The sequence below is a fragment of the Leuresthes tenuis genome, unplaced genomic scaffold, assembly GCF_036924035.1.
Source record: "Leuresthes tenuis unplaced genomic scaffold, fLeuTen1.0.hap1 SCAF_13, whole genome shotgun sequence".
Classification (NCBI taxonomy): Eukaryota; Metazoa; Chordata; class Actinopteri; order Atheriniformes; family Atherinopsidae; genus Leuresthes; species Leuresthes tenuis.
In genome coordinates, this window is record NW_027325367.1 from 15,441,735 (window position 1) to 15,581,271 (window position 139,537).

At 42.0% G+C, this 139,537-nt stretch overlaps 10 protein-coding genes across 16 annotated transcripts; 5 read left to right on the plus strand and 5 right to left on the minus strand.

Annotated features, from left to right (window-relative positions):
• Window positions 1–10,132: 10,132 nt before the first annotated feature.
• stx7l (syntaxin 7-like) lies at window positions 10,133–17,514 on the minus strand. The gene is made up of 10 exons (XM_072362253.1): window positions 17,428–17,514; window positions 15,532–15,624; window positions 15,317–15,386; window positions 14,353–14,443; window positions 14,118–14,255; window positions 12,517–12,557; window positions 12,323–12,413; window positions 12,130–12,202; window positions 11,966–12,048; window positions 10,133–11,701 (listed from the first exon to the last, which is right to left on the minus strand). The coding sequence occupies exons 2-10, from the start codon at window positions 15,614–15,616 to the stop codon at window positions 11,606–11,608; spliced, it is 768 nt and encodes a 255-aa protein (XP_072218354.1). The 5' UTR covers window positions 15,617–15,624; window positions 17,428–17,514; the 3' UTR covers window positions 10,133–11,605.
• A 2,569-nt stretch (window positions 17,515–20,083) lies between these two features.
• Window positions 20,084–23,442, plus strand: LOC140267042 (protein LEG1 homolog). Its single transcript, XM_072362205.1, has 8 exons — window positions 20,084–20,485; window positions 20,703–20,789; window positions 20,866–20,939; window positions 21,030–21,134; window positions 21,428–21,546; window positions 22,655–22,796; window positions 22,885–22,981; window positions 23,080–23,442. The coding sequence occupies exons 1-8, from the start codon at window positions 20,188–20,190 to the stop codon at window positions 23,229–23,231; spliced, it is 1,074 nt and encodes a 357-aa protein (XP_072218306.1). The 5' UTR covers window positions 20,084–20,187; the 3' UTR covers window positions 23,232–23,442.
• Window positions 23,443–24,211: 769 nt separating this feature from the next.
• dpf3 (double PHD fingers 3) lies at window positions 24,212–51,351 on the minus strand. 4 transcript variants are annotated; one of them, XM_072362203.1, is made up of 13 exons: window positions 51,278–51,351; window positions 47,518–47,631; window positions 42,733–42,893; window positions 40,173–40,280; window positions 36,452–36,585; window positions 36,008–36,103; window positions 35,773–35,845; window positions 35,337–35,378; window positions 33,270–33,407; window positions 32,976–33,104; window positions 27,625–27,737; window positions 27,339–27,420; window positions 24,212–27,191 (listed from the first exon to the last, which is right to left on the minus strand). In XM_072362203.1, the coding sequence occupies exons 1-13, from the start codon at window positions 51,307–51,309 to the stop codon at window positions 27,124–27,126; spliced, it is 1,290 nt and encodes a 429-aa protein (XP_072218304.1). In that variant the 5' UTR covers window positions 51,310–51,351; the 3' UTR covers window positions 24,212–27,123. The 4 variants fall into 4 exon arrangements, 2 of the variants coding, with proteins under 2 accessions (XP_072218304.1, XP_072218305.1); XM_072362204.1 differs by lacking the exon at window positions 35,337–35,378; XR_011907188.1 differs by lacking the exons at window positions 24,212–27,191; window positions 27,339–27,420 and adding an exon at window positions 29,899–30,505 and having other exon boundaries at window positions 27,661–27,737.
• A 1,309-nt stretch (window positions 51,352–52,660) lies between these two features.
• Window positions 52,661–57,189, plus strand: wdr21 (WD repeat domain 21). Of its 3 annotated transcripts, XM_072362508.1 has the most exons (14): window positions 52,661–52,709; window positions 52,916–53,096; window positions 53,202–53,326; window positions 53,558–53,715; window positions 53,915–53,997; window positions 54,332–54,434; window positions 54,536–54,679; window positions 54,836–54,885; window positions 55,306–55,385; window positions 55,612–55,704; window positions 55,823–55,920; window positions 56,060–56,236; window positions 56,389–56,503; window positions 56,774–57,189. In XM_072362508.1, the coding sequence occupies exons 2-14, from the start codon at window positions 52,984–52,986 to the stop codon at window positions 57,037–57,039; spliced, it is 1,605 nt and encodes a 534-aa protein (XP_072218609.1). In that variant the 5' UTR covers window positions 52,661–52,709; window positions 52,916–52,983; the 3' UTR covers window positions 57,040–57,189. The 3 variants fall into 3 exon arrangements, with proteins under 3 accessions (XP_072218609.1, XP_072218608.1, XP_072218610.1); XM_072362507.1 differs by lacking the exon at window positions 52,661–52,709 and having other exon boundaries at window positions 52,716–53,096; XM_072362509.1 differs by lacking the exon at window positions 52,661–52,709 and having other exon boundaries at window positions 52,716–53,093.
• Window positions 57,190–58,199: 1,010 nt separating this feature from the next.
• On the minus strand, window positions 58,200–64,654 carry zfyve1 (zinc finger, FYVE domain containing 1). The gene is made up of 12 exons (XM_072362206.1): window positions 63,236–64,654; window positions 62,902–63,145; window positions 62,537–62,797; window positions 62,222–62,436; window positions 62,034–62,140; window positions 61,569–61,677; window positions 61,385–61,482; window positions 61,072–61,189; window positions 60,585–60,755; window positions 60,222–60,402; window positions 59,992–60,105; window positions 58,200–59,852 (listed from the first exon to the last, which is right to left on the minus strand). Exons 1-12 carry the CDS (start codon window positions 63,713–63,715, stop codon window positions 59,620–59,622), a joined length of 2,331 nt encoding a protein of 776 aa, XP_072218307.1. The 5' UTR covers window positions 63,716–64,654; the 3' UTR covers window positions 58,200–59,619.
• A 456-nt stretch (window positions 64,655–65,110) lies between these two features.
• Window positions 65,111–66,655, plus strand: pigh (phosphatidylinositol glycan anchor biosynthesis, class H). The gene is made up of 4 exons (XM_072361927.1): window positions 65,111–65,579; window positions 65,656–65,865; window positions 65,973–66,056; window positions 66,208–66,655. Exons 1-4 carry the CDS (start codon window positions 65,403–65,405, stop codon window positions 66,280–66,282), a joined length of 546 nt encoding a protein of 181 aa, XP_072218028.1. The 5' UTR covers window positions 65,111–65,402; the 3' UTR covers window positions 66,283–66,655.
• Window positions 66,656–80,100: 13,445 nt separating this feature from the next.
• rhov (ras homolog family member V) lies at window positions 80,101–82,850 on the minus strand. The gene is made up of 3 exons (XM_072362306.1): window positions 82,465–82,850; window positions 82,251–82,309; window positions 80,101–81,885 (listed from the first exon to the last, which is right to left on the minus strand). Exons 1-3 carry the CDS (start codon window positions 82,667–82,669, stop codon window positions 81,439–81,441), a joined length of 711 nt encoding a protein of 236 aa, XP_072218407.1. The 5' UTR covers window positions 82,670–82,850; the 3' UTR covers window positions 80,101–81,438.
• Window positions 82,851–83,366: 516 nt separating this feature from the next.
• On the plus strand, window positions 83,367–88,371 carry vps18 (VPS18 core subunit of CORVET and HOPS complexes). Its single transcript, XM_072362212.1, has 9 exons — window positions 83,367–83,810; window positions 83,890–84,031; window positions 84,138–84,229; window positions 84,412–84,662; window positions 84,793–85,146; window positions 85,290–86,552; window positions 86,696–86,905; window positions 87,093–87,329; window positions 87,526–88,371. Exons 1-9 carry the CDS (start codon window positions 83,708–83,710, stop codon window positions 87,817–87,819), a joined length of 2,946 nt encoding a protein of 981 aa, XP_072218313.1. The 5' UTR covers window positions 83,367–83,707; the 3' UTR covers window positions 87,820–88,371.
• Window positions 88,372–89,965: 1,594 nt separating this feature from the next.
• On the plus strand, window positions 89,966–124,758 carry ino80 (INO80 complex ATPase subunit). 2 transcript variants are annotated; one of them, XM_072362216.1, is made up of 38 exons: window positions 89,966–90,138; window positions 92,349–92,413; window positions 92,498–92,527; window positions 92,654–92,845; window positions 92,923–93,080; window positions 93,201–93,268; window positions 93,416–93,562; window positions 93,665–93,785; window positions 93,862–94,067; window positions 94,198–94,251; window positions 94,376–94,579; window positions 94,663–94,867; window positions 95,139–95,206; window positions 95,284–95,505; window positions 95,809–95,889; window positions 96,368–96,463; window positions 97,314–97,373; window positions 97,500–97,642; window positions 98,270–98,354; window positions 98,441–98,558; window positions 98,680–98,765; window positions 100,108–100,275; window positions 100,485–100,618; window positions 100,947–101,014; window positions 101,174–101,267; window positions 101,550–101,766; window positions 104,756–104,893; window positions 105,412–105,637; window positions 113,664–113,791; window positions 117,148–117,242; window positions 118,035–118,107; window positions 118,650–118,808; window positions 119,023–119,125; window positions 119,218–119,306; window positions 119,642–119,797; window positions 120,167–120,377; window positions 122,393–122,608; window positions 123,314–124,758. In XM_072362216.1, exons 4-38 carry the CDS (start codon window positions 92,694–92,696, stop codon window positions 123,520–123,522), a joined length of 4,758 nt encoding a protein of 1,585 aa, XP_072218317.1. In that variant the 5' UTR covers window positions 89,966–90,138; window positions 92,349–92,413; window positions 92,498–92,527; window positions 92,654–92,693; the 3' UTR covers window positions 123,523–124,758. The 2 variants fall into 2 exon arrangements, with proteins under 2 accessions (XP_072218317.1, XP_072218318.1); XM_072362217.1 differs by having other exon boundaries at window positions 120,206–120,377.
• Window positions 124,759–134,763: 10,005 nt separating this feature from the next.
• chac1 (ChaC, cation transport regulator homolog 1 (E. coli)) lies at window positions 134,764–136,446 on the minus strand. Its single transcript, XM_072362344.1, has 3 exons — window positions 135,811–136,446; window positions 135,648–135,683; window positions 134,764–135,531 (listed from the first exon to the last, which is right to left on the minus strand). The coding sequence occupies exons 1-3, from the start codon at window positions 135,979–135,981 to the stop codon at window positions 135,151–135,153; spliced, it is 588 nt and encodes a 195-aa protein (XP_072218445.1). The 5' UTR covers window positions 135,982–136,446; the 3' UTR covers window positions 134,764–135,150.
• Between the last annotated feature and the right edge of the window lie 3,091 nt (window positions 136,447–139,537).

The window sequence follows — 139,537 nt, forward strand, 5'->3', positions numbered from 1 at the left end:
TATTGAAATGACAGAGTTAAAGGAGAATAGATGGGCTGTTAGAAGTGTCGCTAGAGGTGTTCTTGGAAGAAATGGTTCCTTGGAACCACAAATGAGAGCAGTGTGGATCGACACTGCCTTGTGTTTAGGGATGACAGTACCAGATGACATTCCTGAGAGGAACACAGTGGCCATAAGCCAATATGACTGATTTAGATAACTTGGTGCAGACCCTCCAAGCATAAGTGGCTTGAATTTGATTTGAGTGGTTATGGGCAGGCAGATTAGTTCAATAAGATCAAATGCCGAACCTTTGCTGTTTTTGATTAAAAAAAACAAAAACCTCACCCTTACCAGTCATTGTGTTCACAAAAAAAGCTTGTAACTGACTTTCAGTTTGGATCACTCCTGCAGTGGTGGCATGTGATTTGTTGAATTTACAAGGTTGTGGTTATTTTATGTATTTTTGTTAGATTTGGTTATCCAACTTTGTGCAAATACGTAAGTAGTAAAGTATGCATCTTAACGACTTTGGTGATACCTTCACTATTTATCCAGCAAAATTTCAGTTGGTAGAGTACAGCATATATAAAACTGCTTATTCATTTGTTGCCAAGGCTTTCCTTTCCCTGAATGCTGTTTTCTCCTTCATGTCTGTCATTACAGAAATTATCTAATTCCAATATGTGCTGGCCTTAAGTTCAGACAAGCAGGCCGATGAGACCCAGGTTGGCCAAGAAAAATGTAGGTGAATGTGACCTGCTCCCCTCTCCTCTAGGTTATACCATAGAGATGCCCTTGAGCAATTTTCTGAACATCCAAATTGCTCTGGTGGAGCTGCCCACAAGACCAACAGGAGAAGACTGTGGTTTCACTGGGCAGCTGCCAGTTATAAATGTGTGTTGACCTGTGTGTTTGTATTTGAGGAGTAGGGTGTTGATAAAAGAGAGCATGTGTTCTTGGCAAATATCCCCGAGATAAATTAAAGCAAAAAGCAAAAGCCTATGCTGAGATCAAAAAAAAAAAGAAAATGTTTGATGTGGTGACAGATTTATGCCTCTGAGGGTCGGATTGAACCGGTGTGAACAGGAACATGGGAACAGATTTAGATGAAGTTTAAGTAGATCACCTGTGGAGTTGTGCCACATTGGTTGAATTGAACCATTGCTTAAAGTCAGAGAGAAAAAACTAAAATAAGAAATAAGAGTAAGATAGAAGATGATTCTTACGAACAAATACAAGTTAGTTCTATGCATTCTATCATTCAATATAAAAAACAGTATTTCTTTTATGTGCCAGATGGTTTGTTACATGGAACCATTTGGAAAATTAAAAGACACTTTCAAAAACACCTGTAATCTGACTTGAAGAGCCATTTGTCACACTTCATCACAAGTTAAGTATCAATATACAGATCACTGGGGAGTCACCAGCAAAACCAGTTTGTAAAATCATTCAAACGTTTGCAGAAGCCGTTGGGGTGCAAATATAAAACATCCTTTCAATGTGTGAAAGCCCTCAGTGTAATTTTCCCCACCTCTTTCAATTAAGAAATACTTTGTAGTACATTATCTGGAACCAGGACATAACTTGTAGCTTTAGGTCATGAAGGTTGTGAGGCTGTCCTTCCCACAGATTACTTCAGATGCTGGCTGCAGTTTGGTGAGTTTTGCCCTTGACAGACCAATGCTTTAGCAAAAGTAGTTTTATTTGATGTCTCGTCTTTTTCTCCTCTTTCCTCTCCTAATTCCTGAATAATCTGACTGCATCTCACTTACACACAGGATGAATTCCATCTCAACTAATCTAATGTCCTGATCTCAAAATCAATTTCACCTCATTTGACCTCCTTACATAAAATTTTGTCTCATTCTGTATAGTCTCATTTATCTCACCCATTTCATCTTCATTTCATCTCATCCGTGTAGTTATTTAAACTCATTTACCTTCAGTTTTTGTCATTATGTTTCATCTCAACATCACCTATTCAGCATGGCTCACTGAACCTCACCTTGTGACATAACTTATCAGGTTACATAACAGATGTCAAGTTTTGACTGCATTTAATAAAGTTGATCCGATCACGTCAGTAAATCAATTTTCACTGGATTTCCCTAGAAACTTTAAATTTGATCTCACTTGGCTCACAAACCAGCTGTAATTAAATCGTGATTGAATTACGTCTTGGCAGTTGGAGGTAAATGTCAGGCGTGAAAGTGGAAACAAACAGTCTGAGAAGCCCTGATGAGGAAACATGATGAACGTGTCATAACACTGCAAATTCACCCGGGGCTTCCCTTCTTCAAGCTTTCTCTCACGTGATCCCTCTATCTACTCTACCCGCCTTCCTCTCCCTGTCATTCACTCATCCTCTTCCTGTTGCTGTTCACATAGCTGGTGTGTTTGTGACGGCAAGCTGTGTTTGCTGACCATGTTTCACCCGACCACCAATATTCCACCCATCAACCCCTCTTAACATTTGACCTCAACAGCCCCACCTACTTACACAAACATACCCCTACACTCTTCACACCTCTTGGACTGAATGCTTTGTCCAACTCTGACGTCAAACTTTTTTTTTTTTTGTTAGGGCAGCAAATCAACAGTAATAATTAACACGTAGTTCAGGACAAGGACCTGTAAATAATACCGTAGGACTGCAATACTGCTCATATGAAGTTGTCTGGAAATTCAGCTACATTGAGATAACTGGAAATCTTTCTTTATATAGAGTATGAGTAAAGTTTCAGTGAATAATAAATCTGCTTCTTCTGGTTTGCCTAAAAAGCCAAATAATTTGAGTGCACATAGCTATGTGCATAGAAGGACAACAAACAGAAAATGTTGTGGATTTGGTTTTCTTATTGCTTAAAATTATATATTTTGGATAGAGGAGTGCTAAGGGTACTGGTCTGGTATGTTTTTCTTGCTTCATCTAGATTCCCTAACTGTGGTTCAACAGGAACTTCTTACCCAGAGCCAAATTCCTCCAATCCCACCAAGACAAAAACCCTCAATTTATTATCCACCATCGCAAAAACCAAGAGCCAAATACCTACCATCGTACTGATCCAGACTCTAATTCCTATGGTTGTCCACTGTGGAGTTCAGTCCTACTGCTGCATAACAATAATAAGAGCTTTAGTTTGGCATGACCTTGCTACTACTACTGCCTTAATGTGTATCTGTGTTTGTGTGTATGTGTGTGTGGTCTGACCAGTAACCACATCCACGCAGCACAACAACAAGGCCACCTAGGAGACACACATCCATTCCTCAATTACTTCCCTGCTTCCCTCTCCCTTCCATCCATCTTTCTTCATTCCCACCATCGGTGATGCGGCTGGAGGTTATGACGTCTGTTAGTTTGTCTTCCAGCATTTTTTTCTTCTGGTTACCTTCCTCTGTACAAACAGTCTCCTGCATATATAGTAGGTGATTTGAGCTGAGCAAACCAGGATGGTATTTAAATTGTTCGCACAAGATGGAAAACAAAGTTTAATGGGGAGGTTGATGAAAGCCTCCTTTCCTGTTCCTTTGTTGCAAATGAATAAATCAATGCATTGTAGGGCTTTCTGCAGGATAGGTGACATTCAGGAACCCCTACACATGTTTACCTCATACTGATAAGAAAATACTTTTAAAGTCAGAATTTAAACCCAAATCTAATAGTTTATCAGTAACAAATTACTGTTGAAGATTAGAAACAAATAAGACTTGTAGGAGAACTGAGATTGCAATAAGAAAAGTACTTTTTTTCCAAATTTAAACTTGGAGGGGTTGTTTTTTTTGTATGACAATGTAAGGTATCTATGTCATGCAGAGATATAGAATGAACAGACCTGTGAGACCCAAAAGCAGAAATGAAAAGAGTGCAACATCTTATTTTGAACTGTCCGGAGCTATAAGTAACCCAAAAGCTGCAAAAAAAAAATGCAGAAGCATCCTTCTGCTCATGCTCATTGTAGGCCAGAGTGCATCTTGGGCATAAAGAAACAGTGGCGTGACGTACACAAGACTGAACACGATAGAGCAGTATTACATTGATAAACGAGGTCACTGAAGTTCTACTGTCATTAACATTAGACTATAAACCACATTTTAGACTATAACATGTAACATTAGCTAACAAGAGGGGTACATTCTGGATGGGTCACCAATCCACTGCAGGGCCAACACAGAGACAAATGACCATGTCCTCTCACACTCACTCCGTCAGTCAATTTAGAATCACCAAATACTTAACATGCATGTTTTTGGGCAAATCACATAATTTCTGGTTATTGAAAGTATGCAGTTTTTTTTCAAATCAAGCTCCCAGTGCCAACTACCAGCATATTTGGTAACCCACTGCATGCTTAGATATAGGAGGGTGTAAGAGTAAAAAAAAAACCTGTATTCAACAGCTTGATGTCGGGCATTTATTTGTTTTCAGTCCAAGGAGGTATGAACAGTTTGGCACAGGTGCACTCGGGGTTTCTTCAGTGTGAGCTTAGAATTTTGACATAGAAATGACAGGTGAGTGCAGCCGTTTCTTCTCAGTGTGGAACATCCTGTCACTTACCTGAGAGCTACTTCCTTTTCAGAAAAACATCAATATTTACAGGAATACAGAGGAGCCTCTAACTCTACCATACCCCCCCCCACCAAACCTGCAAGCACATTTTTCTGTTCTGGTTCCAGATGTCATCCCATCAGCACCAGCTGTACCTCATCTTTATTTATGACTTTTTTCACTTAATATTCGTACACCGCCGATAGGACATTTTCACAGCAAACATTGCGTTTCTCCAGCTGGACTCCAAAGTAAAGTTTACATTCCTGGGCTGCAGGGAGGAATGCCACTCTCTGCTGCTCCAGCACCCCACCCCACCTCTGAGGATTACAAGTGGATAGAGGCCAGGATACTCAGTGACAGGTAAGTTTGACAAATGATGTCAATAAGACAGACTTTATCTAACCCAGACTTAAGTAATAGAACTTCTGACCAAGTGTGCATTGATCTGATTTGCAGATTTGATTCACTTTAATTGCTTTAAGTATACTAATTGTGTTGATACTAAAATAATAACTTTGAGGTACTTTTTGAACCATAGAAATTGTGGCCCCGAAAGGTTTGAAACTGACACTAGTATTAAGTTTATTCTAAATTCTGGTTAATGACTTTCTGTTGACAAATGCTCATCAGCAACAGGGTTTTGGCTCCAACTTTGTGACGATGCCAAGTTTTGCAGGCAGCCAAAGTTATGAAAACCAATTTTTTCAGTGACAAACAGAATCAGGATCTGGCAGTAGATGGTATGACCCTCTGGGACCAGCTGTCAGCATCACTGAGTCAGTTCGACAACACAAGATAGACAGACAGAATGCATTGAGACAGGCTGAATCCACAACAGCAGCAATTCCAAGATGAGTTCAAACAACTTACTTGCCTTCATGTGTCATGTGCAGTACTTTGAACTGCACATGACAAATTCATATTTGATATGTTCCACACCACAAAAGAATATGTCAGTTAAACTTTGTGACCTTTGAAAATACAATCTTGGTAAACATTAATCTAGGGTTAAGGAAGGTTATGGTGTGTGAGGGCATTCACAGCCATTGATGTAGCACTGCAGATATATACAGTAATGGAAAGGAGAAGGAAATGAAAGAAGAGGAGAAGTAAAGAATAGATGGGGGAGGCCAGAGAAGAATTTTGTGCTTGCTGTGACTACAGAGGTGCTTGAACCTGAGCAACTTTTAAATCTAAGCTGAGGATCAGAGGTGAAATAATCTCATTGAAGGAGAGATGAAAGCCCAGACTGATTGTGCTAATACTGATGCAATTTAGAGAAGCTTGATCAGAATCCTGATCATATATAAATCAATGGGTGTATTGCTCTATTAAGAGGGCTAAATGCATGAGTGTGGTATCATGCGGAAGAGGTGTTGAATGTGTACTTTGTAGCTGCTAGAGGCAGATCTTTTAAAACTATTTTTTTTGCACATTAATATAGCCATAGTGTTTGTTCGCTGATCCACAATCTCCCACACTTTCATAAATCCATTGTCATGCTGTCTGGCCTTGTGTAATACAATATTTCACTGTTACATTTGTGCAATAAACCACAAAAAGTGCAATATTTGACATAACATCACGGTTCTGGGGAACAAATGTTCTTACCAGCACAACATCTGCATCAACTTTCCAACTGCTCTTATCTATATAATCACATATAAATATTTTTCTTTGTAATTATGTTGCATAAGTTGAAATGTTGTCTAGTGCATGTGCATGTGTGCAAGCAGATAAACAGAGAGACACTGTCCTCTAGTGGCAACAAATCGTTGTTTTTTTTTGTTGTTTTTTTTATTGAAACAAAATTTAACATTTACACTTGCACACAGAAAGTAACCCATCAAATGTCATTAAGTTATTATTAGAGTTAGTTTGAAATTATCAACTTTCATTACAAAAATCTGCATTAAAGACATGGGGGTGGAGTTTCGATGGTATGCCAACCGATCCAAAGCCTTTTGAAGTTTCAGGGACTAAAATCTGTAAATCTTGGTTTGTGCAACTTCACTTTGATATGTATTTGCCACTCATCTGTAGTCATCATCTTGTGAATCACCCTTGCTATTCATCCTCATCCTAATCCTTTTCCTTATCAGAACTGATTTCTGGCTAAATTACCTTAATGTAACAACTTGCCACTGTAGGACACTGTAGTTCTGCAGTGTTTATGTGTTCAAGGTATGTGACTGCAGACTGGTGATTAGTTGGAGACATACTTACATCTAATCCATTTTAAGGCATCTAACAGGCCTGAGTTTTTTTTTACAGAGCAAACTTCTAAGTAAATCTAATGAACAGAGATGAGATTTTAGGAGTTTAATCAATGTCAGTAGAGAAACTTTAAAGATTTGTGAATTTATCTATTTTAACACAGCAATAGATAATGCTACAGGGCTGTATTCATTAAAGTATGTAATGTCTTACTCTTTGTTTCCGTATAAAATGGAAGCAAATATAAAAAGTGTCACCTTCTATAAAAAAATCATGTTTATAGAAGAAATTCTTTCGGTCTCCGAATGGAAAGGAAAACTAGTAGCTACTTGTCATTTCCTCTGTCTTTTGTCTAATGACGCACCTACAAACCTGACGTCAGCAAGATCACAGTTTGCCCAGACAAATTATTTCTCCAATTCATCACAACAAATTTCTTCAGACTTCAGTGAAATCTTTCAAACAGTTACGTGAGATGGTGAAGTCCAGTTGTGTAGTCATTTGTGATTTTCCACGTCATCTTACAAAAAAAACTATTGTAACCACCCAAACACACAGGAGACGTTGTCCGTCTTAACGTCCAGCTTCTATTCCTGCGATTTGCCATTTAGCCTTTTCACTAAATGAATCAGGAAGATAAACACTGATGAAAATAATATGATAACATCGCTGTAATCCACTATAAGCCCATCCCAAAACCACTCAGAACTTTCCACATCCTCCACTGCTGTGAGATTTTGGTGAGGAGGGAAAATCCTGCTCAGCTCTTTGCAACAACCTGCAACTTTCTGTGTGTTTAACCAGCCCCAAAATATTCCCTGTCCTACTGACGCCCAGTTCAACCCATCCTGTGCCAGGCTGAAGAATTCACAACCCTGGATCCAAATCCTCCTCATCTCTCATTCTGCCAAGGAAACTTTTTCCCTCTGCGTCACAGCAGTCTGTTACTTCCACAGCACAGTCCAACCCCAACACTGTCTTTTCTGACATATATGAGCTAACTCTTGTCTGTTCCCTGACCTTATCCTCTCAGGAATATTACTTCCTTTATACCATATAATAAACAAGGAGAGGACATAATGTGCAATGTGGATTTGAACTCTTTGCAGACTTCAAAGTCATTCCAGTAAAAAACTTTCCTGAGGCATACTACAGGGACCTCATATTGGTCCTCTTTTATTTAAAATGGCATTGTGTCTGGCTCAGCCCCAACTAATAATAATGCTTTCACTCAGTTAACTTGTCTTCAGACCAGTGGAAAATGCTGAGTTAATGGTGTTAACGAGAAACAGGAACAAACTCTTGCACAACAAGCAGATGAATTGATGGTTTTCCTGCTTTTAAAAGTAAATGCTTGACAGCTCTAGTTGATGTATTGAGCTGCCATTCTCTTCTGTGCCACAAAGTCCAGACAGATAAATATTAGCCCTTTTCCTAGAATGCCCTAATGATAACCTTCACTGACCCCTACTGACAAACCTGAATTTGTACTTAAGGGCAAGACAAGATGGTGTGGGGTAGGAAGAACAATAACAACTTATTTCCCCTAAACATTTTCACAGTTAACATATTAGACTTGGCTTTTGAAATTAAATTGAAAGTCAGTCTATCCAGTAGCAACCTGACATTTTGTCAAGGCAAACCTGTTTCAATAAGAGCAATCAGAAATCCTCAACATAATACCACCTGTGCTTTCCCCATCTACAGCAATAAGGTTCAGACACCATTATTTCTCTCTGTCGTGTTAGTTTCTATCCAAAGCTGAGTATTTTTTTGTAACCACTGCGAAAGAAGTCATGAGATGGATTTCTTTTGTTTTTCCTTTTTTAAATATTTGGGCAGGAAAATATGTATATCCTCATAGGAGCAGCACATTTGGATATGCTGAAACAAATTACAGAGTGAAAAACACAGGGTTTGTTTTTCTTACAGTAAGATCAGATCAGTAAGAGTCCAGCCTGTCACACTATAGGACGTCTGGAGTAGGTGTGTGTGTATCATGTATGGTGACCAATTGTCCAGGTCACAGGGTTCCTCTCGTCCAGCAATCGTCCACATTTAATCTGTAGCAGGCATCATCTGCTATGCATTGACTGTATGTCTATGGTCTCTTAAGGGAAGGCCGTACAAGCATGTCTTGTGGCCAAGATCAGACCTTCAAAATAATGATAGGCTCTCTTTCTGTGCTGTATTTCTTTCTCTTTTGGCCAATTCAGCTATTGTATTAAAGGCTACTTCCTCTGTGTGTTCCTGGGTGTCCTGTCTTTTTAGGAATTCCAATAATAGAAGTCGTATTTATCATTTGATTTTGAAAAAAAGATCAATAATCCAATACATTTATCACACTTTCAAATAAATCCATTTTGAATGTGTCCTCCACACATTTATTTGGTGGTGTCATCCTGCTAAGATCTGAAGAGCTCTCTGAGGTCTTCAGAAAAAGGCTGGAAGCTTCCGTGTGTGGAAAGCTTTAAAAACCACTATAATAAATAAAACATTTCCACTGCTATGAAAGATCATCAGCAATTGTGGTGCAGATTTATTCATGCAAATTAAACTAAGTATAGACTGTGTGATGCCAAGAGATGTCTCTTAGCACCTCAAAGTTTTATCACAAGAACTGCAAGCAGCTGTCGGTTCGTGTGTGCAAAAAGAGGCTGCATAGATCTGACCTGAATGGCAGGAAAAAGGTTCTGGCTGTAAAAAAAAAAAAAAATTTGAAATAAAAAGTATTAGGAAGAATAGTGAAAAACATCAGGCTAACTGTTACCAAAGTTACAAAACATCCAGAACAACGTCAGTCTAAATAGGTCAAATTACGTTCTTATGCCAAAGGTGTTCTTACTTTTCCAACAGAGCAATATTTCCATTGTTTACTGATTGTTACCTAGCAACCCACCAGCTGCCTCAATATAATTTCCCCAATATTATATATCAATGTTGTGATTATGCAATGACATCACCTTAACTGAAAGAAGTGTTGTGTTAATTTAGGAAAGAAATCTTAAGCACAGTAACTTCTCATGTCAATATACTGACTTCGAGGCTCAAATACTCTATTATACCTCCTATATTTCCATGGTTTCAAAAATGTAAAACTGCTACATGTTCAAACACATGTAGCGGCTATGAGGGGACGGGCAGTTACACCACTGTCTAGCCAAGAGAGCCAAGTCAGAGCCCCGTCCGACCCAATATTGTCGAGCAACTTTTCACTTTTTAGCATCTCTCACATATAGGATTAGGTTTAGATATTGAAAAAAAAAATGATATGATTAAGGTTAGGGATAAAGACACATGGCTGCTTCGGTGAGAAATACACGGTTAAAGGTTGGGATCAAATCTTCTGAAGGCTTCCATATGCATGACAACACGCAGTGAAAAACTGTGGCTTTATTGTGACTCTTGTGTTTTGGACATGTGGACAAACATTTCTCTCGTGACACAGCTCCACAATATACATACATCAAACATTTTGCATATGATAAAAAGAACTCTTCTCACTTTAGATCCAGTCATTTATTCAGCAAATAGTAGGCAGTTGAATTTCCATATTAAAAACAAACATAAGATCAGAGTTGTTCATAGCTGCGGCAATGCTAGTTTTAGTGTTTGCCTTGACGATTTGGAGGGCTTTGGTTTAAGTTCTGGATTGTTACTGCTAGTAATAAGTAGCTTGTTAGTGACACAACAAAAAAAAAAAAAATCTACTCTCAACAAATTAAACATGCAAAACTTTCACTTCGACTAGAGTTATTAGACCTTTTCTGAGCTCCAATGACAGGCGCCACCGTCAACCTGTCTTATCAAACAACAGCGTGCTCAGGGATCTCGCACGTACCACAGCTCAAAACAAACCAGAAAACAGAATTCTAAGAATAACTTGACCCTTGGCTCCACTCACAACTGTACATTGTTGTATTTACATTCTTTGTGTGGCAGGCAATTTTTTAAAGAAACGTTTCCCTCGGCAAGTTGGGGAGAAATGCAACACTGACTTCAAGAATAAAACAAGTCTCCCCCCTGGTTGTTTGGAATGACTGGCTGCTCAAGGAGTGCAATCTAATGTCTCAACCACAGGATTTAAGACGGGTATGTGGGAATATTACAAAACAACAACAAATCAGCGTATACATTTATGAGTGTAAATAAAGTCGATGGCAATTTCTGATAACTTAAAATACAAGAGATAAAAGATTAAAAAGGGCATTGGTCTCTTCAGGTACAGCATTCTAATAAGCTGCATGTGGTCTTCGGACACTGTGCTATGAACCAGGGCAAGCTTTTATTCATTTGTTGTTCATTTGACAAGACATGTAGCTTTCGATACTACTCTCGATTCGGGACCGGCTGCAGCGCCGCCTCTAACCTTCATCCAACTACTTGCTGCTTCATTTCACCTGGACACATCGTCTGTAATGTGTAATATTTAACATTTGGGATCAATGGACAGACTCCGGACTTTGTTGGGGAAACAGTTGCTCAATGACACAAGTGAACGCAGCAATACTCCAGTTGTGTTTACTCCTTAAGGCAAACAGGTAAAGCAATAAAATCGTTCTTCTTAAATTACAAAAAAAAAAAAAGGATTAGACACAAAAAAATCTGAGGCCAATCAAAACAAAAAAAAAAGGTACCAGCGCTGGATTTGCTTCACAGTAAAGGAGTGTACAGTCCCATCAGTGAGGGCGACCTTACAAATATCATCGAATCAAAGAGAGACAGAGACACTCATCGACACACATCATGAGGAGGGGTGACAGAAGAAGACGATGGAGGGGAACAGGGTTCGTGTTCTATGTGTCGTCCGGGCCGATGTCCGAACCAGAGAGGAGGCGGTGGAGAGAGGCCTCAATTTTTAACAGCGCCCCAGATGATAAGTCCTATTACAACAGCAGCTATGGCCAAAACTATCATCAGAATGCACATCTTCTTCCGGGAGCTCCGCTGAGGGGAAAAAAAAAAAAAAGGGACAAAGTTATTCAAGCAGGACATGAAAAAAGACATATAACAATGAAAGGAATGTGGGATTTTTTTTTTTTTTTTTTTTTTTTTAACTCAGGCTCGGTGGCATTTACAAGTAACTCACACTCATAGCATGACTCAGCTTCTTCTTTTATTTTCACCCTTATTCAGGGTTCAATCATCTTCTCCACCAACTTTTGAATCCCTCTCAATTACATCTGCCTGTCCTGTCACATCGTGCTTTACCTGGTAGTCTGCAGCACGTGCCAGCTGCTGCGTGGCATTCTGGACATTGACATCTGCGTTCTCCACATTGGCTTCTATACTGTCTGCAGAACGCACACAAATGATTGTAAATTACAGTGTAAATTTCAGATGGTGTGCCACTTGTGAAGGTGACCGACACTCACCTATCATGTCTCCCTGCTCATGAACCATCATGCCCAGGTCCTTGAAGATGTCATTTATGTCTGTGATGTCAGCCTGAATCAAAGATCATAAAGAGAGACGGTTCATTGAGGTGTCACTCGTGTTTGTGACTTAATTCAGAGCTGATGAGTGGTGCTCGAGTCCAAAGTGTTGACATTTGACTACGATTTATACCTCCAGCTGCCTGATGCCCGACTCTCTCTCCTGGATCAGCCTCAGGTCTTCTTCAGTGATGACCTCAGCTTGAGCTTGCACCTGGGAGTAACTGCAGAAACACACGCAGTAAAAAAATCAGCTTAATCACAGTTTGCATAATAATGATCATCACGAGAAAAGAAAGGTTGATAACGATCAGTCAGTGGACTTACCTCGGAGGCGCATTTCCAAAGCTGTCATCAGGCTGACCTCCCTGTTAAAGAGAACTCACATTTAAGCACTTGATTGAGCTAATTTGACCACAGACGCCACGATTTTCCTCAGTCTACATAAGGCAATACGTCCAGGGTGCTAAAATACATGTTGTACTTCATTAAATATAACAACTCAGTATTAGCAAAAGGGTCTATTGTGAAAATGTAAGCTTGGTTAGGTCGAACAAATACATCAAGAAATGTTCACTTGAAACCATTCGAAGCAGTAAATTACTGTTCTTGCTTTTTCGAAGGAACAGATACTTTTCTGTGGGGTGAGATAAGCTTTGAGGGAAAAGAGTTGCCAAGCAAGCAGGTTCTCTCAGAGGAATCTGCCTCCTAAACAGCGCCAATTAAGAGGCACTGCGTGAGGCACAGTAATGGGAGAGCTTCTCGTGGATGCAAACTTAACAGAGGAATCAAAGAGAGGCCAAGATATTTCATTCTGAAACATGGCAGCATAAGCTGCTATAAAAATGAGACCCGTGTGCATTTCCACATCTCCTGGGAAAAACAACCAGAATGCACAATGGATAGATACTGTATCCAAGAGAAGACAGGCCAGAGCTCAGAGACATTTAGGAATGCATGTTTGGGGAGATGCCAGAAGGCTTTTCAGAAGTTTACGGGAGCCTAACATTGTGCTTTATTTGGAAATCGAGGACACGTTTAGATGAGGCTTCTGCAGATATTTCTTGTCCTCCGCTTTTCCAGTTCCCTCAAATTCTCACACTCAACATCATGTTGAGATATGCCAAGTTCTCAGCTAACAGCTCTCTGGGAATCATCTTATTGTTGCAAAATGACCATTTTATGCCTGTCAGACCACGTTATCTTTGACAGTTTTCATAACTGCAACCACAGCTAATCATGTGCCTTTGTAACATGCTCTGGAGTGGTGTTGTGGTTAACACTTTCACCTCAAAGGTTCTCGGTTTGAATTTTGGCTTCTTCCCACAATCCAAAAACACACGTTTAGATTATTTGGTGATGCTAAATTGACCGCTGGAGTAAGAGTGAGTCTTGAGAGTGAGCGGTTATTCGTCTTGTTCGTCTCTGCGATGGACTGGCGACCCGGCCAGTGTGTACCCAACTTTTCGCCCCATGGCAGATGGGAAAGGCTCGAATAGAACTACCTGATCGAGGCAGAAAAAGACCAGCAGCCAATGCATTTTGCAAAGTAAAATTGCTGTTCTTTCTGTCTGTGGAGTCTGGAGGCTTTGCATAACTCTCAAATGAAAAAACAGCTTTAGTTAACCCTTCGGAAAGGGTAGTTTCATGGCAAAATGGACTGATGACAATAGCGTATATTTCAAAATGATGTCGATATTTTTAGTGGCTAAAGCACCCGCTGCCAACCATGGTTGCAACATTACAATAATGTAAAAATTTAGCAGATTACAGACTGTATAAACTGTTTCATTGATTATGTTACACCATCTAATTTATCTGAAGTGAGATAAAAGCTCATTCTGTAATCTTAAAACGCTCGGCATCGATCTAAATCAATCAATTTGACTTGTGGACAGACAAATGGTTTGGGAAATGCGGTTACTTACAGACACCCTGGAGCTGGCTCTGACTCTGGCTACAAACTCCCTCTCTTTGTCGGCTGCCTGCCTCTGTGTCCTCTGGAAGCTGTTCAGTGCAGCGGAGAAGTCATTCAGCAGACGCTCTTTCTGCAGCTTCCTCTGCCGCTAAAGCACACACACAAAGAAATATAGAGATGTAGGGCAAGATGTGGCATCTAATGTGAATAAAGCTGCAGCTGAGGAAGAATTAAGGGCTCGGTACCTGATCAGGGCCAATGGGAAGTGAACTGAACGCCTTCATGAGTCTGTCGGTGTCCTTTGCCAAGTGGTTACCCTGCTGCTGTTTCTGTTGACTGGTGATCAAATACAAATATTTCATTTCATCAGAGAAAGTGTTACTTAGATATCTCTGAAAGGATAGCACAGAGAGTCAGACATCGTGGAACCCGAGAAAAAAATGGAAAATTGCAAAAATATTGAAAATTTTTCAATTCAAAAGGTTTTACATATCAAGACGTAAAAAAAAAATAACAAGGTGTAACAAGCCTAAATGATCACTCCTTCACCGCCGTGCCTGACAATTGGTATAAAGTGTTTGTGCTCGTATGCTGTGTTGACGCTGTACTTAACGGCCACACGTCCCTACTTTGGTCTTGTTGGTCCAAAGAACATTGCTGGAGACGTCGTGTGGTTTGTTCAGATGCAACTTTGCAAACCTAAGCTGTGCTATCGTGTTCTCTTTAGAGAGAAGAGGCTTTTCTCCTGCAAGCCAAAACAAACAATCCAAACAAGCCACACTTGTTTGGTCTTTTTCAAACTGTACTGTCATAAACTTTAACATTTGTGATGCTAACTGAGGCCTGTAGAGTCTGAGAGTCCTTGGCATCGTGTTGAAACACTGATCTGAATATTCCAGACCAACATACTGCCAAAAACTCTTCTTTTATAACCTGTTTAGAATCAGTTAAGTATATTTAATCAGCAGCACTGGACTGTTACTTACCCTCTTAACGCTTATGGAAGCAGTAAAGAACTTAGCTTTTGACACACTGCTTCTGTGTGTTTGTCCAATATTTCTTAAATTAATAATAACAGGTGTAATATATCACACGTATAGGTCATCTGGGGATGTATTTTATTCCTATTATCACGTCTTTTTTTATGTACAACCTTAGAACTATCGGTTATAATAGATACACAATTCAAAGTAACCCTTCATAACTTACAGTGTCTGTCTTAGCTGGCTGCTGTCCTGCTCTGTTCCCAGCAGAGACACTGCCCTTTGCAACTCAGAGGCTGAGAAAGAAGTGAGAAAAACACTGTTTATTTGTACTGAATGATCTCTCTGCCATGAATCAGATGCTGTAGTGACTAAAGTGGGTGTGAAATGAACATTAGGGCTGGCGATGATGACTTTCTCATATAAATATGTGAGTCTTACTCAGCAGTGTGATCCTCTGGATGTTGGAACTGATGTTCTGAACCAAAACATTGGGCTCCTCTGGATTCCCAGCCTGGTAGGCCATGATGAGAGCTGGGAGGACACACAACAACACAATGTCAGTTTATTCACGAGTCACACTGTGATCTAATTTCCACAGTTAGTGCGGTTAGCTCGCTGCTCTCATGACTGGCATGTGAAAATACCTTTTGCTATCCAGGCTCAAACCATCTGTTTGGGTGTTTTGTCCATATGTCGCCGGTTTGCAGAAAAATAAATGTCTCATTGGAACTTCAGGTCTATGCTATGCTCCCGTTTGTGGCTGCTTTATCACAAGCTAGAACTCAAGATACAAGTGAGACGCATGCGCTCAGTTATGTGCACAAATAGCATTCTGTTTGCAGCATATTACGCCTACCAGCCCAAACATTAAAACCAAACAGTAGAAATGAACAACACTGTTGCAGAACACTGCTCAATGACGCAGTGTTCTGCTGGGAAACTTTGGGTCCAAGCAGTCATGTCAAAGTTACTTTGACACGTACCACCCAAGTACACAAGAACACCCTAAACATGATGACAGCTCTCCATTATAGTAGGGGGGGGGTCTTTCCCAGCAGGACAACAAGACCCCCTGCACTGCCAAAACAGCCACATAAATAACTTAAGCCACATAAAAAATTATGTGGACGTTCCAATGGAACAAAAGGGGTCAAAGCTGCTTTGGTGCCATGCAAGGAAGCTCCACAATGTGAGGTGAGAGGTTTTAATGCTGTGGCTTACTGGCGTGTCTTTGCCATAACCCTCTTGATCTTGTGGTGAGACATCACTCATGGCCTCATCAAGTCTGTCTGGAGTTTTATTCCCACAACAGGCAGCAAAGCCTTCTGTTCCAGCTCATACAAAAGCTGACGGATGAGGATATTCGAGTCAAGTTCGTCCATGCTCTTTGTGTAACCCAACAGGGGACATCAGCATGTTTCATCGGGTACATATGACTTTATTTGAAAATACGTATGCACACATGACGTGTTTAAGCTGGAAAATAAACTTTTAAAAGTCATTGAAAACTAGTTAAGAGTGGACACCCAGAAATGTCTGAAAAGGCCAGAGAGGTGGATTACAAAGTGACAGATGAATTATTTTTAAAAAGTAACCATATCAGATGGCATGCAGCGCTGCTTAACATCTTAGCATTTGAAAAATCAACTGAAAACATGACTGCAAGGTCAGTGAGAAAATACAGAGAAAGAGCACGTGTTGACAGTGTTAACTTGTGTTTAATTTCTTAATGGAGCGTTTGTTTTGCGCTCCTGCCCTGCCCGAGGTGGAGCAGGGTTGGGTCAGGAATGATCACCGCAAGCCAGTCACGCAGACTTCCTGTGACTGAAGAGGACTGAAACTGGTGCCTGTATGCAAATTAACATGTTCTAAAATGACACTTTCACATTAGGGGGGTACGTTTATGGCATTTACTTTGAACAAAAGCAGCGTTTTACCTTTGTCTGCGTTCTGTTTTGTCACTTGGTGTTTTTTTTTTTATGTCTCCTTGCCAAGAGAGAAAAATGCGGAAATCACAGGAGCACTTTAATGACAGCGTATGATAATCGTATCTAATGCGTTGTTACCCACTCGTGAGCTGGTTACATTCGGGGTTGAAGCTTTTCTTAAGCGAATCTCTCAGTGTTTACTCAAACACGAAGCGGGTACAAAAGTCGTGAGGCTACAATCAAAGTCGCATATGTTTACCTCTCGTTTTCCGGCGTATAAGTTCTATTATCTGCTACAAAGTGTGACACCAGTATCTTCGAATAGCGTTTCTCTGTTCTAACGTGTATGTCACTGTCATTCCTGCGAAAAATGTTCGGCTCGGTTGTGGAAAAGTTTTGACTTTACCTTTCTTGGGACTTGCAGCGGCGGTATGTTTCCTGATTTCCAGCCACTCCCCTGTCACATGACGCGTGCTGCACTCAGAGCAGCGTCATTGGTACGACGCACAACGTGACAAGCGGTTGCAGGAAGCAGCAAAAATAGCCACATTTTTTAAAGAAATGATAATTTATTTATCTGTAGACTCTTTATCTGTAGACTCTTATGTAAGTAATGGAATCCTGTTTTCAAAAAAAAAGAAAGAAAGAAAGAAAGAAACGGGGACACTGTGTAAATGTAAATAAATAGCAGAAATGAAATATGTATCATGTTGAAACGGTGAGGTTTTTATTGTGTTTCTTTTATGTCCTAATTTTGAGTCTGAAGCCAGCGACACATTTAAAGAAATTGGGTCAACAAAGTACTAGGAGAAAAAGGCTGTTGAACTACTACTAATTGACAACTTGTTAATGTGATTGAGTGTTAAGAAGGATATGATTCACCCTCTTGAAACAAAGCATGTTTACATGACACACACACACACAAAAAATATATAGTTACATAGATAAGATAAGATAGTCCTTTACTAGTCCTACATTGGGGAAATCCACAGTGGCAAGGATGGTAAGATAGAAAAAAATGTGAATGTACAGAGATTGTGTTGTAATGGTGATAGAAAAATGAAAAAAATAAGATACCATATTCAATATGGAACAAATCCCTTTAGCATCCAGAGTATATACAAACCTGTAATCTGTTGTCTACTGAGAACAGTGCTGGTTGCATAGTCTAACAGCAGCAGGGAGAAACGACCTGCGATATCACTCCTTCAGACACTTTGGATGTTTCAGTCTGCTGCTGAAGGAGCTGCCCAGTGCTTTGGTGGTATCCTGTAGGGGTGTGGGACAGGTTGTCCATCAGAGATGATAGCTTGGCCATCATTCTCCTCTCTCCCACCACCTTAACTGAGTTAAGGGGGCATCCCAGCACCAGGCTGGTTTTTCTAATCAGTCTTTCCAGCCTCTTCCTGTCCGCTGCCGAGATGCCACAGGCCCAGCAGACCACTCCAAAAAAAGATGGCTGATGCCACTACGGAGTCAGAATGTCTTAAGGAGTGCCCCCTGCACCCCATATTACCTCAGTCCTGTATATATATCTACATATAGACATATATATTGTGTCAGCCGAAACTGGACTTTTAAACTCCATGTAAACATGTAGGCCTGACCAAAATCGTTCAAGCTTCTCAAGATCGATTGACATGGCCAGATAATACGGTTGGCTTTCTAATCACTCCTGCTCGTACACGCTCAACTAGACTCAGATGGGCCAAGGCGTTCTCCACATGCTCTAAAGTTCCATCTTTTTGTAAAAACAATTAAATGTATGTGTATATCAATTCAGCCGAATTCCCAGTAAAGCTGCTTTCATTCACGTTTGTTCTGTTCCTTTTTGTCAGATGACTATTGTGACTGAATATTACATCTATTGTTAATAATTATTGTGCAAATAAAGTTTTAGATGCATGGTGTGTGCACTGCGTACAATGCTTTTCTAGATGTGATGCATTCCTATAGTTTAAAATAATTACGCCTACTCTGGTACTTAAGGTGAGCTCCATCTCAACTAGCAATAGTTTTAAGTACTTTCATTTGAATGCATTTTTGCAATATAACTGCTGCTTCTTCCTGAGAAAAGGATCTAAATTGGATTTGCATTCTTGCATTCTTGTGTCAATGCACACAATTATGTAAGCACTACATCATCAATATCCTTTGATCCTCTGTATTTCTCAGTAAGATATTACTCCCGATAGGGTAATTGAAGCTGATAAAAAGTGTAGTGAGACTTAACTTTGGGAGAACTCGGACCTCTTTCTTCAAATAACCGTAGTTATATGACCCCATGTACAACTTCAATATAATCAGATGGTGTTTTGCAACAGTCATGTGCAGGACATTTGTACTTTGATGGAAGTGCTAATAGTCTAAAATTCCTTTAGAAAACACAAGATGAGGATACTTGATGTTATTTAACATTTGCTGCCATGTGAAAAGCTCAGCCAGACGCAGAGTGTGAGTACATCAAAGTTCACAAAGTTTAACTAAACATTTACTGTTGCACATGTGACTCCAATAAACTTTGACCTTCTATCCAGTTTTTTTTTATCATTATTACACACACAGTCATTTTAGGCTAATGTTCACTGTATAGCTTAAGAAAAGAGTCAATTTGCCTGTTGTAAATCTACAGATTCTATTGACAACGGCGTGTGACGATTAAACTGACATTGAACATTGGCAAATATGAGTTTCCAAGTTCAAAATAATGGTTTAATGTTTGCGTTATCTTTGTCTAGTGGGACTAAAAAAATCGTGGGACTAAAGAAATCTTTTTCAGTAGGCTCCTAGCTGGGTTTCTGCCAGTTCTCTTCTTAAACTATCAGTCTGCAGTTCATTGGTTATTTTGCAAGTGTGTCTTTAAAAGGCTCAAGAACACATGATATTGTCAAAAGAATGGCCAGTTGTACTTTGTTCTATTCTCTGCCCAACTTTTTGGACACTATTCAGCCCTATGTACATAGATGATCTTATCTTTCTGTCAGTGAAGGTCCATCGAACCAGTTGTCACATGGCTACTGACGATAACGTGTGTGGGGGCTTTCTTGTGTTGATGAACATGTTAGTGTAAACAGTAAGAGTACATAAGCCCCGTGTCTCAAACAGCTCTCAGTCCTGAGAGCATACTCTTGACTCGATCGTTTCCCGTAGTCCCAAGACCGCAGTCATGTTACGTCCGGCAGGCTTCGGCCTCATCCTGGCATGTGTAGTGTCTCTAAGCAGCGCAGCTGTTATTTTAGAAAACGGCATGCCTATCCTTTGGGCACAAACAGCTAGCCAACCGACTGAGCTGCCGTCACAAAATGGAATTTTGACTCCTGATCCCTGGCATTTTCTTAACCGTATGAGTTTGTACCGACTGCTGATAGCTGCGTCAGATCCCTTCATGGGATCCATGGGAACAGGCCCTACAGAAAGTCCATTGTGGGGGCTGCCACTGCAGCTTGGATGGATGCTAACTTCAGGTATTATTGTTCTTATTATTTTTTCTCAATAGTAATGCTTCCCTAAAAAAGCTATAAAAACAAACAAGAAAAAAAACAAACAAGAAAAAAAAAAAAAGTTTTGATGAGTCCCTGAGCCACTCAAACACAATCATTCTTTGCAGACCAAATCTTTTTTTAACTTCATGGTTACTTAATGGCATAGCATTGAAAAGCTGATGATTTGTTATTTCTGCAGGGCGACTCGCTGACCCAACCGGTGCAACAACCTGTGGTCTGCAAACAGGAGATCCTATGTGCATTTCAACTCAGAGCTGGTGGGCCTGTAAGTAGGACAAACTAACAATTAATACAAACTAGCACAAATAGAGATCCCTGACCACCTCTTTGTGTCTTTCAAGGTGTGAACTACTTCACCTCTGCACTTCCCTTCCTGTCTGCTGCACAACAGGGCTTATTTGGACCAGATGTTCAGGTGCAAGTGATGTTTTTATGTCATTGCACAAAAATTTGGTCACAATTTTGATACCAGTGAAGACTATAGCGATGGTTTTCACACCACCAGGTCCAGCTGCAGGTGCCTGCAGGTGTAGAGGACTACTGTACTACCTATGCTGACTGTTCAACTCGCTACCCTGATGCCATGTCCAAGTGGGATGCCTTTTTCCAGGTATAAAAAAAAAAAACCACTGAAAGTGGTTTACACATGCTGAAAATAATTCAAATACCAAAGTTTGAGAGGTGCGCTGCGCAGATGTTCTGTCAACTTGTCATGAGGGCCAGCTCACCTTAGCATACAATGTAGTCTTTTCAGGGAAAGACCTGTTGTGCAGTCTGAAACTGGGGTATACTGGCTTCTGCCGCTTCCGTATTTTTCTGTCTTGTCTGCTTCCTTCACCTTTAAGAGCCTGTTATACTAAACTGCTGAAATATGATTTTAATTATCTATGTGCGTCCTTAAAGGCTCTCAAGGTTTCCAGTGAGTCTGTACTGCCTGACAATGAGAAGAAAGACTCTCTCCTTGGCGTCTACTGGGCAGCTCAAATGGCTTCAACTTATGCATCTGCAGCATGCAACGCCAGGTAACTGTCTGTAGTCATATGAACTGAAAAAGTATCTATCTGTCTGTCTGTAGCAGCTATATTTTGCACAACTTCTGTTACTGTAGACTGCAGTTTGTGCTTGTTCCATCAAACATTGTTTAAAAGTTAGCTATCAACAGTGGGAATTATTTTGTGCACATGTAAACCTTCTAACTTGCATGGATAAGTTTTGCCTGAAAACAACATTTGTTTAGCCACCCAGTGGAGTGAAGCTGCTGCCTGTGGTGAGTTTGGTTAGCATAACAACCAGGAAAAGGGAAACAGCTACCATGGCATTATCTAAGGACAAAAAAAGAAAACAAAAGTTCCATTCTGTTATATCACATGTCATCACATTAGCTGCAATAGCTCATGTCATACTTCGTTAAGCAAATACAGACCTTGGGAGCTTGTTTTTCCAGTTCCAATGATTTGTTTTATAGAGCTGGGGGAACTTAGGAATGGCTCCTTCTCATGGTCGTGGCTTAATGTTTCCAGCATGGGTGGTGCAGTGGGTGGTGCCACAGAGGCACTGGCCCCTACTGAATCTGATTTGTCCCTGAAGTCCCCCTGCTCAGTACCCAGTGGTTTTACTCTGGTGCTTCACTTGCTGCAACTATAATGATGTTGTTTTTATATAAGACAAGAAAAAATGTTTTTAAATCTCAGACTGTATCCAAAAACGAAAAAAAAAAATGAATGAATGGTGTAAAGGAATATAAACCTTCCTAAAAAAAGAATTGGTCACAGATGTAAGACTTATACTTTTCCATTAAACAGTTAGTGGAGCGCTATTTGCCAAATGATGTGTTTACTGTTAAAACAGATGTGCGGTTGCCCCCCTGCCAAAAGGCTCTGATTGGTTTCTTGCTTTCATTGGATGCTAAACTCTACACCCCCAAGTGCAGGACAGGTCATCAACATTAATTTTTTGGACATTTCAAACCTTCAAGTACCATTAAAAATACCCACAAAATGCCTTTTCTTGGCTCGAATAGTATTTCATTAAACTTTTATACACAATCGTAGGGGGTGAAAAAGACAAAGTGGATTTCCAACCAATTTCTTTAAAGGTTCTTATTTTCACCTCTCGTGATCTCTCCTTTAGGCAGAGCCACTATTCCTCTGAGGAGGTGTCATTCGTGAACAACTGGTTGAACTCAGCCGAGTATGTATCTGCAGCTCATTTCCAGGCCAACTTGGAAAAATCTACGCTGTTCCTGACCCCTCTGCCAAGTCGAATTTTACGGGTACATACATTTTCATCTGTGCATTTATTTACCTATAACATTTTTTAACTTGTACCTACAAATAGCTATTGTCTGCACTGTCCTTTAGGAGGGTGATGTGCCACCTAACGTTGCTGATCTAAATCAGGAAGAGAACCACTCATTGTATATCTTCTCCTGGATGAGAAACATAAATACTATGCTCGGTAAGAAACACACACACACAAAGATTTGATTTATCTTTTTCGTTTTTAATTAGAATTTGTTTGCTTTTAAGTAAGATCATTATCATGTCGTCTACCAGGTGGGACATTGGTGCGTCTGTGGAAGAGCGCCATGTGCTCGGTGGCCACAAGAGAGAAAGGGAGAGAGTTGTTGGAGCAACTGTTACTGAATCCCGGCTTTGCTACTAGTACTTTCCTGTCCATCATCACTGGAATGACCACAAGCTGCTGAGACGAACACAAACAGAAAAAGAATGGGAAAGACAAAGAGGCCGCAACCCCTTCAATACTTTCTTACCTGGACAGTGATTTCTCTTTTTAATCAGTTTAAGTGAGAGTTGTCCTTCCCCAAAAGCTGTTGACTAACAGGCAGTTTCAGATTACAGTATGATCCTTATGTTCCATAAATTTTTGTGTCCCAATAAAGATTCAACAAACCCTGACTTCTACCATCATGATTCAGTTCTTTTTCTATTTTAAAGATATGTGGCACTCCTACAAGGAGACAGGGAAATCAGTCTTTACACACAAACTAAGGGCTAACATTAACTTTCTTTATTGGCTCTACCTCAACAGAAACACCAGACTGAAATGTGTGTTACATATTGATGTATCAGCAACAGAAATCCAATTTTATGACCTGTAATGTTTCTTAATACTCATAGAACATTATGTACATTGCACAAAGAATATCAATCTGATTTCAATAATAATCATATCACACAGGAGCGTGTTCAAACTGCAGTTTTTTTCTAGAATTAAGGATCTGAATACTTCTATCGCTGGCAGATGGCTTTAAAGTTTAGTATAGCTAAGAAGTGATGTCACCACAACTCTCCACTGCAAAATTTTACAAATATCTTAAATGGAATCTATTTGTCATGACTGTAAAGGTGGTCAGTCTACTCACTTGAACGTTAAATTGAGAACCACCAAGAGATCTACTCCAGTCCAATAGTGCTCCCTTGTGGTGATCCTATATCATAAAAATGGTATCATGTAACTTTTCCAGGTAAGAAGGTAAAGGTATTTTTGATGTAGTGATAGGCACTATTTCTCTGGATGTGATTTCAGTTTTTTCAGTTTATGTCCATAGAACTTTTGTTTCATAGTATTAGATTTCTCTGTAGGGACACCTTTAAAGAGAGTATTCCTAAAGACAAGAAACAAGTGGACTAATAAACTCCCAGTTTTTAGATTACAAACACAGAAACAAAAATTACAGAGAAGTCTTTATTTAAACACAAAATGTATCTTTTAATAAAATACTACACATATTTTGACTCAATGTGGTGATGGCATCATGTGAAAATGACATTTTTTTAAAAAGGATAACACAAAGGGCCATTGTATCTGCCATAAGAAATGCTCAAGAAACTCTGATGTATCAACATAATGTATCTATGCTAACTTATGATTGTCCGTGGAAAAGCAAGATCAAGCACAAAATCACAGTAACCAAACACAAATGCAAAGGCTTGCACACGCCGTGCTTTAAGGTTGTTTATTTTTTCCTTTTGTTGTAACTTATCTTTCTTTTTATTTTCCATGATCAAGCTTGTTTTTAGAGAGCGTTAATTTAGAGGCAAATTTTGCTCAGCATAAAAACACATAATAGATGGGATAAAAAATAAAAAAAGATTTTTTAATCATCTATTTCACATGAAACAAAGAACTCATATCCTTTAAAACATAGATAAATAAATGCAGAATGTCCAGAATATTCTGGCTCTAAGTGCATACATAGCATATGAATTGTGGCAGTTTTTCAACAGGACATACCAGTTAATACCGCTTTCTCAGGTTATGGAAAACCTGGAGGGTTGATAATAAACATGTTGCAATGGTTAATTTACAGCAGTGGCCCGCAAACTGTGGGGTGGGCCCCTCTTTGGAGGCACATTACCTGGATGTAAAATGTGGAAAGAAACCATAAAGTTGTAAATTCCTGTTTTCTCAGCAGATTCATTTAAGATGAATCAGGCATAATGCAAGAGTAAATAACATTTACTGACTGTTCACATCCATTGAAGAATGAATGTGCAATCACAGCTTGGCAACTGTAACTAAGCACAGCTGGCTTGTTGAGCTTTGGATTTCTAAACACAAGGAGTAATGCACATTAACTACTTGTAGTATGGAAAAACCGAATCAGTGTATTCTTTCTGTTCTAATGAAAGCTGCCTATTGCTAAACCAATGTCATTATTTAGGTAGGAAAGGTTTCCTCAGTCACAGTTCCCAGCTGTAACATCAACATATCTTTTTATTGGGAGTCCAGATTTTACATTATCAGAGTCTACATTAACATTCTGCCAGCAGTTTATAGTTTTAGCTTTAGTTTTTTTTTTTTTTTTAAAACAACACTTTGATGATGTTAACAGGAAATTGAGCTGCTGAGTGTCACTGAAACTGCTAGTTACTGTGACCAAAAACCAAACTTTTTGCTCCAAACGAGATTGCCCTTATGATATAAACAGACAGCTACATTTTGGACACTACTGGTATGAGCCTGTTAAATGTTTAATTTCATGGCATCAGCATAAGAAAAATACAGAACAAGTATGGCTCATTTGGAAGGGTGTCAAAGAATTGGACCGAATAATCGAAGTTCCTTGAGATGACATTTGTTGTGATTTGGCGCTATATAAATAAACCGAATTAAATTGAATTGAATGGAGAAAGCCTCCTCTCTCTCAAAAGAACATGGCAGCACAGCTTAGGTTTGCAAAATTGTACCTGAACAAATTACAAGACTTCTGGAACGATGTCCTTTGGACAGAGAGACCGTACTGGAGAGCACCGTGTTTGGTGAAAACCAACCACAACATATCAGCACAAACACCTTGTGCCAACTGTCGAAGCAGCAGTGAAATAATTAAATCAGTTAAATCACTGGGTGTCCTAAGTATTCCACTCACAGCTTCACATTTTGACTTAGTTTTACTAGAATTCGTGCAGTAATGACACAGACATCTGCGGTTGTAGTTACTTCATTTTGACACCAGGTTGATTCTGATTGGTAAAACTCTAGAACCGAAAATAACTTTTTCATTTGAGAACCAGACTGCCATAAAAAAAATTCAGGTCATGTTCATATATTATCAATTAGCTCATAATAATAGCATAAATGTACGACCTATTTTTGGTGGAATGTGGGCAGAAGCAGTTTGGGGGCCACCGATTTACAGTACTAATGATCTCTTTGACAGCAACACTGGACCATTATCAGCAATATATAAATAAATGTTTCATACTGTGTAAAGAAATGTGAAATGGTTTGTTAAGTGTCACTCTGAGCACTGTTGTATCCTAGTAACTGTAAGCATACCAAAAACAGATATGCATTATAAGTGTCACCACCCTCCCAAAGGACGGATAGTCATGGCTGCTTTACCCCCCCCCCCCCCCCATTTCCTCTTAGCAGTGGATATAAATTTCACAAAGCTTAACAAAAACCTGTGAAAGATGGGAAAACTAACACCGAGTCTGTCCAGATATAAAACAGGAATGTCACTGCAAAGTCTAAACACGGGAGAGGAGTGGAGCTGGAGGGAAGAAATTTTAAACAAACATAAGTCAGACTCACTCAGGTGTCGTCCCCCCGCCGGAGATCTCAAACAACAAAAGAAGTGATACAGCTTAAGCAAATGCCTTCCAAATATATATCACATCTCATTCAAATAAATCTTAATCAGGATGGAAAGCATCCAGAAATGTCGACATGTTTAGTTTAAAATAAACCTGTACTTCACATACACACATGTACTGCACAGTATTGGCAGTCATCAGTCTTGCGTTGGCTTCTTGCCGTCCGCTGGGTGGTGAGGTAGAGAAATGACTGAACGGCAGACCTGCTGTTAGCTGACTTGTGGTGGAGATTGCATGCTGATGGCATTTGCATCTGTTGAGTGTTGCTTGGCTATATGAGAGGTAGAGGATCTCTGTGCCCCACACAGGAAGCTGCCCTGAGCCTGCTAATGCACCGGAATGTTCGTGTGTGTGTGTGTGTACTGAGTATCTGTGAGTGATTTTGATTCTATCTGAAAGTCCTTCCCGAAACAGTTAATGTACATGTACAAACATATTTTTTTTGTGTATGTAGCATTTGTGGGGGAAGGGTTTTTATGCCTCCCCATAGGCAGAGGCTTTGTCTTTTAACAGGTCCAGACACAAGTGACAGCTCCAGCTTCCTGTGGACAAAGAGAGACAGAGACAGGTTGAAATCGTTGTCCTTCACTCTTTTCCATATATGGCCTTCACCTGCAGTCCATCCCCGACATGACATATGTAGTATTTATCCACCGACTGGTTTAATAAAACTTGTGAGTGTCTCTCACCTTCTGGAGGCTGGGTCATGGGAGGCTTCAGACAGTACATGTGATATCCTCTGTCACAGTCATCACAGAACAGCAGCTGGTCCTACATGAAGCGCAAACAATCAATACCTTACACAATACAGCTGAACTTAAGAATTTATGACAAGAATCGATCCTCACATACATATATCAGCTGTGACATTGGATTTCAGAGTTGATTACAGTGTAATACATTGCCTCTGAAAGGCTGAATGCCGGCTGGTGAAAGCCACAGAGGACATGCAAGGCTTCCCTCTCTGATACATACATCGTTCTCTGAGGTGCCACAGATGCTGCAAGACTTGCACTCGATGCACTGCCACTGGTACGTCCTCACTGCCTGCATCATGTTCTCAGTGAACTGCAGGCATGTCGGGTGACCTGTAGGTAGGAGATGAGGGAGGGAAAAGAGGAAAAAGCAGAGTTTTTTTAAGAGTAATTTGAAGTCTTAAGTGATTCCTTTGCTCAACTGATTAAACATATTTTGTTTTGCTTGGGGTGAAATTTGGTGCGTTACATTTGAAACTCTGTAGTCGGAATCTCTCAGTTCTCTGAAGGGAAAATTAACTAGGCTGCACCCAGAGGTTGAATTTCCAACTCAGAAAGTCATAAGATCCTCGCTGGCCCTGACTTCAAAGTTCAACATGACTGCTTCGTGCATAAAAAGCATTGACAGCAGCAGACAAACTATTTTCATGCACCTCTGTCAGTTTGAGTCTCATTGAATCAGCCACACACACGGTATTATCCAAACTATGTCAGTGAGCATATTGTTATTGTGTTTGTAGACACAAAATACAGCATAATGCATTGTCATCAGCTTGTATTGCTAATAATAGTTAGCCTGTTTTCCAACTTGCAACTAGAGTGCAGTCCACTTGACTGCATTGTCATTCCCTGCTCTGACTTCCGAAGCAAATAAAACGCAGCATAAGTCATCCATTTACAAATGATACCACTTTTTCACGACATCCAAATTGCTGTGTCTTTGAAAAAGAGCCAGCGCTCTTAAAAATTGAATGTCTGTGAGTCAGAAAACTATAACTGCAGCCACAGCGCTAACAAGTGCATCGAACAACAAGTAAGACAAGTAATACATATGTCTGGAGAACAGAACACAAGCAGTCGTGTGTTTGGGAAACCACAGTAAAGACACGCTTCATCATATTGCCATAACTCTGCAGCACAAGAAGAAACACATTTAATATAAAATGATCAGCCATCACATTAAAGCCACCTGTCTAATATTCCACCAAGACAGCCCGGTCTTGTTGGGACCTTTGGAGGTGTCCACTGGCAACGGATCCTTTGGGTCCTGTGGACTGCAGGCTGAGGCCTTTGTGGTTTGGGCTTGTTTCATCGCATCTTGTGGATGGTTGATCAAATTGGAATCAGGGGAGCCTGAAAGCCAGGTCGGCACATTGTGCTTTTTGTTGTGCTCCTCAAATCATGAATGCCATTTTGTTCTGCTGGGGAAGCTGATGCCTTCACAAATTGCTGTCGTCATGGAGGGTGCGTGGTCTGTTAAAGTGGCTCATATGTGTCAACATAACATCTACATGAAGGCCAGGGAGCTTTCCGAGCAGAAATATTACACTGTAAAGAGAAGATGTCATTCAGTTCACCTGTCAGTAGTTTTAATGATGTGGCTGATCAGAGTAAAAGTGGAAAAGGTTTACTGCTACTGCAACTGTGTGTTGTGGCTTCAAACCAAAGGATCACAGTGTTTCAAATATCTTACGTGCACAGTTATGTTTTTGTTAGAATCAATGGGGTATCAATGAGCCATAATCAACGACAAACTGATTTGTATCAACTGAAAAAGCAGCCAGAAACAGCGATCTCATTCCCAGACACTGATGGGAGAATGAAAACAAACACGACCCGAAAGGAATCCAAAGTCTCCCCAATAAGACCAAAGAATTAGAGTTGGGAAGAAATCAGCTATGTCTATTTTACCCTTCTACTCTAGGCATTTAGTTCACAACTAAAAGCTCGACTCTGTTAATAAAAATACGATATGCACACATTTGTTTGACAATCCCCACTTCTGCTTAGTTTAATACGAGGGATCAGTAAGTAAGAAAATTTGATCACACTCTCTACTCTCCTAAAACAGTGGACTCTAAAGCTAATGAACAGCTTATAGCATATTGTTTGTTACATCAACCTTGTTTCTGATTGCTGGTTTTGGTTAATGTTTTTATGGATAAAGTCCTTGATGACTGAGCCATGCTTTTGAAACTGTCATTGATATGTTGCAGTTCCGAGTTAAAAATGCTGAGCCACAAATTTGAAAGTCTATTTAGCTTACAATGTATAATCTGCCCCTTAAGAACTACTGCACCTGGATGTGTTAACAAGGCTGAAAATGTTTTCCTTTTTTAAAATGGGGGGAGTCTATTCGGCCAGATCGGCGTAGACACAAACCACTTCACAGCAGGTAGTAGAATGAGTATTCCCTCTGAGTGCCCACTGATAAAAATATGAGGATCCAATCCTCACAGACAGAGAGGAGCAAGGTAGTGACAATGGCTCTTACCTCTCAGCTCCCTGTACTCTGGAGTGTCTCAAGAGTCCATGTGCATCCTTTCTCCTCTCACTCTCTTTAGTCATAGTTTACTAGTTCTGCAGTCCATAGCACCAAACTTCAATCTCTATAGTCCACAATTATTTCAGATTTAGCAGTGATATTTAGTTTGTAATATGGACTATTTGGTAGAAGCAAAGTCAAAAAAGGAGCTTTTGTTGACAGTAGAATCCAAGAACAAGAAAAAAAAATGTAATTTCATCCTTGAGTGTTGATTGAAACATTTTGAAAATCTTCCAAAAATCAAAACAATCTGTTGATTTTTCAGTGGTTGCTTCAACTTCAGCCACAGCAGTCCATAGTTCGGCTTTAAGGTGCGTCACTGTGGCAGAAATTTAAAAAAAAGTCCTAGTCAGAGAATGCATTTCATTGCCATGAATACTCCGGATGTCCCGTAATCAGCCGTCAGCTACTGCCTCAGAGTCTGAACACAAAACATCTTCCAGATCTGCATCTTCAAAGCCATGAAACGTGGATGCCTCGCTCTCTGACGCGTTGCCAAACAATTCTTCAAGAGCACTCAGCTTCCTCCCATCCTTCTTCACTCCTCCTCTTCCAGCTACCATGAAAACATCAGCGTCAGAGCAACACAGACAAGGCCACACTTTCTCGCAGCTGTTCTAACAAACTCATTTGCTTGGGTGAATGTTCTGCGCTCTTATGGCAGAAGACTTTTAAAAAATGCTTTCCTGAGATATCCAGCAGATGTGGCTCAGCTAGCAGGGAAGAAAAACAAAACCAACAAAAAAAAAATAAAAAATGCAGCCAAAGGCGTCGTAATAATGCGTGAAAACTGAGAAACAAAAGAGTGAAGGCATGAAAGGCAGAAGTCCTTAATGATGGATGAGGCTGACATGGAGAAGCAAGCAGGATGGAAGCAAGCAGCAGATTCTATGTACTAACATTCATTTTAAATGGGAAATTGCAAACAATTCCAGCTGTCTGCTTTTAATTCTTTTGGTCTGAGAGGCTCATTGACAACCCATTGAAAAGGCACTGAAGTGACTCGAAAGCTTAACATCTTCAAAATCTAATTAAATCAATTTTCAGCTACAGACAAAACTTTGTTTGGATGTTAGTGATTTCCACTGAACTGCACGAACACTTTTTCAAACTCCAGAAGCCGAACTAAACTTTATAATCATTGTGTCTTCCCTAATGTGCCTTCCAAAATACATTTCTGAGAGAAATAACATTGTTCTTAAGCTATCGAGTGTAAATATCTGATGCAGAGTTTTAAGCTGCATCACATTTGCGGCTTTGGGGGAAAACACCATAAAAGACCATGAACTGAAGATAAAAAATGAAAATAAGTGCAAGAAAGCAAGAAATACACATGAGAAAGATGTGGATAAAAGGCAGATGTGACTGAGATGTGAATTAGAAACGAAGCACAACTTTAGCAGACCACAAATTTGGGAAAATCTCAATTATTTCTCAAAGAACTGATGTGAACATTTTGGTAAGTTATCGCCTTCCGTGCATATTGATAGATGAGGTGATTTCTAAAGCTTAAAAGCATTGAAGTGTTGGCTTACAGCTGGTGGACAGTTAGCTGTGCTGCCTGCTCCTCTACAGCTCCAATTTTGTTTGTTAAATCTGTACAAAAAAGCTCACAATAAAAACGCCACTCTAGCAAGTCACTATGAGCAACTCTGTTTACCCAAAAAAAAAAAAAACAGTTGGGGCACTGAGTAAAATGGGCTCAAAATACAGAATGCAATGATTTGCAAATCAGTTTAGAATTTCATTGGCGGCCACGTTTCAGCAAAGCAGGGGCGTTTTTACCACTGTGCTGACTCATCTTTTACCAACAGTCTGTTTGGTAACTGCTGTAGTTCATTAAAGAGAAAGGCTTTTCCATCATTACTTGATGTAGCATTTCATGTGCTTAACAGTTTGGGGCCTCCTTTGATGTTTTCAGTGGGTGACCAGTCTGGCCATTATGCAGGCCAGTCCAGCATCGCTATCATGCCATGCAGAGCTCATGCATGCAGAATGCGGTTTGCCCTTTTCTAGCGGAAATAAGACAGCAAGGTACAACTATACTGTCTGAATGGCTGCCTATGTCGCCCCAAATCTAGAATATATCACTCTAAAATAACGGTGGCTTCGCAAACCTGCAGGGTGCCCATGCCATGTGAAATAATCCACCTCCATAACATCACAGATGCTGAATTTTTTTACTTCTTTTTTGGCAAGGAGGACACATTGTCCAGGATTGTCAAAAGTAATTCAAATTTAGTTTCTTCAGACCATAGGACAGAACTTTCACTTGCCTCAGTCTGGATTAAATTAAATACGGGATCTTCTCAGTGTGTTTGTTTCTTTTGAATGTTAGTCTTCTTTGGGGTTTTTTGTGACCGTTTTCCTTCTTTTTAAATGCAGCGCTGAGTGATAGCCTGAAGATCACATCGGCACTGGCCAGCAATTTCATGTTATGTTCAGTACCACAGATGATGATATCCTATAATTCTTTGTAACTTCATTCATTGACAGATGGTGATGAATGAAATACATTGTTGATACCAATTTCATAATGAGCACATATTTCTAAAAACACAATTTCTCACTATCAACATTTGACATTGCTTTCAGTTAAATTTAGGGTCTGAATGATTTGCAAATCGTTGTTTCCTGTTATTATTAACATGAACATTGAAACTAATGTTACAACTTTTTTAATAAGCACTTTGTAAAGGTAGAACCAGATTGACTGTTTTCTTACAGTCTTTGTGCAGAATTAGCTATGTGCTAAGCTAATCTTCCAGTTTTTCAACATGCATGTCAGCTTTACTTGCCTAGTTGCAATCAGACAAATCAAAACTGGCAGGAAACTAAAGAAGAGTATTCCAACTATGTTTTTTAACGGTGCTACTTTCTTGATAAACCATTAAAGTCCTCAATATGACATTCATATAAATGCCTTAATTTGTCTGGAAGGAATACAAAGCTATCACTTATAGTATAATAATCAATGCTGAGGGGAACAAAAACAATTATTTTAACAATCAAAGTTGCTGACTCACCAGAACGTCCACAGTCGGAGCAGGACACCAGCTCCTCGGCCTGCCCTGTTTTCCTGTTGGAGTCCTGGTCTCCCAGGCAGAAGTCACAGTAGTCGTTGGGGATAACGGCACCATCTGAGCCTTTCTGAGCTGTTAGGAGGAAGAATTTGTGATGAGAAGGATATATTTGAAAGGTTGAGGCCATCTAATTTCGAACAAAATGTTTTCTTGCTTGAATTTGGATGTTTCTGAGCAGTCAACTTGCGGAACCCTTGTGGCAACGTCTTTGAAGCAACATATAATGCAGCGTCTCACGTTTGTGTTTGTCTGAACTCTGAGGAGAAGCCGGGGGCATCTCCGCCTCCTTCTCTTCTTCGCCTTCCTCCTCTGCCAGATGAGTGTGGGTGTAATGGTAACTCAGCCCGGGTCGGTTCTTGTAGCGCTTTCCACAGACTGCAGATAAAAAATTGCAGGTCCATTATGAATCTGCAGCAAGACAAAGGCTTTGTCTGCTAAATAGTCAGTGCCAAGAAAATGTTTAATTTGTTAAATGAGAAAAAAAATCAGCGACAGACAACGAACATAAAATTTGGCATTTGATTGATTCCAAGTTAGCTTTACATTGATAATATTTTCTTCATTACTATGAGCGAGATTAAAAGCCAGAGGCTATAAGTCAAGTTTTTATAAACTTCTTTATCACTTTTAATTGTACAGAAGTCATAAATAAGATATATGTAAAAAAAAAAAAAAGAACAAATCTACAAGGCAGCATTTCCATCTGTGGTGGAGCCATAAAATCTTAATAGGGGTGGCCAGACTGACATTTCTCTAATTCTCTATGTGGCACATTGTAGTAGGGTTTATAATACATTTCATTTTAGTATTCTTATTTACATACTAAGGCATGACTGTGATGTAGCAGTATACCACGTTTATGTAACTCAATTCAAAATGTAGAACTGACGTTGCGGCTGCTGGTGGGAAAACTCAGTCTGATTGGCTGCTCAGTGTAACGAATAAATACTCAAGAAGCAAGAAAACAGCAGCACCATAAAGGTAACGGCTAACGTGTCCCATCTTTATTTCTCCTAACCAAGTTACACTTTCGCAAGTTTGGCTCTGTAGTGAGAAAACTGAGTACAAACTGATAGTTATGACACATTGTATACCAGTTCTGTTTGACACCATGGTGGCGAACCACCACACCACTGCACAGCCCATGGGAAAACATAAAGCATAAATTTTGTGGTTTTTTGGGAGGTTTAAATGTTTTTACAGTCTTGTAAAATTCATTTCTTCAATTTATTGTATAATTCATGTACATGCGCTGGCAAGCTAAATCTTCTTGCATAGGCGAAGACTGAATGTCCCGGCAGTTGAAAGTTGTCTTTGCTATGTGTTAAAGTGCCGTCTTGTTTAAGTAGACACTGGTGACGCATACTAGGAGACCCAGCAGGGGGCCTCTCTTCGCCACTGTTCTTCATGCCGGTTTGGTGTATAAGAGCCGTGAGCAATTTATACGGATATATATATATGGTAATGTTTCTCCAGTTCCTCAGTTCTTCTTTTTCTGTTTAAATTAAGACTTGAAGGTCAATTTGAGCTGGGGTAGCGGCGTGAAAAGTATTGGTTTTAAAGCTTCTTTTTCCTGTTTCTGCTTTTGTTGTTTTTTATTTGGATTTTTTTGCACTTTTGCAGACTGATTGATTTGATTTATTGATGAAATAGGATTTTCTAAATGTCACTAGGTGTGTGAGTACATGAGCAGCCCACTATAGGACTTCACTATTACTTGTGTCCAGTGGTGGCAACGGCCACCCCTCGGCTCCACCACATGATCTCGTGCTCAATGTGAAATCGTCAATTTCTTTAAGTCCTGCTTTATGTTCTTGATATCAAGTACAAGTCTTTACAGTGGGCATATTAACGCTGTTGTTTTTAAAGAGGTTCCTCATTACTCAGCTCTCCAGCAACCACTTCAGTTTGAACTTAAGTGTAACAAAAAAAATCATTTGGATTGAAAAAAGAAAAAAAGGAGTTAATGAATGCACCTAGTGTAAACACTTCTACAGCGGCTATATTTGCAAAGTAGATACAAAGCACCCTACAAAACATGCATCCTTCTGTGCAGCAGTACCTGAGCTGGTGCTTAAGTTAATTTGCAGCGAGCGATTACAGAAGCACATGGCATAGCGTTAGTGTCATGCAGTGCTTGTACTGAACCAAGAATTGGAAGCCTGGACAAGAATAAAGCATTTAAAGCATTTAAAGCATTTAACGCATTCAGCCAGCCATTCCCATGCCAGTTAGAAAAATGGCTGATCATAACCATAACTAATGGAGCACCTAGAAGTGAAAGATGGCGGAAAGTTCAGATACCTTCTTCAGCCTTTTTTGAGTTATGCTTTTGTTTGTATCTATCTGGAACAGAGAAGAAACAAAGGCAAACAATAACGGAAAGACAGAACGAGACATAAAATGAGGATGAGATTCATTTGTTTGAGGTTCAGTCAGCATGTCTATCCACCATCCCCCGTAGCAATCCATTCCTGAGGGATTCTGTCCAAGTACGAGAGCGGCATGCTAGTCAGGTCTGGATTAACCACAAACTCTTCATGCCACAGAAAACTGTTCTTAGGACCAGACAATCAAGCCTTATCGTTGAAAGCTGAGAGAAAAGCACATCTCTTATCTGTTTTCTACACACATTGTTTTGCTGAACTGATGTTCCTTACTTTTAGAAAACACTGTGCTCCTGACTTTATGGCATAAAGTAGCACATGGTGTACAAAGTACAAGTTTTCTGTTTCCTTACTGTCACAGACGTATGGTTTATCCTGGTCGTCGGCATTAACAGCTTCTGATCTTCTGCGTGTGGATCCTCTGCTCTGGAGGGAAACACAACAAACATTGTTGTGATTCTGCAATGAGGGCACGCTGCAGCATTTATTAAAACAGCAGAAAATGGCAAATATTACCTTGATTTTATTTTTACTCTCCTTTAGGACACAAACACACATATAACCTCTGTTTCTTTCTCTGACACTCACTTTGCCTCGGTTCCTGTTCTTTCTCTTTGGAGTATCTAGATCAAAGTCTTCCTCATCATGGAAACTGTCTCCGTTTTCCTCTGCCTCCAGTACTCTCTGCAGAGTGCAAACACGCATGGGGGTTACATCAAAGTAACACTAGGCTCGAGGAGGTTAGAAAAGGGGACAATAAGACATGGATGCACTCCTCTGGTCCGAAGGGCTTCTTTTTCTTTAAGGTTTAGAACACATTTTATTGATAGAGCTTGATAAGAATGATGCTTATGTTGGCAAATGTTGCAACATCCAACCCAATTAGTGATCAAATAACATTCAAAAGTCAAGCACAGGAACCTGTTGTAATTAATACTAGTGAATTTTGTATTACACACAGAGACAAAAGTGAGAAAATTGAGCTATATATATTTTTTCCTTTTCATTTCATAATAAAAACAAAAATAATACCTGTATTTCCAGCAAGGTCTCGTCTTCTTTATTGAGGCTGTTTTTTTTCTCCAGCAGGCTGTCCGCCCTCAGGAGAGCCTCCAAAGCTGTGGCCTCCCCCGTTGGCCCCTCACGCTTGGGGGCCAGCTCTGCTTCTATAGAGGCGCATTGGGAGAGAATAACAGAAAGAAAAGATTAAGGCTTGTGTGTGTGTTTAATCATGCTTTGTCAAAGCTTTTCTGAACGTGTTCTTGTTCCTGAAGTAAGCAAAAAGCCTCAAAGCAAAGACGCACTGATTCAACCTTAATTAGAGGACTTCCTGTGCAGCAGGGCTCTTCTACACAGAAAGACGGACAGATAGACGTTTTATTGAGCCGACAAAGGACATTTTTGGGTTAGAGAAGCAAAATAAATTGAAATAGCATTACCCATAGGGTGGTGAAAGGTGTGCAAAACTGGCAGTAAATAATTATTTCAGTAAGATTAATATAATAAAACAAACACTATAAAAAAAAAACAGAACTAATAAAAAAAAGTATGCACAGATGAGCGAATTATTATATTATTTTTTGCTTTTGAATATTATTATTATGCTTCATGTTGCAGTGCTGAAACTTTTGCATGAGGATGCAGATGTTACACATAGCCAGAATCGTTTCCTTCAGAGTCAAATCAAGAGAATCAGTGTGGATATTGTGCAAGTGTGCTCTCTGTCTGCATCAGAAATAAAGTGGCTTTTGGTAACGATTCAAAGGTTATACATCAATCAAAACTAAGATGCGCCAGGTGAGCAGTCCGTGGTACGCTGCTTCTCTTTATTTTCTGCCCATCAGAGTCTGCTTTATCTTTCCTCTCTCTCTATTCATTTCCGCAGAGATGTACTTGCTGCGGCACTGACTCTCTGTCCTCCCCTTTGAACTCTAAAACCAGGATGAAGACAGAAAGCGAGGATGTGGTAAGAAGGGCAGGGACTGAGCCTGGCTGCTCAGGCTGTAAGACACGTATTGAACACAAAGCTACTGCACCTCAGAGAACTCCCTCCCCTTCCCCTTTCCTCCTTCTCATTTCTTTGTCTTTTTGCGTCAGTGACTTTGAAGAGGAACTGCCTTGACAGTTTGTTTCCATCCAGGCAGCCCCCCACCTCCCTCCCCATCCCATATGCCTCTTTCTTTAAGTCTGTTCTTCTGTGGTAACTTCCATCTTTGCACTGCATTACACTTTTAGTTAACTAATCTTAAACTCTGTATGAGTTAATTTCATTCATCTACCTTTGAAATCACCTCCTTTGGCTCTTGAGAAAGCTTTGGAAAGTTTGAAAATACAACTCTGGTCAGGTTGTTATTAGTCTTGAGAGTGGAGACTATCAAGCAGACACACTGGACTGGTTTGAATGAAGCAGGCAATCAGAGAGAACAGACAGAATCAGTGGAAAAATGTTGGATCTAGGCATTTTGATATTTTGAAAGATTCGCCGTCAGAACATTTTAGCATCTACTCAATCAAAATTTCTCATTACTTTTCAATTCCTTTTCTTTTGTGTCCTGCAGCTTCACAGAAAAGGCTCTAAAGATTAAAGGCAATAAAAAACCTTTTTTCAAAGCCTGTATACAGCATTCACATCACAGATGCTGGCTTTCGAAATGTGCACGGACACCAAGCTGGATGCTTTCTCTCCCCTTTAGCCATGCTGAAGTGGTGTCAGTCACTTCCAAAGAGAATTTCAAATTGTGGTTCATCAGACAACAGCACTGTTCACCAGACTGAGCACAGCCTAAGAGAAGGTGGAGGAGGTGATGTTTCTTGATCTGGTTTATTCAGAATCATTCTTTGAGTGGTAGAGTGATTTCTACAGCAAAATCTTGTTGAGTTTTAACGGTGTGCTGTTTCCGGCAGCAGCCATTCAACATCGGTGCTTTGCTCCAGATTTTCTCCAGATTGTCTGAATGTTTTTATCGATATTAAAATCCAACATAAGAAACAAACTGGGACAATATGGGGGAAAAAAAGAGTGCTTCTTACATTTACTATTTTCATTTCTTTGCAGACCGAATTAATCCAAAATATTTTAAGGTTTATCTCAACAACCTTATTTAAGCTGGTAATACATGTTTTGCATTTCAGGCTCGGAACAATATCCAAAAAAATAGTTGGGATGGGGCCATCAAAAAGACATTTTGGTACAAAAGCAGCATCAACAAAAGGCTAAGTCTTTGAGGAGCAAAGATGGGCATGTTTGTCAATAAATGCATGAGAAAAAAATCTAACTGTTCAAAGAAAACGAATGGAAAGATGTGTATATTTCTCCCACTACTAAAGGGAAAGGGCGCAAGCTAAAGTTGCATCAAGAACCATCACTCATCAATAGCTCAAATAATCACATGGGCAACTATAAGACAGGGTTACGTTTACCAATTCCACTTAAAACATTATAATGCAACAAAGAACACTTATGTTAACTTTGCCTAAAGGCAGAGTCGACTTCTCTGGGCTCGGAGGCATCTGAGACGGACCATCACACAGTTGAAATGTTTATTGCGGTCAGACCAATCAGTATTCAAGGTTTTTTGGAAGAAATTTATGCCATGTGTCTCTGAAGTGTTTTTCATTCACATGCCAATGTTTTTGGAGATATAATATGCTCCATGTTAAAGAAAGCACAACAGCTCCAGATCCCCGATGTGAGCTGTGACATGAAAAAGCAAAAAGCTACGTTTCTGGGGTAAAAAAAAACACAATAAATCGAATTCTGGTTTCACATTGTTTGAAGTATTCTTGTGACAGATGCTCTGCGTTCCCGCACACGCACAGAGACAATCCTCTCTGTTCAGGAAGTATTAAATAAACATAAAGCATTTGCAAAAGTTCAAGAGGAGAGAATTCACATTCCTCCACCATGTTATTATGAATATTTGGGCCAACCTTCCCCAGTAGATAGCTGAAAAACAAAACTAAAAAGCTGCTCGCTTTCACTTCAGCTAAGGCTTTACAGTTTTATCTGTTAACTATGCTGCAGCATTGTTTTTCTCTCCTGTTATGCACTTTGGTTGGTTGCTCAGATGGAACTTTTTGGGAGTTTATTCTTCTTTTTTTTTTTGGTTCCATGAAAAGAGCTCCCTGTCCTCTGCTTAAAGAGAAACCATTCTTTGTGGAAAGCACTCGAGTATTATATTGCGTCTGGAAGACAGCAAAGGGGAAACAATGGAGTAGAAAAGCAGAAACAAAGGCTTGCCTTTATTTCTCCCCCTTATCAGGTTCCTGGGGCATTCCATTGCTAAAATCCCCTATAACACACATAGTGTATACATGTGTGGATGCACACTAACATCATAAAGCACACACTGCCACCTCATACGACTCGCTTACATTGTAATGCCTCATGGACAAATGATTAGAGAGGCCCTGTTAGGGTGCTTCTGTGCTGCAGCATGGAGCAAGAGTCGTGTGTGTGTGCATGCTTGTCTACAGCCACAGAACAGTGAGAACGGGCATTGATTCGAGAGAGAGAATGAACCTAGAGACCTGGTGAGAGAGAGAGGCTAACCAGAGCCAGATGGTGAGATAGCAAGCATTAACGCTTAAGATCCGTCAATTAAGATCCGTGCAGCTACAAAACGGCGCAGAACGCAAAAATAAAACACAATAAAAAGCTGCAAAAAATGGCTGTTCATGTGTGACTGAGTCATGCCTTTCAGTGTGAATATGTGTGAATGTGTTGCTGAGCTGTGTGTGTTGTTTGTCTTACCTAGTCGAAGCTCACACAAGCGGAGCTGGGGATCCAGGGGAGGGTGGAGTCGCCTCTTCTTTCTCCAGCAACGAGCAGGGTAGGTATACATCTGTCCTGCTGCCTGGCCTGGATGCAGACACACACACACACACACACACGCATACATACATTTATAAGTATACAGAAACACATGCAGAGAAACACACAAGAAGAATTTTAACAACCACTGGCGAGCTGACCTTTTTAACAAACCTCACATTGAGTCCCCTACACACAGAGGTACGTACACATAGAGACACACACACACAGGCCCTACTTGTTTTCCTAACACTTAATATGTCCTGATTTCAGCAGTTCTCAGGCTAATGGTCCGTATCTTCAGAGGCATCCTACGAGCATGGTCAGATTACAGGGAATATTTTTTTAGTCTTTCAATTTCAATGACTTGTTTGCATGTCAGTTGGATTACAAGTACAACAATAAATAAGTAAATAGATTTTTAAAAAAAGCATACTTCACTTTATTCTAATAAATGTTGAATTTATCTTTTTATTGAATTAATCATTTTACACTATTAGCTTGGTAGACAACAGAGAGGAGAAAATAAATAAATAAATCGAGAGACGGAGGGGGATGGATAAATCTAGAATAAATGCATATAATGTGAGTTAGGTCTGCCACAAAGTATAGGGTGTGGCCTGAAGGGCTTTGCATACAAGATGGAGAGCAGGCTATTTGTGTCCAGCTCTAAGTAAAGAGCAGATTGTTCCCTTCAGCTGTACAGACGAGCCACATGTGCATAATGCATTCTGACTGCTCGTTGCAGGATAAATCAGTGAGTGGAAACTCCTGAAATATAGAAGAGAGGAGTTGAGTTTTTCATTGAAGGGTAATATCTATATTTTACATATTAGATCCATGCATTAGTTCGAGTTTTTTTTTTTTAAAAAGGCCCCAGGTCTGTGCAGTAGATATCAAATCCCAACAGGCTAGCTTAATTTAGCTTGGGACTGGAAGCATGGGGAAAGAAATACAGTAACCTAGCTCAGTTCATAGGTTTAAAAAAAAAAAAAACTGTATTAGCATTCATTAAGCTCATTAACTAATATATTGTGTCTCACACTGACTTCCTGGAGTTTACACTGGTTTCCTGGAAAGATCATGGTAACAACATCCTCCAACAACTGCCTGATTCAGGCCAAGAATTACAATAACGTCCACAAAATTGCAAACATTGTATTTTCATACATTTTTGTACCTATAAAAAACAAGATATGTTGTACAGGTTAGTGTGTTTCAAACTTACTGGAAGCAAGAGCAGAGGAAGTATGGAATGGGGCCAATTGGCCCTCTTACTTTACATCCCTGCATAATTTCCCTTTTAGTCGTATGTCATTATATCCCAACTTAAATTATTCCTGTCCACACTAATTTGTTAGATAAATAACTCAGATCGATGTAAAACTTTATCTATAACCTGATCAGGCCTCTCAAGTTGGGTGCAAGCTGTACCAAAAACCAAATCCGGCACTGATTAGAGCGCCTTCAGTTACTATGGACCTGCTCCCTGGAAGATGTGGTCTGCTGACTTGAGTTTCATTACATTTCCAGATTTGAAAGAAAACTTAAGATGCTCCTATTCTCACAAGCCAAACACTGATACAGTGTGTGTGTGAATGTAAACGTGCACGTGTTGGTTTACTTGGAGCTTTATGTACAGTTTACTGGGCTATTTTATTATGTTGATGCGTCTGGAGTTTTTATCGCTGTGCTATATATTGAATCCATAATTGGCATAAACAACATAGAAGGATGTTACGGCCAGGCTCAGCAAGGGAAAAGGGGAAGTAACATAATACTAGTTGGAACTGATTTAAAGTAAAGAAATTAAATATTTAGAGCTAAAAATGAAGTTGCAAAAAATAAAGGCATAACTGAAACGGACATTAAGAGCTTATAGGTGTTAAAACGATGAAAATAGCTCAGCGAAATTCTTCTTCAGTAGCTATTTCTTAATTTCATGTTTTTATTTCAAAATTGAATCCATAATTGCAAAATGTATTGAGTCATGCAATGAAATGTGCAATATATCGTAAACAAACAAATGCTTTTAGACGTGCCTTCTTTCCCAAAAATCTGGCGGCAACTGAATGTGTCAGGGTCGCGTCTGAATGAGCACACTGGTGTTTTCCAAAATAGAACTGTGACAACAATCTTTCTAAGTAAGACCTAGTGACAATTATGCGTCACTTTCAACACGACACAAGTCTCAACGGACCCAGTCACATTAAGAAACAGCCATGCACAGAAGCCGAGGTCTGAGGAATAAATAACAGCACTGTTCAAGCTTTCCTACCCCATGATTTGACCAAGTCTGTCGCTCTTGACGATATGTCTAAAAGAAGTCGTGTGGAACATCAAAATATGTGTCTTATGTCTGAATGACTGAATGCCATCACTGCAACAGATTAGCCTGCTCAGGAAATTAGCACAAAAATGTATTTCCTAAAACACAGAACTACTTTGTTAATAAAAGCATGCGTATGCAGGTTTTTCTTGCCCATGCGGTGTTTCTCACCCGGCCGCCGGTGGCGCTTTTCCATCCAGATGTAGCAGTTGTTCTGTGCCACGCCGGTTTGTGAGTCCAAGAAGGGCATACGCACGCTGCGCTCAGCACAGAGGCGGGCATTGTAGCTGCGACAGTGTTCAATGGCCTCCTTATAGAACTGGTCACCGAGACTGGACACAGACAGACAGACAGACAGAGAAACAAGGACTCAGGCAGAAAAAGAACACGGCAAAGAACACGGTAACCAGTCACAGAGATAGAAAAGCAGAAGGGTCTTCAACATATGTATCAGGTTAACTTTATTTCTGCAACAATTTCCCCATTCATTCAACATCTGCAGTAAATAGAAGAAAAAAAAATGTTTTTTTGTGGAAATAAACTTCACCACGACATTATTGTCTTGCTTCTGCCATTGATCCAGGCAGTTTGAAGCATGTTGCTTTGATTTCTGCCTTTTGTATGATGAGTCATAAGTGCTGACCGACCATCTAAATGCAAACAAATGTCTTGGATGGCAATAACTTACGGAGGGAGGCTGATGATTTAGTATCACTGGGAAATCAAGTGCGAGTGCGTCATAAGCAGTGACTTCTACCCATATTTTGACTTTCTTTTGTAAAGTTTGGCTTTGGAGGCAGGTGAGCTGAAAAGTCAATGCAAGCTGAGCTGACATGGAAAAACCTACGAAAATGATGAGCCATAAGAACAGAAGAAATGCTTTATCCTGTCAAAATGATAGATTAGTGAAAGTGCAAAAATCGAAGTCCACACGGCAGAGGGGCTTTGCACACACACACACACACACACACACACACACTACTGACCAATAAGAGAACATAAATAAGTTTGTGAGCCATTAATAACTTTTAAACTCTCATGGCAGGGCTATTAAACACAGACAGATCAAACCAAGACGAGCTCGCTTTTGTCAAAGACAAAAAAAAACATACATAAAGCAGACCTTGCTGTTTGTATCACGTATGGAAGAATTTATCACTTGAGACAGCAGAATTAATCCTCGTGGGGTTACAGTCTATCCAAAGCAACAGGGTCTCTGTTTATGTGCATACATGTTTATCTGCCTGACCATCACCTGCTTCTCCCTGATGGGCTGAGCTGAAATTTGCAGTCTGTGAATATTCTACGCAGGCATGTAAAGAATGCCAAGCAGGACCAAGGCCACGACTCTGGTCGCAATGAATCTCAAAGAGAGTGCGAGGATATGGCAGAGAGGATGGAAAAAGGAAGAAAAGGATGGTAGGGCAGGAGGCTGAGCAGTGATCTATGTATTGCACGAAAGATGAAGCAGAGCAGATTAAGGGCCCCATTATACCCTCTTCTTTACATTTGTAAAATGTGAATTGCACTTTAACTTCGGCTACAGACGCATCTGGACAAAGATCAGAGATTTCTTTCTTTTTTCACTTTCGGAAAGTTTAATTGAAGGGGCTCAAAAGAACCAAACATAAGACATGTTTCATGATTCAAGCTGAGTGCACAAAATCAAGAGCATTTGGTTATATGATGAAAGCAGACAAAAGTTAAATTCAAATTTAAAAAAAAACATACAACGAAAATCAAATAAGAGGAGGAGATAAGCAATCCATTAAGCCTAGGACTTTCTGATGCCCTGGAAAACTCAAGAGGAAAGTCCTTTATCACAACAAGAAGGTTTTTATGATGTCATTTTGAATCACTTGCTGTGTCTGATTATAAATGTCAAGCAAGATCAAAGGGAACCTCAGAAAGGGTTCCGATAGACTGGTTTGGAAAAAATAAACTTTGTGGTGTCGTCAAATGGTTCAGATTTAGGCAAAGTTAGGCATGGCTGTACTAAATGGGCTCGTGGTCCCATACTGGGAACTTCACCGCAGGGAGATGGCTACCTTGGTCATATAACATTTTTTAAAAGAATTATGAGACGTCTTCAACATATCTTTTTTATTTCGGTACTTTGTGATTATTCTTTAATGTCAGCGAGTAAAGTTCCGGTTTATTCTCAGGATGCAGAAACAGCTGACCGCTCATGCGATTAGTGAAGTGAGTAAAACGTCCCCAGCATCAAAAGTTGGTCACAAAAGGTGCTGCTATCTCAACCCATAAAACGTTTTTGTCCTACCTTTTAACACAACCAACAGTTCAAATAAGCCAACACTGATTCCTCTAACAAAGTTCTCACTGGCTATATCCTAAAACTGGACACAAACATCTGGAGACAAGACATAAGGACAAACTGCACTAAGTGGGTGAAATAATGGTCTATAAATAATGGACTTATACATGTCTGGAGCATCTGTGAAAATCTATCTGTCTGTCTGTCGGCAAAGAGCCATAAAAATATCAAACTGCTCATTGTAAGTATATATATCTTTCTCCCACACAGGTCAAATTTTTCTTAAAGAATTCAAATAGAATTATCATCAGTGACGCACTCCATTGACACCACTTATATATCTATTCATGAATTGGAACTATAGTGAACTGGGAAAGCTAACATGTAAAAACTAAAAACTTGAGTGCCTCTCCCATTCAGCACCTAAGTCTTTGGCCTTAAACGCATGTGGTTGTAAGTTGCAGTTTCTTTGTCAAAGAGACCTACAGAAATGAGGAATGCAGCTGGTGCTTTTGGTAACACATGTTTATACAGTATGAAACCAGCAGTCGAAGGGATCCGGTCAAATCCAATTCTCCAGAAGAGACTTCCTGTCACATAACTCACGCTCCCAGAGGTAAAATGTTATCTCTGCTGTCGCTTTTCGTTGCCTGAACTGAAGTGTGTATGTGGACCAACGGACATTTCTCTTCATCTTTCTGTCCCCATTTTCTTCCCCACTCACTGGCTGTATGTTTCTGTCCCATTTCCGACAATAAAGCTTCTGTAAAGCCTCCCCAGGCAGCTTTGCTAACTCTTACATAAGTGGGCTGCTGTGCATTTGTCTGTGTGGTGTTTTCATTACGTGAGCGTAAAGAAACAGGGGTATGTGCATTCCTCCAAGACCATCTGTCTGTGCGCTATGTGTCCTGAGACGTCCTCCCAACCCCCTCAAACCTGATTTGGAAATTCTAATGTGCCACTGTTTGTACCCATTAGTTAAATGTATGGCCGATCGCAGTGTAAGTGGAGCTCTGCACGCACGTCAGGCAGCACATTCTTCTTGGACAACAGTTTCCTGGACACTGATGGAATCTGCAGTTGTGTGTTTTTGTGTCAGTGTGTACCAATGTGATTGACTGAACTGCTCCCTTACTTGCACAGTGGAGCTTTGTGTGTATGAGAGACAATATTATCACTGTCAAGTACAGAGGCTACGATGGGCAGAGTGCCATTTCATCAGCTCAGGCCATTTTGTTTACAGGTCAGCCTGCCTAGGTACAAGCTCGCAGGCAAAAGAGGGGAGGAGAACTGGATTCTCTCAGCATTTCAATCTTTTTCTATTTTCATCTGTGCTGGACATCAGAGGCCATCACAGGTGCCCATGATTCATTTATCACAGCCAAACAGAAATCATCCTACTGCTGATTTGATTTACAAAAAGAAAAGGAAAAACAGTTGAGTTCCCAAAGAAGAAGCTTATTGGACATCACAAATATTCAAAGGTACATTTATTCATCAGTCGAGGGGGGTGGAGGCTCCGCTAGTCAGACGTTGTGTTTGGATGGCTGCTGTCAATCTTAATCTCATCTGCCACTGTCAATTAGAGTGTATCTTTCACTCACAACACTCCTCCATCTCATCCTCATCTTGCAGAGAATAATCAGTCAGTGAAATAACTCATCATTCGCACAGTAAATCAGTCATTTTTCATATCTGTATTCATCTCTCAACACTCTACTCTGGTTCTTTCCTGTTTCTGAAGAGTTCAAATCCAACAATATTACATATGGTGTGTTACTTTTAAAGCTGGCACACCTGTTTGATTTATTAAAAAACGATTTATTAAAGCAGAAATGCCAATTTGCAATTGCAAATTTAATGTTTGACACATTTTTTTTTAATATCATGTCACAGTTTGACTGTCGTGCATTCAGATAAGTAAACTAAATCATTTAAATACTGCGAGTCATTTTCTGAACGGACTGACTGACCCAGCTTAGATTAAAACACCCATGAGACCACGAATGGCCTTTAAGTGAGTGGCAGACAGTTATTTTGATGGACAAATGTGTTATTTGTAAAATAAGAACATAAGAAACCCTTTTAAAGTGCTGATTCTGGGTCACGTAGGTTACATAAATGTAAGGCTTCTTCATCAATGTGCCCCTTAGGATTAAGTAGATTAATTTGTTTTACTCTGCTACCAGTAGGAAATGTGTGTGTAGTCTAAAACACACACACACACAGTCTGGGTCAATCTGCTCTGTCACTGTTACTATTATTATCAGTTCCACTTTATATCATAGTACACAAACAGCCTACAACACACATACAGACCCCTGGTAATGGGTTTCTTTGGCTGATGTTGACTGTGATTTCTGAGATAAAATACATTGATATACAGTTGATATCTATGTATTGGGTTATATGATTTATGACTATCATAGATAAATATATACACTGTATTAAAGTTACACTGAAAAGGGTTTTCCAAAAATATATTCAGTTATATGGGAAATACCTAAATGTATCTCGGAATACACCAAACCCCTTTGTTCTCTTAACTCAGAGATTTTCATCTGTTAATGCTGATAATCACTAATTTTCTGACGGTTTCATAAAACACCTTTAGACCGCATTACTCTGAGGTTATCAGTGTAGGAATAACTGCAGGGGGGAAAAAAATGAGAAATTCGCACCATGGTGTCGCCTCACAGCGAGAAGGTTCCCGGTTCACATGTCGACTGGGGCCTTTCTGTGGAGTTTGCACGTGGGTTGCGTGGGTTCTCTCCAAGTACTCCGGCTTCCTCCCGCTGTCCAAAAACATGCAAGATTTTTAGGTTAATGGGAAATTCCAAAAGAGAGTGTGCCTGTGTGTGACCTGTCTGGCGTGTACCCCACCAAATGATAGCTGAGAAAGGCTCCAGCATCCTCACTTACCTGAACCAGATTAAGTTGGTATGAAAAATGGGCCGGTGGACAAATCATCAAATAAAGTTTGATGTAGTTTCATGAATTTCCATTAGACTGCGTTGGATGTATAGATATGACCAACACAGTCTAATGGATATTACTATCTCCATATATAAATACAAGACTCTAACAGTAGATGTATAAGAAGATAACTTTAAAGCTTGAATATTTCTTAAATATCTATCTTTAAGGAAAATACTTTAATTGCTTTCCATGATTTCATGTTTTCTGACAAATTACTACAGAAATGCTGATATTAGACTAATGAACTAATATTGTTAGTAATACTTAAGTAGCAGCTCTTGTATATTTTAAATGTAAGTATATTCAGTAGTTGCTAATTAATCATTAATCTCTGCTGCATGCTGTCATGGATTTTCTTTTCCTGTGCTGTAGCAGTATATTTGCTCGGGCAGCTGTACATTCATCAAATTGTAGATTATTGTGCTGCACAAATATGTAGTTTCTTAAAGAAAACTTTCGAGTTAGGAAAACTAAACAACCTCACAAATGAGCTGATGAGAGACGGTGTCACAGATTACGGAGCCGCAGAGCCTCCCAACATTTAATCCTTAGCATTCAGACCACTTAATCAGCAACAGTGTATGGGCAAGCTAGATCGTTTTAAATGTTCTAATACCTACAGATATGAACACAATAAACACAGTGATGTTGTGAAGAAACGAAGGAGGATGACCATAAATTGGGCAAAAATAAGATCGGGAAAATTAAGTCCAGCTCTGGCGTTGAATAAGTAAGTGGCCTTGAAGGAAGTAGAGAGCTATGGGACTGCATGTGGGTGCTGATAGCTGTCTTTGTGGCACTTGATAGACTAAGCACTGGGTTAAGCAGAGAGGGGGCTGAATTAGGAGGACAAGGGGGGCGATAAGGTAGTGTAGCAGGGGAGACTGGGGGTGGATGAGGTCTGACATGTCCTGAGGCACACGTGTTCCCTTTCAAACCCTGTCACACTCATTTTCTCTCAAACACACAGATGTGTGTATGCCCAAGCACACACGTCTGTGCACAAAAAGGCACACAAAGGGAGTGAAAAAGGAAGGAGTGCTGCAGAGGGGAAACCCAGAATCAGATGATCTGTTGTTATTTGGCCATGGAGGGGGTGAGCGTGCAGGGGGGTGAGTGTGCAGGGGCTGAACGATAGCTGGTTTCATGTCAGAGTGGGATCACTGGATTAAATGGGGGAAAAAAAGGTGTCCAGTAACCGACACAATATAATAAGTGAAGAATACCACACCACACATATGAAGAATACCATACATACCCTGCACACCCAACACAAGTCTCACACATAAGCATGAGAGGGGGAAGCCACTTCCATGTGCAGAACAGAAAAAAAAGAGATTAATCACTGCATGGGGCTTTCTATTTAAAAAAAAAATGTCTCTGGCTATATAATTCCTTAAGCCTGGAAACCATTCTGGGACATTCCCATTCCCTGAGCTCGATTAGACAAAGGCCAGGGTTCACCCCTGTGCTGCGGGTGTAGTATAAAATGTATGCATTAGGCCTAAATACAGCCAGACAGACACCCCCCACCACCTCCATCACTCACTCCCATTCCAACAAACTTGGGGGAGGGGCGCACGGCTGCACATGTATGCAACAAACACGCACAGTCCCAAACACATGAACTCCCTCTCCTGATCTCTTTTACATCTCAGCTCACGTCCGCTCAGACCCTGACACACGCACAACCAAACCATTTCCCACCTGAGCTCCTTCTCACATTATACATCCAAAACCTAATCACAAAACAGCAGCAGGACATATAACACACACATCTCTGCATATGAATCACATTGCTTATTTGAATACTTCTCATGTCAGCCCCTCATTCAGTCCCACTGCCTCCCAGGTTTGAATCACAAAGACGCCTTTGTGAAAATGCTAGTTTAAATCAGCCAAGAAAATATGCATTGCTAAACACGTTTGAGCCGAGTAAACCAGATGTATTTACTGCCAGGTGCTAATGGTTAGAATTCATCTTTCAGAGAAGAGGAGGCAGGATTATTACCGCCTCCTTACGGACTGTGTATGATTTACCGTCCACATCCTGCAGACAGATGAGCAATGGGGTCTATTGTTCCAAACACTCAAAAGTAGACCACATTATACCTCAAAAGGTTGTCCATTTTCTCCCCCCACAATCATCTCACATAGAGTTAGCTTTATAATGTTACCTTTACGCATATATGTCTGTTAAAATAAATGGAGCCCTGCCCCAGACATACACATACGCACATTGTTTTCCCTTTTTGCAGCTATTACGTGGAGGTGTGCTGCCCATGAAGGACAGATGGGAACCCCCCCATCCTCCCTCTACCCCAGCATCAGTCTCTCTCTCTCTTTCTTAACATCCACCTCTCTCTGAACAGATGGATCCAGAAAAATACCGGGACGCTGCTAATCTGCTGAGCTACATTCCCAACTGCAGACACACAAAAGCAAACACATACAGTATACTCTCAACATCCTAATCTGTTATGATGGAATACAACAGCTTAAAGCTTTTTTTTTTCCAGAAAATGCTGTGTTTACAGTCAGTATTTGTTGAAAACAAAGGGGCTCTATGAAACAAGAGCATCGTGGGGACCCTGTGCAGGGGACCCCCCCCCCTCCCTTTTTTTCCATTAAAAAAGAAAATCCAGAAAGTAACTGTCCTCATATTATTGGCTCTAAAAGAAGTGTTGCTAATGGAAGCTGGAAACTACACGTGAACAACGTCAGATGTAATTGCTTAAAAAAAAGAGCGTCTTCGTGTCAGTAAAATATTGCATTGATTAAAAGATTTGATAAAGCTTCTTGTACAATACACCTTGGGCTAACTGTCAAAGTCTGCACATCCGACATAAGAAGCACGCGTATAAAATTAAAGTGGGGTTGTTTGAACATGACTTTTTTGGTTTGTTTGTTTTTTAAAAACTTATTTTCTTTCTAAAACTGATGTTTACATGGATCACAAAAATCGCGCATTGCTGGTTTCCTTTACATGCATGAATCGGTGTGGATTACCTATCCTAACCTGGTGTGCATGAATTTTACAAGGTCAAAGAAAAAAAAACTTCAGCAGGCATCAAGGACGAGCTTTGTGGCATTACTTGCATGGATATTTCAATGACTCTCCAGTGCAAATTTCTGCCAATCGCTTCTATCAAATCAACCGTGGGTAACTTCCTATGTGACACCAAGTACACGAGAGAAAATGTGTGCGCGCGGGCTGGACCATAGATGTTTTTTCTCCACATATTGTGCAGAAGTGCATGCTTTTGTGTTGGTATTGCGCAACCCCCAAAAGTAGGCAACGGTAACTGAAGACTGCTCAAGTGCACGGTAAATGTGTTACATTTATTATACTCATTAAGAGAAAAAAATAACCTATATAAATAATTCACCGTCTCTGCATATATTCAAACGATGCGATGACTCAATAACAGAAAAGAAAAGGAAAAAAATAAATATACTTACGATTTTAAAGGATTATGAATGACAGTCGCCATCTTACTGCAGGACTGTAACGCAATAATCCAAATCTCAGTGTAGTTTGGGACCCTTGTGAAAAAAACACAACAGCCAATGCTGTCCTGTCCACTGTTCTCCCTACCAATACAACACCAGCATCAAGACATTAGGCGTGGCCTCAAGGAAATATGTCAACAGACCCCACATTGGAGTCATATCACGAAATAAAGTTGATTTAGCTTTATTTCGTGAAAGCGACCAGTTTGAAACAACTTGACTGCTATATATATGGTACAATATTCATTGTATGTTTTGGGGTTTTTTTTGGATTGGGTGTTTTGAAGTTCTTAAAATCTTGATCAAGAATGCAACAGCCTATACGTTCATTTGTTTTTTATTCTACCATTTGCTAAAACAGGTGTAAAAAAAACAAAACAAACAGGCAGTCAAGTTCTTGAAATACACATGTTGAACGGGTGTGAACTACGTGTTGAATTTTCATGTCAAACATCCGTCAATCTCGTAAATGGAAATTATTTCTAACGCGGTACAAATGCTGCATTCGAAGTGCCCTCGGACATACGAGACCAAAAACAAATTGGCTTCTACATTTTGCTTTGTTGGTCTGTTATTGACGCTTCTTAGCTGCCTAGTAAGTCAATAGGCTTGCTTGACGAACGGATTAGGTAAAAATAGGCTGACGGAGTTTTGTCTTAAGTGTGATTGATCAAGATTAATAAATTAATGATTTTGTGTTTCCAGGGCAAGTTTCCCGCTTTGAGTAATGAGGTGGAATTTGGATGTCAGGATAGAGATAACTAAGTTACCGGCAGGGAAATACAGCTTCTTGTGGCAATTTCTTTCCAAGAAAAAAAAGTCCAAGATTGGAAATCCTGACTTCCCCATTGTTGAAAATGCAGCACTGGTTTCCTAAGAAAGTAACCAATGAATGTCTAAAACGACAGAGTCCTCGTTTGATAAATTGGCCAATGGATGACACGAAAGGCGGGACAACATGGAAGGAAGTTAAGTTGTATTTGAAGACAACTGGGACAACAGAAGGTTTAACCTGCAACCTGGGGGAAAAATTCAAATACATAAAAATAAAACACACAAAAAGTTTTCCCCATCGGTCAGTCCGTAAAGTTTTTCACCTCACGTGACTTTTCTAGGCGGGAACTTACATATTAAAACGAAAAACATTTGTTACCCTGTTATCGGATGAAATATTTTTTTAAAAAATCCCTTTTGCTCTTTTTATATTCGTCGACTATGTCAGTTAGGGGAACTATATGACTGCTTACTATTATTTGTTCAAGCAATAGAAAAAAAACAGTGCGAAGAGAGGTTTTTCCCCCACTTTGTCCTTCAAAAGCTCAAATTGTGTTTCTCATTTTCGAGGTACATGGAATACTGTTTTTTTTTTTTTTGTGAATCGGTTAGCTCAGCAGGCTTAGTACTATTGTCGTTTTTCTCAGTTTGTTGAGAAATATAAGCTTGTTTATCTTGAACTTTATTAATTGGCCTATTGGAACCCTTGTTTATATTACGTTGAACATCTAGTAAATGTATTAAACGTGTTTAGATAAATGTTTAGCTAACATTGCTAACTAAGCTAACAAGTAAACACGTTGCACGTCGTAGACTCGCGCAGGAGTAAATGAAGAACAACGTGGTATGACAACCCTGATTTGGGGATTTAAGGAAAAGGGATGAAGAAGTGGAACTGGCGAGAAGGTAGACGACCGCACAAGCGCCGAGGTGCTGGTCAACACCATGGATGGTACAGGGGCAACCGGCAGATGTCAGGACGCGACGAACAGTGGTAATTATATTAAAAAGAATGTGGTCTGCATACACAATGCTCGCTAGCAAAAATGCCTCGGATCTTATGATTGATAATGACGTTTAACGTATTTTCTGTTGACAGGTATGGACATAATGATGCTGGACCATCAAACAGAGCAACGCAGAGGAGATTTGAGAGCCAGTCTGCCTCTGCTTCTTTGCCCCAACCTTCCTCATCTTCCTCTAAATCAAGCAGCACAGCACCAGGTTTGTACCCGACTCCACCCTCTGTCAGGGACTTTAGGAAAAAATTAGTAAGGGAGGCCCACCCAAAGGCTCTAGAACAGTAATACTGTGGCCTCATGGGAGCAATTTGGCATTTTATCAGTTTCAGGATTCAGCGGAGAGCTGATTGGGAGGAATATTGCAGTGAGGAACTTTGCAAATGAAATCAAAGTAGGACGTGAGTGCTCAGTTGACCTCTTTTGCCTCTGTCAGAGTTGCCAGGTTTCTACTTTGACCCTGAGAAAAACCGCTACTTCCGTCTGCTGCCTGGACATAACAACTGCAACCCGCTGACCAGAGAGCAGCTGCAGGAGAAAGAACGGGAGAAGCAGAGACATAAGATGCTGGCAGAGGATGAGAAACCAAGAAAAGTAAGTCTGTCTAAGTCTTTGAATGTCTGTGAGGGAAAAAAAACTTTTTTTTTGTTGTTGTACTTAATTGCTCCTGCCCTGCCACACGAACAGATTTTGCATTCAAGGAACGACCCTCGCCTAAAGCATGCATACACATTCTGGGATCCTGGTTTTGATGCAAGTGAAGTGACAGGGCAAACATCTTGTTCTTTTACAGAAAGCCCCCCGAAAAGGGCTGAACACTTCACTGCTGCTGCAGAAAAGACACGTTGGGCTGCTACCTGAGAACTCCTACTGCAGGTACTCGATCACTGCTGTGTGCACATGCATATTTGCTTCATATCCCCCAGCTGTAAAGCATTACAGGAAGCAACCCCAGCAGAACAAAGGCCAACTTCAATGCTAATCGGTTCTGTATGTGTAGAGTGAGCTTTCCTTTGTCGGCAACTAATAGCGATGCTAATCAGTCTTGGCGTGGGATTTTAAAGTTTGATTTGTGTACAAGCCAGATGATTTCTCCGAAAAAGAATAAAGACTAACCGTGCAGGCGCACAAGTGTGTAAACTATTGTGGCGGAGGCGATCGTGTGCAGACATCACTAATCTGTATTGCCATGGTTACAACTGGTCCTCAGGCTCATCCATGAGGTGAAGGTTAGTGGAATGAGACGCCACAAACTAGAGATCCAGAGTACAGACAACAGCAGCCCAAACACCGACAACTTCAGACTCATAGTGGTGAGAAGACACACTCTGGAGCTAATACATCACCTCAGACTATAGATACTTTATTGTGCGCGGCTTGTCTTGATCCTCCTACCTCCTCGTCTCTCTTTCAGGGGGATTCAGCCTGTGAGCGAGTGTTCACGGTCAACGACGTCTCTCACGGCGGCTGCAAGTACGGCATCATGAACTTCAGCAGCAGCAGCCGGGGCTCTCTGTCTGTGGAAATGTGCGATAACCTCTACTTCACCAACCGCAAGGTGGGAGTATTTCACCAGCGCTGAGGCGCTCACTTTGTGCCTGATGTGTAGATTTATCCCGAATCCCCCTAGAGGCCCATCTCAGAGTGCACTCTGTAGTCTGTTTAGTCCGTTGTCTTGATATTAATGCCTCTGCTCTGGCTGAATGTGTTTCAGGTGAATTCCATCTGCTGGGCCTCAGTCAACTACCCGGATTCTCACGTTTTGTATCCTTCCTCAGCTGAAGTAGTGCGCTTACTCAGCTCAAACACTCTAAATTACCCCGTATCCACACAAAGTCGTCTCTTCCCTCAGCTTTCCAAAGATAAGAGCTTTCAGACAGTCAATAGAACGATGCCTCAGCTCTGTTAGGCACATTGCTTGAAATAAGGCAGATTCCTTGTTGTGACAGCAATATGTCTGGTAGATTTAAAATGTTTTTGAAGCAAACGTATGTGAGAAAACAGTAACATGTAGTTATAACATGTAGTAATAGTTTTTTTCTCAGGGGTTGATAGTAAATTATGTTAATCTGTTGGAAAGTCTTCTTTAAATATTGCATTGTAGCTGTTTTTATGTTGGACTGGTTGGGTGAAGAAAAAAAAAATCAAAGCGACACATTTTCCTTGACTGAACCCGACTAACAGGCTGTGTCTGGTGGGAGCAGCGGACACCCCCGGCTGCGTCAGTTTACTCCCCGCTTCCCTCTTCAGCAACTCCAACCCAGGTTTGTCTCACGCCGTTTGGGGTGTTCACTTTGGATTCGTGTCGCCATTTATACAGCCACACCCTCTAAATCTGGTAAAACATGTAGTATTCCTCTGATAAACGTCTTCCTTTGGTTCAATCTCCGCAAACGTTTTGATTCATAGTTTTTTTTTTTTTAAAGCTTATTTCCCTTGCATGGTTTGTGGAAACTCTTGTTTTACTTACCTCTCCCTCTCTCGTCTCAGATCAGCCTGGCATGCTGTGTAGCTTCAAGATATCCACAGCTTGGTCTTGTGCTTGGTGCCTCAATCCTCAGTTTGACAAGACTTTCAGCACTGGTCAGTCGCACGGTCTTTCTGTTTCTTGCACCTCATCAGATCTGATAACCGTCAGCCTGTATAGATGCGGAAGGTGTTCAGGTGAATACTCAGTGATGAACATTATTGACGTTTCCAGGCCTGTCTCGGAGGGTCATTGTGAAAGATGCCGAGACGGGACGAACGCAGACGTACAGCGTTGGCAGCGATGTCTTGGCTCAGCAGTTTGCCCTCAGGGTGAGGCCATCGTTATTCCAACTTATTATTTTTAGTTCTCTTCATTTATGATTAGAGTAGATCCACTGTACGCTCTTTTATAACGTGGCCAAGAACGACTCCAAGCAGAAGGAAATATAGAATACCGTCATGTGCCCAGGTTCCCGTCCTGTTTAACGGATGCAGATCGGGGGAGATTTTCAGCATCGACCTCCGGCAGCGCGGCCGCAGGGATCACAGCTGGAAAGCCAAGCGCTTCCATCAAGAATCGGCCATCACCTCGGTGCGAGTCTTGCAGGATGAGAACTACCTCCTGGCTGCTGACATGCTGGGCCAGGTCAGATTATTACATTCAAATGAGTCCTCCTCCTCAACTGTTGAGGACTTACTTTGCTTTCTGGTGATAGTGATGGCTTTTTGTTCATGATGCTCTGGTCCTGCGATTAGGATAGCGACAGGAATCTAACCACTTTTTGAATTAATGCGCAGATCAAGCTGTGGGATGTACGAGTGACAAAGCCAGTGCAGGAGTATAAAGGGCATTACAATGAGCATGCCTACCTTCCCATCCATGTCAATGAGCGCGAAGGGCTTCTGTTGGCAGGTAGGAGAGAATAAAATGATTCCGTATGGAAAGCCAAAAGCACCATCATTTGTTTTGCTCATTAAGAGCCTATAGAAATGTTTAACTTTGTGGTTATTCAAAACAGGAGGGGCTTAAATGCTGTAAAACTTGACTTTTCTATTTTGTTTTGAGGGCATAATTATAATTCAAAAAATCTCTTTTGGCTTCCCATATTTAGTTATACTCACTAAGATTTAAACGATGCCAAACGTTCCCACTGTTTAACTGACTTGCTTTTACTTCCCACAGTGGGTCAAGATTGCTACACGAGGTTGTGGAGCCTAAAGGACGGTCACCTTCTGCGGACCATCCCGTCACCTCATCCGGCTGCAAACGACATGATCCCAAGCGTGGTCTTCTCCTCTAATTTAGGTGGCTGCAGGGGTCTGCCGGGGCTGCTCATGGCCGTCAAACACGACCTGTACTACTTTCCGTACAACACCGACTACCAGGAGGGAGGAGAGGTGGTGGCCGGACTCCAGGAACAGAGTGGAAATGCGTCCTCCAACAGATGACCGTTTATTTTAATTCCAGATGATTCAGGGGTGTTTAAAATTGTGGTTTGACTAACTCATCAGCCAATATGCAGTCCATTTACAATAAGTTCCGACGACTTCTGGGGTGCTGTCAAACGTTGAAGTAAATGCAGTCCTATGCCGCCTTCTAGACACTTTTTGTTGTTCTTAATGGGAAAACTTCACGAGGCCAAAGAGACGGGGAGGAAAACTCGTGGGGACTCCACTTTGACTGTGCTGTGCGACCGTTTCTGCTGTGCTGATCTGAGGCCGGACTACAAAACATGCTTCTGGATATTTTTAAAGGCAGCAAGGTAACTTTTTACAGCGAGCGGAGCGGTTTTTCAGGGTTCGTGGCATTTTTTTCCCCCCACACCTTCGCACGGAGACTCGACCAGAGTTTAAATGCCTCAAATTGTTTTATATTGGGGCTGTCCATCTCCCCAGGTGCATGTTAATGTCAGGCGTAAAAAGAGCCGTGGATGCCCAACCCCGTGTAATCTTTAACCTTTTTATGTTGCTTTCAGTTTATAGAACAGTGGACAACTCAGTGAAAAATATCACTTCATCCGATTTAAAGGTCCCTTTATGTTCATTTTATGCCACTCCTCCTTCCAGATTAGAAGTGTTGGTGCTTCTAAACACCAGTAACTTACCTTGTTCTCCTTTTTAAATGCCATTTCAGAACTAGATCGATGATTTTCTACAAAACAATGGCCCATCCTTTTGTATATTGCTGCAGCAAATAATCGGACGGCACCTTTACATGTACTGAAGCACCTTTTCGTGTTGTGAGAATTCAACCAGTGACCACTTGGATGCTTTCATTCACTCAGTTAGGAATCTTCTTTCTCCAAAATAAACAAAGACTGGACTGGAAAGCTGGCCTAAAAATGACATTTGAACCTCAGAGGAATGTTTTTTTTTTTGGACAACAGAAGTGCTGCGTTCTTCCAGAAGTGCACTTACTTTGTAACATGGCTGCCGATGATTTAATAGGGATTTAGGATGATAGTATTCCAATTTTAAAGCAATGATCTGTGTGAGTTGTAAAAAAAAAATCATTGTGCTTTCTAACTGTCATGCTGTGGTCCGAGAATAAATCTTTTAGAGAACACAATCCCCAGTTGCATCATTGAAATCACACACACACACACAGATAAGAGTTTCTGCAGTTTTAATACTTACTGTATGAGAATACATGAACACGAGTTATTGACTGGTTCCGTGTGATATTAAGTGATCGTCACTTTCTGAGATAGAAGCAAGCTGTAGGCGAATTCTCGAGTAAAAGTCGGTCATTTCAGTTTATATATCGACTTTACTATCAAACCAACTCCCACACAGTCAAACCTCAATGTCCAAAATTAAGTGAAACGCACGACAGCATCGTGTGTCATATCTGTCCGATATCCAGTCGCAATGCATGCAAACGCGGCTAATTCGGCGCAGCGGCTTGTTAAAAGTTCCTAGCTAACTAACCACATGGCTTGAGTTAACCGAGTAAAGATTACTCCTCAAATCACCTGTTTTGAGGGGCCAGCCTCAAAAGACAAACGTCTTTTCTGTGCCATACTGCTACTGTGAGCCAGCCACTCCATAAAAGCAGTCCCTGTTGCGTTTAATTGTGCCGCAGTCAGACTAGTCTTGTGAAAGGATAGTAGTTTCGACATTTAAAATTGACAATAAAATTGAAAAATGTCCCTGTTACAGTAAACTATTCCCCACATATGTGCTCCGTATTCCGTGTAAAAGTGACGCAGTTAACGTGGACAGCGCTGTCGTCGGCAACAACACAGGAACGCCGGATAATGCTAGTTTTACGACGTAATTATATGATTTGGAATGCATCTTTATGCTACAATACACCAGCGGCTTCCGGCTGTTCTAATACGACCCTCGTGAACTCAAAGGGTGGCAAGAGAGGTAATGCCATCAGGGCTGAGGGAAGGGTGTGAGGAAAACAGCTTCAGATAAATGTAAAACTTAAATGTGCTGAATACTTCCCAGGGTTTTCCATCCTTAAAAAGCCAATCCTGACCTTTTAGCTAAAAGGATCGTGCAGAAACATAGCTACAGTCAGTATAATATCAGTCAGTACTCCTCTTTTTAAACGGTTTAAACAAGCAGCTCTTAAACGAGACAGAAGGTGCTAATAGTACTAGTGTGTCAAACTGGCAGGGATTGTCAAAGAGGGGCGAAGGATTTGTGTGTTCAAATACAACTTTGCAAGGATCTATTAAGTCACCTGAAATCAGCTGCAATCGAGCGTGATCTTTTCTCCGAGTTGTTTTGTCTCCCGTCTTCTTGTAATTCAAGTCTCGCTCTGACTGGCATACTTCACAGTGTAAATGATAAGCATATCAAAATCAAATGAAAATTAAAATAAAAAAAAAATCAAGGGACTGAAATGCCAGCGTTAAAAAGTAATAAACATCAGTCCAGCTTCCCACAGTCTAAAGGCAGCTAGAAAACTCCAGTCGAAGTCTTTTATCCATACTCGAAATGTTCTCCCTTCCAGTTTTCCGCAGTGGCTCGCGTCTTTAACCGTTCCTGCTCTCACCGCTGCTTCCTGGCCTGCTAGAGATCCCCAGGCTTCTGGGTGCACCCGTTACAAACCCGGACCGGGTGGTCCCAGCCACGGGATGGCACGGGGCGGCGTTCCTGAGAGCAGTCATCACACACGCCCTGGCCGCAGGCGCGACAGTGGTGGATGGACAGACGTGGCGTGAACTCCCTTTGGCACTCGCAGCAGGAGTGGATGTCCTGATCCGGGACCCAGTAGGCCGGGCGAGCCGCATCCTTCACTAGGCCTGCAGACACATGGAAAAAGGCACTAGTTTGCATGGCATCTCAGTCATTTCATTTGGTTCCAACCATCCTTTTTAATTCGTAATATTTTCAGTTTGAAGTGTTCGTTGTACTGATAATACCGGCAGAACTTATGCTCACCAAGAGGGATGTCGATGGCCCCGACTACAGCACCCAAAGTGTTCTGAACAGCCTCTCCAACCTTCCTCGCTATCAGGGTGCCTCCCTCTTCCTCCAAGGCAGCATCCAGTAACTCTACAACAGGGCAAAATTTAGTCGGATACAAGAATCCGATCCAGGAAACCGTGAAAAAAACCGATGCGCAGCGGTCAAACTTCGTCTCATTCAAATATGGAGGCTAGAATATGTACCGGTTGAGATGCCCCTGTTGTGGAAGCACGCATCGCAGACCCGGACAGGTGCGAGGCCCCAGCCTCTCTCTGGGACAGGCCGGGTTTTAGAGGAGCAGGCGTCACAGAAACCCTCTCCGCAGGCACGACAGTGGTGCTTTGTGTCGTTGGGCTGGAACTCCTCGGCGCATTTCTGACAATTCTGCGAACAAATGAGAGATTCAATTAGGAAAAAAATAACATACCCGAGCTCGCAGCCAGTCGTCGCCTTGTAAAGAGCACTCGTGATAAATATCTTCTACATTTTAAATACTATGCTTCGGGCACTGAAAAACACTGAATATTTTATGCTTGTGTTCTTTTGAGACGGTTTTGGCTACGCACCAGGATAAGGGAGTTGGGCTTCCAATAGGTGGGAGCGATCTGGTCGGTGAGCCAGGAGGTGACCGCTTTGGCAGGTTTGACGCTGAGTTCAGACACGGACTGAGAAATGTATTTGACTCCATCCAATAGCCTCTGCGCGGCATTGTTGTTGTCTTTCAGAAAGCCATCCGACTGAAAAGAGAGCAAACGCAGCAAGCTACAGCACATGATCCCAGCAGACCATTTAAATCACGTTTAAGGAAGTGTAACACGACAACCTCCTACTGTACACTTCTAAAAGGCAACACAGTAGATTCACGCCTCGCTGGCATTTGCATAAAAACGCTTTTGACTTCTCACTTTGATTAAGCTACTCTGTGAGAGCCTCCTAAACGCCTACATTCACCCATGCAGCTCTTAAGTGGATTTGACTTAGAAGTCTTTGCTTCACTTTTCTCCATTTGGTTTTGAGAGGAATCTCATTTGCATTGTTCCACTGTGGCCTTACCCCAGGCCAGATGTGCTGGATCTCCGTCCTGACCACCGTTTCCACAGGGTCCTGGTTACCATACCAGTACTGCCTGCTTCTGTAGATCACAGCGCAGTTGGGACACTCAATTACATATCTAGACAAAGACAAAAAAAAAAAAAACAGATCGTTTTCAGCCTCAAGTGGACAGACTGTGGCACAGCATTTTTTATTTTATTTGTATATATAGCAATTAACAAGCTAACAATGAATGTGGGCCGCACAATGAAAGTTTGCCATGAATGAAATGAAGCGGTTTTCAATCATCTTCCAAAGGTTTCTGTGCACTCACCCCGACCAAGCGTAGATGGCCAGGCCAAACCACGGCGAGTCAGAGGAGGCTGTCGTTTTGGGAACCACTATTACTTCCTTTCCGCCTTCATAGCAGGCCTGAGGAGGTCAGCGCAGACGCTTAGAACCTTGACAAACAGGCGCACTTCATCACATGCACGTGTGCCTGGGGTGCTTGTACTCGCCTTGCAAGTGTAGATGCGGTTGTCGTACTGTGCAGAGTAGCGGCAACGATGTTTGGCTTCATGGTCGAGTTCTTCCTTCAGATGGTTCATGCTTCTCTTGCAGCCTGACCTGAAAAAAAAAAAAAAAGAGGTCACCAAATCAGAGACAAAGAGACAGGAAAAAAGAACGAATAATTCACTAATGAGCTCGGCACGGATGAATGAAAGCTGATTGGAGGATGCTTCGACGACGCAAACATGCTGCTGTAGCAACCCAGGATTTCTTGATGGGTGAAGAATATTCGGAAATAGTCGAGTCAGTAACCTGATCTCAACCAGATGGGGCTCCATTTACACGCTGAAGACGAAACTAACTTTAGACTGCCGCTGTAACAGCTGAGAATGTTGTGTCTTTTTTTCTTTTTTGTGTGCGTGTTTTGCAAATACCAATTTCTGCTTAGTCACACTCAGCAGAGAGACACATACCCACAGCTGAGGCAGATGCTGGAGCAGGTGAAGTACTCATCCGGAAAGAAGGAGTTGCTGGTCATATGCTCATCTGTAATATCTCCACTGAAGCGCTCACTCAGGGCCTGAAACAAGGAAGATATGAAGATGTGAGATATCCCATTACATCATTCTACAGACACATTGTTTGAAGCAAGCGCAGCTACCTGCAGGGCCTTGTAGATGACACTTGCAGAACGTGGTGATCGGGTGGTGTTGTTATCCAGCTGGTGCTCCAGGCTGCGCAGCAAACCGCTGAAGTCCGTGGGAGGGTTGTAGGTCCGAGTCCCGCGGTACTGGATGGAGCTGAAAGCTTCCGGAAACAGGCCCAGTTTCCTGAAACGTTCCTGGAGCAAACGGTCGGCCGATTCAGACGGTTTGTCTAAATGTGGACAACATACCCAGACGGAGTCAAACAGAGAAGAAAGGAATGGGATGCACTCCAATTATCATTCCTGTAAAAGCATAAATGGGGTCCATACCTGATCCCAGGAGCTTGGTGTGGACGGTCTCATGGAAGATGATCACCGCCGGGCCCAGGGTGGACAACGGAACGTCCAGGCCACAGCGGGTCGTGGTTGCCTTCAGCTCCTTTGTGAAATGTTTCAAGTAGGCGTCTGATGCATCACCAAGGAACTTGAAGAGATCGTCATGGAGACGGTCAGCATGTGTTCGGTAGATAACCACATCAGAGATAGCCAGTACCTTAAGGAGAAGCCGTGTTCGTTGACCCTGATTGGCTCCTGACAAGTGAAAAGAGATGGTTGTTAATACTGGTTAATTTTGTGCCTTTTTTTTTTTTTTAATAGCACACAATATTAAGAAAATCAGTTCATTTGTCTCATACCAGCGCCAAGCAACCCCTCAGTGTCGATGACCACCACCCTGTGCAGAGGGTCCATAGCTGCCCAAACACCCACAGTGCAGGACTCTTGGGTGGGGGAGGTTTTGAACACTTCTCTTCCAAGAAAGAAGGTATGGTTCAGCGTATGGGATTTGCCCTCCCCAGTGTTCCCAAAAATGGAGACCACCTTCAGGAGCTCATCTGGTTTGCAGTCCAGTCTGCCAACAAAGTCCTCCTCATCCTTCATCTGGGAATCCGGGCAAAAATCATCTTATGTATCATAACATGACAAAAATGTTGCGCTGCTATGTGTTTGATTGATTTTTCAGGCACCAACCTGCATCTCTTCCTTCTCATCAACGAGCAGGAAGCTGCACACCTTCTCCAGCTTGGATTTGAGGATCTCCATCTCCGTCTCCCCAGCAGTAACGCCGCTGTCCTGAGGAGCTTTGGCAGGAGGATACGGTATCAGAGGGTGCTTCCTCTTGTTGACTCCACCATGAGTGCGTCTCTGGCAATCCAAACACAGGTTGATCTTACAGCCTTGGCAGCGTACCACAGCTCTGAGTCTGACAGCACAGCTGTTGTCACCTTTGCAGGAGTCACAGAAGGGAACATGGCCCGGTGTGATCCGAACCCGGTCATGATTCCTCATACGCTCCTGACGATGGAGCTCCAGTTCACAGCGGGCACACTGCAAGCTGCCGCATTCATCACATTCAAACGCAGCCTCATCTGACCCACCACAGGCATAACTCTCCTGACAGACTAGCACTGTGTTCAATCCTTTATCCACAGCTGGACTTTGACCACTCATGTTAAACCTGAGGACAGGCTGTCACCCCTAGTTTTGAAAACAAATGGGTACCTTAACTTCAGGTGGACCTGCGAACAACAGGGATTCCAAAACCAGCGTAAAGGAGGACATACGTTTATGGTACCTTTAGGTAAATCTCTATTAGCAAGTGTCATGTAACTTTTTTCTTCAAACCCCTACAAAAATACATTCTAATTCACTCATACCCAAAATTACTAACTTACTATAACTTATTGATTGATGTAATACTGATTAATATAACTAATCAAAAGTAAGAAAACTCGTAACGAAAAAAATCGAAAACTCTTGCTCAGGCTATTAATGACTTTTTTTGTTTTGGCATAAGAGCTTGGCTCGCTAGTATTAGCAGCCCCGCATCTTTTGTCTTGTTGTAGAGACGTTTCAACTCGACAAACGATGCCACGTTTCTAGTTATAGCCCTGTATGCTCGTCATAACACACCGTGGAACTCAATAACACACAGTCATTACCTAACATTTGGTTACAACACAAAGATAAACACTCCTCATGAAACAAACAACCTTCATTTCGGTCCGCTGACCTAGCAGTTGCTAACAGTCCGGCGGACGCTTCGTCAACTAAAACGCTGTCTCGACACAGTCTAAAACTGGACACGTCCCCTATCTTGCACCATCCTGCCGACTGCCACATATAGCTAACGTCGGGGAGAAAGTTAACTGACGGAGCTAAGCTACGTTGTACCAGCAGCTCCTAGTAGATGTTGTTGCTTTTACATCAGCTGATCGGCTTGTTTTTATCCAGAGGTCAAAAGTCGTAGAAATACATTGCATTTTGGGAAATGAAGGATTTCCTATTTGCACGGATAGCCGGTCTCTAAGGACGAGGGATATTTAACTATTATCATAGTACACTTGCTAACATTTACTCCCCGTTTGAAATCTAAAAGTAGCCCTTCGAAAGCAACTTAAGCAATTTTAAGGACGACTGTTGCGAAATTGGATCAGTCGGTACGTTTTCTTTAGATGTAATTGGTGGATATCTTGTCGCCCAACAAAACAATAGCCAATCACAAGAGAGCGTTCATCTCGCTTAGCACCAACCATTACCCACAATTCTTTGCTATTTCCAACTTCTTTAGGCTCCGTTTGTGTTACATACCCGCGTACGCCGACGCGACATGGTCAGCCGAACACAAACACTGAAATTGACACACATGTCGCCATATATTATGTTACGTGCCGATATAGTCTATGAATGACCCATAAGGGATACATTTCTAGGTGCATTTTTTAATATCTAAATGCCTCTAGTTATTTGTACGAAAGCAGTTCGTTTACAGGTTTTTGTGTTTCAGCAGGTCTCGTTGAAACTCCCAACTTTTAAGGATGTCCCGGTGCTCAAAACAGTGCAACCAAAGTGGAGATTGATTGTTGCACCAATACAGCTGCACTTGTCTTTGGAATATTCTCTCTTGTTGTAGTTGTGCGGTTGTTATTTCGTCATCATTTCGAGCAAACCAGATTCTTACAGTTGTATACCCTTTCCCCGTTGCTACAGTTTTATCACTTTTTGTGTTCGTATGCTGCTGACCTCTGTTCACAGCAGATAACCGAGGTTAGCTCGTTGCTAACAGAGTGTGACAACTCAATCAATGCTCGCTTTTATTCAGCTCGTTTTTCATTAAGTAGTGTTTGTTTTATGCGCAATGGAGGACGAAGTCTTCACCGACATAAGTGGAAAAGCCATATCTCTGGACTGCCACAGTCACTCTAGCTTTTGCAGGGAGTTCACTGTGAGCTCAGCCAAAATGTCCATCGGCAAGGTGACGGTGTACACCTGCGCCGTGTGGCTTTTAGCTTATGTCGTGTTCTTCTTTACGGAGGTAAGACTGTGTGCTTCGGTTATCGCTAAACAAGAGCTACACGAACATTTTTAAACTTGTCATCCCTCTCTTTTAGAACACGGCTGTTCTCACCAGCGCGATATTCATCACCCTAATTGGCATGATGCTTCACATCCACTTTGTGAAAGTAGACCACGAGTCGCTTCTCATCATTGGCTCTTTGGGCATTCAGGTGTCGTCCAGCTACGCCTCAGGCCGCGAGATCACCACTTTCATTGAGATGAGCAAAATCAAAGATATTGTCATCAATGAAGCTATTTACATGGTACACATGTACCTTTGTCTCTGTCACTTGTGTGTAAATGTATTTATTTTTCCTAATATGTGTATCTTAAGAGTATTTTGATTGATATCTAATGCATCTTTTTGCAGCATCAGATCATCTACTATCTTTGCGTGCTGTTGAAGGACCCGTCAGAACATAACGCAGTGTCAGGTGTTGTGCCGTTGTTTCAGGTAAGCTTGAATTTAAGGTGCGCCCATTTCTCAAAAATCCTGTTTTGGTTGAGTTTGTCTTGTTTTTGTCCTCTAAATCGGCTCTTAATACATCCAGTTATTAAAGGTTGACTATTTCCCGATGGGCGTCCTTCCTGTCTTTGCCTTTCAGAGCTCGAAGCCACGCCTCAACTGCTTGGTGAAAGTTTACAAAAGCTGTCAAGAGATTCTCTCAAAGTGCCAGTGACCCACCAGTCATACATGATCTGCGGTTCATGTGTTTTTATACTCTTTTCAACAGATGAAAGCAGAAAGTGTTCTTTTCCCTCTACATCTTCAAGCGATGTACAGTGTATTTTTTATGAAAATCTTTTCTCCTTATCACTCTTATGAATACACACATGAAGTGAAGTGGATGTGTTCCTTTGTCATGTTTTATAGACCAATATTAGAGTTGAAATGCTGTACTGTGATATAGTTGCTGGAAGCGGCAAGGAAGACTGGCACTGGTCTTAAGACTGCTTTTGTAAACCCGTAGAGCTAAAACCTACATTGTATTAAAGCACTTTTTCAAATCTATGTATCTAGTTTTAAACTGCGCCTTTGTTTCGTTTGTATTCTTTCATTGTATTATTTCTCAAAAAATAACCATATAAATCATAACTTCAAAGCTGTTTTTTATGCGTTTTTGAGTCTTTGTGGAGTGCGCCCTGCTTTCACCACTAGAGGGCAGTATTTTATTTAAGTTAACCCATGGGCTTTCAGGTTCATGAATTAGGTCTTGGAGGATCTTCAGATGCTCATACAACTTGCCTTGTTCAGCGTTTGTTCACACTGTAAATTACATCGTCTAACTTGTTTTGACTTTATTCTCAAAGAGGAAGCAGAAGAATATTGGGCAGGTGTCAGGGCTTTGCTATATGTACTACATATTCTTATAAGTACCAACATCTTCTTCCTCAAATGCGTTTTTGCTTCCTTTATTTCTTAGAGGCACTTGGTTACATACATTTTTAGATGTCTCTGTTGATTTAAAAACCAGACCCCTTTTTCTGAGTGTTATTAAAAGTCACCTCACAGCCCGAGTGATCATCATAGTAAGGGTTGGATCATTTTCAAACACATCTTTGCTGCACAAGAATAATATTAACATGTTTCTGTGGATTAATGCAGAACTAATTTGATTTCACAGCACAGTGGTAGCGACTCTAAGTAGGGACCTGTGAACCGTCATCCAACTTGTTTCCTTCTGTGATGAAAGATCAACATAAGTTCAGAATCCTTGTGTGCCATCACTCAACAAGTTTTTCCTCTTCGTGCTTAGTTTTTTCCATCCACTTGGTAACGGGTAACGCCGTTCCTGAAGACTAGTCGAAACTCTGCAAGATAGGACTTAAAAACAATTATTTGCGAACAATTAAAACCTATACTTAGTAGAAAACTGTATAAAGAATATATCAAATGTATCGTTTGAAAGCTCAATGGTTTCCTTTTTGCAGTGTCATAGAGAAACTGAGCTGAAATTCTGGCTTGACGTTGGAATTTTAGCTGTTCGTAGGTAATGGGCCTCCTTTTAACTTGTCGTTCCATTCATAATCAGTAGAATCTTTGTAGTGTGTGGCACATCAGGATTGCAGGAGGGCAGATCACCATCCAGACTCTACGGTACCATGTTGCCTTTATCTGCGTACATTGTGGTTTTGCATTGTCTTGCTTTAATAAGGCCTTCCCAGAAAACAATGTCACCTGGATGCAGTATGCATTGCTTAAAAAGTGTTTATATTGTTCAGCATTAACAGTACCTTCACAGATGTGGAGCTTACACATGCTATATGCCCATGTCATCACAGATGATGGGCTTTCGAAGCTGCTAACAGGCCAGATGGTCTCTCTCTTCTTTATCTTGGAGAATGATGAATCTATAATTCCAAAGAAGGTGTTCTGATTGAGTCGAAACACCACAGAACATTTCTCAATTTATTTATTCTCAGAGAAGGGGGCAGTGCTGCTGGACTTTTTTTTCCCTGTGCATAGCACAGTTGTAATTTGCATGTGTGGACACAGTCATAAACTGTGGTCAGTGACCATGACTTTCAGAAGTGTCGCTGAGTCCATGTCGAGATTTCCACCACAGAATTGTGTCAGTGTTTCTGTCCTGCCCTTCCTAACCAGGCTGGTCAAGGCAGATAACTATCTTTCCTGAGACTGTACATTATCAAACTGAGTGAAAACGCGGTGAAATCCCAATTCTCTTAAAGATTCGGCTTCTCTTGGTTCTTTTTACACCTGTTCTACAAATCTGTGGCTATCCATTGAGAGATATTCCACTACATCACAACTTTTTGTCACCATTAGAATTAAAATGACCCTATATTTTTCAAAAAGTCAATGACTTCAGTGGCTGAAAAATATAGCTTAAAACGGTGCGCAAGTCGGGTCATTCTGCCTTAATTTGCAGTTTACGCAATGTCCTAAATGTTTTGGTTACTTGGTTGTAATTTCCATCAACCATCTGCAACCACCACTCGCACTTCTGTGTGAACTCTATGCTGCAGAGGTCAACAAAACAAGTAAAGGAGTGTGATATTCACGGGATGGAACATTACCCCGCTGTGAAGAGTACCCCTCCGACAGGATAATGGTCCCTCCTGGAGGTGTGAAACAGCCAGGAACCAGCCAGAGGAGAAAACCGGGGAGTGGCCAGGAGTCACACCTCAGGGTTTCTGAATAGGCTTCATAAAGCTGTAGCTACCCCCACGGGTAGGGAAAAGAAGTGGCAGGGCTTAGCCAGAGGTGGGATTTGTTGATTATCCCCGTTTTTAGGAGGGCTACAACTATAAGTTAACATTTGATGCTCATCCATAGTATTTTCTGCTACTTTTATTCACTTTCAGATCCCAGTAAAACATCCAGAGCTTGTGTTGCTTCTCTTTTATCACCTGCATCAATAAAAGTGTGTTTTTAAAGTAAGGCTCATCACTCACAATTAAGGCATGCGTAAAATCCACTTAAAGTGTTTTGGGTGTGAGAACCGTATGGTGTAGAGAGGGCACTGGAGACCCGCTGAGAAGGGGAGTTATCCCTTCACCACCTGGAGTGCACCCACAGGCACACCCATGTGCACAAATTTAACTTCACTCACGCAGCTAAACATAATGATGTGCACATAAAAAAGTTTATGAGACACGGTTGTACTAAAGATATCGTTCAACGTGATATAAATATCCTAAATCTCTGGTGTACACAGATTTTAAAAAAAATAAATTTTATGAAGCTGCTTAAATGCATGTTGGTCAGTGAAAAAAACTTCTCCTTCTAGGGGGAAAATACTCACAACGTCTGCACTCTTGAATTGTAAACAGAGAAAACCAGAGACTGGTTTGTGACATCAGCTTGTGAGACATTAGCCCCTTTGTCTACATGCAGCTGTTCTTCCGGTGGCAGTAGAGACTGTGCCTAAAGTTGGTCAAGCATTTTACCAAAACCTGCAGAGGAGAAACAGCTGAAACTGCCTATTAGTTTGGCATGCCCTTAATAGCCAAACAGAACAGAACAAAGCAAGAAACGTTGTGCTTTAAAAAATACCCACGTAGATGTGAGTTAGGCCTTATATCTGCAGTAACCATTTAGCATAGCTTAGCATGAAAACCTATCAGCATGTTATTTTTTTGTCCCAGTAAAAGTCAAAAGCAAAATCTTTGCTGGCTATTTGGCGATTTCTCAAAGAAATAACTCCTCGGGAAAATAAACTAGTATAATCTGTATACTTTAGGATTAAGTATTGTGTATTTAATCTTAGAAGCTTAGATATGTTTGATATATTTTTTTTTTAGCAGGGTAAAAGGTTTTCAGTTAGTTATGCTATGCTCGGCTAAACTGCAATCGCCTCTCATTAGACAACCGTCACCGTCAGTGAGCTTTTTCAAAAAGTAACTCGTCTAAAAGAGATCGATACAGAGATTGTGTGCAAAGGGTTTGTCAGCTGTTTATAATGCCTCTTTTCAATGTAATGTCACGACTTTTGCATTGTTATCTTTGTGTACAGAGTTACAAGCTGACAGGTGCTGTGGGAAGATGCATTATATGTTATTGTGTGACTAGTGTCAGTTTATTCACTCTGCTTACTGGTTCAAACAAGCAGGAGTAACATGATGTCAGCTTGAATTTGAATATGAAAAAAAACAAAACAAAGAAAGATCCCTCCCTGCTTCACAGGTAATGTCATGGGAGTTGAAACATGACATGAAACATTACTGTATAATGGTATTGAGAGGAACTGTCGTTTCTTGCAGGACATCTTAAAAAAAAAAAGTTTTTTTCTTAGAAAAGATTATTTTCAAGTTTAAGTTAGAGGGCCACACAGCACAAGGTTTCTCAGATCAGTTAGGTTTAATCCTTAAACTTGAAACTGAAGCTCTCAGCACTCAGGACTCCAACTGTATGGTTTCCTTGCTCTTCTCCCTAATGCCTTAAATGTGTTTGCTCACCTCTCTTGCCAAAACAAATCGGTCTTTATACATTCATCCATAGATGGACAAATGCTGCTTAATCACTACAAACGAAACCTTGGAAAAATGTTTAAATCATGTGGCTTTGTCACAATATAATCAAATATCGATATTATTGCTATAAATACAATCAATATTATAGACTGTTGACAAGAAAGTAAAAACTCATGTAGATGGTCATGTTTATAGATTTTTAGAAAAAGACGCCTACCACCCACTGGAAGCATGCCAGGCAACACTTCTGCTAACTTTGTACCAACATGAGAGCTCACCAGGGTTGTATGTGAGGCTCTGTGCAGATGTCTGTGTAGCCACAGATTTGTATTAGCGACAAAGACTTTGCTAATTCATGTGCAGAATATCCCTCCTGTAGACACCGAGGTGCACATTGTCCCACTCCCCTTTCTAACATGTACTGTATACATGACAATAAACACTTGAATAAATAAACACGCCTAAAGCCTACCAGGAAGTGGCAAAGTTTAATCGTGCGACTAAGTCGATTAGCAAAATAGCATCCATGAAGATTTGGCGCTGCGTTGTAAAAATACATTTGAAAGACCAGCGCTGCCTTTTCTCTGGCCTTTTCCAGCTTTTAACCTCAGTGTTAAGGCTGCCGAAATGTTTTTACCCAAGGCTTTTTTCACCTCAGTCAGTTTGCAGTTTGTTTCAAGTAATTGTTAATAATACTGGAAACACAATCCCTAGTTGCCCATAGCCTCTTTTGTTCTAAGTTTTCTAATCTGCCAGTCAGTTCAGATGCAAATACATTTATCAAAAAAGTACAATGAAACCAATGACTCCAGTGGCCACACCCTTGCAGTGTCACCTGGTGGATGTGAGGTAAGTGAGACAAACCTCGTCAGACCAGCTGGCAGGAGATAAAAGCGAGAAGCCTGCTTTACAGGTCTGTCGGGAAAGCTGACAGCAGAGAGCTACCTGCAAACACACATCCGTTGCTTTCTGTTTGCCTTCACAGGAAAGAATAAGCGACCCAAGCTGAGCCAAACAGAGTCTCTATGAGTATGTGGTTTCGTGTACGTGTATTAAGGCAGGCCTAAACTACCATGTTTGTATGGCCTGTTGTATGATTTGATTGTGTTTTGTATGTCTCTTTATTGTGTTACTCCACAATATGAGCCATATACCACTTCTTAATGAGGGCAGCTCCAAAAATTTTTTTTTGTGCGTTTACTGTCTGTGACCAAATCAGAGTTTGTGGTTTGCTTACACATTAACAGACATAAATTTTAAAAGAGCCACTTAAAAAACGAGTGTCACTTTAAAGAAGATTCATCTACTTGATGACGTGTTCGGATTATTAACTTTAGTTTTTCCCATAGAGGAAACAGACTATAAACAAGCCCACGGAGTTGTGAAATCTCGGCGATGCCATTTATTGTTTTATCTAAAGCCTGCTTGAAATTTTTATGTCAAACTTTTGTGTCAGTCCGAGGCATAAATCATCCTAACGCGCAAAACAAACTTGCTGTAATGACAGGCCTCCTCAGTCCACATGTCTGCAGAGACAGTGTACGTGTGTCAGGGACAAGTATGCCAGCTCTGTAATTAGTCGCTGCAGAGAGGAGAGTTATGAAGACGCTTCTTCACAAATACCCTCATGGTCACCACACAGTAATGGTATGCAGTCCACACGCACAATGACATCAGCTGTAAGAGACAGTGGAGGGGATTAAAGAGAGGAGCAGACTACAGTGACGTTGGAGATAAAAGATTACTGAACTGGAATCTGTTTGAAAATATAACCCTTTCATTCGTTTCCACAGTTTCAGGGTTACCACGTAAACGCGCTCCTTCACTGATTGATGTGATATGAGTGGGGCCCGACGCTCTTTTAATGAAGAATAAAATAAATCTTGAAATCTTTCCTTCTTTCTCAGACAAAGAAATGTTACATACCAATGTGAGATGAGATGACTTGATATCTTGATTGATATGGTTGCTCAGAATTTCCAAATACGGAAAAGGCTCTAAGGTGTATATCCTGGTCGCTGTGTCATTATCCAGTTCTTCAGAAACCCCCGTGAAAAATGTCTTTGTGATTTGAACACATGACATATCCACATGGACAAGTGGACGCCAGTCTGGGCTATGATATCAGAAACTTTTAGGGCTTCTTAACAGTTATTGAGTATGACATGTTTTTATCCTGGCCGTTGTATTTCAGTTCACTTGAATTCCCTCTTCTTCTATTGAAATAAACAGTTGTAAGACTTCAAGTCATGGACTTAATAGTAACTGTTTTCGTGTCATCAAATATCACATGCGGAGCTTTAACCTTTTATATTTCCGTTCCTCAGCTCTTCTATGTTTTGGGGGTCAATAAAAAAGCAGACCTAGTACATGAATTTCTTACTCAATGTTTACTATATCCAATCTTTAGGATGTGCCTCAATCCGAGGGTGCTTTCCAATTGGCCAGAAACTGCCTGGTAAGTGAGATTCTATATCGTGGGAAGCAGAGACACTCGCTTAAAAGGGAATTCTGAGCTGTATAGGAAAGAATTTAACAATAAGTCATTACTTCACTGTTGGCTGAGTAGCAAGATTTCCCATCAGCCACTGCAGCTTGAAGCACTTCTTCTAAAAAGAAAAAAGAGATCTTGCTAAAACAGGTACATATGTATTGTCATATCAGTTACAATCCAGTATCACGGCAACATGTGAAATAGTTGTGTAAATCGAATCTATGGCGATCTATGGCGACACGGTTTTCACTTTTTTTTTCATTCTGAACATGAAAATGACTCCATAGAGTAAGATAGTGTCACAGCAATTTTTTAAATAGTCACATTTTGACTGTGACATCACATTTAATAGGAAACCCAGTCAGGATTTGGAGGTTGGAGAGTGTGGACGATGGCATTGCTTGTGAGTCCCGTCCTAATGACTAATGCCTTCAGGCTATTCTACTCTGACAATCATTTCAAATTCTATACTGAAATTGATTGATTCGTTATTTCTCAATATGTCCTGCAGTTGGTCTTTTTTAAAGCTTTTTTTCTTTTAACTTGACAGAGAATGTCATTGTTTTACGGAAAAGTGGGAGGAAAAATTCTGAAGGCCTTTGGAAAAGACAGCTGCACTTCAATGTGAATCCAACTACACTCATAAACCTTTCATAAAGGATAGTCCATTGTATCCTATGCTAAAGGAGATAGGCATTGGAGCTCCTTTCCTTGACGTTTGGGGGAATTCAAACCATTCTTATCTTGGCTGCAATTCAGATACTTCCGGGTCACTTTGCACAGTCAGGAAGGTTTCCTATGCAAACTAGACATAAACCGCAACAGCAGACATTGCCCCAAAACTTGCATATGAGATTTAGCTTCTGTGTACCATCCAAGGTGTGCTGGGATTTGAACTGCAAAATAATAACAATTCTGTGATCTTTTATACCCAGTCATGTTACACGCCTGATGCCATTTGGTAGAATTTGGTTGATTGGTTGTTATTTTCTTTTTTCAATATTACCTGGCATGTAAAAAAAAAAAAAACTTTTTTATGAGGATATTGAAAACATTTTCAACATCTGACATATTGTTTTTGTGCAATCAATCGCCACATCTTTTCATTCTGTTTTTAATTTCGATTTCACACAACACATCTATTCTTTTCGAAATAGAGGTTATACTCGACTCAATTTAACGCTCATGTAACAAAATATCTTACTGTTTTCATGCCAAGACTGACTTTCTTGCTGAGAGTTGAGTAATATGTAGCAACAGGATGTTGCCAGATGGATTATTAAAGCATATTATGTTGTTGCACATTTTGTTCATGTTGAGAAATCTGATGATTTTTCGAAGAGATTCTTATCAAGGTAAATCTCTTCTTCATGATGAAATTGCCTCAACCACATGCACACGCTCCCTCTATGCTGGTGACACAAACAAACTGAGTAAGCCGATTTACTCTTCAGTGAGTATCGGACAACTCAGAGCCACTTTCTGCTGAACAAGTCCAGACACAGCTTATTGCTCTTTGAAAACATGACTGAAACATACACTATCTACTGTATGCATTATGTATATTGTTTTCTGGACCAACGTCCTGTTGAGGCTAATCAACGTCTGTCTCCCAAAGTTTGTGATTATGTAAACATGTACATTGTCCCATGTGCATGCTTGTCTTGTATGCAGACATGTCATTGCATATGTCTGTTTTTGTTTCTCTATGTGTACATGTGTGTGCCTACAGACATACAGGAGAGTGCGCTCGGGATAACAAGTGCTGTGTAGACTTGCTTGAAGCACTTGCTTGCCTCACTGCCACCATGTGAGTTGTGTGGATGTCACAACACCCCCTGACTCCCTCCTCCTAATCATCCCCCAACGCCACTGTGAGAACACCTCACTCCCTTGATTCCCAGACGTAGACACACCCAATGTACAATCTCACATTCAATCAGAGCACACACTTCCTGTATGCAAAATGGTACTCAGTATTCCATTTTAAACATTAATAACTGTCACTTTATAAAACTATGACTCAAAACCACCACATAAACAGCCAGTTGTTTGTCTGTTCTCAGCATGAAACCAAACTCTGTGGTACAATTTACTTCACGTTAACTGTGCCTGATGGCAATGCGTTAGAATATACTACTTTAATCTGACGGGAATAACTTCAAAGTAAAACTTTCAATCTTAACATACCAAAGTAAAAGGGATAATAGTTGTATCTTTTTCTTCAATATAGCTCCTGAACTTACAATTATGATTGTTGTCTGTTACTAGAACTGGGCATCTTAGTCCAGGTCTGGTTACAACCAGACAAACACGTCCTATGATTACATTACTATCACAAAAACAAGTTACACACTGCCATTGTTTTTGTGCTGCAGTTTAATTTGATCCTGTAGTTCCGTGATCAGTCACAAATTAGTTGATTCTAGAAAAACAAACACAGACCGTCTGATACAATCCACAACTTTCTGTATTTGACACATGATAATGACGTCTGCCTGTCTCGTTCCCCACAGCCCCGCAGACGGGACTGCTGAGGCTTCTCAGAAGTTATCATCAGTCTCTCTTCTGAAGAAAGGTGCTAAGATTTGGCATGACAAATTTCCAATCCCTGTTCTGGATAGACAGTGCATTCATTTAGTGGTCATCAAGACAGTGTGTTGATAAGACTGGGACACCTTTTGTGAGTAAGCCATCACTCATTGCTCATCATAGAAATGAGCTCAGGCATGATTGATTCAATAAACAACAGCTTCAGATAGAGCTGCGAGCACAAATCAAACAAATTACAAATCCTCAATTATACATTTATAAGGCCTATTATAATTATATATATATATATATTATATATAATTATATATAATTATGATCTCTGTAACCTTTATAACTCAGACACGCAGTCATTGTGGATAACCAGCTTCGAAATCCATCAACAAGGTATAGTCTACATTATATAACCCATGCCGTAGCTTCCGTACAACCACGTGGACCTCAACAGCAATACATGGCACCCTGCTTTGCTAAGATAGCTTATAATGTATTAAGCTCCACACTGATTTTACAGACAACCATGAACAAGATCATGTCAAAGTTGGTTCCAATATGTTTCAGACTTATCTCTGCTGTAGCACTGGGTTCTGAATGAAATGAAAAAGGTATACTGAGTTTGAATACTGCATTGCTGCTGGATGTGTTATTACCACCATCACTTTGTAGTTCCGAAGTTCACGGCGCTGCATTGGGCCCATGAAAACTAATTATTCAGTAGAAACACATAAAACAGTGTAACATTGCACACTCACTCTCCCCTTTTACCCAGATCAATAGTTTTCCCCACTTTTGGACAGCTCCTTTGGTGTTCTGAGCTGTGGAGGACTGATAACATCCTGGGTGTCCTTTAGTCGTTGGTGGCATAATGAGCCTGGAGACGAGGCTTGTTTGAAGTGCTAATCATCTCGTCGTTTGTCTCATCTCACAAGACGTGTGTGTGTGTGTGGACTTCATCTTTGCACTCCTTTGATCATGTGTGGTCATTGACGGTCACTCTAAAAGACATTATGTCCCTCTCAGAGATAATAGATTAAGATTCAGGTTAAACTGATCACACACAGTAGAAGAAATTGCTTCCAATAATGAGTTGAAGGGCTTTCTCTGCATTTCAACCTTTGGAAATGACTTTTAAGTCCCTAAATGCAAAGAATCAACAAAAGCATCTGATTATCCACTTCAGCATTGAAAGAAAGTGTTGGGGTTCACGTATCGATCTCTCTGTGTATTGCTCAACTGCACGAGGAGCCCTGCAGATGCACGGAGGGGAACTTATGCTGTTGACTGTTATACAGACATAACCGCTGTTGCCTCCAGGCAGCCATTCATGAACTGGGTGAATTCTCTTGGCTATGCTTCACATCGAAACTGACAGTTTATGTTTTGACAGAAATAATGGGAGTTTATTGTTATATCCACAGACTTGCACATCAAGTGTGACTGACAGGTTGTTTGTTATGGTTTTATGATAACAAAACAGGAGCACAATAGCATGTAGAATGTCCTTTTAATGTTCATGATGACATTAATTATTTGACTATGTGTGTATGTAAAATACTGAGTTTTTTTGGCATGTCTGCCTTTAGTCTTGATTTTAAACACTGTCATCAATTCATAATGTAGCATGAACACGTGTCATTGATTCTAAGACGCACACAGTTTTCCAAAAAAACGAACAAATGCAACAAAAGCAACAACAAGAACACAAGAGACATTTCTTGTTTAGATATCTGTGAGAAAGATGCACTGTGAATGGTGCCAAAGTTTCTCCTAAGCATAACTGTTAAACTGCCAGTTTGGGTGGCCAAAGAGCAGCGGGAGGATCTAACCAATAGGCTTTGTCCTGAGCCAGGCAGACCTGTCAGTGCACCTGCTGATTCCCAGGCTTCCTTGCCAGACTGGGCCTACAGTGAAACCTAGAGTGATACTGGCCTTGAGCCAGAAGAAGAGCTGGCTGATTACTTCTGACTCAATCACTAAAAGCAGGGGATCCTCGCAGGAGGACCAGCCTTCGGTGAGAAGATGAGAAAAAAAATGGATGACTAACCATGAGAAGAAAAGGAGGAGCAAAGGGGGAGGAGGAACAGTTCACTAAACTCCTGGGAACCTAAAACCTGTTCAACATTACCTCTGCAGTTGCTCAATGAGTGTACAATGACTACACAACATAAAAGTGCCTGTGTTTACATCATGTATCAGTGTTCAACCAAAATGACATTTCTTTTTTTTCAACATGACATTTTTTGTTTTCAATTGGTTAGTGGAAAATAATTCAGTACAGAATAATAACTAAGATGTGACATTCAAGTCTCTTTCTGAAAATAGTCTCACAGCCTTCCCTGACCAAGAGCTACTTCCTCTCAAGCTATTAATTACTTTAGAGTTCCCAAAAGACCATCACCTTCATTCACACACTCCATAACACAAAATGATAATTAAGTCCAACAATGCTGTTTAACAGCAATTAGCTACATTTGAACCATTTCATAGGCTTCACAACACAGCGTGAGCACATTTAAGAGCACATCTGAGTTAATTACAATGTCAGTTCAATTATTTTGTACACAGGTTTAATGACAAGATCAGAGCATGGTTTAGATTAGTTGCTTAAAACTGGGAACATGGCCAAGTCAGCTGGTGTAAATGGCAAAAGCAGTCATGTGATAACCCTGATATCAATATTTTTCCATTGCACAGGAAAACTGTTCAGATGCCCAAGTATTGTTGGTAGAATCAGTCAGAACTGAACCAAGAAGCTGATCTGAACTTGTAGGGATTCTGCTGATACCTTTCAGAATAATGTGTTTTTCACTGTATTGGCTAACTCACTATTTTTAAAAGGATGCACAAAATGTACAAACTTTTTTAACTAATTTCAAATGTAAAAACTTTGGAGCAGTGCCAGAGGATATAGACTCGACATTAATCTCTTATGACCTTTTAAATCTTAAACCGTGTTAGCTAAAAGAGCCATCATAAACGGGGATATAAGCTACTAGCACCTAATAGGGTGTTGTTTTTGAGACCATATCAGTTTCAATCAAACTTTACCTAATTTTGGCTCAACTTTGGTCTACAAATCTTTTATCTTGTAAAAAGCATTGACGTTTTCACCTTTTTACTCACATATTTGATCTGATTATTCCACTTCTTACAGAGGAAGATGCCCACTACTCACAGACATTAAATAATGATATAAACATAATGCACATAATATGCTTTGACTAGCTTTCAACCGTTTGTTATACCCATGCATAATCTGTAGTTCAACCTTTTCACACTACGCTGCCTAGTTTATTTCATTGCTTCATATCCCTTAATCACATCTTTTAAAGTTAAAGTCTAGCATCCTCCCTTGGCGCCAGACAGGTAGCGTGCATTCACTTATCAGGGCTTTTAGATAAAAACTGTTAGCATCTCAGTATTACATCTCGAAAAAAACTAAACAGTATGTTAAAATTAGGCGATGCAGCCTACAACTAACACCTTTGTCAACATTTGATCCACTGTTAATAAAAAAACATTAACAAGCTCTTAATGTGTATACACATTAAATACATGGCTTTTCTGTACCTCAGATAAGGGCAGCCTAAAAACTATTTCCAACTTGGAGCACCAATTGTCCCTGAAAGTCAAATCAAAGTTCATTGCGGGTCCACTTGTGACAGGGTGTCAGATGACAAAACACCAGCACCCTCCTGTGACCTCTCCATATGAGGTCAGACGCAGGATGCCCCACACTAACCCACTGACAACGGAAGTTCAAACAGAGCCCTGACACAAAACCACATGATGGATGGTACACTGACTAATGGTAAACAGATTGCTGATGTATTGGGGTGATGTGTGTTTTTATCCTCCAGCTCAGTTGTGACTCACCCAGCTCGAGACAAGTACATTGCAGAGCTGTTAGGTCTTGAAATATTTCATAACTCATCCTCACTTTGTGCCGTGGCAGAAACAGCCCTCTGTCCACGTTCTTTTTCCCCCAGCTCAGAGTATAAATGAGCATAACAGACCTATCTATGTGGATTTGAGTCTCCCCTCTCAGACAAAAGCCAACGATGCTTTTAGGTTTTAGAGGCAATGCCCAGCACTCCATTGTTGTTGTAAAAAAAAAGAAAGAAGAAAAGCCTGCTGATGATGTTTATTCTTAATCTGTGAATCCGACTCAATCACTTTCCTGTGACATGTCACTCTCACAGTTCCCCAGCCCGTTGGAAAAGAAACATTCAGACACAGCAATCAGTCACAGCATGGCACTGCCATACCCCATCAACAGTCATGTGGATTGCATTAGAGCCGGCCAACCCAGTGCACAGCGGGAGGCCTGAGGTTACTTATCATATGTTTGGATGGAGAGGTGGTTCAGGAAAACTACCTGGTGGAGTTGTGAGTGAGCTGATGAGTGTGTCCTTCAGTGTAAATTAACTGCTACTATCACACATGATAAGTGGTTGTGAACTGCAAAGTAACAACACTGCAGGCAAGCTGTTCTAAAAATATACATAACACAGACATGGAAGTTTCTCTTAGTTTATTTACATCCCATCACTCCACCATGTAAAAAAGACACACAAGTTAGAGGAATGTGTTTGTTGAGATCAGTGACAGTGACGTAAAGATGTAGCAAAAACATAGTTTGCGGGGTAAGACAGTGATATCTCATTTTTGCCTTATCAAATATTTCACTAACATACCTGTTTCAATAAAAAGAAACATCAATTTGGCTTCTATAAGAAGCATAGCAAATCCCACACTTATTTACACTTTCACAAGCATCATATCTTAATACGCTGCAGGGCAAAACATTACTTTCTAAAGGAGAATTTTCTTACAGTTACATTCACATAGAGGTTGTTAAGCACCCTCTAATTCTGCACTCACTGGGTTTCAGGGGATCAGGGGTAAATTGTGGACAGTAAGAGGTGAATAAGGCAGGCTGATGGTGGTGGTAGGAGGATCTGCACGGTGGAGGCAGAGCCTCCTACAGGGCTTGCTTTTACACATGCAGATTGATGAGAGTCAGGGACAAAAAGCCAAAGGTTACCGTTCTCTTGCTACTTTGCACCGCAGACAAGAGGATTTTCAAACCAGCTCCTCTCCTGACTGAAAGATTAAGACAGTGAAGATACACATCTTTGTGATTGCCTCAAACAAAACAAAAAATCCTCCTGCCGTGTATCACCAGGTGATAAAAGTCTGGTCAAAAACAAATGGTAGGCTTGATAAGATTCTTAGCTGGCTCGCTTGAAGGCTTCAAAACACCCAACCAAACCAGACGGGGAAGCTTTCACAAAGAGGTAAGAATGCAGCAAGTCTCACTGCGAGCAGAACATGCAGCTGCTGTGTATAAATAGGCTGGTGCAGTCACACACCCATCTGCCCAAACACACAGTCCTGACACTTTTTGTTTTCCCCTCGCTTGCTTTAAAGGTTGCAGCCAGTGGCAGCGCAGCATGCAAATTCACAGCTTTTTACATATCGGCCTGGATTTTCTCTCTGTGGCTGGGTTCTGCAAGTTGTTTATACCCCTTGAAGTCTCGTATGACTGCACCTCTCCCCGAAGTGTTGCAGCATTGTAGATACACATACATTTTGGAAAAAAACAGGAAGATCTGTTTCTTGCTGTCCTGTATCAAACACTGAATATGCATCAGTCTGATGTGGTGTGAAACAGCTGTGAATGGCGAAGAATCCTCTTGACGTAAGTCCCCATTACTTTTGGCATCCAAGGCAAAACTCATTTTTGTAAAAATAAAAAAGGATGCCATCAATCATATGTGTGATGAAAGTGAAAGCAAGACATTTGGATAAATTAAAAGTCTTGTTCACAACCCACAGGGTTGACATGAAGAGTTCAGACGAAGCAGAAGAACTTCTTCCAGCTGCACCTGGAGAAAGCTTTAGTGCGCCTGTCTGAAAATCTCCTCTTCTTGCTCTTGCGGGCTTTGTTCTTAATTGCAGCAAAGATAGCCGCATCAAATGCTTCCTTCAAGTTCTTCTGCGTGAGTGATGAGCACTCAATGTAGTCTGTTGCCCTGATCTTGTCCGCCATGCTCCGGGCCCGGGAGCTCAGGACTGGCTTAACATTAGATTGGTCCAAATTGATGAGGACGTTCACGTCCAGCATCAGGTCCAGCTGAGTCCCGACAAGAATGATGGGCGAGGACGGATTGTGGGCCCGGATCTCTGGGACCCACTTGGTGGTGATGTTGTGAAAGGAAGTGGGGTTGACCATGCTGAAACACAGGAGGAAGACGTCCGTGTGGGCATAGGAAAGAGCCCTGAATTCATCAAACTCTTCCTGCGTGGAACAGACAAAGGATTAGTGTCAATCAAACTCTGTACAGACATGATGGAGGAAAAGCTGACTGAGCGTGACTCACTAAAGTGAGAGGGAAAGATCAGCCATAACTTTCAAGGAGACATCTTGTTAATGAGTCACATACTGACTTAAGCAAGGATATTGCAGAGTTTGTAGTCAAAATTCAAGCCTTATAATAACGAAAAAAAACAGCAGTGGAAATTGGATATAAACAACTGTGTCTAACATATAATTTGACACTCATCAGATGTGATTTTAGAACTCCAAGTTAAAACACCCCAGGGATATTTTTTCTCTTTACATTATCTGCAATCAAAAACACAAAAAAAAAATTGTTGACATACCTGTCCAGCAGTGTCTACAAGCTGAATTCTGACTGGAGATCCCTCTACTTGGACCTGACCTTTTGGAAACCACAAAGAAGAATCAGTGAGTTTCAGCAAACTTAACTTTATGTCACATTAATCAAAATAAATAATAATAATAACACATCATGTTTAGCTGCCATAAAAACGACAAAAATTTTTCTATGGAATAGTTTAAGTCAAAATAACTCACCGGAGAACACATCAAAACCTGTCTGCCTGTACTCTGTCGGGTATCCATTGGAGATGTAGCTGACAATCATGCTCGTCTTCCCGACTTCTCCGTCTCCGACCAGCATACAGCTGATGACACCGGGATCCAGCTCATCTTCCCGGGTAAGCCCGCAAGCTGAGGGGACTCGGGACTCGTGGTAAAAGTAATCCATCTGGGGTGGCATGTCGAGCAGAGCATGAAACGCCTGTCTGTAAACTCTCCCTCTGCAAGTGTGCGTGAAAGAAGACACTGAGCGTCAGCTGGCTTGTGGGTCTGCAACGTACACTGTCGCCTGGCTGAATGTCCGTCAATGACTGAAGAACGCGACTCAGCCTGAGGACAGGCAACATGTGCTGGGAGGAACGATGATGCTATTCAAACAGGTTGTGATTTGCATAGACACTCCCACCGAGAAAAGGAAGACAGAGAGCAGCACTTAGATGGACACACAGATAGAAATAGCGACATTTTTCATCTCTAAATACAGTACGTTAATTATTTCATTTGAATTTGTGAATGTGAGATATATTGCTGGGAGAATGATCAGGTTGATCATCATAACACGACAGACCTCTATTTACCATTCATTCAAAGCGACGAAAACACAAACAAAGGCACATTTGCAAATTAAAAACTCATAACAATAAAACAATACATATGTATATATTCAGCCCTTCCATAGACTTTCAATATGTCTGCATTGCCATAATAACTGAAGGTGAGTTTAGTACAAAACTCAATCGCATGTATACCCCTGAGCTTGAGTTTTTTAAAAGTTTTTTTAGGTTTCTGCACAATTCTTCCTCAACGGTTCAAAACAAACGTCTAATTCCGGACAAAGTGCGCCCCCTACTGTTAAAGACGGCACTACTTCAAAGTAGATCACATGATTCCATGTATCACCTGATTAGGATGGTCCACCCTGTGCAGTGTCCTCGGAAGCTAAACTGGATGCTATTGTAGCCCGAATGGTTGGATTTTCTTATATTCACATGTTGATACTGCTGAGTAAAAACGTATGATGTCCATATTTCCTCTAAGCTAAGACGCGCGCGAAGAAAGGAAATACGTTAGTGAGCCGATAACTGGTAGATGTTATTGTAGCTAGCTAGCCAAACACTAGCTTCTTTGGCATGTCGTCTTCGGATTGACTCCTCGCCAGTCATTTTACGTGAGGGGGATTTCTGAATAATTTTTTGTTTTATTCGTTGTACGTTTAATCATGGCTTCAATCCTCGACGAGTACGAGGACTCCCAAAACGTCAGACAAAGTTCGCAGCAGCATAGCCGCTTGTCTCCTGCCAACATCGGGATAACGCACTCAGGTAAGTCGCCCCCTTCCATCATTAGCCACGTAGTAGCTGCGCCGCTTATGCTTACACGAACCGGTTTTTGTCATTGAAGGCTTTGTTAACGTGAGACTGGAGGAAGAGAAGCCGATATTCAACAAACAGAGGATCGATTTCACTCCACCCGAGAAGATTAACCATCTGGCGGTCTGCAACAATCAGCTATGCATGAGTCTGGGAAAGGACACCTTGTTGAGGCAAAAAGCGCTATTAAGAATACGGGAAACGTAGCATTAATTATTGGTGTTTGCATTGTTTTTGATTTGATTACTTTGAATTAAGAGTTGTTCCTGTTACTTGCAGGATTGACTTGGCCAAACCAGATCAGCCCAATCAGACTGAATTGGGAAGGAAAGACGACAGCAAAGTGCATAGACTGTTCTTGGATCCCACAGGTGAGCGAAACCACAAAGATTTGTCTAAAAAACGTAATTAGGCAACTTGTTATTACAGTTTGCCCTCGGCCCTCAAGCTGTACATCCAACTGCTCTGCATAATTCATAAGATTAGTGTTGCAGTGTCATGGTTCTGACATATTAAAAACAACAGCTCTATCCTCCACATTTTGCCATCGCAGGCTCCCATCTGCTTATCAGCCTGAGCACCAGTGAGTGCCTATACCTCAATAGGAACACCCAGAAGGTGCGCAGTCTGTCCCGCTGGAGGGGCCACCTCATTGAGAGCGTGGGCTGGAACAAGCTGCTGGGCAATGAGACCAGCACAGGACCCATCCTGGTTGGCACCAGTCAGGGCATCATCTTTGAGGCCGAGATCTCTGCAAATGAGGGCAGCCTCTTCAACACAAATCCAGATCAATACTTCAGACAGGTCCGACATATTGTCAGTTTTTATCACGTATTGATAATGTTTAGAAAATGAAGCCACATTTGAAAGAGATTGACCCACATGTTTAACTTGTACATGTATGTACTGTTTTTTTTTTTTTTTCCTGAGGTAGGTCCACTCCCTGGAGGAGGATGGCAAACCTGCACCAGTCTGCTGCTTGGAGATAGAACGAGGCCTTGAAAACAAATACTTTATCATAGCCACCACCCGCAAACGCCTCTTCCAGTTTGTAGGCAAGGTGCCAGAGGGATCGGAGCAGCAAGGCTTCAGCTCCATCTTCAACCAGAACCAGGACCTGCTGCCCAGTTTTCAGGAGTTCCCAGCCAACATGGGATACAGCGAAATCACCTTCTACACTTCAAAGCTTCGAACCTCCCCGAAGGCGTTTGCCTGGATGATGGGTAATGGAGTTCTTTATGGTCAGCTAGACTACGTCAGACCTGATTCCCTGCTAAGTGATGTGCAGGTAAATATGTCTCTGTATGGGAGTTTTTTTTTAAAAGTTTCTATGTTTTATATAGTTCTAACCCTCCTCATTTACCCGTGTTGTGTTTATCTCTGTTTTATATATTTCCTGAGTTCTGTATTTCATCTTTGTCAATTAAACAGGTATGGGAGTACACTCCTGACATTGATCTAAGTGCCAACAGACCCATCTCCATAGTGCTAACACAGTTCCACTTCCTGCTCCTGCTCCATGACCGAGTGAAGGCCATCTGCACTCTGAATGGACAGGTGGTGTATGAGGATGTGTTCCCAGATAAATTTGGCACCCTCAAGAGGATGATCAAAGACCCAGTGGGTGGGTTGGTGTGGATCTACACCGAGCGGGCAGTTTTCCGATATCACATTCAGCGCGAGGCCAGGGACGTCTGGCAGATGTACATGAGCATGAATAAGTTTGACCTAGCCAAAGAGTATTGCCGTGACCGTCCTGAGTGCATGGACATGGTGCTGGCCAAAGAGGCCGAGCACTGCTTCCAGAATAAGCGATACCTGGAGAGCGCCAAGTGCTACGCGCTAACACAGAACTACTTTGAAGAGATTGCCCTCAAGTTCATCGAAGCCAAACAAGAGGAGGCCTTGAAGGAGTTCTTGCTGAAGAAGCTAAATAATCTCAAACAGAGTGAAAGAACGCAGATCACCTTGCTGGTCACCTGGCTAGCAGAACTCTACCTGAACCGCCTCGGGCAGCTGGAGAGTGATGGCAACAGCATCATCTTCCAGGAGACTCGCGATGAGTTCCGCCAGTTCATGAGCAGCTCCAAGCACAAGGAGTGCCTGTTCAACAACCGCAGCACCATCTACGACCTGCTGGCCAGCCACGGCAACGTGGACGACATGGTTTACTTCTCAGTGGTCATGCAGGACTACGAAAGGGTGATATCTCACCACTGCCAGCATGACAACTACAGCGCTGCACTGGAAGTGCTCGCCAAGCACTGCGACGAAAAGCTCTTTTACAAGTTCTCCCCTGTCCTCATGCAGCACATTCCCAAAAATGTGGTAGACGCGTGGATTCAGATGGGCAAGAGGCTGGATCCTAAGAAGCTCATCCCGGCTCTGATGAACTACAGCCAGATGGGCAGCACCCAGCAGATCAGTGAAACCATCCGCTACATGGAGTTCTGCGTGTATGAGCTGAACGTGACGGAGGAGGCCATTCATAACTACCTGCTCTCGCTTTATGCAAAGTACAAGCCAGACTCACTGTTGTGGTATCTGGAGCAGGCTGGCACCCACGCCTCAGAGATCCATTATGATCTGAAGTACGCCCTCAGGCTCTGTGCCGAGCATGGATACCTCCGGGCCTGTGTGCTAGTTTATAGGATCATGGAACTGTACGAGGAGGCAGTGGATCTTGCTTTACAAGTAAGTGATGACTGTACTCAGGTCAGCTCTGCATGTAAAGAGGAAAAAAAAAAAAGAAAGAAGCTTTTTATTCACAAAACTTGACTAAATTTTACAAATGTCTCTTATGTTTAGTTTTTGTTTTTTGAATCCGTTGTCCATAGGTAGATGTAGACCTGGCCAAGTCCTGTGCCGACCTGCCTGAGGATGACGAGGAGATGAGGAAAAAGCTTTGGCTGAAGATCGCCAGACACGTGGTGCAGGAGGAGAAAGATGTAAAGAAAGCCATGAACTGCCTGTCCAGCTGCGACTTGCTGAAGATTGAAGATATCCTGCCTTTTTTTCCAGACTTTGTCACCATTGACCACTTTAAGGTCTGTTACCAGAACAAGCACGTCTCTTATTTTCTTTCTTTGTGAATTGACTGTTGCGCTTCATTCTTTAATGATCTCCCTTGAGTAGTGAAGGTGAGCTCACTATGCTGCTAAAACAAAAAAATGACATGCAGTATATCCCTTAAAGTGGATGTCCCCTTATCTTTTGTTCATTGGGGTTTCTCAGGAGGCCATCTGCAGTTCCCTGGAGGAGTACAACCAGCACATCGAAGAGCTAAAGCAAGAGATGGAGGAGGCCACAGAAAGCGCCAAACGAATCAGAGAGGACATCCAGGAGATGAGGAACAAGTATGGTGTTGTGGATTCTCAAGAAAAGTGTGCTGGGTGTGACTTTCCATTGCTCAACAGGCCCTTCTACCTGTTCCTGTGTGGACACATGTTCCACTATGACTGCCTGTTTCAGGTAAACGGGGCTTTCATACCGCCTTATCAGTCATTATACAAACACTTCATGGCATCATTATATGTCACTGCACACAAGATATTTAGCTTTTCTTTAACAGGTAACCAATTTTTGGCAAAACGTCCTCCTAAAGAAAAATTCTGAAACTCTCAGCGCTGGCATGGTGATGATATTCTTTCTTCTTCTGCCTTTGTAGGAAGTGACGCCTCACTTGTCGGCCTACAAACAGAGTCGCCTGGAGGAGCTGCAGAAAAAGCTGGCAGCAACAACACAATCCAAGTCACGCCACCGTCCGGCCGCAAAAGAAGAAGGAGACACTTCCAGTCTGGGCAAGGGCAATGCTGGCACGAGCCGCGAACAAATAATATCTGACATTGATGACATCATCGCGTCGGAGTGCGCGTACTGTGGCGAACTGATGATCAAATCCATCGACAAGCCTTTCATTGATCCGAAGAAATTTGAGGAAGAGAAATCCAGCTGGCTGTGAATAAATATTTCTCTTCATTTTGGGTGTGAGACGAAGTGCATCGTCCATTGGGGTGATCCATTCAGTGGAAACGGACATTCACCCGATTGCCTGTTGGTAGTGCCTACTGCTGAAAACTTAAGCTCCAGCTTGCTGTCAGTTTTTGAAGATGCTGGAACGATTTTTGCACTTCGCATGGAGGTCTTTAGTTGAGAATGGACTTAAATTGACATTGTGAGCAATGATCTGAGACTATAAAGCGATGCCAGACATTTCCAGGACTGTACAGTACATACATGTGCCTGAATGTCTAATAATAGAACTGCACTATACCTGTTTAACTGCATTAGATTATGTTCTTGTTTGGCACATCGATATCAAAACATCCACATGGATATCTGTGTGTCCCTTGCTAAGTTCAGTCTCACAGTCTGTGTTCATTTAACAGTTTTAACGGGAAGATGAAAACGTATTTCATAATAAATGCATTTAGAAATTCAACTGTGACGCGGTAAGACTTAATGGAGAAATTGTTCTATTTAAACTGTAATAAATAATAAATATTTGACATAGCGTTTTATTTCTAAGCTGTACTGAGGTCGGGTTCTATGCATCCTTCAACAAGAACAAACACGACGTGGATAAGAACAGGAAGAGAAAGTAATTGATGGTTTTGAAGCCTGAGCTCAGTTTCGAGTGCAGGCCTCTGGGATGGAAGCCGTCATTGTTTGGATTCCCTCCAACTCCCAACAGTATGCTCCAAGATGAATAATAATGAGGTTATGAGGGGTCATAAATTTTAACGAATGCATTAATTTAATGTATGTAGGCTTTGTACACTTTTTTTATGTAGATATCCAGTTGATTTACATCATCTATTTATAAATATTCTACAACTGCAATTGCAAAAAAGTTGGGGCGTTTAATATTATGTCAAATGAATACAACGCAACGATTTGCAGATCTCATAAACTGAAATTTTATTTGCAGTAGAACATAGGAAACATGTCAGATCTTGACAGGGAGATATTTTACAATGCTCATCTTGGCAGCAACGTGTCTGTTTTACCGCTGCTGGATTCCCTCTTCCCTCGTCGTCTGGATGGGAGCATATGGTGTTCTAAAACCTGTTAGATGCGAGAGTTTCCATTTCCATTGGAATCAATGCACCCTCATACCGTCAGAGATTTTTTAACTGAGTTACATTAACAAGCTTGACTGTCCTTTTCCTCTTTAGTCAAGAGAATGCAAGATCCATGATTTCCAAAAAAGAATTTCAAATGACATCGCCTGACCACAGAATAGTTTTGAACTTTGCCGCAGTCCATTTTAAATAATTTGGCCCAGAGAATATAACTGCCTTTGAGGGTCATGTTCACATATGACTTCTTATTTGCAAGATCGAACTTGAACATTTATTTGCATGTGGAAGTGTTCTCTGAGCCCATGCAGAGCATGCAGTTTTTTTAGCAGATTGCTGAACCTCTGCACATCTTCTGAGAGACTTTGTGTCTCTGAGGTGCTCTCTTTATGCCTAGTCATGTAACTTACTTGTTGCCAGTTAACATAATTAGTTGCAACATGTTCCTCCAACTATTTCTTTTTACTATCTCCTTTTTTTCCAGCCTTTTATTCCCACCCATCCCAATGTTTTGGAGACTGATTGCTGCTATGAAATTCAAGATCAGCTGATTTCTATGATCTCTTGTGAATTAGTTATTGGCTTATGAGATTTGCAAATCATTTAATTCTGTTTTTCTATATTTTACATAGAAAAATATCTCAAGTTTTTACATTACAGTTGTATATTAAACAGACAATATACATAGATAATAGTAAAAAAGACAAACATTCAATGACTTGGTGTACAATTTTACAGCTGCCTGACCTTACCAAAAACGGAGTTCCCTTTTGATGACGTAGGACGTAGCTCGGTTATCTTCGCAGAGTGCAGACACTATTAATCGATATCGAACATTAATCGATGCATTTCTATTTTATGTACATATACGGTCCCAAAAGCCATGCTTGTTGGTAGTTCATGTAATTTTATCAGCAATAAATAGTCCTGGAATATTTCGTCGACGTTGTGCCTTCATAGATACTGACAGACTTGTGTCCCGCGCTCTACAAGCGATTAACATGCCTGCTCCTTGCTGTAACCTCGCCATGGCGTCGTGTCTCTACTCTCTCAGTAACAGAAAGTGGCCGCCTCTCTGCTGTTGCTGCCGACTCAAAGCTCACAGACTCGCTCGGCGCCTCAAACCGCCATTTTGGAGTCAGAGAACCGAGAGTCGGCAGCAGCGCCGAGAGAGACTGAAAGGGGCACACGGGGCCGAGGTGAGAGACTCCACAGTGGTTGTTATGGCGAAGGAGCAATGGGGAAGATGGCCAGAAGGGAGAAAGAATTAAAAGATGGGGATCACTCATTCACCAGGCTTCCAAGCCTTTGCTTTTGCCCGCTACAGGGGTACGAAAGGCGCAGGCGGAGGGCCTCGCTGTTGCTGCATCGCAACGGCAAGCAAACTAATGAATTGCTATTAAACTGATATATAATACATTGTTTAGGCAGGGAGGTGGTGGCCTTAAAGAGACAGAGCCGATTTCAATACCTTATATTTATGGCGTGAGACGACGTCTCTGTCAGAGCACCTTGATGTTTGATAAGCTAACTGGCTAACAGTAATAATTAAAAGCTATATTGAAGAAGGTATTGCTAAGTAAGTCGTTCCGTAAAAAAAGGCGACATGTCTAATAAACCACCATTGTTATATGACATAACCCGGGTGGTTAACGTAAACCAGACAGTTGTCAGTGCATGAGTGTACCAGCACCATGACCCCTTTTAACCACTATCTGTTATCGGATGCAGCTAACGGTCGTTAGCTTGTATGCTACAAGCAGGTTAGCTAGCAACCACTCACCAACACTAGCTTGGATTAGCTGTCGCTCGCTAATCATAATATAGTTACGAAAAACGTCATGCAAATACATTTTATCTCTTAAAAAGTACTTTTCGGCTTTCATTCGTTGTACAAAAAAATATGGGTAAACTCTTGTTTTCGTTCATTTTTAGTTTTTGGCATATTTCCACAAGTAAAGCAGAGAACTCCAGTGAAGTCAATGGAATACATGTAACGATTATTTATTATTAAATAATGTGATTTATTTCAGATTTACCATTAACTGACACATTCAAAGTCACCATATATACGCCTAAATATAAAATGATGATCCAAGAGTATACAGCAACAGCAGGTCATCAGGTTCACAGGTCCTGGCATCCCTGCATTGTAGAAACAATTTTGAATACCATCAACAATTACTGCATAATGTATACATTTCAAGGAAATTAGGAAAGTTATTGAAAAGCAGCAGTACAAATAAACACAAAATATGCCCTGTATATATACTATTTTTGAAAAAAAACGTTCACTACGCTTCTAGTGACTTGGAGAAGAAAGCCTTAGAAATCTGCTGAGACTGGTGCAAACTTTATGCCTCGACAATTTAGTTTCATTCTGACCTGGATCAGTCTGAAGAGGTGCTTTTCAACCTGTATTTTATACTGCACACTAAACCACTGTTCTTGGCCTTGACCAAGAACATTTGAAACAAAAGCACAGAAAAGCAGAACCAACGTTTGCATAGAAAAGCCTTCCATACAGTCTTTCTAGGACAATTTTCTGTTGGCAAACCATAGTACAGCTCTTAGGAAATGCAATGGATCCGTTCATTTGTTAAAGACTCACCTGCCTATTGTAAAACACGGTTACGACTCGGTCATGCTGGCACTGCAGGTGTTGAATGTATGAAAGAAATAACGCCTTTGGAATATTAGATCGTCACATTGCCAAGGCATTTTTCAGCTTTGTGTGCCATTAAATGTCAGAAAGATACATTTTAGGTGACGGTCTTAGGCCTTTCGGCAGAACGCCGGCATCCAACATTTACAACAACTCAAAAATAAACAAAAAATATTTTTAGAAAGGCAAAAAATGGAAGATCAGTGGTTTTAAACCTGGCCAGCAATGAGCTTAAAATTGTGATTGCCAGTGGCGCCATATATTCCAAGTCTCGGTAACAAATGCAAAAAAAAATGTGTACAGGTTACATTTTGTGCTTGTTTTTCATTTTATAAAGTGATTGTTGTTCAAAAAATGCATTTTACAAAAACATTTAGATCATACAAAATCGGTGAATAGTCATTTATTTCTTAAGACATTTTAAAATATGTGTTAACTGTTCAGGGATGTTCAGTTGTTAGTAAAATCCAAACTTTTTGATTTATACTGTTACTTTCTAATCTGTCGACTAACTAAAATAAGTTAACATAACATAACTGTGCGGGGAAACAGAGGGCAATTGGTACAGTTCTCTTAATGAAGTCTTTGCACTAATAACACAGAAAATATGCATGATTTAGAAACATCTCGATGTACAGAAAGCTGCTTTTCCCTTTAGTTGTTTACATTTTTCTGATATTTGCAAAGAAAATGCACCATAAAACTTGTTATTGTCCGAAAGTGACTTGGATTATTCTTTTGCAGGCTCTTTCACTGTTGTCCGATCATTAATCTTGGAATAAAGAACAATGCCATCTCTTACTTTGGAGGTAAGCATATAATGTGCTGGACATTTTGTTACCATGACAAATTGTTGAGTTATTTAGAGGCATTTTACGTTGTTTCTTTTTCAGTGGCAGAAATCATCATACCTCCAGTTTTTGGTAGGTAAATTACATTAAAACCGTAGGGTTGCATCTATTCCATGATTTCCTGTGCTGCTTATTCTGACCTCATCTTAATTTGCCCCTCCATTTCGTCCTATTCGTTTCATACCTTGTCCTTTGCAGTGAAAGCTCCTGCTCTGCTGGACAGAGGAGTCTGTGCTGCATGGCGTCAGGGCAGGGCGGCCGGCTAGAGGTGGGGGCATCAGGGGCCTCTGGCCTGGCCAAACCTCTGTATCTGCAGCGCTTGGAAAGATCCCTGAAGCTGGACAGTTTTCTGCGCCAAACGGCTGCTATCTTTAATAGAGACACAACCAGGTACAGACAAAGGGGAGCTGAATGTGCAAGATCCGAAAAGTCCGCTTACAGCTACATAGTTCTTTTTTCTGTTGTAGTGATGATAGTGATGACAGTGATGGTGCATTGGGACCAGGGCTTTCCTTGGATCTCTCCGCTCAACACGCGGCTTTGACAGTGAAGAGTGAGCCATGTGAGCCAGGGGACGGGCTCCCAGAGGGCAAACCCCTTAACGGAGTGCTCCTGCAAGGAAAAGGTACGGCAGACATTAGAAATGCCTTTTTTTAAAAAAAAATTTGTGTTATTCACATGTTCTAGGTCACGCACAACTCAACTTATTTATAAAGCAATCTCATCCTCTGTTTAAATTCAACAGACCAAAAGGCAGACAAAACAAGCCTCTACAATTTTTCCAAGCTGAAGAAGAACAGGAAGTGGCTCAAGGTATTTCTGTTGGACCACAGATTAAACACACAAGTCAAATCTGCTCCCTGTACCCTCTTGTTTGGACCATTTCAGTGCTGTGTTTGACCACCTGTCTTACACACCCTCAGCCCCTCTTGGTTACGCCTTCTCCTCTGTCTTCTGCAGAATATCCTGTTGAGTGACGACACCACAGACTCGGACACAGACTCCGATGACGCTGACTTCAGCTTGTCTCGAGAGGAGCTGCACAACATGCTTAGGCTACATCGCTACACACGGCAGCATCAGAGCAAGTTCTACTCCGACCGAGAGGTACAAACGCACAAAGGCATTCCCGACTAATATTAAGAGCACTCGTGGCGTATGTTTTCCTGATTGAATCATTGTGTTTACTACGTACATCTCTCCTTACAGCTTTATCAGTATCAGTACTACAGCACCGGGCTCCTGTCGACTCACGACCCGTTCTATGAGCAACAGCGTCACCTACTGGGTCCGAAGAAAAAGAAAATTAAAGATGAAAAGAAATTTAAGGGTAAGCAAATAAGAAGTCAAGATCATGTCGACGCAGCAGTGGATAAAATGGTAAAAAAAACCTTGTTTTTTTTCAGCCAAACTGAAAAAAGTGAAGAAGAAGAAGAAAAGGGGAGAAGGAGAATTTCTGGATGAAGAGCGTCCTTATGTTACCAAGGTCTTTGCTAAGTTCTCCCACGACGCCCCGCAGCCCGTGGTGAAGAAAAAGCATCTCACTGTTGAACAGCTGAACGCACGACGACGCAAACTGTGGCTCACAATCGCCAAAAAGGAGATCCCGAAGGTTCGTACGCGCATAGAAATGGACAAAAGTGAACGTCCTGCGATGGTTTTTTCACAGGTTACGTGGTAGATGGATGGCTTCGTGTTTGATGGCATTTCCTTAGGTTTATTAACCGTCCTTTTTTTTGCAGTCTGTTAAGCAGAAGACCTCGGCTAAGAACCTGGTTTTAACCAACGCTAAAAAGGTGAGTGAAACAAAGAGACCACCGTGCAATTTTCAAATGAGCTTTTACAAAATAGCTTTGTCAATCCAGCTCTTCGTGTCGCTCTTAAAGATTGCGATTGCTGCTTCTGTTTGGTTTTCTCCAGCTGGCTCACCAGTGCATGCGAGAGGTCCGGCGTGCCGCTATTCAGGCTCAGAAGAACTGCAAAGAGACGCTGCCCCGCGCTCGGCGCCTCACGAAGGAGATGATGCTCTACTGGAAGAAATACGACAAAGTGGAAAAAGAGCACAGAAAGAGGGCGGAGAAGGAAGCTCTGGAGCAACGAAAACTAGATGAAGAGATGAGAGAGGTAGGTGATGACTAAGTTTGCTGCCTGTGGAGGCTTTGAGTGGTGATACATTTGATCCATTGGCCTCTCTCTGTCTCTCTCAGGCCAAGCGTCAGCAGCGTAAACTGAATTTCCTCATCACCCAGACGGAGCTGTATGCTCATTTTATGGGTGGCAAAGCCAGCATGGGGGGCCCGGGAGGAGACACAGCTCAGGAGGAAATCCTTAGAAAGCTCGAAGACAATGCAGCTCAGAGACAAATAGACATTGGAGGAGGAGTCATGGTCAACATGGGACAGGAGGACTATGGTATGAGTTGTGTTATCAGAGCTAACTTGTTATTGATGACTGACATTTATAGAATTTGATTCCCTTTGAGGAATTGTTGGCCTAGTCTCCGAAACCATGTCAGCATCTAAAGTTCATTCAGTAAATCTGCGGTAATACCTTTGTATGAATCTAGTCTTTCTCGTTTTGCTGTGGTTCGGCCGTGCACTCTTGCCTCTGGCAAATAAAATGTCAGGATGAATTTGATTCACTTGTTTTTTTTAACGCACAAAACGATTGTATGTGATTACAGATAGTGACTACTACAAATCTCAGGCTCTGAGGAATGCCAAAGAGGCCTATCATATTCATCAAGAGAGAGTAAGCTGATGGAAGATGCATGAATTCAACAGCCAGACCCTGCTATGCTTTGCTAACCTCCAATTATCTCTCTGTAGACGCGAATGTTTGATGAAGAGGCTAAAGACAGTCGCTGCGCCTCTCTGCATGCGGCCGGTAGTTTGTCCTCGGGCGCCGGCTCTGGATTCGGAGAAAGCTACAGCCTCTCGAACCCCTCCATCCAAGCAGGAGATGACATTCCTCAGCCCACCATCTTCAACGGAAAACTCAAGGGTTACCAACTCAAAGGCATGAACTGGCTGGCCAATCTCTATGAACAGGTACCCACTTTAGGACTTTAAAGGACTTTAAAGAGCGATTTGTGAGACTTTGTGTTTAAAATGTACGGATCTTGGGTGGCTAATGGTTTGAGCATTGCTAAAAAATGTTCATGTTTTCATTAGAGGATGAATGAAACAGTGGGTTAAAGCCACTGACATAATGCAGTGGTCATGATGCGCGTGTTAAGCATCAGTCGATGCTTTGAAAATCATTGCTGAGTGGTTTTTTTTGGCAATCTGTGATGTTATGTGATTATTCATCCACATGGAATAATTTACTTTGTTTTCTTCTCATTTCTCCAGGGGATCAATGGAATCTTGGCAGATGAAATGGGACTGGGGAAGACGGTTCAGAGTATCGCCCTGTTGGCCCACCTAGCAGAGGTGAGATAGAGGGCCGGGTCAAAGGGGGTCTCATCCACCGCTCTAATCCAAAACACAGTGGAATTTTCACTTGTCTCTGCTATTGTGTTTGACTCATGAAAACATCTACTGAGGCAGCTTCTTTGTGCACCTGCATCCTTTAAATGGTCCCTCGTCTCTGGCAGTGTTTTTTTTTTTTTTTTTTTGCAGGTGCTGGAACGTTTCATTGCATGAGTAAGATGACAAATTTCATTGAAGTTAACAGCTGATTTCCCAGCGTTTTAGATCTTTCAGTCTCCTAACTCCGGGGGTGGGGGGGGGGGGGTAAAAGTGGGAATCAGTGGAAATATGAGCTTTTCAGCCCACAGTCGCTGACAGAAAGATGCATGGCGTGTTCCTCCAGGGCTTCCTGTTATTGGGTGCTGCTCACACGTGCATGAACAAAGACCACCTGTTGCATCGGCTGATGGTTTGTTCCTCCTTTTCTGTTCCTGCACAGCGAGACAACATCTGGGGCCCGTTCCTGATCATCTCTCCGGCGTCCACGCTCAACAACTGGCATCAAGAGTTCACCCGCTTCGTGCCCAAATTCAAGGTGAGGATCCCCAACACTGCTGAGTGAGCACACCAACGGAAACATCTGCAAAAGCATAAAGGAATCTTTGCATCTCTTCTTTTTTTTCTTCTTCTACTGTTGTCTTTTGCGTGTTATTCCAGAGCTGATTTACAGCAGAAAACAATGGGAGATAAAAAGATGTCCAGAACTCTCCATTAGGGGGCAGTATTGCAGCATTGCATGTTTAAAACATGAGTACATGGCTGATTCTACTCTTTTGTTGAGAGGCTGTTTTCTGAAAATCTTTTTTGCATCACCGAACTAGCATCTGACAGTTTGCGTGAGCTTCTAATCATTTATCGAGCACATCAATATGCCGGCTGTGCTTGAGTGCACACATAGACCGAAGTATGTGCAACTAATTGTTGTGCTCAACATTCAGCTATGTCCACTTTCTCAGCTAGTTTGGAAATAAATCAGTTCCAGTTTGTTTTGCTAATGAGGTGTGAAAAGACCCTATTACACAATTTGAAGATAAGCTTCCTGAGCACTCAAAGCAAGACTGACCGAAAACAATGGAATGCCAGCTTGTGTCGAGAGATATATTAATGCGATGTAGGTTTTTGTTTTTTACATCGGATTCTACATCGGCGAGCAGCGAAGTGATTCATACGCGATGCTATGCCTAAATGTTTCCGCTGAGAACATCACCGCGGTTCTGTTTTTCCTCACACTGCTCAGTGGAACTGTGTGGGGGATTTTTAGGAAAGTTGAGTTGGAATGCACTTCAGCGAAGTAGGTTCCCACAGTGATGATTTCGGTAAACTCACCGACAGAGCAGATGCACTCTCTAACCTGCTGACTCAACGTTTCTGACCCCGCCCATCAGGTGTTGCCGTACTGGGGGAACCCTCACGATCGCAAAGTGATTCGGAAATTTTGGAGTCAGGTAAAGATGAGATTGTCTTCCTTGAAGATGCGTCACGCTGTATTGTTTTGATGAATGAGTGCTGCCCTGTTCTCTTTTTTTCTTTGTCTGTAATCCTCCCTCTTTTTTATTTAATTTATTCCATAGAAAACCCTTTACACGCAAAACGCACCATTCCACGTGGTGATCACGAGCTACCAGCTAGTGGTCCAAGATGTCAAGTACTTCCAGAGGGTCAAGTGGCAGTACATGGTTTTAGATGAGGCGCAGGCACTGAAAAGCAGCACCAGGTAAAGCAGGAACACAAGGGCCGGCGTGTCGGGCTGCATTCTCAAACACAGAGCATTCATGCACTGATGTACAATTTTATCCTATTATACAATAATGCTGACTTTATTTAAGAGTTTTTTAATAGTTTCTTGCTCATACCATAGCTCTTTAGCAATTAATACTGATTGATTTACTTTCCTTTTGCCCAAACAAAAGAAGATTTTCTAATCGCCGCCAGCCTCTATACGCCGCTTACAGGGGCGGCTTCCAGTAGCTCCTGTAGCGGAAAAGTGTTCAGAAACGTTAAACTGAACACAACTCGCAATAAATCAGCTTTGGATATGCAGAACAGTTACACAGTTCTTAAACTCGTGTTAAAAAACAGCCCCAAAAGAAAAAAGAAAAGGTCTGGAAAAATGTTGCGGTCTGCCTCGGCAGCTATATGACCATGTGTCATTTCTTAGTTGCTTTTGGAGACCGGCCAAAACCTACATAAGCACTCGAAAAATGTTTTGAAAGATGTTTAATATCAGTTTTAAAATGTCCTCGTAAGTCGTGCGATTGCTTCGCATCAAATGTTTGGCGGCGGCGGTTGATATTTGTAGCTGTTAGATGAGATCAGAGTCTCGCTTTGTGCCTTTATTCAGCGTTCGGTGGAAAATCCTCCTGCAGTTTCAGTGTCGAAACCGACTCCTGCTGACCGGAACGCCCATTCAGAACACGATGGCTGAGGTGAGCGCCGTGCATGTGTGCGTATTTTCAAATGTATACGTGCGAATCGGAGCTGTTAACAGCTGTATGTTATTGCTGTGTCTCAGCTGTGGGCCCTGCTGCACTTCATCATGCCTACGCTGTTTGATTCCCATGAAGAGTTCAACGAGTGGTTCTCCAAGGACATCGAGAGCCACGCCGAAAACAAGTCTGCCATCGACGAGAGTGAGTGCAACGGCCGCCTTTTCACATTTCTTTCCCCCACTTTTAATTTCCGTGCCGACGCAGATGTTTGATCTGTGCTCACTGTTGCGCGTGATGTGTTTTGTCGCCGATTGTTTTTCAGATCAGCTTTCCAGGCTGCACATGATCCTCAAGCCTTTCATGCTGCGCAGAATCAAGAAGGATGTGGAAAACGAGCTCTCAGACAAGGTAGAGGGGCAACTCCCTTCTTTGCATTCACTGAGCCGAGCCTCTTTATCAGAGCTGTATTTTAACATTTGAAATGCTCACAAAGTGGTGTCCTGAAGCAAGGAATTTGGATTTTTTTCTTGCACAACCTCACCCAATAATTTGAGCAAATGTATTATCATTTAAGTTCCTTTGATCTAACAAGCCTCAGTTGAAAATGAGATATGATTATGTAAATTAGAAGCTGTTTATTTCCTCTCTCCACTTGTGTTAAACCTCCACTCCTCCATCTTTCTCCTGGTACACCACACTGAGACAGAAAGTGTTGCAATAAGCCTGTGAGTGATGCTTGTGCTGGCAGATCCTCCTGACAGATGTTGGACCCGGGGTGCGCTGCTGTCACAGCCACCACACACACACACACACACTCGCTCACACACTGTGGGAGTCTCTATATGTTGAGGCAGAGGAATGACAGAGTTCACCACTCCCCCACATCTGTCTTTTTCGCTTTCCTCTGCACCCACATGTTATCCTGGCAGCCCCGCTTCCTTTGCTTCTTCACACTCGCTGGGTTTCTCCTCTTTTTTTTGCCAGCATACCAAAGCCAGCACTAAGCGGTGGACTTCACACACACGCACTTCTGTGTTGGTTTGGATTGTGTGGACTGCTGCTGTTCAGTTTCAGCGCGTTATTAAAGCAGGACACTACATGCAGGGTTCCTAAATGGTCTTGAAAAGGACGGGTTTGGTCTGAAAACACTTGAAACAAACATCATCTAACTGTAATAACAACAGGTTTGTAGTCCCAAACCATGGGCCTTATAGATACCTTTGGACTACAGAAACATTTCGGTCTACAGTCTGCCTTCTTATAGCAAACCAGAGATGTCAGTCCCTGGTATCTGTTTGCATTGGCTTCATTTTTCAGGCCCGGAAGCAGGCTATTGTTACTTGAATTAAATGCTGTTTAATGGTTCGGTAGAAATTGATTTGTAAGTGTCGCAGAGCCTTAAACTACAGACCCTGGCATATTTTTGGTGAGAATGATAGCATAGATACTGAGAATGTAACATACATCTTCACGGTTGAGTTTCTAAACCATTTGATGTTCATCATTGTGATGTTTGTCAAAAACAGCCTGAAGAAATGACTGAGAATTCAGGAAAGAGTCTGGACAGTAGGAACCCTGTAGATAACGCCGCAGTTCCTGTGTATTTAACAAATGCTGTCTGTGTGAAAACACTTGGGTTTTATTCAACGATTCTAAAGAGGAAACTGCTTTAGTTGCACGTTTTAATTACTCGTTCACCGAGAGCGGCTGAAACATCTTTTTAAAAAGTCGCTCCTGTCTACCTCTGCAGATTGAAATCCTGACCTACTGTCAGCTGACGTCCCGACAGAGGTTGCTCTACCAGGCTCTGAGGAACAAGATCTCCATCGAGGACCTGCTGCAGTCCTCCATGGGCACCGCTCAGCAGGCCCACACCACCACCTCCTCTCTCATGAACCTGGTCATGCAGTTCAGGAAGGTATAACAAAGAGTTATGGCTTTTCTTTTGCTCCATTTTTTTTTTTTTCAACGCAAAATTTGATCAGTTGATTCTCCATGCTATATTTTGGTAATAAAGAGGTAAAAACGTGTCAAATTTTACAATACTTTTGCACTCTAAGTCCAACAAACTTGAGTCTTTCTGAGTTTTTCTTTCATTTGGTTGACCGCGTGCGCGTTCCTGTACAGGTTTGCAACCACCCCGACTTGTTTGAGCGCCAGGAGACCCGCTCTCCGTTCCACATGTCCCTCAAGCCTTACATCATGTCAAAGTTCCTGTACCGTCACGGCCTCATCTGCGCACACAGCCAGGCCAAGAACAAGTAAGTCGTTCCAGACCGAAACGATCACAGACACACTTGATCTTCACAAATACGCCCATAATCCATTTAAAGTAGGTCTGCCAACGTTGTTTGAATAGGATGAGGTACAAATATGAAATGACTGTGGAAAGTCAGGATGACTTATTTTTCGCCAGCAAATCTTTGTCCTTGTGGACATCTGCTAACTCTGGGCTCACAAAAGGCTATTATCCCAATTATAGCTATAACCGCAGGAATTTTGCGCCGGGATCAGATTATCGTCCGAGTTTCACTGCTGTCTGTCCCATGTTGGAGTGTAACCTGGTCTATCTCTCAACATCTTCTTCAGATTACTGCGGGTGCTGATGTCTCCCTTCTCTCCAGATCACATCCACCAGTCTCTTTTTCACAGGAAATGTAAGCACACATCAAGCTTTTCTCAGCTGATTTCACCAGTTTTTCTCTTCCTCCGCTGATCTTTCCATCAACTGTTCCCGTTTTTTTTTTTTTTTTCTGTCCCCTCTCTCTTCGTGAAGTCTCACATTCTCTCTCGGCGCTCTGTTTCCAATGTTTCAGGTGATGACAAAGGGAGCTGCTTCTCCTTCCTGCGCTTCATTGACGTGTCACCAGCAGAGATGTCCAATATGATGCTGCAAGGCACCTTAGCGAGGTGGGTTTTTTTGCATCTTTGGATCGCTCGCACTTTTTCTGTTTGAAAGACAGAAAATGAAGTCAGGAGAAGACCAAACTCACACAGCCTATTGTGTAAATTAGATATTTGATATGCAACAGCTTAGGCTTTGCTAAGGCGTAGTCAACTATTCCCTGTAGAAAAATTCAAACTACAACATTTCGACTTTATTCGGTACTCATGGTGATGGTTCTTCTTTGATAATTTTTTTTCTTGTAATTTGAGTTTCTCTCTCCTGCCTCTTGCAAATCTGTTTCGCAGATGGTTAGCCCTTTTTCTGTCCTTGAAAGCTGCATACCGGCTCCACTGTCAGCGCCTGTTTGAGCACGAGGAAGAGGGCCAGAAAGATGCCAGAGATGGGGATGGAGACGAAGCGAAGCTATCGCCCAGGATTAAGTGTCTGTCTCGCAAGGATTTGATTCTGTGGCTTAACAGACCCACTGCCTTCCCCAACACGCAAAGCAGCCCCGTCCTGCAGGTGAGAAACAGTCAGACCCGCCCGACAAGATCAGGAGTAGCCATCTGCAGCATACATTAATGCGTGAGGGAAACGTGAAACACCAGCAGGGAGGCATGTGCTGCTGATGATACTGCAGTTTTCCCCAGAGCATCCGTCAGTGTTTGGCCACACACAGTGCTCTCTGGCCCAGGCTTCCTCTGCCTCCTCTGGGATGCAGTGTGGAACCTAATCCCTTTGCAGCCCTTTGCAACCAATCATGCCGACTTCTCTCCCCGAGTCTGTATCTAGGGTCTGTGCAGAGCAGCATTTGCTGTGAGTCGCAGAGGAGAGCCTCAGTAGCCATTAGAACGCATTTATCTTCTTTGAAAAGGATTAAAAAAGCTGAAAAACAGCCGGACTGACCTGAGCCACATACGTTTTTTCCAGTTAGGATGAGATTATTTAGTTTTTGTGTGCTGTTGTAGTCTTTTTTTATTATTATATTATATATTATCATATATATATTCTATATTATAGCACATTAAACAACTTTCTGACTTCTCCTAAAAAAAAAACACATTCAGATTTTGAATGCAATTAGAGTGCAAAGTGTTGAATCTGCATACAGTCTTGTGTAAAATGACTGCACCGGTATATTCAATCCTTCCTTAACAAAGCGCTCTGGGCAACAAGAGTGGTTACAGCCCGCTTTTTTCTGTGCAGAAACACGTGTTTAGTGACCATGGTAAACGTGTGTCTCTATCTCACTCAGAGTCTCTGAAACTCAGCAGCTTTCTCTGTGGGAGATCATCGTTAATAGCCTTTGAATTACTCAAATAGGGATTTCTGTCAGATGATGCCGCGGTTGGAAAATCAGGATTTTAGTCTGGTTTTGAGAAGCTCGATGTCATCAGATTTCGCTCGGACTAACACTTTGACATCAATCCGTCCATCCGTTGTCCTCCGCTTATCCGAGGGAGGAACCCAGACACCCCTTCCCCCACGTCGACATGCGTTTTAAATGTCTGGTTTTGGTTGGGCTAATGCAATAATTAGTTGTGTTTTTTTTCTCCCTAGTTTGGTGTAAACATGCTTACTGATCGCAGCAGTAACAAGTTGCAGACAAAATTGCAGAGGCAGAATTTGTCAGTTCCCAGTGTGTGTGGGCTGACATTCACAGTCCGGTTAAAAACTAAATAACCCAATTTCGTCTTTATCGGAAACTGCCTCAGCAGCCCTCGAAAGGCAGTTTACCGCCAGCGTTGTTCTTGTACCTCACAGGCTTTTCCCCTGGGAAAAATTGGTAGTTGCCGAACGTCTCTTGAGTCCTCTGAGCGTGTTTTAGTAGATGGATTCCTGAGGCGGGAAAAGGTTTTAATCTGCTTGTTTTAGCTGCTTCTCCTGGTGTAAAAACCGTATCACTGTTTTTTTGTTTTTTTTTAGCAGTCAAAGGGCCAAAAAGTGTTGAACACCGCAGCATTTTTCAGATGCATTCAATTGGTTTCATATGTGTGGGATTCTACAGCTGAGAGTCACGGTGTTGCATTACGACAACGCGTATTCCTTTCTTTTTTTTTGTCTTATTTGACAATGTGGGAATCTTATTCCACTGTCTCCTGTGCACTGGTAATATGTCGCTGCCAGTTCAAATGTATGGGCCACCTGGAAAAACACAACCGCATGCATGTGCTCTGTTATTCTGTTTGGCTCAAAAGCATTAAAACACATCTGATCAAATTCAGTCTAACAGTTAAGCGTGACACGATCTGCGTCACATGACCACCCTCCATTAGTCCTATCTAAACTTGGTAGATGGAAAATAATCAGGGCAGATTCTGTTGGGGTAATTCCATCCTTTTCTTCCCCTGCTGGTCTCATCACGCTGACTTATGCAGCCCCCCCACCATGGAGCAGCTCAAGGACCAGAAGAAAAATATAAAAAGCACAAAGAAACACAAAGTTGTGGACACCTGGAGAGCCGGTACTGTATGTATGACCCCAGGCTCCCGCTTGAGCTGCTAGAAATCACTCACTCCTACAGTTTTTCGTCGACTTCTTTCAGCTCCTCGTTTCTCCTTTTGAAGCCGTTTCTCCTTGGCACACGGTGGCACTGGTCGTGTGCCTGAAAGTGTGGTCAGTGTTGCACTCGGCTTTCTTGGTTCCCCTGTTGAGAAATGGAAAGAACAAGGCAACTGTGAATATAACACCCTGGATTTTTACACGCATTTCTGTCCTTTGTTATCTGTTCCCAGTATGAAAGTACCGGGACCAGCAGCACTATGCAAACTAGGTGGTGTACATTGTTTATGTTTTAAACCAATTCGGATCAGATGTTTGCTTGTATTCCCTTTTACAGAGTATAGAGTATAGCTTACAATGGGGAAAACAAAGGTTTCAGGTTTAGGAAGCTGTTTTAAGCTAGTATAGTAAAGCCAGTACAAGGTTTGCCATTTCACAAAGAAGAGCCTGTGATGTTAAAGTTTTTATTTGTCAACTTGCCATTAGAGGGCACTGTGTAACCACATTGACACGGTAGCCTCGCTGTACCTACCATTGATTACTCGTCATTATCAAAGTGTGCATCTGGGTTACACTATGTTTTGCCCAAATATAAGATTATATGACCAGGCAACCACTTTTATCCTCTGACATTTGCAGTTTAAGTCATGTAAGCTGCAGTAATGATACATTTTATATAAGTATTTAGGCATTTAGCTGGCATGTTATGTCATGCTTCAGGAATATTGCCAGTTCAACCTAAATGTCCTGGCAAAGCAATTTCCCAGAACATTCAGTTACCTCAGTATGATCTAATTTGTTTCTTCTTGTCTTGCCTTGCTTCTTTTTGCAGCTCGTAACATTTCCCATCATTTGTGGCTTTTTATTTTCACTCTTCGGCCCACGTTGCGGCAACCTCAAAGAGAAAATGAGTCCAGGGGGGCAGCAGCGTTTCTCACGGCTCGCCATTTGAACGGTTTTGTTCAAAATGAAACTGATGGCGTGGTTTATTTGTGTATGTCCTTGTCAGGATTTGGTGTTCACCGCCTTGAGGCCTGGCACGCTGGGACACACAGATGTGAAGATCCACAGCAGAAACTCGACCTCTGCGCTCCGGCCCTGCCAGCCCACGCTGCCTCCCAAGTTCCTGCTCGCCGCCGCGCCCAAGGTAAATGCGTGACATCATGGACGGGTCTGAGGAAGTGCAAGTCCTCCGAGTGCTTGTGTGGTCGGGCGGTGTGGTCCGTTTGACAGCGTAGGACAGGCACGCATTTGGGTGGTCGTGGCAGTTGACGAGGGAAACTTTGCTTTTGTTGCTTTTAACAATGAGACGCTCTTATCTGTGAAATGTGTGGCTGGGATTTGAGGGTGACCACGGTGCCTTCCAGCTGCACTTAAAACAAACAGGGCCTCTAAAAAAAAAAGAGCTCTTTGCACAGGTTGTTCGCCAGTTGTAAAGCTTCCTGTCACCCCCAACACACACACACACACACACATATGCAGAAAATGCTGATTCAGTTAAAACCAGCCGGCACGTAGTGAACGCCCTCAATCGAGCCGCATAGATCTTTCATTGGTAAAGTCATCAGCCGCTGTTTTTAGTCGATGTTTCAAATGTCAGCTGATTTGTTCAGATTACACTCGTGAAACCCTGCTCATGTCAACAAGTTATCTTCTGTTTCCAAGGTGACAGCAGTTCCCATGGAGCGTTACTGTGATGACCGCAGTGCTGAGTACGAGTGGCGGGTGACGCGCAGTGGAGGGGGCATGATCTTCAAGCAGTGTTTTCTGTACGGCTCCCCCGAACTGGCCTCAGAATGGCGTGTGAGAACCAACGTGTTCCATCCAGAAAGCCCCGGTGGCGTGATGGCCCTTTATCCTCGCCACGGATGGTCCTTCATACGTATACCTGGTAAGGCCTGTGTTTGTGTGCAGGTTATTGCTCCAATTTAAAGTGAGTTCTTGTCTTTTCTTTTCCTTTTTCTCTTTCCAAGTCCATTCAGCACCTTCAGTTGCGATTATCCACAGAAGACGTTTGCATTGCCTCGCATAATGAACTTACTTGTAATTTCAACCCCATATTAACTGTTTCATCTACTGCAGATGCCCGGTTTTGTAGTTAAGGAAAAATAGAGGCCTGTGAGAGAATCCACATGGCTCACCCCCCCCCAGACTCTACCAGTGTGTCTGCCAGGATAGCAACCCCTTAAAATCTAACGTTAACTGCCGGGATAAAGGGCTTCTGGAGAAGTTCACTCTCATAAACACACTCGGGTTATTTCCACCGAAGTGCAAATACAGGATTGTGTCAGTTTGTGGGCTTTCCAGCCAATTTCTGGCTTACCGGCACTTTATCAGAAGAGCTTGGTTTGTTGAAAGAAGGGTCAGCTGGAGTGAAATGGAAGGTGATTTGCTGGCAGGTTTCAGATGACTGATGGATGCCCAAGGTTAGCGGGGCCACTGCCTTCTTACAGACAACATGTCCGTTCTCACTGACCCGCTCAACCTCTCCTGCTCTGATAAAACTGTCTGTGTCGTGGATTCTAATGACTCTGCTCTTTTTGTTTCGCATGTGTCCTCAGCTGATAAGCCAATGAACTCATTTTATGACCTTTAGTTCTTCAAGGCAAACTTTAACATGGTTTAAGAGTACATTCACGATCATTTGATTGACTCAATAGTGTCTTAAAGATCATATTAAGCTCCTCTAATCATATCAGGCTGCGCTAGACGGCTTCTTTATTTGCATTTACCCATCTGTGCATGCGTGGACTGGTGAGAGCGTTTGTGTGCAAAAGTGAGAAAGAAAACAAGTATTTGTGTGTCTGTGTGAGAACAGTCTGAAAGCTCTTGTGAAGTTAAACGCAGGCAGACAAAGCGAGGAAGTTTAGCCACTGCTCATTGTTCATGTGCTTAGTTAGGTAACACTAATAGATGGTCTGTCTGTGTGCGAGCGAGTGTGTACAAGTGTGTTGTTTTTGTACCATCGAAGCCCATTCAGGGAATTCTGCATTGCTCACATGAGGCCTGAGGTGTCTCTCAGCTCGCAGCACACACTCTCCCACGCTCGTTGGCGTTGCCCGTCCTCACACACACACACACACACACACACACACACACACCGCAGGCAGGCTTCAGCCCTGTCTCTCTGGCTAACGGACAGCACTGTGCGCTGCTCTGAAATCAGTATCTGGCTGCAGCCTCTCAGTCCGTCTGGTCTCCCACTTCTTTCTCAGCCTCAGTAGGAAGGAAGTGACCCAACACTCCGGCACCCGTCCTGCGCTGAACGCATTGTTGCCACATCAAGGCTCAGATATGTACAGTAGCTCAGCTGAAGTTTCCCACCCTCCTGCTCCTCCGCACTCCCAGCCCCACACCTTAGGAACAAATGGCAGAGCTGAATAACTGTTTGTTTGGAGCGCCATGGCGTGAGTAGCGCTGCCCACTGGTATCGATGGTGGAATCTAATCAGAGGACCTATTAGGAATCAGGCCATGGAGGAGGAAAAAACAATTGAAGCTGTAATGTTTTGGGCCGCAGATTTGTTTGTTTTTGATGTCATTGTGTGGGCAGGATTTCCCTGAAGGAAAGATGTGTTGCGTGAAGAAAAGAATGAATTATCTGTATTATTTTAAAAATCTGAACACCGCTGACGACAATAAGATGCTGCTCCACCTCACAGAGACCCATCTGTGGTAGTGAGAGAGAAAAGAAGCTTTCAGATGGTATCAGCCGAGCATTGAACCCATGCAGCCCCCCCCCCATTCTTAGCCACAGTTTGAGACGAAGGCAGAAAAAAAAGAAGCTTTTGTTGTGAACCCAAAACATGGAGCCAAAGGAAACCTCAGTTTAAGTGAAACGGGTCATCCTTAGGCTGCAAATAAAAAACAAATGAATGAGAGAGAACAAGAATACACACGAGAGCAACTTCAATCAGCCTGAATATCCTTGAACAACAGCGGTGATGGATGATCATCGAATCCTTTCCACGGTGAAGAAAAACCTCTTCCCAAGACCCACCCGAGCAAGGAGGTAGTCGTTTCATTATCCAAGTTTACCATAGATGGAAGTTCTCATGGGGGCAGATACAGCAGATTCACCACAAGCTGTAAACTCCTCAAAGGATTCGAGAATACGAAGGACAGATAAGCTTTGCAAAAAAACATCTGGTGGAGGTTGGAGAGACTTAAACGATGTAAACAGAAAGTCAGTGAGGCGGTGCGCAGGAACGCTTTATTGTTTTCCAAAAAAGCAAACAAGTTAAAAAGCCCGAGCTGCAATTGAAGAGATTATTTCTGACTAATGAGATTACGGCCTGTACGAGAAAGACAAATGGAAGAGGCTCAGAATCCAAATTACACATCACCAACTGCGAGCCACGTGTGGGTGATGGCATGGGAAAGCATGGCTTCCAATGGCTCTGAAGCCTGATGAAAAGTGTACAGCACTCTGTTTAGGTTAGGCCAAGATAGGATGAAGTTTCATAGAACAGACAGACGATGACCTGAAACGTACTGAAAAAGCAACCGGGAAGATTATAAAGGTGAGCAAGTCAAATATCCTCAATTGGCTGAGTTAGTCACCTGATCTCAACCTGATTGAGCTGCATTTCAGTTGCTAAAAAACACATAAAAAAGCTTCCCAAAGAAGGACCCTCATTTTTTTTATGCTGTGCTTATTCGTCCAATTACATCTGAGCCAATAGAAAATGGGGTTCAGCATAAAAAATTCAACATAAAAAGAAAGAGAGCTGTTCTTTCGATGCCAACACCCTCATATCAGACCCCTCGTATATTAAAGAATGGAAAAAGGAATACTTGTAGAACGTTACAGTGGGACTTTCCTTGCTGCCTGTGTGGCCTCAGTCTCACAGTAATTAGAAGGAACCTCCCTATGAAATGATGGGCTTCTCACTATAGAACCAGCTCCTGACTCTTTTTCAAGCTTTGTTGTGAGCTGTGATTTGACTGTGACCACAGCGATGCGGCTCGTCTGTCAAAGACATGGTACAGATCTTGGTATTTCTGTCCAGAGCGGCCTTCTTTTTAAACAATTTTTTTTAAACACGGCACTTGAATGCATATTTGTGTGCGAGTCCGTATCAATCAGACTACGAGAGGGAGAGAGAGGCACGTCAGTTCTGGCCCGGCAGCTCACATTAGACTGTGGGAAATGCAGTTCTGCCTTCCTGTCCCTTCAAAGAAACCCTGCTCTCCAGCAAAATGGCAGGAAGCTTCCCCGGCCCTCTGATAGACGGGCACAAAACAACACAGACGGCCAGCCTCACCACATCACCCGTCTGACTCTGCCCTTCTCGATCTGCATTAAACTGGCTCCGGCAACCGTCTGTGGTATTTTTTTTGGGAGGAGGGGGAACAGAACAGCCGGCCGAGTGCGTACAGGGACAGAGATTTCCTAGTCTAAATTTACGGCTATTAACGGGACCACAAGAAGGGAAAAAAATGAATTCGCTCACACTTTTTAAACTTCTAATGTAGACTGAAGGGGGAGACATTAGCTGCAATATTCTTCTCGTAATGTCTGGTTCACTCTGCTCTGATGCAGCGAGCTTTTCGTCTGTGGTGTGCGTCGAGTCTGTGGGTAACTACCAGTGATCTGTCTCAATGATAGAGTTGGGAGTGGGTCGCTGTGGTGTGGTGAGGCTCCCCGGCCAAACTCATCGTCCTTATCAGACTGTCTGTCTCTTCTCTCGCGGAACAGCTTCTAGAAAAACCAGGAGAAGTGCCCCTCTTGCATGTTTGAGCATTGATGCAAGCGCAAACATGTGTACATCTTTAAGTGCAGCTCGTCGCTCAATTTCTGTCACACTTTGTCCGACAAGACCTACTTCGGGGCTTTTAGGAATTTAGTTCCCCTCCAGAGATTCAGAAGGTCGAATTTTGGGCTCACCTCTGTAAAACTTCACTAAGACTTCTAATTTCTCCTGTTTCTTTCCTTCTTTCTTCAGTCAGTCACTTCTCTACCAGCTTCCATATCCTCCCATCTGGCTCTCAACTATCCTGATGCTGTTGCTGTTAGAAAATTAAGTTTAGATCTGATTTTGTCTGTATGCGCAGAAGCAGCAAAGTAGTGTCAGGCTAATATTTCCATCATCCGCAGAGATGAACAAGTGTTGCCCATTGACTTATTGATTGCACAGTGTAATGTATCATTATACAGTGAGAGGCTGATGCCTGGTTCGATCGTTGGTTCGACCTGTTCTGTGGCCCCCCATCTGTCTCTCTTTCTCACATAACCATCCATCCATCTTGCTTAACCAAGCTCCTGCGCTGCAGTCACGCTGTTGTTTGTCTCCTCTCCTTTGGTCGCATCTGTCTCGCCTCGCTCTGCTTGTGGCTTTGGCAGCAGAAGCGGAGGGGAAGGGGACCGGACAGGGCAGAAGACTGTAGTGGCGTATTAATGAAATTAGCACTGCGCTTGGTTGGGGAGTATCAGGCGCCAGGCACCAGGGCTGGGTTAGGGTTAATTAGCTGGCAGCACGCCTCTAATTGGGTCAGGACCATGTCAGGCCCCTGGCTCTGGCCCTACAGGGATTGAATTACAATATCAGGGGACAGACAGCAGGGGGGAAGGAGAGAGGGTGTTTGTGTGTGTGTGGGTTTGGGGGAGTGGGAGGGAGGGTTTGCTGTAGTGGAGGAGGGAAGGATGGAGAGGGTGCTGGAGGGTGTAGTAGGAGGAGGGACTGGGGAGTGTAGCTTAATCTGCCAGCAGGCGGTGAGGATCGGAGGAGATGGGGAGGGCTGGCTGGGTGAGGACCACTGTTAGACTGGATTGGACTGAAGCGGATGGTGGGAGGGGGGGCTGTTATGAAAGGGGGACGGGGCAGGTGGTGAAGCTTGATATGTGTAGCCATAGCAACGGCAGAGTGGTGTGACACTGCATGCGATTTGGTTGTGTTTCGGGGTGTGGTCCTAACACAGTCCTCATCTGTGCCAGTCCGTGATTCTCAAAGTAGTTTTGTGTCTTTCTGAGAGCATTTAAATCGCAGTTTAATTAAAAAGGGCGAGCCAGGTGTGGCGCTCCCAGTGTCCTCCCGTGTTGTTTCACCGTCAGCTACTTAGTGATGCCATGGCCGCGTGAGCTCATTTCATGAATGTACAGAACTGTGCGATTTCTAATCCCTCTGAGCCTCTCTGAGGTCATTTTACATGCATGTTGCTACATTTAGCGTGCTCCCTTTTAGAAGCAGTGGTCATGCATTTCTCTGCAGCCACATGTAGCTCATAATGTAAGCCATAAGTGTTACATTGGAATGTCACAGGCCACCAAAGCCTTCCCAAATCGCAATTATTCATTTCCTTGGCCTCTCTTTACGTTGTATGGCAGCAATATTCGGAGAGCATACAGCCCTAAATGCTTTTGAACTCGGCCACCTCTCGCTCTAAGCCACATTGCTGGCCTTTAGGGAGTCTGGATGTTTGCAGGGGTGTTTTTGTTTAATTTCTTTTCTTTTTTTTGGAACACTGTGATCGAATCTGTTTCCATTTGTCCACTTCATATTTTCCTTTGTTCTTGTTACTTCCTTGTTGCTTGAATGCCACAGACTATCGTGTATGCTGCCGATCACATGACGTCGGTGCAAAAAAGATGCGAACAAAATGACTACTAGTGTAGTCAACCACAATGATTACAAACAGGGATTTTTCCAATTCACAGTTTTATACCCTTCAAAAATAAGTTTGGATTCATGCAACATTCAGTTCTGCTCAGCCGCTAAAGTCCTCAGATAAGGGATCGGAGTCTGGAGGCTTAAATATAATCTGCTAAACAGAAACAGATGAATGGCAGTGGGTTGAGCCGTATTGCCTTATATGAGCATTTGCATATATGCCAAGTTGAGGTTTGCAGCTGGGTGCCTGTCGGTGCGGTCCGCAGGGTTAGCGGTTGCCCTTGACTGAGCAGCGGCCATGGTTAGACTGGCACCTGCGGTGAGGAGGCCCCGTCTGATCGACACCACAACATCACCGCCGCCACCACCAGTCTTCATACTGCCTCGCTGCAGCCGGAGCCACCACAGACCCCCTTCTCACTCTATCCGGCCCCCTTTTTTTTTCTTTCTTGCGTGTCTAAACTGCCGCACGTCTCGCTCTTTCCTCCCTCTCATCCTTTTTATTTTGCAAGCCATTCCGGTTCTCGATCCCAAGGCTGGTTTGATAGAGAGATACTAAAGGAGCGCCCTGGGCTCTTTGTACACACTAAATTTTAGCCACAGCAATGAGTAACCGCATACCTAAGAGCAACTCTAGCGCTGTGCTGGATCTGCTTTAGATTCGGTTTATTGTCTCTTGTCATTAGTGCTCTGATTATTTTTTATTATCGTCCTTAAACTGTTTTCCGCCTTCTTGTCCATTATAAGTATTTTTTGGCCGGTTCAGGCGTTTTTATTCACTTGTAGAGAACGTAGTAAACATTCGATGCTCCTCACTACAAACATTTCAGCTTGTCACATGACATTAAAAAAAAAACATTCAGTTTTTAGTCATTTCCTGGTTGTTTTTTTTTTATTTGCTGCTAGCTCCATTCCACTGAATGGAACAGAGCTCGTCTCACCTGCAGCTCGTGAGCTGTCAACAAGTGAAGTTGAAGTCGGAGCTAATCCTGCTTTTAATGAGCTTTGCCTGCGTGACAGGGACTGAAAGCATTTGACAGGCTAACATCACTCCACAGTGACCTGTCAGTGAGCCCGTCGGTGCCTCCCCAGAGCATTTTGCCTATTCATCTCTTCTATTAGTTCCTCTTTAACACTTCTACAGGACCTGACCTTGTTTAAAGGCCTATAATGACGAGGTCACAGGTCAGGGTTCAGCCCGAGTACAGATTAGCATACAATAATGCTGCTTAAAAGTCGAGAAAGGGCCATTTACATTTGTGCGTCTTGTCGGATCATAAAGGGCATTGTAGTGCAGCTGTTTATTTTATAGGAGTATTTTACAAATATGTGGCAGGACGTTGTCATACGAGTGCAGCATCGCAGCTCCCGTTTACATTTTTCGGGCCATGTGTTTTGAATGAATGAAACGTGATTTTAATGTGCTTGGTTACGTTACATTGACAAAGCAAGGAAATAAGACTGGGAAATATTTATAAGCCCAGGTTTTCACTGCACAAAAGGCCTCGTGAGTAAGTGTCCAACTTGAGTGCAAGATGGCCAAGTCGGCCTCTCCCATGGGGACTCGCTAGTAACCCGGGCCCGACCCTGTCACCTGACCCCGGCCTGAGGTTCTTCCCACTCAGGGCCGTGACCTCGTGGTCAAACACCATAGTGTGCCTGTCACTGGGTCGATGGCAGCCCCGTCCTTTTTCCTCATTCTACCATTGTGACAGATGATGTTAATCCCTCATCAGCCGGGCACGGAGAGAACCACTTCAGCAACAGACTCGGCGTCAGATTTCCCCCCGAAACTGCTCTCATTGGTCAATCGCGTGAAGGCCAGCGAACACCTAATGCGGCGTCAGCTGCAACCCGCTGCCAGGCCCATTTGTCCATCTTTTGTGCCATTGTGTGAAAAGGGAGTGTAAATAACTTTTTCTCACAATTTCTCTTTCTGCCTTGTTCTCTCCCGCATGTTCACACTCTCTCTCTGCTCTCTGCAGTGAGGCCGCATGCTTTCTTTAAACAATCAGCAGATCAGGGGTAGATTTAGGAGGATAAATCCCCGCGCTGATCCACTCTAGTAACAGAGTCTTATCAGAGAGTTTTATTTCTTCAGTAAGAGCTGATTGCATTATCATGGTATTGTTAACTCCCAAAGAATTCACAAAAAAAACTTCTTTTCTGTATGGAAGCGTACATATTGGGTTTAAATCACCTATAAACTTTTAAATGTCATGCACACAACATGGCATTTTACCGTTTTTGCAATGAGAGTCTCATCCAGGTGGTTTGGGTTTGAATTATTTGCCTTTTCCTGTTTCAGATAAGGAAAGCCTGATCACTGAAAGTGGCAAACTCCACACCTTGGATATCCTGTTGAATCGACTAAAGGCCCAGGGACACAGAGTCCTCATCTACTCCCAGATGACACGCATGATAGATCTGCTTGAGGTACAAATACACACCCTACACACACACACACACATTCAGGCACATGTTATTCACACATTCCCTCCTCCGTTAGCTCATTAGCTCATGGCTGTTGGTTGTTTTACCCTCGCAGTTTATAGAATAAGGCTTGCTTATATATTTTCATTTATCAGCTTTGTTCGAAATAAGTTGTTTAACCGGGTCCACTCCCACTGGTGGGGTAATGTGCTCCGGTACCTGTAACAAGCCCGTCTGTCCCTCGTTAGTACAACCATTAGATGGCTTATTAACAGGTCAGGACTAATTAGAGGGGCCTCATCTGCAGCGGAGGCGGCCAGATGGAAGGGCTGACTTGGAAGTAGTCACCAATGAGAGGAGGTGGAGGGTAGAGGAGGAGAGAGAGGTGGCAAGGGGCTTGAGGTTAAAGGAGGAAGAAGCAAGAGATTGGGAGCAAACAAATGAAGATGTACACAAGCTATGTTTTTTTCCCACACTGAAGTCAAAGCCAGAAATAGGGTGACTGGGGTCAACAGCAACTGACCTCTTACTTTTATCTGCCTGGGATAAGTACCCTGAGCTGCTTAGTTGGGCACAGATTCAGCACAGTTATGCTATTTTTCTAATCTTGGTGAAGCAAGAGCTGTTTAGATTTAATTTGGGGGGGGGGGGGGGGGGGGGGCTGAGAAGCGCTTTTCTTTTTTTTCCTTTCTCTCTCAGATTTTAAGCCTCTTAGTTAGCCGTAATCGGATTGCCGAACGGAGGCTTTCGGGGTCAAAGTTGAAATAAAGATAAAAAAGGTGAAATCCATATTACTGTTTTCTCAGTTGGGAGGGAAAAAATGGTGTAAAGCAGTTTGGACCGCAGTCGTGCGTCAACAACCTTGATGCAGCGTCCTATTGTTGCCTCCATATTTGTTGCAACCATCACTATGGAGCCAAAGGCCTCTGGGATGATGTCATTGGGGATTCCTTCCCCTCTCACACAGCGCAGGGCTGTTTCCACAGCCAAATGTTTTGATGGCAGATAGACTCGACTCAGGTGGTTAAGGATTGTCTTCCTGTGTATCTGGAAAACAGTGGCCTTGTGTTTAAGGCCGTAGGAACACGACAGTGGCAAGAATGTTCAAGTTCTGGTTGTTCAAGTTCTGTCCCTTTTAGCCATGGTTTCTTTGCCTGATGAGGCAATTTGACTGTGCCTTTCACAGAAGTCATTGTTTATAAGTGGCCTCATAATGGAAGGGAGAGCAGGGTGTGGAGGTATGTGACGATATCTCCTCTGCTAGTGGAATGAAATCATACATTCACCCAATCTGGCTTCAGTTTCCCTAAATAACTCTGGCAGATGGAGTTGATTTCCTGAAAATGGGACTTTGACGAAGAGACAGCGAAAGAGAAGTCGATGTTAATCTCCGTCATTAGCGTTGTTGTTTTCGCCGCCTGTCGGCTGCCGGTTCTCCCGGTGACGTCACACCCTTGGGTGATGGATCGTTGACATCGGGATGGCCTGAAGAAAAATAACGCTGTTTGCTTTCTTTGGCTGCAGCCAGCAGTGGAGCGGGACTGCCAAGTCACTGCCCTCCAACTTGGGCTACGTGTCTGCCGCAGCTTAGCAGACGTTTTACTGCAGCTTTGATTGCAGGGGCGATATGCTTGCACTCGCTTTTTGCTACCACCGGCCGATCTTGTGAGGGATTTAAGGAATTAATTTAAGGAATCGACCGACATGACGCGGGATACAGTTGTGCATACAGTTAAACTTACACACGTGTAACATGTTACCCAGGGCTGTATTTAAGGGAGACGGATCAGGCAGGAAACGGGACATTTTTAACTTTTTTCCGAGCCGCTTCTCCTCCCAAGTACCACCTGATGGCTGGGAGCCTGTTTTTTGCTTAAATATTATTCCTAAAGAGCTGTTGACGGTTGGATAAACCCTAAATGTACCTTGATTTATAGAATTTGCAATGGAATAGATAAGAAAACGATTGAAACATTACAGAAAACGCACAAACTGAAACAGGCTATTAAAGAAAACTGCCAGCTGTTTGGGCTTAGATTTCAGTGTGGCGGTACTGAAAGAGGCTTGGTGGAAGACCACAACTACACTTCTGGTGTGTGGCTCATAAAGCAAAGCACATTAAGGTATCAGGGGTTGTGACATGGCAGGTTATCCTTTCCTGAAACGTTTTATTCCACTGATTTGGGGGCAGAATTGAAAGACCGAGTAACAATATCTGCGGTATCATGCTGCCAAGGTATCAGAACCCAATTCAACAAGGTTAGCAGCATTTTGGAGAGCGCTGGCCTAATGGTCCCTAATGCAGTGTTCACTCGGAGCAGATGGGGTTGTTGGGAACCGAGCCAGACAGACAGAGGAGGGCAGGTCCTGGCGGGACTGAGGCCCCACGTGTCATGACAGAGGTGTGGGGGGGGGGTCATAGCAAACACGGTGTCAAATTATTGATATCGCTGGGAATGATTGCGTGAGGTGAGTTGTGATGTGCGTCAGTGATTGCGACTGGTTCATTGGATTGGGGGCAGCGACACGCTTAATAGATAAGGTCGCAAGTTCGGGGTAGTACTTAAAGAGAGATCAGCATGTCACCTCATCAGCACTATTGCTCCTCAGGCTCAGCCCACCACCCCCACCCATATCAAACCTACCACCCCCACACAAACACACACACAGCAGCTTAGCAGACTTTGAGGGGGGGGGGGATAGAGTATCAACGTCTGAATTTCTCAGTGTCTCTCTGGGTTTGGATTGAGGTTTCAACTCCAGCAAATGCACCTAAGAATTGTGGGATTGTGATATTTTGGACGAAAAGTTGTTATCGCAGAGATGTTCTATCACTTGAGATCGACGTTTCTTTACTCTCGGAACTTAACAAATAGACCTGGAGCGGTTATCCGCTCCTCAGAGGAAAAACTAAATGAATTCAGCGTATAGCTGCTGTGACTGTTCGCTGTGCAGAGGCTGAAAAACCTTTTTTTTTTTTTTTTTTGCGATACTAAAAGTTTGTAGAGTTCAAAATCGGCTTTGGAGGGCATCCAGAAATGTTCAGTAGTGCAGCCACATGAATGTGAGCTACTGTGAATTAAATGCAGGACTCCTTTTTTATTCCTGAAAGTTTGAGAAGTACAACCAAATGCAGTCCTTTTGGTTTCCAGCAGACACTCAGCATTTTTTTCCCTGATTGTTCTTGACATCTTTGCTCTGGCAAACATTTGCTACCGCTTAGATTCCTGGACATAGTCCTCCTAACAGGAACTGCACTAATCGTTCGTTCTGACAAACACTCCAATTATTGGGGAGCTACGCGCCTTAGTTATAATGACTCCCTTCTTGTATAATTTCTTTTTGTCCCATCTTCCCAGGAGTACATGGTTTATCGCAAACACACCTACATTCGCCTCGATGGATCCTCCAAGATTTCTGAACGCAGAGACATGGTGGCCGACTTCCAGAGCCGGTGGGTAAAGTTTGAATAAGATCCAGAGCGTGTGTGTGTGTGTGCTACAGAGAGAGAGAGAGAACATGAAACCAAACATCCGTTTTTGCTAATATTCACTGTAAATCTGCCTTTTTGTGTATTGTAGCAATCAGTTAACAGTTTAATCTGCCGTCCAAATACTGTAAGCCTGTGTTTGTACTTCTTAGCGAGTCCCCTGCTCTGGATTGCATTATTGCATTGCTCTCAGGCGCCAGCGCTACTCCAGTTTTTGTTGCAGGGCAGTGGTTCTCAAATTAGGGGGCACAGAGCCACTGTTGTGGTGGGCGACCAGAGGAAAATGCTGAGCAGGATCAATGTGGAGAAAATAAACAAAACACGAGCTTTCTCGCGCTAATGCGGTGATTTTATGTCACTAAGATTCAGCTCGTTTCCCTTTGAGCCGGTTGCTTCTCCTGTTTCTGTTAATGTCTGGTAAATATTGTGGGGTGGGGTGGGGTGGGGGGTGGGGTGGGGGGGGTGGGGGTGGGGGGTTCTTTTTCTTTTTCTTTTTTCTCCCCAGCTCCTGAGGGAAAGCATGCCAGCCAAAGTGTAAGAGTTTCTCGAAGCAGCTTTATTGTTCAGGACTTTAATTTCCCGAAGCATTTCCTCTCTTTAAGTTTAAACAGGCTGTCTTAACTTACATTCTGACTTAATTTCATAGCACGGATACAGCATATAGATATTTGTATTGTAACTGAAGTTGTAAATATAATTTCTCTCTGCTTTCCCTTCTGCCTTACTCCTCCTCTCCTCCCCCTCTACCCTCCACAGAACGGATATCTTTGTATTTCTGCTGAGCACAAGAGCGGGGGGACTTGGCATTAACCTCACTGCTGCGGACACCGTGAGTAACGTAGACTCACTGGAAAAACACAAAGCTGATACAATATCAGAGTTTAAACAGTGCTAACATTTCCTGAATAGATCAAACGCCAGTGTGGCGCACACACCCTCAGAAAAGGAGTCCGAAAACCGTCTACATGATACGGGATGGCCAGGGTTTCAGCATTAATTACGTGTTGACATAGTGATTGATTAGTCTGAATTTGTGTGTAATAAATGGGGCTCAGCATCGATGTAAAAATGATATCTCTGTTTATGAACGTGTTTCGGTAGAATCGCCCTTTCTGTTCCTGTCGCCCTGTTCAAGCGAGATTAGGTTTAATAGCATTGAGTTAACCCAAGACATCTGTCATGTTAAAAGGCAGCTCACTTGGGATAACACTTTGCCGTAATTAGACTCAGAAGCAACAGAGAAAGGAGTGTCTGCTTCCCATTTTAGCTGTCGTCACATCGATTTGCACAATATGGTTATGCAGATACTCAGGGTTTAAAAGTTGAACGGGACATCTTAGCTTCATTTGGTTATTTTCTTTTCTCCCCCAGGTTATCTTCTACGACAGCGACTGGAACCCCACAGTGGACCAGCAGGCCATGGACAGGGCTCACAGACTGGGTCAGACCAAGCAGGTCACCGTGTATCGCCTCATCTGTCAGGGCACAATCGAGGAGAGGATCCTGCAACGCGCCAAGGAGAAGAGCGAGGTCTGAAACACAAGCACTTCCTCGTTAGTGAAATAACATCAAACGGAAGAGAAAACGCACTGAATTTAATAAAAAAAATGAAAAAATGTTTCTTTGAAAGGAAGATCTGTTTAGCACAATAACTGAAACATTTTAATTTTCGGCTGCTACGATGTTCTTTCTCCTTGAAATCCACTGTCGGAGGATTAATGCTTTACCGTTCCTGTGTAACCAGATCCAAAGGGTGGTAATCTCTGGAGGCAACTTTAAACCAGACACGCTCAAACCTAAAGAGGTGGTAAGCCTGCTTTTGGACGACGACGAGCTGGAGAAGAAACGTGAGTGCAGACCTGTCCAGTTGTGCTCTGCACATTGTTAACTCCACTGCAGGGAGGGAGGGAAACTGAAAGCACCGTGTCTCTGTCTGTAGTGCGTCAGAGACAGGAGGAGAAGCGGCAGCAGGAGGAGTGCAGCAAAGTGAAGGACCGCAAGAGGAAGAGGGAGAAGTACGCCGAGAAGGTAGAGTGCAGCGTGTTGAGCGGAAGATTGAGCTGTCGTCTGGGTTTGCAGGTGTGGGTTTGCAGAGGAAAACAAAAGAAAAAAGGAAGCGAGAATAAAGGAATTTAATTAAGGTGAGAAAGAAAGAAATGATATGAGGGAAGAGAAGGAGATGTGAAAAAGAGCCGTTTCAGAAGCCTCAACCTGGCAAATTAAAGGAGTGTCTTAAACAAGTAATTCATCCAGTCATCAGAAAGTTGCTACTTCCTCCTAACAGTTGTCTCACCAGTTATCCACAACGCCACCTCACCTGCAGCGCAGTATTAAACCTGGCTTTTTCTGTGTCCAACCTGCAGAAGAAGAACGAGGAGTCAGAGAGCAAGAGGAAGAAGGAAGTAAACCTGGTCATCTCGCACGCACCCTCGGCCGACAACTCTAACCTGTCTGCAGATGGAGACGACTCCTTCATCAGCGTTGAGATGGACTCAGCCATGCCCAGTCCCTTCAGCGAGGTGAGGAAACCCAGCGGGAAGCTGACGTGGTGAAGCTTAGAGAGAAAATTGTCAGCTTGCTAACGTTGTTAGTTAAAAAGAAATCGATGAGATTTCTGACACAGGTGACTGTGGCTTCTTTTAAATTCTCTCTTTTTTTTTCAACCTGTTTCCTCCTTTGTTGAACTCTTCCATCGTTTTCCCATCCTTTCCTTTACATTTCCCTCCCTTCCACCTTCTGTCACCTCGTACTTATTATCATCCCGTGCATTCCAACTTTCCCATGCGTCTTTTTTTTTTGTCTTTCTTTACTTCCTTTCTTCGCTCTTTGCCCCCTCCTTGTTGCCCTATACTGTGCTAACCCGGCTCCTGATCCCCTGTGGTGCTCAGACTGTGTATATGTCTGTGTGTGCTCCTGTGCACGGGCAGATCTCGCTGAGCAGCGAGCTGCAGCCCGGTTCGTTGCCCCCAGACGCCGATGCGGATGAGAGCAGCAGCGACATGCTGGTCATCGTGGATGATCCGGTTTCTTCTGCGCCTGCATCCCGTGCCACCAACTCCCCGGCATCCGTGTCAGGATCGGTCTCTGACAACATGAATGGTGAGGAAAAACATTAATAAAGTGGATGGATGTTTGAGAGGATGTTGCTTTAGAATGGCAGTTTGTTGCTTTATTAATTAGATATTGGTACTCCTCCTTCCTTACTCAAGATGTGGTCTTCTTATCAAACCTTAGAAGATCCTAAACGTCACTAACATTTGGTTATAGGAACACAATGTCTATAAATCAGGCTATGACTAATGCCTGAGTGCTGATGAACTGCAGGGAAATTTGCCAAACTAATAGATTTCACAGTTAAACCTCCCCAGATGATTTTTTTCTCAACTCTGTGTGTGTGTGTGTATTCTGCCTTTCGTCCATGTGCAAAAACGCTGTTCTTTCCCCGGAATATATCACGTCTCCTTGGTTCGCCGTCAGCGCTGTCAGAAAACACAGAGCAGTTGAGGAAAGGTCACGTTTGACCCTGAACGCCTTTGGATTGTCGAGACAAGTGGTTTGGACAGTAATGAGGCCGGTGTAACCAATGTCAACCCCCGAGTACAGCTTTCTGTCTCCTGCGGAACTCGCGCTGTTCTGACCGAGCTTTGTGCATCCCTATGGAGTGATATTTTTTTGGAAAATGATGCTGTGTGGACTATACTAAGACATACGATTATAACCCCTGCACAGTGTCTGTGTCGTCTGTTAGAGACGGCGTTATCCTGTTCAGACTTTGCTGCAAAGGGGTTCATTCAGTCTGTTTACATGATGCCAATTATTGTATCTGTCACCCTAAAACCAGACTTTAAAAACAGATGTTAACATCTCATGCGAAATCAGATTTCTTAAAAATTGTATTTACAGACCCAGTCAATACGGTTTGGAGTCAAATCACTCCTGCGTGTATACATCTATCCATAGTTCCCGCACTGGGATCTGACTCAAAAGTAAAAGAAGAAGCCAGTCCACAGAAAAAAGAAGCCAGTAACAACAGAATAACCACCACGGATAGGGTGAACCTCATTTGTTTTTGTTTTTTTTAAAAGAACCAAATAAAATGAATAAAGCATACAATACAAAAATGGATCAGTGACTTTTACCAATTTTTTTTTCATCTGTTTGCCCGAAAAAGCCCAATTATAACAAGCTGAAAAGAGGCACATCTCCACCTATCATAATGGAGTCAGACATGGGTTGCTTGATGGATTGATTTCTCTGCTGTGCGTTATTACTGGGACAGGATTTAATTCAGCATCAGTATGTTCTGTACCCTGGAATCCAGATAGATGAGGACTATATGATGTTTCTGCCTCTATATCTGTCCTTTTGGATTTGCTCCTAAATCCCTCCTAAATACGTGGCGACTCGTTGAAACCCATTTGGGATTTTTGCTGCTGTGCTAAGAGGCTCCTGTCAGTGAGATTATTGATGCCCTCTGATAGCCGGGCCCAGTGAGCTGGGAGAAGGTCTGTGCCTTCAGAGAGCAGATGATGTTTTAATGAAAGGCTTGGAAGACAAAATGAGAGGCTATGAATGAATCGATCAGTGAACTCGGACAAATGAGTGAAAAAGGGGGAGGGGGGGGTTGAGATTGAGGAAAGATGGCAGGGTAAGAAAGGAAGATTTTTTTATGTGTCAGGATAGTTGTGTGTACCGCAGCATTTGAGACGAAACAACCTTCGGGGAGATGTGGGCAGTCGGAGAGACAAGAAGCTACTTGGGCATTAGGCACATTACCACTGAGGCAAGCGCTGGCTCCAATTCTGCAGACAGTATGGAAAATGGGAGTAGTGTTCCCGTTATTGCTTGAGCCTATATTTATGCTAATGTTGAGTCATGTTTAATACTTCTTTAAAGTACGACATTTACCCCAGTATCTTGGACAGAACGACTCATCTCTCATATTTTGCCGTGTATTCTGGCTTGATGTCTGTATTTCTTTCCAATCTCGCCATAAAGTTAGATTGAGTGTATATATACAGGTGAACCAGCCTGGCCAAGTCATTTTTATAAAAAAAAAAATTCAAATATTGTTTCTGATTGGTTCTTCTCCGTTTGCCGCTTTCCGTCTTCAGGTGTTTCAGCCTCTGACACGATCAGTCCCGGCAGAGGCAGGTCCGGGCGGAGTCGCGGGCGGCCCAAAGGATCAGGAGGTGGGGCCAAGTCTGGCGGGAAGGGACGTGGCCGCAAGTCCACGGCGGGGAGCGCAGCAGCTATGGCTGGAGCGATGGCGGGAGCGGCGGCCGCTTCGGCGGCGGCTTACGCTGCATATGGCTACAGCGTTTCCAAAGGTTAGTAAGTGTAGTGAAAATGTAAACGCATCGGCGGAGTCTAAAAGAATGTTGGATTTGCTTTTATGTTAGAAAAGTGTACGTTGTGATGGCTGATGTTGGGTACCGCAACTGAGTGTTTGCTCCAAAGAAAACCCTGTTTTTGTGTCAACTACAAACCTCTGCGCATTTTTTTTTTTTGTCAGGCACTTCACATCAGCGCAGCTATAGGCTGATTTAGAAAAGAGACTAAATGAAGTGAGTAATTTAAAAAAGCAGGAATTGGCTAAAACGTACATTTAAAAGTCAGACTAACGCATCCAGATAATTCTAGTGTGAATCTAGTGATAATGCTAGTTCAGTTAAATGGTCTAGTCGAGCCGTAACTGTGACTTAACCCACCGACTGAAAACTCTGGATCTTTGGGTGTGCTGTTGACACAATTTAGCAGCAATGCATTTAAGAGCTAAACTGATCCGCTCCTGTTGCTTCCCATGCAATGTCGACTGTACATTTCACAGAGGATGGTTACAGCTTCGAATCATTAAAACAAGTTGTGTGCGGTGGAGACTTGCAAAGACAAACATTTATCTTTTGAATGGGATTGTTCGGCTGTGGCATATCTCGGCACGTAAGGCATCACTTCTTGTTGGGGTGAACTAATGGTAAGATCTACCGTTGTTCTAACCGGAGATGTAACCGTGCTGCCTTCCTCTCTGCTTTCAGCCGGCCTTCCTGCGTCCACCCCGCTGCAGCCGTCCCTGGGCCGCTCGGGTACCAGCCCTGCCTTCAACACCAGCAGAAGCTCCTCTCCCCAGGCCAAAGGAGGCGCCTCCACCCCGAGCCCCCACAAACAGCTGGCCCACAGCCACCACCACAGCAGTCACGGCGCAGTTAGGAAGGGCAAGGGCCCCGGCGGTCCTGGCGCTCGATGACGTACTCGTGCGTGTGGAGCCCTCACACACAGCAGAGTCTCGGTGCAGAACACAGAGTAGTGACTTGCTCCTCACTGTGAAGCCCACACATGCCCTATGCTCAAGCTATAGAGAGAGTCCCATAGTTACAGTCGCTACCAGCCTTCCCCACTCGTTGTTTCGGTTTTATTTTGCCGCGTCCTCGGCCAGCGGACAAAATCAGCCTCGAGAGTTTTCGTTTGCGTTACTGCTGGAGTGTTTCCAAGTGCTTTTCGAGAGGACAAAGTTTTCCTTCGGGCCACAGGAATCTCTTTCTGACTCGCTGCCCGGCAGTGGCATGGACAGGGATTTGAAACGGCTCGAGTACCTTCCAAAGGGCTTTTTTTCACAATTTTTGCGACAGGGTAGCGAGGCAAAGGAGTTTCTATCAGATGCACTGAGCCACGTCTTCCGTTTTCTGGTGTCACCGAGTCCCATAGATGTACGCTAGGTTATTTAATTGTTCCGTAGATGCGCTCGGTGTAAACTGGTGGATTATTCTGCATTTCACAGAGCTTAATGTGAACCCTTACTTTTCCTACCCACACTTTATCAAACAATACGTCTACAGCTTTTGTACTAAAGCTCTTATTTTTCTAACAGAAGATTTAAGTGCACAGACCAACATGGCAAGTGTTAACAGTCTGACAGAAATGTGTCCATAAATATATTCAGATACAGAAGAAAATGGGAGTCAGTTGTATTTTTTGTCCAATGGGGAAATGATGTAAAGATGATATTCCAAATTGCGGGTTTTCCGGTCGACACAGCAGTGCTGCTAACATAAATTGACTTCTGTTCTAAGTTATTTGAGTTGTGTTTAAAAACGGGCAGTCTGTTATAATTGTGATCGTATTCACCTGTAAAAGTGTAAATTGTGAATTCTGAAGCTGGTTTTTATTTTTCAGAAGTTGTTTTCTGTGACGAGACGTCGGTGGTTCTCCTTGATGTCATTGATGTTTTAAAATAAGAACAAAGGCTCGCATCAGTGTCCTGAGTTGAGCACTACATCTGAGTTTGTTTTTTGTGTTTATAGTGTGATTAAGAATATGAAGTTCTATATCGATGTACATAATGATGAGAGCCACGTTTCCTCTGGCTTTTTCCCCTCACTTGCCCGTCTATTTTTATAGGACACCTGTACATACGAAGAAATGCATCTGTTGTTTTACTAACAGGAGGAGTCAAACGAGAATAAAAGTGCTTCATCGGAGTCAATTTTGCTGTGTTTCTTGTTTTTGTTTCTTTTCATGTCGATGGCAACACCCGCTGAAAACAGTTGTAATGTGAACAACAAGTAAATGTCAAGCTCCTTGATAACTCTGGAGTTTGAAACACTACGGTGGCTGACAAGGGTCAAACGACGGCAACTGCTCAATACCTCTCAGCTCGAGAAAACAGCTTCAAGTACAGAAACGATGCAAAATCACAAGCTCAAAAGTAAGTCTAAACGAAGTACAAAACGAGGAAAATGGTGCAAATGAAAAAAAAGTGCTGCAAAAAACAGACACGTGCATCATCATCAAACGTGCTGAAAATAGAGAAACGATCTGCAAATAGAGAAACAATTTTCAAACGAAAAACGACCAGCCAACGAAAAACGATCGTGCTCCAAACCTCCGGGGGGCGCTCTCAGCGTAACAGCTCAATAGAGAGACACACGGGATGGAGAGAGATAGAACAGCTGACTGAGCCACAACAGTGCATGAAACTACAGCGTTAACGGTAATGTGACTTTTACTTAAGGTGACCAGACGTTCCCGATTTTTGGGTGACCTGTCCCCGGTCAAAGCTGTCCCCGATTTGGACACTGAATGGGGGGAAATGCGCGCAGACTCAAAGTAACACCAGTTATTACGGTAGCCGTTTAACGCATCGCCAGAGAAGACGTCATATGACGTACAGACGCAGCAGCGTCAACAACAACAATCTAGAGGCAGCAAAAAGGAAAGAAAAGGAGACCAGCGGCCGCGATAAATGGTATGTTGTGTATTAATTTATTTATTTTGTGTGAACTGGCAGTAGACTTGGCTGTGAGTGCGCGTGTGTGTGTGAAGTGATGTAACATTAAAGTAAATATGATTGTTTTTCTGAATTGAAGACCTAAGTAATGCTATAAAAGTCAGTAAAGTTAACATTATGACACTGTTTTCATATCTGTCATTAGTGAAGCTGTAACGTTAACATTAGCATGAGATTACCAGGTGATGACTTGTTTTTCTCATGTTCTCCTCTGCTCTTATTCTACCCAGGCTCCTGAGGTGGAGGTGGATGAATGAGTAAGAAGTAACTGTAATGTCACAAATTTGTTTGATTGCCACCTTTTGTGTAATAAAAGCTGGTTAAGATACATGAAAATGTTTTTTATTTTATAACGAAGATATTTTGATGATTTTTCACCACTGCAATGAAAATGTCCCTGATTTTCATTTCAGAAATCTGGTCACCTTATTGTAACCTATATTACGTTTTAAATAAACACAAACTGATCTGCATCGAATGTGAAGTTTACTTTCAGTCCTGTTCTCAGCTGTTCCTGCTGATCTGAGGAGGCAGAGTCTTTACCAGGTTCCATTTTTGAAGGCCAAAACAAACAAAAAAAAAAGAGAGACAAAAGATTAAAGAAAGAGCAAACTTCTGTCAGGAAGAACAGCTCCGGCTGTTAGATATCAGCTTGGGAACGAGTTTAAATCTTTACCAGGTTCCACTCAATTTTTCTCAGTCTTCAAATTTTGAAACCAACAAGTCAGAGACTTTATCTGGATACAGAGCAGGAGACAGAACAGTTCCAACCCAACACCAAGCAGCTGAACAAACCAAAGACAGTCGATGAACAGAGCTGCTTCACAGGAACCATGTTGGAACACTAAAATATAGAGTCTGTGGTCATCAGTCTCAGGTAAAAAGTGCTAAGAAAGCAGCACAAACCAGCAGAGTCGTAACTCAGAGGCTCAATAAACTGCTTTGGGACTCGGCGTTCATATGTTCAAGTCCTGTGAACGCTGCTTAAATAGTTTAAATGTCTTCAGTTTTTAGAGGCCAAAGTAAAGAGTGAAACAGCTTTAAGTTGCTGAGTTTGAGTCTCTGATTTAATGGCTCAAACTGTTACTGAGCAGCTTTTAGTTTTTGAAGATGAGGGATCAAAGCTCTTAAAAGAATAAACTCTGCAGTTCAGCATCTCAACAGAAGGATGGAAGCAGCTCAGAAAAGAGGCAGAAGCTGTGGTTTGGTGGTTCAGGCAGATACAGAGCAGCTTCTGGGAGCAGAGGGAGGGGGTTCAACTCCTGTGGATGCTGATGGCTTTTATAAAAGGAGGCAGGTTGTTCAGCTCAGAGTCAGCTGGGCTTTTTGAAGCCAAAATAAAAAGAGACACTTTGGGATTCAACCTTTCAGTGTGTAGCTGAACAGCTCAGGCTGTTGCGTGAAAGCTTTGAGCCTCTGAGAACATGGAAACTATGATCACAGGACTTTTAAAGTTCAGCACAGATGCTTAGCAAGCATTAGATAGCTTAGGCTATCATGTTTTTTTCATTCTTTAAAAAGTCAAAGCTGTCCCTGAAAACGTCCCCAATTTTGACACTGAATGGGAGAAATGTGCGCAGACTCAAAGTAACACCAGTGCTATGGTAGTAATTTAAGACATCGCCAGAGAAGACGTTGTATGACGTATAAACGCAGCAGCGTCAACAACAATCTCGAGGCGCCAAAAAGGAAAGAAAAGCAGACCAGTGGCCGCGATAAATTTAGTGTATTGACGTATTTATTTTTGGCAGGGTTTTATCTTTTTGGCAGATTTTTCACCTCCGCATTGAAAATGTCCCCGATTTTCATTTCACAAATCTGGTCACCTTACTTTTACTTGATGTATATATATATATTTTATGTTTATATCACTGTACAACGCTGTGCATTTACATGTTGATAAGCCTGCTTAGTAAGACAAGATGATTAGAGATTGATATAAAACCTGTTTTAATAGTACATCAAAAGGCTCCCGTACCACACAACGGTGCACATTACGTGTTACAGTGTGCTTGTTAATGGCAACAGTTAACTTGTAAGCAGTTATGAATTATCTCCATTGTGTGTCAAGAGGTAGTGAAGAGTATTAGGCTAATATTCACCTCAATAATGTTGCTTAGGCTATCATGTTTCTCATTTTTAGTTTTCTAGATTATACTGATCCATCTTCTTTTTTCCAGGCTATGTTTTGCCCTTACTGTGGACAAGATCTGGGAACAATTTACATGTTCTGTGGCTCATGTGGCTCTAATGTGCATTTTTTGGCAGAATATGCAGACAACAGTAAGTGGCCTCATATCCAGTTTGTTAATAATATTGATGTAGTTCACACCACATCTTTATGTAAAATGCATTATATTTGACTTTTAACAGCTTGTATTGTGTAATAAAGTTACAGTGCAAGCTAACCAAATCTTGAGCTGTGTGTCATTGAGGTGCAGATAGTGAGTTTCACTGCCATATGGGTAAAAAAAATGGCATTTATGCAGGTTCTGATGTTAAAGGACCTCCACTGGCCATCAGAGGCAAAGTGTGATAATTCTAATAAAATTCAATCTCTGCCTTTATCCCACTTAATGTTTGTCAGGCTCAGCATCAGATGACACTCTCCATAGGCAAAGTGGTGTAACGCAGCCAATGACCTGGGAGACCTGTGTGGAACTTTATGACATTGAAGAACATGGCTGATTTGTAACAGAACTGAAAATATAGGTAATAACTGTTGAACTTTAGACACTAAAGGTCAACCTAACAGTTTGTTATACAATGATTTTAAAAAAGTCCAAAACCAGGTGAGTTTTCTATTCCGAAGTCCATGTCCTTTGCAAACTCTTCATAAGTCATTGACAGTGGAATTTCCATTGTGTTTGCACAGGTTCTGCTACATGGGAAGCGAGACTTCCTTTGAAACACCAGCTTTGGTCTTGGGTTAATCCCAGATGGGGACAGAGAACTGAGTCCCGTGGCGAACATCAGGATGTCAGCCAGGGAAAGTCCTGTTTTTTTTTATCTGGAAAAAAAACTATAAAGTTAAAATGTGTTTTATTAAATCTGTCATTCATAAAAGATGAGAGAAATGGGAACAATTGTATGACATGCTATTGTAATAAACCTTCTGTAACGAGGAGATAGTCTCTCCAGAATGCTAGTACTCTGGTTTCCTCTTGGTGTCTTGTAGTGCCTTGTTCACTGAGTTGAATCTCAAAAAGGTTATCCAATGTTGCGGATGTCAGCTGTTCCACACTTGAGCACATAAATGTCTTGAATGTGGATGCATGCTGCTCCAAAGCATGACTCTCATTAAGTGCTGAAAGCCCATCCTTGAACCTACAAAATATTCAGAGACAAAAAACAATGTAAAATGGCAAGAAAAATAGCAGCATCAATGAAGACTGGTTACATTAAAGGGGTATTTCAACAGTTTGGTAAATTGGCCTCATGCTACAATCCCTATAGTCATATGAATAGGTGCATTACCTTCTGTTATCAGTGCCTGTTATGGCAGTAGGTCAATTTGCCAAAATGTTGAACTATCGCTTTAAGCACACTAATTACTCAATACTTGATACAATTAATTTTATGTAAAAGTCTTAAACATTTTAATGTATGAATATGTGAAAATAAATCACTTTACCTTTGTTTTGAGATGTTTTGTGTTGCGGTAAATGAAGTACCACTGCATGAAGTCCTTAATGATAATCTTCTTGTCCACCACAACATTTGGGTACTGAAGACAACCAGCAGTCTGCAACAGACTAGAATGTTTGTCGATCACTGCATGCAGTTCATCCAGTGTTGCTGCACTGGATATCTGGGTAACAATTACCACACATTCAAGTGAAATGCCACATATTTCCCATACTGAAAGATAAATATGGAAAGAAATAAAACTATTCGCCATGCCATAAAATAGGAAGGAGAGGCTTAATTTAGCTAATGTTCTGAGATGGTGCAAACTGGATTTTACTACAAATGGTTGGGTTGTTAGATTACAAGTATTTACTATTCATGTTTAAAAAAAGATGGACAAAATACCTGAGAACAGATATTTGGTTTAAAAAAGGGCCCAATTAGTTTTGGGGGTTGAGATATACTATAGACAGTTGGGAAAGTTGTTGTGTGATAATACTTTGTGAGCTTTGTTGATTTGACAACACACCTCAAGCAAGGAAGCTCTCATGGTATCATCTGTGATGTCCTCAATCCTTGCTTCAGCATCAACGGTTGATTTTCCCGTGAGGCGGTCATAGAGCATTTCTGACACAAATCGAGGGCCTGGACCACCGTGGACTATTGATGTAGCGATCATCCTCCCAACATGAAAATATTCATCATCTCTGGCAGCTGTTGATATTTTACCATCCATTAGTGCCACTATTAAAATCAGTTTCAAATCCACATGAAAATGCATAACAGAGTTAATTGAACCTGCTGTATGATGTATTGGTAATCTTGGAGGCCAGTTCTGAAACAATGTTTTCAGCACTCATACTCAAACCCTGTGGACTGTAAAAGAATATCAGTGTACATGATTTCCAATAATGGAGCCAAAAATAACATTGAGGTACTAACTGGTAATACATCATACCTTTCCACTGCAGGATAGTCTGTGTGGTCATCAGCATCAGACTCACTGTCAACAAATATAGGTTCATACACGTTGGTGTACTTGCTGCAAAAAAGAGTTCTCAACTATAAAATGCACAGTTAACTGTTTTTAATATAATATAAAGGGATTGCAGGAAATAGGCTAAATGTTAGCATAACATCTTCTTATTTTAACTATTTATTATTTTCTTCATTCAACACATATTTACACACTAACCAAACATGTTAAGGTTGCAACTGTCCACCAGCTTACCTATAGCAGGTATTCAGATGTTCCTGGGCAGTTGATTACTGTCCATCCTAATAAAAAATATTGAATTTTAGTTAAAGTTAATCAGTTAATGACTCAGAATTGTTACCTGCTTAGAACTAATGTACATCATAAATGATTGATACAAAGGACTTAGGATGACTTAATAAATTTCCAAAATTATTTTCTGGTATTTCACAATATTATGCTCAGACAATCAATACTACTGGGTATAACCTTTTTTTTCTTTTTTTAAACTTACTTGATGAGATTCTGGTTGTTGGCATCCGGAGGGTCTAGGAATAACAAATAATGCATGAATTTCTCTTCTCCACTACTGATTTCTTGTTTTGTTTATAAAGCAAAAACATCACTTGACAAAGGCAATTTTTACCCCTGCAAAACTTTCTCCGTTCTTGGGGTGCTCGCATTATCTGGACTGTTCCAGACCTGCATACAAAACATAATATAAACACATTAACTGCAATTTGCTAACTTCAACATTATGGCAAATTGGTCTGTCGGCATTCTCTGCAGTCATGAGTAGGTACATTACCTTCAACAGAATGGAGGTGGACAGTATGAGTCTGTCTGTCCTTGAAGTCATCAATTACATGATCCAACAACTCCAAAATGCTCCTGTGGACAAGTTGTAACCTGTACATTCACCTAAAGTGCATGTAGTGCAACTTATTTGCTTCATGTGTCATAATGTTACATAATTATGCATTATTACTTCACAGTATGGTGAATATAAAGGTCACTACTTGTCCATAAGAGCATTTTGGAGTATTTGGATTGCATATTTAATGAGATGGACTAATAGCATCCACTCCATTCTGTTCTCCAAACGGCTCACGCCCACCCTCCCCAGGTTCTCAAAACTGAGAGGTAAAGATAATGTACCTAGTAATAGGCCAGTTTGCCAAAATGCTGAACTATCACTTTAACATGTATGCACTTTCCACAGATGGCACGTTCACATGGACAACACTGTCATCTTCACTAGAAGACTGTCCACCTTTGAAAAATGCATTTTAACAAAAATCACAAACAGTTTGGAGTAATGGAGCAGAATGTATCTTGCACATATAAGATATAAGTGGAAAGACTCTGAAAATCAGAGCATGAATGAAATATGAAATGGAACACTTACAAATGGTTTCAAAATCCTCTGCAGTGCAAATGTATCGTGTTATCTTCTGGTAGGCCTTCCCTATTGCCTCCTTGTACTTCTGGACAGTGAAAGGTTCATCTGCTCCTGGGATGTTTATCACTTGTCTGGTACAACAAAACATGGACAACATCCTGCATGTCCTGGAAAAAATCTGTGTGTTTTCTAACAGCAGAAGCCAATCGCTGCTCTGATGACCAGTGAGGCTGAATGTCAAGAGGGAGTGACTTCCCTCTTACAGGTTTTAGGGAGTCACCTGTCAACCTCATAACTCCAACGTAAATCTGCAAAATAACATAGTAAATAAAATGGAAATTGATACAGAAAGACTTTCTTTAACTGCCCTAAACTTAAAAAAATGTCTCTATGCTTGAGTTTCCCTCTGGAAAAAAGGAAAATCCAATGCTCTTATTAAGTTTACATTTAATTATGTTCATATAAAACTACTTTCTGCAGGACATTTTAGTGCACCTTAAATGCCAGTTACTGAACCAGGATAGTGATAGAGAGAAGTGATTTTGTATATACGAGAACACAATCTGAACATTTCAAGCATTTTATGTTACAAAATCATGAATCTGTTTACCTGCACTGGTGCTAGGTTGTGCAACATCAACTTGTGCACGAGTGGCAGGCGTCTCTTCTTTGACATGCTTTAAAAAAGTTGTGTTTTTGCCATATGCACAGAAAAAGGCAGGGGAATCTGTAAGCACATATTCACAGAATGGACAGGACATCTGCTAAAGGTATGGGAGACTGTGATAAGAAGGCCTTTTGACGTACTATTAAAACAGGTTTTATATCAATCTCTAATCATATTGTCTTACTAAGCAGGCTAATCTACATATAAATGTGCAGCGTTGTACAGTGATATAAACATTATACATATATATTGACGTATTGAGCAGTTGCCGTCCGTTTGACCCTTGTCAGCCACCGTAGGGTATGTTGGTCGCAGAACCTTTTAGGAACCACTCAGGACTGCTTCCTGGGTGGGGCTTTGCAGCTATTTTGCATGCACTCAGTGGAAATGGGAAGAGAGCAGGGCAAAGCCAAAGGAGGAGAAGCACAAACTGGGTGGAAACAAGGATTAACTACCTGGGGTTGCAGACCTGGTGCCAAACCAGGCGCCAGGTCTGCCAGTGTCCAAAATACCAAACAGAAAAATGGTCTTCAGTCTTAACTGTTTTGGCTGCTGCTAGCACCTCGGTTTGAATGCTAAGCCAATTATTACATCTGGTGCCATTCCAACCATTTATCCAGAAGACACTGATACCAGCAGTATGTCCAGCAACAGTTTAGTTAACTTTTTTTTTTTTTTTTTGCCTTTCTGGCTCACATTTACAGTCAGGCCAAAAACAGTGGAAACATACGACAGACTCACCTCAGTACTGGCTTGGCTGTTGCATAGCGTAGCAGTGACAGAGAAGATCTGGTGTAGGTAGAGCCATGTTGGCACATTGAAAGATCCCCCTTCACTGAACGAGGAAAAAGGTGTCAGACACCATGCCAGATTAAGATCGTGAGAGAGCAACTTTGAAATGTGCAATTTTGGGAAACGCAGATGAGCTTTTAGGGAATTAATCACTGCTGGAGTTGGACTTTATTGTCCAGTTCATTAAGAAGAGTCATAGAGTTGGTGTCCTTTGCAAAAGATTAGTTATATATATCACAGGACAGTGCTGGGTGGTTTGAGGAGCTGGCTCTCCCAGGTCAAAATAAGTCCGCCTCCAAGCTGAACAAAGGAGAGACTAAACTTTCAGTAAGAACGTATTACTTTCAACAGTTTCTCTCAGGGGAATCAGTTTGTTCCAGCTGCTCCAAATCCATGATCTTAATATGCAATTCAGCGGTAACTCCTGACACCGAAACAACTAAAACTGTTACTTTTACAGTCCATACCACACCTTGAAATGGATAGCTGAATCAGCAATTTGTCCCATATAACTGGAGCAGAGTTCAGCGCATTGATAATCTCGCAGAGGAAAACTGTTTTCCTGTAACTTTCCCCGCAAAGCCTCGATTCCGCCCACTGAATTTCATTCACGCCGCTGGACTACTTGTTGCAAAATACTGTGCAAAGTTCTCCAAATCAGACAATTGCCCATGGTTTTTTTTGTTGAAACAAAAAAAAAAACATGGGCAATTGTCAACAACTTTTCGATCCTAATTTAATTTCAGATGTTTAAGATTACATTTGAAAAATTCAACTGGAGTCTCTCCAGAAGTAATGTCCCTTGTCAATCAAAATGATTCACAGACCTCGCTGTGGTCAGTTTTCATTGGAACCGCTTTCTGTTGAAAAAGCAAAAAAACACACTAGAGTTCTCCAAGATTAAGTTGTCCGTGCCATGAGTGGCTCAAACAAACTTGTGCTGTTGTATCGGGGAGGAAACACAAATCCTAAAGAAATATTCAAAACCACTGGTACCAATCTGAACAGAAACTATCGGATTTAGGTTACCGACCCCTTGGCAAAAAAACATTTTAACCTCTTAAATTTCAACGCAATTGAGCCACTGAAAGGAGACAGTTCTTACTGGTGCTCACTGCTTTTCGACTGCGGAGCAGACTTATAAACACAGGACTTCCAGGTCTGGATTTATTCCCGGGCAGCAGTTATATAAGCCTGTGCACCGAGATAGACTCTTGACTTGAATCTGATCCAAGGTACAATCTGCTCCGGTCAGTATTTGGGAGTGCCCTGATGTATGTTTGCATAGGTGTCCTCCTGCGGTCGGCTTTGAAAAACAACTTTACATGCTGCTGAGCACAATATTCAACTGGGTTAAATCTGAAAGCACTGCATTCCACTATAGAGGTCTCTTAGAACAAACCAGGTGGCATGGCACCATTTTCTTGATGTACATGAAGGCAGCTTAGAATTTGACTTGTTATTTGAGGAAATGTTTCACCCAAAAAGCTAATTTCTCATTGTCAAAGACAGTTTCTGATATGCTTTTAATGCTCCATGGGCAAAAACATTCAGCATTACAATAAAAACAATAAATGCTCCATTTAAGCCATGTAATGCATTTATAGGTCATGTCTTCTAAACAGACTTGGGCTCTGATGTCAGTCCACATAAATGTGATCTTGGATTTGAACAAGTCTTTGACAATCACAAGAACACTGAAGGCACCAAAAAAATTAAATAAAATCCATGTTTTGTTTTTTCATTTTTTTTATTGGCATTTTTAACTTTAAACTGGACACAGGAGTAGTTAAACATCAAAGTAGCAGTTGGATGGAAAACTAATTGCAAAACCCTTTTAATGGACTGGACGGAATCAGAACTGATCACATCCATAGTAGTGTGCATTTAAAAGAAAAACCCAGCATTTACAGTTAACAGTGACTGAACATCTTGTAATGGTGTTAAAACACATGCAACAGGTTTATCATGCTTCCCTTTTGTCACTTTAGTGGTACTCATTGGATTCACACAGTATGAAAGTGTGAACTTACAGAACAGAACACAAGAGGACTGGTATTACAGAAAAGCCTCTGATGACTAGTGTTTCAACTATAAGGCAAGTGAAACTAAGGGTACGAGCTACTGAGCTGCCAACAGATAAACCACAGTCAGTGCTGCGGCCTCGATGGTATACAGGTGATCGTCTTCCACATGTGGGCAGCTGCTCCTCATGAACTGTGCCAGCCGGAGAAGGTACTCCAGGTTGTGGCCTGTCTTCCCACTGCACACAGCGATCTGGGCGCCGATTACCTCCGGGCTGGCCCATCCCAGGTACAGGGGGTTTTCGGAGGTGGCGATGTACACCAATGCTTGAACAGGAGCCTGCTTGTCCCCATTAGGAAAGAACTCCACCATCTTGGTGACGTAGCCGCCGCAGACAGTCTCACGAACGTTGAGGTACTTGAGGGACTCTTCCACTTGTGTGCCTGACACCTCGAACGCCATACCCCAAGTGGTCGACTGTGTGAAGGGAAAAAATAGGGCATGTAAAAATCAGACATTTGTGGGGACACATTACTCAACCTAGAAATTCCACTACATCGCTAAACCAATAGGAAGTAGAGATTTCCACTTACGTCATCGTCTTCGATCAGCGTCACGACTCTTCCGGGCTGTGAAGAGCAATAGAAGTAGGTCATCTCAAGGAAAACAACTGATGCAATCTGAGCCAGGCAGTTACAAGCACAGCAGCTAATGAGCATCGTATGCCTTACTCTGTACAAATAAAAATAATCTTACCGACTTGTCGCTTCCACGATGGAAGTTGTCCCCATGCCAGAAACGTCTCTTGTAGCCTTGAATGTAACCGACCTCGCTCCTCTTGTACTTGAAGTCAGGTTTCCACACCAGTGACCCGTACCCGAAGATCCACAGGCTGGTCTTCCCGGTGATTAGGTCTTGAGGCTTCATGTTGATCGGTAGTGTTGACGTTCAGATGAATTGATGGATAACTTGTGGCTAATGATTGAGATAACTAGCTAGCTAGCATTAGCTTCCTCCGGTCCAGGAGCAGCGGTACCGGTTGGCTCGCTGGTATACCGCGGACGGTATTTGAGCCCAACTGCTTAGCAGTTGCGAAGATGGAATTTCGCGGTTGATTTTGCCTTGCACTATGCATTGCCATTGCATTAGAGGTGCCGCATTATGCCTTAAAAATCCATGGCAGCCGCTTCGGCCTCCGACTCGACTTGGAGAAAAAAAGACGAAAACCGTTGTGGCCAGCTACTATGCCGGCTGATATTAGTCTGAATTTAGATTGAACAATTCGATCGAGGTTTTAAAGATATTACTGTTACAAACACGCCGTTGTTTGTCGCGTCCCCGTGAGGTTGTTAATGTCTTGTCTGACGCGTTTCCTCGATAACATGGCGCCGCCTTGTTCATGTATTTATAGAGTACATGTTGAGAAGGCGGATCCCTCCAAGCGGCTTCTACCAATGATTTTCAAGAAAGACTTGCTCAGTCACATTTTATCCAAACAGATTTCGGTGCGTCGAATAAGGCGTGACTTAAGGCAACATTCTATCTCCAATTGGCCCAAACGTGACTTATGACGCAGGTCTATTTTTCAACACGATTGGTTACTTAACTGTCATTCCAAATGGCTCAATTCATGATTGGTCGTTCTTGTTGTCATTCTCTTGATATTATCTGGCTGATGCAACGCACCACAGTATTTCGAGGCCTTTAAAGCAACTCAGCAAGATACCAAGACATTGCATCAGCTTTCGGTTAGGATAAAGAGTCTTATATGGAAGGGATATATTTTTATTAAACTGCAAATGTCACGCTGAAAGCAAACGAATGTTTAAGAGTATTCTAAAGTTGATCAAAGCGCAAACAGTTATTTCAGTGTAAACATATCATGTAAAATAACCCACGAGTAAGGGAAATCAAAGCCGACATGAAAGGTAGTTAATCAGCACTGGATATGGATGTTTACATGAGACCAAACATGTTAGACCTATAAAGACGTTTGACAGCTCTGTTCATGGCAATAATCGTGAACCTTGAGAGACATTTATAAAAGCATTTGAGTATATGTGTATTTGTCAAATCTTTAAATCAGCAAGGGTCACTATGACATAGCACATGATGCTGTGGCTATCCAGTGGGTCAGAATGTTATAAACAGGAAGGCTCTGGCAAAATTGTTCTAGCTCTGTAAACACACAAACACAGGCCCCTTTCCACATGCTGTATTCAACAGTCATTACTACGTTGTCGCCTGGCCACTGGGTCAGTGGGTGATTTAGTAGTTTATGCCAGGTTTCAGTAGTATTTGGACGAATCAAACGCCTTTATGAAATACCAAATACTCAAAAATCCAAAGTAGCAAAAGTAACATGTAAGTAGAGGGAATCTTTTTTTTTTAAAGCCCACAAATTGAGCACATTCTAGATACTTTTACACAGAGAGATGAATAGAAAGATGAAGAACCTGATAAATGTGGGAAAATGCTCACCACCACTGGCAGATCTAAATATGACGTGATAGCAGAGGCTCATTTGCGTTCAATAAATAGATTATCTATAAATAGCTGGCATTATCTGTCTTGATAAGAGGCCAGACAACTGTATCAGCTCCTCATAAATTCAAAGCAGCAAACAATACAGACATTTGAGTGACCCTCTGTCAGGGCCAAGCTCCCCACCCATTTTTCACTGCCCTCACATATCCATCTATTTCTCAAGTCCTCTGCTTTATCGGCCTCAGAGAAGAAGCTCTCACTAAAGCCGGTCAAAGGCTTTACTGACACCTGCTGCTTTTGTGTTTTGACGGTGAAATCTGAAATCATAGGTCGCCCCATAGATAAGCAAGAAAACTACTTTGGCCAAAGAGCGAGGCAGTAAAAGTGGTGGTTGTTTTCAAGCTGTGATGCACACATTCCTTTGAAGGCCAGCAGCTTCAGGTCAGGTTACGGAGACATGTCACTTGGATCTAAAAGTTGACTGCACTTACAGGGCAATGTTAACTAAACAAGCAAAATACTCTTGTGAATCTTCCAGTGGATTTGTATCGTAAAGGAGGTATTGGTTCTGATTTAAGCTCAGTTCAGTGTATTACAAAAATGTGCTGCCGTTACATTACAGTAAATCAAACATGTGAATGCATAGGGTTTCATTTTGGCATCTTATCACTTACTTCCTGTGTGTGGGTTTCTTACTGACACCTAGTGTTAATTAATGAGACGACTGCAAGTGCAGGAAAGGCTGCTGCAGATGAGACGGCAGATTTTTATCCACTACCGAGGCACACATCAATCAGAAAACTCAACATTTAACAAAATGCAGCAACCAACAGGCCAAGAGCACTCAGAGAGTGCGGCTTCCTCCGAGGCTAATGCTGATTTTTGCAGTTTTGACGAAAGCAATTCCAGCCTGTACCAAAAATTAGACTGATTCCTCCTTTAACTACACTCTGATTCTCCACCAAGTTTCATGAAATGTCATGAAAAAACACAGTTTTTGCGTAACATTGCAATCAAACACACAAGCAAACAAATCAGTCGTCAAGCGTTTCTGTTTTGCCTTTCCCTTTGGTGGACAGGAATCACAACATTTCCAAAAACAACACAAAAGTGACGAACATTCTAGAAGACACAACAATAAAAAAAGTGTTGCGCTGTCTGAAATTTTGCAGTGCTTTATAAAATGCTATGTTTTGTAAAATGTTGTTTTGTTTGAATTGGAAAAGTTGTGTGTCGCTGTACTTGCAGATTGTTTTGAATCTACTGCTTCAGATGCTGTTGTCGTGTTTTTGGATGCTGTTACATTTTGCTGCGTTTTCTGATTTGTTGTTAATTTTTCCAGATTATTGTGTTTTGTTTAGTTTTTTTCAATTGTTTGAGCGTTTGTTTCATTTTCTTGTTGCGTTTTGCTAAAATCTCGTCTTCGGTTTTGTTTTTGTGTTTGTTTCTGGTTTTGTTGTTGAGTTTAGCTGCGTTTCTGTTTTCCACTGTAGCTTAAGCCACCATCGCTTTATTTGAATCCAAATTTGGGATTTAAATATGGATCCAAATAAAGCCTGGAGCAAGGAGAAGTTTTAGACTCCTGATTGTAAGTGAAAAAGAGTTGGCAGTTGGCAGAGAGGAGCTTTCACATTCCTCGATTGCATACAAAATAGACTGGAGGTGGACATTTGCTTTGCAGAGGGCAGAAAAATCACACATTTCCTCAGCACAAATAATGCTGATTACAACTCGTCTGTGCCCTCGCTTGTTTTGAGGTTGTTTCCTGAAAACCCAAATCATCTGTGTTAGTGAGCGCAGAATGAAGAAAGCGATGCGTGAGAAAAACTGTTGGCCCGCACCGGCATGTTCTGCATTTTTTAATCAGAGAGGAAACAGGAACTGATGTCACTGGGTCACAAACAGGATGCTGTGATTATAACACAATGAAAATGCCTGGCTATGTTATGGACACCCAGAGGCCAAAGAGCAGAGCCCTAGCATGCGCGATCAAGTG

What these genes read in the sequence shown, in the direction of transcription:
- wdr21 (XM_072362508.1), top strand. Translation starts at nt 52,984, where the DNA reads ATGAAGAAGTGGAACTGGCGAGAAGGTAGACGACCGCACAAGCGCCGA. An exon ending in CTCAGCAGTTTGCCCTCAGG is followed by an intron (nt 55,921 to 56,059) that starts GTGAGGCCATCG and finishes TCATGTGCCCAG; the next exon opens with GTTCCCGTCCTGTTTAACGG. An exon ending in CTGCTGACATGCTGGGCCAG is followed by an intron (nt 56,237 to 56,388) that starts GTCAGATTATTA and finishes ATTAATGCGCAG; the next exon opens with ATCAAGCTGTGGGATGTACG.
- chac1 (XM_072362344.1), bottom strand. Translation starts at nt 135,981, where the DNA reads ATGAAGCCTCAAGACCTAATCACCGGGAAGACCAGCCTGTGGATCTTC. An exon ending in ATCGTGGAAGCGACAAGTCG is followed by an intron (nt 135,684 to 135,810) that starts GTAAGATTATTT and finishes TGCTCTTCACAG; the next exon opens with CCCGGAAGAGTCGTGACGCT. An exon ending in CGCTGATCGAAGACGATGAC is followed by an intron (nt 135,532 to 135,647) that starts GTAAGTGGAAAT and finishes CCCTTCACACAG; the next exon opens with TCGACCACTTGGGGTATGGC.
- vps18 (XM_072362212.1), top strand. Translation starts at nt 83,708, where the DNA reads ATGGCTTCAATCCTCGACGAGTACGAGGACTCCCAAAACGTCAGACAA. An exon ending in GGAAAGGACACCTTGTTGAG is followed by an intron (nt 84,032 to 84,137) that starts GCAAAAAGCGCT and finishes TGTTACTTGCAG; the next exon opens with GATTGACTTGGCCAAACCAG. An exon ending in CCCTGCTAAGTGATGTGCAG is followed by an intron (nt 85,147 to 85,289) that starts GTAAATATGTCT and finishes TCAATTAAACAG; the next exon opens with GTATGGGAGTACACTCCTGA.
- rhov (XM_072362306.1), bottom strand. Translation starts at nt 82,669, where the DNA reads ATGCCACCCCAGATGGATTACTTTTACCACGAGTCCCGAGTCCCCTCA. An exon ending in AGGTTTTGATGTGTTCTCCG is followed by an intron (nt 82,310 to 82,464) that starts GTGAGTTATTTT and finishes GGTTTCCAAAAG; the next exon opens with GTCAGGTCCAAGTAGAGGGA. An exon ending in TTGTAGACACTGCTGGACAG is followed by an intron (nt 81,886 to 82,250) that starts GTATGTCAACAA and finishes TGTTCCACGCAG; the next exon opens with GAAGAGTTTGATGAATTCAG.
- pigh (XM_072361927.1), top strand. Translation starts at nt 65,403, where the DNA reads ATGGAGGACGAAGTCTTCACCGACATAAGTGGAAAAGCCATATCTCTG. An exon ending in TCGTGTTCTTCTTTACGGAG is followed by an intron (nt 65,580 to 65,655) that starts GTAAGACTGTGT and finishes CCTCTCTTTTAG; the next exon opens with AACACGGCTGTTCTCACCAG. An exon ending in TCAATGAAGCTATTTACATG is followed by an intron (nt 65,866 to 65,972) that starts GTACACATGTAC and finishes ATCTTTTTGCAG; the next exon opens with CATCAGATCATCTACTATCT.
- stx7l (XM_072362253.1), bottom strand. Translation starts at nt 15,616, where the DNA reads ATGGCCTACCAGGCTGGGAATCCAGAGGAGCCCAATGTTTTGGTTCAG. An exon ending in TTCCCATTGGCCCTGATCAG is followed by an intron (nt 14,256 to 14,352) that starts GTACCGAGCCCT and finishes TGTGTGCTTTAG; the next exon opens with CGGCAGAGGAAGCTGCAGAA. An exon ending in CGGGCATCAGGCAGCTGGAG is followed by an intron (nt 12,203 to 12,322) that starts GTATAAATCGTA and finishes TCTTTGATTCAG; the next exon opens with GCTGACATCACAGACATAAA.
- ino80 (XM_072362216.1), top strand. Translation starts at nt 92,694, where the DNA reads ATGGCGTCAGGGCAGGGCGGCCGGCTAGAGGTGGGGGCATCAGGGGCC. An exon ending in AGTGCTCCTGCAAGGAAAAG is followed by an intron (nt 93,081 to 93,200) that starts GTACGGCAGACA and finishes TAAATTCAACAG; the next exon opens with ACCAAAAGGCAGACAAAACA. An exon ending in TTCGGAAATTTTGGAGTCAG is followed by an intron (nt 97,374 to 97,499) that starts GTAAAGATGAGA and finishes TTTATTCCATAG; the next exon opens with AAAACCCTTTACACGCAAAA.
- dpf3 (XM_072362203.1), bottom strand. Translation starts at nt 51,309, where the DNA reads ATGGCGACTGTCATTCATAATCCTTTAAAATC. An exon ending in AAAGCGCCACCGGCGGCCGG is followed by an intron (nt 40,281 to 42,732) that starts GTGAGAAACACC and finishes GTCTGCATCCAG; the next exon opens with GCCAGGCAGCAGGACAGATG. An exon ending in CTTGTGTGAGCTTCGACTAG is followed by an intron (nt 36,586 to 40,172) that starts GTAAGACAAACA and finishes GCGCCTCTATAG; the next exon opens with AAGCAGAGCTGGCCCCCAAG.
- zfyve1 (XM_072362206.1), bottom strand. Translation starts at nt 63,715, where the DNA reads ATGAGTGGTCAAAGTCCAGCTGTGGATAAAGGATTGAACACAGTGCTA. An exon ending in TCATCTACAAGGCCCTGCAG is followed by an intron (nt 62,141 to 62,221) that starts GTAGCTGCGCTT and finishes TCCTTGTTTCAG; the next exon opens with GCCCTGAGTGAGCGCTTCAG. An exon ending in AGCATCTGCCTCAGCTGTGG is followed by an intron (nt 61,678 to 62,033) that starts GTATGTGTCTCT and finishes TTTTTTTTTCAG; the next exon opens with GTCAGGCTGCAAGAGAAGCA.
- LOC140267042 (XM_072362205.1), top strand. Translation starts at nt 20,188, where the DNA reads ATGTTACGTCCGGCAGGCTTCGGCCTCATCCTGGCATGTGTAGTGTCT. An exon ending in TGGATGGATGCTAACTTCAG is followed by an intron (nt 20,486 to 20,702) that starts GTATTATTGTTC and finishes TTATTTCTGCAG; the next exon opens with GGCGACTCGCTGACCCAACC. An exon ending in AGTGGGATGCCTTTTTCCAG is followed by an intron (nt 21,135 to 21,427) that starts GTATAAAAAAAA and finishes GCGTCCTTAAAG; the next exon opens with GCTCTCAAGGTTTCCAGTGA.